Raw genomic sequence first — 144,179 nt, forward strand, 5'->3', positions numbered from 1 at the left:
TACTATTAATAATACACCTCTCTATAAATTGAAAATAAATATTTTAAATTGAGAAATAAACATTTAATGCTGTGATCTGATCCTGTCTATAATAGACTTTTGTGAATATTCAGTGGCCTCCTAGCACGGTGCTCAATAAGCACATAGTAATATAAATAATGGAGTAAAAGATTACTGTTTCTCTTACAGAGCAAAGAGATTTCCTCTCTAGCTTACATTTCTTCATAATTGTGCCATTTTATAAGTATTAACAGAATTTAAATAGTTTCTCCAAGATGTCAGATTAGGGAACAATTATTTCTAAAGTTAATAAAATTATATAGTAATAATGAAGATTATTTCTATATTGACTTAAATAGAGAGGGTTCATTTTATTTGTAAAAAAGATGATGCTTAGAATTGGGAACAAAACACCCAGGGAAGGAGTTACAGAGACAAAGTTCGTAGCTGTGATGAAAGGATGGACCATTTAGAGACTGCCGTATCCAGGGATCCATCCCATAATCAGCTTCTAAACGCTGACACCATTGCATACACTAGCAAGATTTTGCTGAAAGGACCCAAATATAGCTGTCTCTTGTGAGACGATGCCGGGGCCTAGCAAACACAGGAGTGGATGTTCACAGTCAGCTATTGGATGTATCACAGGGCTCCCAATGGAGAAGCTAGAGAAAGTACCCAAGGAGCTAAAGGGATCTGCAACCCTATTGTTGGAACAACATGATGTACTAACCAGAACCCCGGAGCTCTTGTCTCTAGCTGCATATGTATCGAAAGATGGCCTAGTCGGCCATCAATGGAAAGAGAGGCCCATTGGACTTGCAAACTTTATATGCCCCAATATAGGGGAATGCCAGGGCCAAAAGAATGGGAATGGGTGGGTAGGGAAGTGGGGGGCGCTATGGGGGACTTTTGGGATAGCATTGGAAATGTAATTGAGGAAAATATGTAATAAAAATATTAAAAATCAAAAAAAAAAAGATGATGTTCTACCATCTCTTCTAATTGACACACATTTTATATGATTTTTCTTATCTGATTGCTCTAGGTTATATTTCTAGCCCTATGCTTAATAGAAGTTGTAAGGGACACTTTTGTTTTGCTCCAAATCTTAGCTGAAATGTTTTTGAATTTTAACTTTAAAATGCTAGGCTACCTACCCTCCTTATTTACTATGTTGAGGCTAATTCCTTCTACAATTTTTTTTTCCTCAAAAACAGATTACCATCTATTTTTGCATCTCTTCAGATGAACTTCCAGTTTCCATCCCTTGTTTTGTTAGTGTGGTTCACCCTGCTAATTGTTTTGTATTTGAACATTACTTGTGTTATGATAAATTCCATTTGTTTTTAATATAAAGTCTTTTTGATGTGTTTTTTTTGTGTGTGTGTATGTATGTGTGTGTGTGTGTGTATTATCATTAATAACACATTTGTAAACAATGCTGCATAAAATTTTTGTTAAAGGTAGATCAGTTTAATAAAACTGAGGGATAGAAATTTTATACACACACACACACACACACACATTGTATTTCTACATACAAGCAACTAACAGATAAAGAAATAAAGACACACTGGCACTAATAATAGCAATAGGAAGAATGAATTTAGCATCTTTTCTTCATTTAACATCTCTTCTTTTGATCTGATGACAGATATTTTTATTTCTCAGTATAGAATTCTAGCACTGATGCAATAAAGAATGGACTCTACTTCTATATAGAGACATATTCTTGTCTTAGCCCCTCTGGTAAGCCAGTCAGGCTGATCCAGGACCTCTTTAAGGTATGATTCTACAAGAGTCAAGTTTATCTTTGAGATAATGTACTTTTAGTTCCTAGAATTTCTGCCCCTCCCTGCTCAGTGCTCCTGAGAGTCACCCTGAAGTTTCTTGAATCTTGACTCACTAAGGTACATTCATTCATTATTTTCACTTCTGTCTTCTTCTTTCAGATGGTAGCCTGAGATTGGCTATGTTTTCCCTGGTCTTTGAGCTTCCTTGCTGTTTCTCAAAATCTCCATGCACTATCAAATGGCTTTAGTCACTGCCATGTGACTAATTCCATGCTGACTTAAATAACATATTGTTTTTCCTTTCTCTTCTCTACTCTCTTCCAGGTAATTGCTAATAACTAAGGTTTATATGCCCTAAGATTTTTCTTTTGAACATGAATGAAATTGACTTTAGGTTTCTGAGTCCAATTTTAAACTCTTTAACAGTTATTTTTTTTTAAATTTTTATTAGATATTTTCGCTATTCACATTTCAATTGTTATCACCTTTCCTGGTTTCCCCTCAGAAAACCACCTATCCCATCTCCCATCTCCCCTCCCCCTGCTTTTATGAAAGTGTTCCCCGACCCACGCACCCACTCCCGCATCTCCGGCCTGTCGTTCCCCTACATTGGGGCATGTATCCTTCAAAGAACCAAAGGCCTCTCCTCTCATTGATGTCCCACAAGACCATCCTCTGTTACATATGTGACTGGAGCTATGGGACCCTCCATGGGTAGATACTCTTTGGTCCATGGTTTAGTGCCAGGGAGCTCAGGGGGGTCCGGTTAGTTGATATTGTAGTTCCTCTTATGGAGCTGCAACCCCTTCAGCTCCTACAGACCTTTCTCTAATTCTTTCAATGGAGACCCTGAACTCAGTCCAATAGTTTGCTGTGAGCATCTTCCTCTGTATTTGTCAGGCTCTGGCAGAGTCTCTCAAGCAAGGAAGCACTTCTTGGCATCCACAATGATGTCTGGGTTTGGTAAATGTATATAGGATGGATCCCAGGTGGGGTACTCCCTGGATGACATTTCCTTCAGTATATACTCCACCCTTTGTCACTGTATCTCCTCCCATGGGTATTTTGCTCCCTCTTCTAAGAAGGACTTAAGTATCCACACTTTGGTCTTCCTTTCTCTTGAGCTTCCTGTGCTCTATGAATGGTATCTTGAATATTCCAGGCTTTTGGACTAATATCCACTTATCAGTGTGTGTATACCATGAGTGTTCTTTTGTGACTGGATTACCTCACTCAGGATGACATTTTCTAGTTCCATCCATTTGCCTAAGAATTTCATGAAGTCATTGTTTTTAATAGATGAGTAGTACTCCATTGTGTAAATAAAACACATTTTCTGTATGCATTCCTCTGTTGAAGGACCTTCTGACTATTATAAATAACACTGCAATGAACATAGAGGAACATGTGTTCTTATTATATGTTGGAGAATCTTTTGGGTACATGTCCAGGAGTGGTATAGCTGGGTTCTCAGGTAGTACTATGTCCAATTTTCTGAGGAACCACTAGACTGATTTCCAAAAGTAGTTGTCCCAGATTGCAATCCCACCAGTAATGAAGGAGTGTTACTCTTTCTTCACATCCTTGCCAGCACCTACTGTCACCTGAGTTTTTTATCTTAGCCATTCTGATTGGTGTCAGGTGGAATCTTAGGGTTATTTTGATTTGAGTTTCTCTGACGACTAAGGATGTTGAACATTTCTTTAAGTGCTTCTTAGCCATTCAGAATACCTCAGTTGAAAAATCCTTGTTTAGCTCTGGACTCCATTTTTAGATTCAGTTTCTGAGCATTTTTGAATATTTTTTGCATTGGTATTCATAAGGGAAGTTGGTCTGAAGTTAACTTTCTTTGTTGTGTCTTTGTGTTTTAGGTGAAAGTGTGATTGTGGCTTCATAGAACAAATTGGGTAGTGTTGTTCTGTTTCTATTTTGTGAAATAGTTTAAAGAGCATTGATATTAGATCTTCTTTGAAGGTCTTATAGAATTCTGCACTAAATCTATCTGTTCCTAGACTTTTTTTTGGTTGGGAGACTTTTAATGATTGCTTCTCTTTCTTTATGGGTTATGGGGCTGTTTAGATAGTTTATCTGATCCTGATTTAACTTTGGTATTTGGTATCTGTCTAGGAAATTGTCCCTTTCATCCAGATTTTCCAGTTCTGTTGAGTATAGGTTGTCATAGTAGGATCTGATGATTCTTTGAGATTTCCTCAGTTTCTATTGTTATGTCTCCCTTTCTGATTTTGTTAATTTGGATACTGTCTCTGTGTCCTCTTGCTAGTCTGGCTAAGAGTTTATCTTTCTTGTTGATGTTCTCAAAGTTTTGTTAATTCTTTGTATAGCTCTTCTTTGTTTCTATTTGGTTGATTTCAGCCTTGAGTTTGATTATTTCTGGCCATCTATTCCTCTTGAGTGTAATTGCTTCTTTTTGTTCTAGAACTTTCAGATGTGTAGTCAAGCTGCTAGTGTATTCTCTCTCCAGTTTCTTTTTGGATGCACTCAGAGCTACAGTTTTTCCCTCTTAGCATTGCTTTCACTGTGTCCCATAAGTTTGGTTATGTTGTATCTTCATTTTCATTGAATTCTAAAAAGTCTTTAATTTCTTTCTTTCTTTATTTCTTGACTAAGTTATCATTGAGTAGAGCATTGTTCAACTGCCTTGTGTATGTGGGCTTCCTAGTGTTTTTGTTGTTATTGAAGAACAGCCTTATTCCATGGTGGCCTGATAGGATACATGTAATTATTGCAATCTTTTGTGTCTGTTGTAGCCTGTTTTGTGACTGATTATATGGTCAGCACCATGAGGTGCTGAGAAGAAGGTATGTTCTTTTGATTTAGGATGAAAATTTCTGTAGATATCTGTTAAATCCATTTGGTTCAAAACTTCTGCTAGTTTCACTGGGTATCTGTTTAGTTTCTGTTTCCATGACCTGACCTTTGATGAGAGTGGGCTGTTGAAGTCTCCCACTATTATTGTCTGAGGAGCAATGAGTATTTTTAGCTTTACTAAAGTTTTTTAATGAATGTGGGTGCCCTTGCATTTGGACCATAAATGGTCAGAATTGAGAGTTCTTCTTGGTAGATATTTCCTTTGATGAGCACAAAGTGTCCTTTATCTTTTTTGATAACTTTTGGTTGAAGTTGATTTTATTCAATATTAAAATGGGTACTCCAGCTTGTTTCTTGTGACTACTTCTTGGAATTTTTTCCCCAGCCTCTTACTCTGAGGTAGTGTCTGTCTTTGTCACTGAGGTCCTTTTGCTGCATGCAGCAAAATGTTGGGTCCTGTTTACATATCCAGTCTCTTAATCTATGTCTTTTTATTGGGGAATTAAGTCCACTGATATTAAGGAAAAGCGTGTGTTGGTTCCTGTTATTTTTGTTGTTAGAGAGGTAATTATATTTATGTGATTATCTTCTCTCTTTTTCGTTTGTTAAAAGAAGATTTTTTTTTTTTGCTCTTTCTAGGGTATAGTTTCCCATTTATTATCCATTTATTATCTTATGTAGGGCTGGGTTTGTGGAAAGATATTGTGTAAATTTGTTTTTGTCATAGAATATCTTGGTTTGTCCATCTATTGTAATTGAGAGTTTTGCTGGGTATAGTAGTCTGGGCTACCATTTTGTTCCCTTAGGGTCTGTATGACATCTTCCCAGGATCTTCTGGCTTTTATAGCTTCTGGTGACAAGTCTGATGTAATTCTGATAGGTCTGCCTCTATATATTACTTGGCATTTTTCCCTTACTGCTTTCAATATTCTTTCTTTGTTTAGTGCATTTGGTGTTGTGATTATTATGTGACAGAAGGTATTTCTTTTCTGGTCCAATCTATTTGGAGTTCTATAAGCTTCTTGTATGTTCATGTTTCTCTTTTTCTTTAGGTTAGGGAAGTTTTCTTCCATAATTTTGTTGAAAATATTTATTGGCCCTTTAAATTTGGAATATTTGTTTTCTTCTGTACCTATAATCCTTATATTTGGTCTTCTCATTGTGTCCTTGATTTTCTGGATATTTGGGGTTTGGATTTTTTTGCAATTTGCACTTTCTTTGTTTGGTGTGTCAATGTTTTCTATGGTATCATCTGCACCCAAGTTTCTCTCTTCTATCTCTTGTATTCTCTAGGTGATGCTCGCATCTATGACTCCTGGTCTCTTTCCTAGGTTTTCTCTCTGCTGAGATGTCTCCCTTTCAATTTCTTTATTGATTCTATATCCATTTTTAGATCCTGTATGGTTTTGTTCAGTTCCTTTACCAGTTTGGTTGTATTTTTCTATAATTCCTTAAGGGATTCTGTGTTTCCTCTTTAAGGGCTTCTACTTGTTTACCTGTGTTCTCCTGTATTTCATTAAGGAAGGTATTCAAGACATTCTTAAAATCCTCTATCATCATGAGCTGTGATTTTAAATCTGAATCTTGCTTTTCTACTGTGTTTGGGTATCCAGTACTTGCTGTGGTGGAAGAAGTGGGAAATGACAATTAGCCATGGTTTCTGTTGATAAGGTTCTTAGGCTTGCCTCTAGCCATCTGGTTATCACTGATATTAGTTTGTCTTGCTCACTCTGACTGGAGCTTTTCTCTCCTGTGGGCCTGTGAGCCATGATGTTTGTCAGCACTCCTGGGGTGACCAGCTCTCTGCTGCGTATGGTTTGGGTGCAGAGTGCTGTGAGACAGTCTCAGCACCAGGATGCAGATGGAGACCAAAAGGACCCTGTCTCCAGGTGCTCCACTGTTCCTGTGCCCTGTGCACTCCTGGACAGTTAGAGGGAAAGTGGCACTCTCTTCACTAAGCTTAAGAGTGAGAGCACTTCTTATAGAGCAGCTCTCTCCTTGTGGGATTTGTGTGTGGAGGACTATGGAACAGCCTTAGCTCCCAGGTGCAGATGAATACTGCTCTTTTATAGTTTTTTAGGTGTATTTTGTTTTAAATTTTATGTATGATGGTATTTTTGATGGGATTGCATAATTTCACACAGAAGTTTACTACCTAACCAGCAGGAGTATTTCTACAACCAAACATCTCAATCTGAAGTTTAAGGTGCTGGCACAACTGGCAGTTATCATGTAGAAAATTGATAATTGATCCATTTCTATCTCCTTGTACTAAGGTCAAATCTAAGTGGGTTAAGGAACTACACATAAAACCAGAGACACTGAAACTTATAGAGGAGAAAGTAGGGAAAAGCCTCGAAGATATAGGTACAGGGGAAAAATTCCTGAATAGAACAGCAATGGCTTGTGCTGTAAGATCGAGAATCGATAAATGGGACCTCATAAAATTGCAAAGCTTCTGCAAGGCAAAAGACACCGTCAATAAGACAAAAAGGCCACCAACAGATTGGGAAAGGATCTTTACCTATCCCAAATCAGATAGGGGACTAATATCCAATATATATAAAGAACTCAAGAAGGTGGACTCCAGAAAATCAAATAACCCCATTAAAAAATGGGGCTCAGAGCTGAACAAAGAATTCTCACCTGAGGAATGCCGAATGGCTGAGAAGCACCTGAAAAAATGTTCAACATCCTTAATCATCAGGGAAATGCAAATCAAAACAACCCTGAGATTCCACTTCACTCCAGTCAGAATGGCTAAGATCAAAAATTCAGGTGACAGCAGATGCTGGCTAGGATGTGGAGAAAGAGGAACACTCCTCCATTGTTGGTGGGACTGCAAGCTTGTACAACCACTCTGGAAATCAGTCTGGCGGTTCCTCAGAAAATTGGACATAGTACTACCGGAGGATCCAGCAATACCTCTCCTGGGCATATATCCAGAAGCTGTCCCAACCGGTAAGAAGGACATATGCTCCACTATGTTCATAGCAGCCTTATTTATAATAACCAGAAGCTGGAAAGAATCCAGATGCCCCTCAACAGAGGAATGGATACAGAAAATGTGGTACATTTACACAATGGAGTACTACTCAGCTATTAAAAAGAATGAATTTATGAAATTCCTAGGCAAATGGATGGGCCTGGAGGGCATCATCCTGAGTGAGGTAACCCAATCACAAAGGAACTCGCACAATATGTACTCACTGATAAGTGGATATTAGCCCAGAAACTTAGGATACCCAAGATATAAGATACAATTTGCTAAACGCATGAAATTCAAGAAGAATGAAGACCAAAGTGTGGACACTTTGCCCCTTCTTAGAAATGGGAACAAAACACCCATGGAAGGAGTTACAGAGACAAAATTTGGAGCTGTGACGAAAGGATGGATCATCTAGTGATTGCCATATGCAGGGATCCATCCCATAATCAGCTTCCAAACGCTGACACCATTGCATACACTAGCAAGATTTTGCTGAAAAGATCCAGATATAGCTGTCTCTTGTGAGACTATGCTGGGGCCTAGCAAACACAGAAGTGGATGATCACAGTCAACTATTGGATGGATCACACCGCCCCCAATAGAGGAGCTAGAGAAATTACCCAAGGAGCTAAAGGGAACTGCAACCCTATAGGTGGAACAACAATATGAACAAACCAGTACCCCGGAGCTTTTGTCTCTAGCTGCATATGTATCATAAGATGGCCTAATCGGCCATCACTGCAAAGAGAGGCCCATTGGACTTGCAAACTTTATATGCCCCAGTACAGGGGAACCCCAGGGCCAAAAAGGGGGAGTGGGTGGGTAGGGGATTGGGGGGTGGGTATGGGGGACTTTTGGGATAGCATTGAAAATGTAAACAAGTAAAATACCTAATAAAAAATAAATTAAAAAAAAAGAAAATTCTTTTTCCAGCCAATCATTCTATCACTGTCTTTAACATTTATCTCCAAAGCACCAAGCAGTAACAGATGAATGTATGCTAAAGAATTGCAATCTCACATATACTAGAAGAGGAAACTTCTTTGATGATGGACTAAGAAAGGCACTGATCTTATACTGTAAGTATACCAGAATGTCATTAGGAGTCATTTTATTGCTATGATCCTTTAGCAGAAGAGTGGTATTTGGTTCTATCCTAGGCTTATGACCTATGCAATCTAAGGTTCATGGCAATCTGAGCAATGTCTGACATACACAGGTTACTGTTTGTGTGTGTGTGTGTGTGTGTGTGTGTGTGTGTGTGTGTGTGTGTCTGGTCTCTGTGTGTGTTTGTACGTATTTCTTGTGTTTTTCCTTTAGTCTGGTTTGTGAATTTTTTGAATGTCTAGTTGCCTATTGATTGATATATATATATATATATATATATATTCTATTTGGGATGGAGGATCTGTAAAGAGTTGGGTGTGGGGAAACCATGGTCAGAATATAACATTTCATTTTTCTTATTCTTAAGTAAAAAAAGATTTAAAAATTCATTTTCAGAGAATCTCACTTAAGATGTACCTATTTCTATAAATCCCAGGTAAGTGAACTTAGCTATCGTTCTTTGCATTGCAACTGATAAAATACTACTCATTATCAGAACACCAAAGTTTTACGTTTGGCTGGTACATAAGATTAAACAGGGCTCATGGAAGAGTTGTAAAATAGGGGCGGGAAAGATGGCTATGCAGTTAAGAGGCTTAGTGATCATACAGAAAACCTGCATTTTCTTTCCAGCACCCAAATGAGGTGGCTCAAAACATTCTGTAACTCCAGTTTCAGGGGATGTAATACTTTCTTCTGTCCTTTGAAGGCACTTGAACACACATTGTGCACATACAGACAAGTAGACACCCCCATACACATAAATAAAAGCAAGTTAATTAGAAAGTGTCATTGTTTATAAGATATGAAATTATCATACATGCTCATCCTTGTCTTTCAAAACTAAACACAAATATCTTGGTAACTTAACGAAGAATTTAGTCTTCTAGTGTGTATCTTATGTTCTGAATTAATCTGTATAATGGCAATCAATCCTAAATACATTAAAACTAGTGATAGAGATAACACCACAATCTGAGCATAATTTAGATCAGTGTATTTTCAACTGGTGATAAATAAGTCACAGTGGATTCTTAACTGTTCACAAACATATCTTTATGGCATATAAACCTTAGCCCAAGTGCAGTGGTAGAAAAGAGGTGCATCAGAGCATGTGACAAGTTATACAAAAGTACCAGGTCTTTTATTTTTAAAAAGCTGTGTTTTCAAAGACCTTTTCAAATAAAGCAACTGACATGGAGATACAGTAACCTTTCTTCTGGTTAAAGTCAAAATGTCTCCCGTTGAAAAAAATTTCTTTTCATCCCCTTGTCTGGTTGTTCAGTCGATACTGCATTTCTGTCACTGATGAAAGGAAGAAATACTGAATTAAAATTTTAGTAAAAAATTGAATATCAAGTTAAGTATCTTGACATCTTGACAAATTCTTGACACCTCCTGTCTGGCTGTTAAATAGATATTGCCAATAACATCTGCTCACTCCATTTTTCTAGGTTCTATAGAGCAGTCTCATTGAGAGATTAACAAGGAGAATTGCAAGATGCACTTTTCTGAAAATATTCTGTTATGTTCTAAGAGACCAGAACTTTTTCTGGGGTTCACAATCATATGGTAGGTACCTACAAATGCAAACAAAGTGGTAATATAAATAATTTCAAGTAATCTAACTCTAAGTAAGCCTCTCATTGCCAGGCATGGTGGCACACTCCTTTAATACCAGCACTTGGGAGGCAGAGGCAAATTTCTGAGTTCAAGGACAGACTGGTCTATAAGAGTGAGTTCTAGGGCAGCCAGGGCTATACAGAGAAACCCTGTCTGTCTTGAAAAAACAAAAACAAAAAAAAGCCACTCATTAAACCAAAATAACCCTATTGAATATGGTTTGTGGGAGACTTGAGGGTGGAAATTCAGGTTCTGGAACCAGACTACTTGTAAATCCTGTTTCCATATCTACCATCTATGCCTCCTGTACAAGTTTCTTGATTATTCACTGTGTCTGTCTTCAGAGTAAAATAGTACTTAGCTCCTAGAATAGCTGTGAACCTCATATGAGTGTATATCTTTATACTTTTTATAAAAATGACTGGAAACTCTAAGGATTTTTGTCATTCATGATAAGAGGGAAGGTCTCTCTTCCCATCCTCTCTAATGATGAATTTGGGATACCATATAGGATATGCAATTCTAGAATTAAAGACATTTACATAGCTATCAAATGAGGAATGAATACTATATGATGTTGGTTTTTAGGGGGCTTAGTTGTCACTTTAATTATTCTTAGGAATTCATTATCAGTATTTCCTTTTATTCTATTTCTTGAAATAAGAGCTGAATGATACATAGTTTTCATAGTAAACTCAGTTGCCTAATATTATTTAGCTTCATCTCATTTAATTGTCAAGATAAAGATCATAAGCATTTACAAAATCATGAGAAAATGGAAGACTCTGGTGAATAAATATGTGTGAGTTGTTTTCTAACTTTGGGGGGCAGGGAACATGTGTGGAGTTGACCCTAACTTGCTGAGAAAGCTCAGTAATGGTTATAAAACAAACAAAAACAAGAAAACAAAAACAACAACAAAACACAATGTAAACTTTGTTATCAGGTTTTCACATGTAAACACATGCATATAGGCAGAAACACACATAAAGGCAATCACTGTTTTTTAGTTGGACAATAGCTCTCCACATGGAATGTATGGTGAAGAAGGCATTGCTATAACACTTGATCCAAGTTGCACAAAGTGATGAAGAAAAGCTTAGGATGGGAAATATTGATGAATAAATAAAGGTAATGGCATAGAACTTGAATTTTACATAACAAAATAATTTAAAGTAAAAGTAGTTTGCAAAATTGGCAAAAGTATATTAAGTTTTAATCAGTAAGAAAATTAAATAAATTAACACTCTATTTCAAGTATGAAGTATATAAAGTCATTCCAGGAATACAAAATAATTGAAAAGCATGAAACAAATTATTTGATGTTAATAATAACCATTTTTTCATTCTTGGGGGGTCTATCATCCAGTATTTGTAGAATAGTGGTTTCCAAGGCTGAACCCATATGACAGTTCAGAGGCCATGGAAATTTGTTACAATTTTTTCTGCAATTTTAAAGTCCATATCTTATCTTATATTTTGATGTGTTAAGTTAAAATAGCATAGTAGTTCATACATAAACATTAATGTATAGTGCAAAGGTGCATTAAATTTGTTTCTGGAAATGTATACATTTCAAGATAGAATGAAAAATGTGTAGAATATAACAAGAGAGCAAATAAAATGCCATCCTGAGTCTTATTCAGCCCTTCCGAAAAGTTCATTCATGCAACAGGCTGCGTGGCTTGGTTTTGGAAACTTTACTAGGGTAACATAGGAATGAAGAAATGACAGACACGCAGGCATAAGTACTAAAAACCTGGGATCAGGTGGGCTTGTGAGCCTGATGGAGCAACACCAATGTAATACTCTGATACTCCAGCACATGTCTTAAGTGTGACATGGACAGGGAGGGTTATCTAATCTTCATAGGAGCAGTGTCACATCTCAGTCACTAGGAAAGAAGGCGCTTCTAGACTCTGTACACACTGGTCAATTTTTGGTAAACCCTTGTATTTTGACCAGAGAAAGGCTTTGCCAAGTCCTGGAACTTGATCTCATAAAGGCTTCGCAAAGTCCCTGTGGTGTGACTCACAGGATTTTTATCAATAATACACATTCACTCAGGGCTTCATCTGTTTCTAATCCATGTCCTCAGAGCTTCTTTCACTCACCAAATATTTACATCATTAAGGTGATATATTTGCATGTAATATACTAAGTTGTAAGAGAATACCTTACCTCTGGAGACCGAATGAGATTAGTAATGCACACTGAAGTCATATGAGGCAGAGACTGGTTGTTTCTGTATTACATTCTTAGTCAACCAAAACCTTTGTTTGGATACAGGTTTTTGCAACTACTAACAATTAATGTCAACTACAGATATAGGAGAAAGAACAGACTAGGAGTGTATGGAAGCTAAGCAATGATATTAGGACTCCAAAATATTCCTAACTCCTCTTTGACTGTCTATACTTTCCACATATGAATCAAATAATACATATTTTTCACCTCACTTACCATTTCAGTAAAATGTCTCCATATATAATCATTACACACACAAGACAGAGAGATGCAGACAGACGAAGATAATGTCCACATATACAGCTTTATACTATCTTTGGACAAAGATAAGGTCCTCTATGTTGTGCTACTATTCTCTTTCCTCAATGTGGGAACTAAAAGAGGGCCCTGGGGAAGAGAGGGAGGAAAGACCCATGCCCTGCCAGAGTTCCACCTATGCTCTGGTCAGGCGGGCATGGGAGAGCTGCCACACGCTTTCCACTAAGCCCTGGGTGGGCATCCTCTGACCCACTCTTTGGGGGTGGACAAGGGGCAGCCCAACCTGGGAGCCCCGAGGCTACTCTCTAAAGCCCCGGGGTTATGGGAGAGAAGGATGAGGGAACAGAGGTTCCCACACCAGCAAGAGTGAGTGCAGCGGATCTTGACTGGAGCACAGGATCTGGGAGATTAGAAACAGCTCATTAGGAGAAAGCCTATCCAGTCCTCCAATTATGGCAGGCCTTGATGAATAGAGACTGTCTGTGGTGTTAGAACTTTATTATAGAGAGGTGGGGGGAGGGAGAGAAGATAGAAAAGAGAGAGAGAGAGGAAAGGGTAGAAAGAAAGTAAGAGTAAGAGGGAGAGAGGAGAGGACAGAAAGGAGTGAGAGAAGAGAAGAAGAGAGTAAGAGAACAAAGGAATGAAAGAAGTGAGAGTTCCAGGAGAGGCCAAACAACCCCTTTTAAAGTATGCTGTCTTATCTTACTGTTGCTAGGTAACTGGGGAGGAGTTTAGCCTGAAGGTCAGAAGCTTGGGACATTGCCTATTTGACTTCTAGCCATGTTTCTCTTGTGGGGAGCGGTAATAACTTAGGCAGGAGCCAGAGTTCCAGGAGCATGAGGGAATGCCTACCATGTCATGTAGGGGAATTATGAACATTCCGGGGTTCAGACTCAGTTTGACTGGAGACCAGCCTATCTGTGCATAGCACAATACTCCACACCTCTACTCTATGTTTTAAAAATCTCTGGAAAAAATAGATTGTACCTGATTGCACACATAATTTTATTATTAATCCTTAAACCTTGTTATCCACATTCATAAAGATTACCAGCAGTACTCAAATAGAAAATCCCCTTTAATCAAGCATAATTTGAATACATAGTATTTACATAGCACAAGGCATAAGAATTTAGTTGATATTTCATATTGTCTTCACATACTGGTTGGTTACTCAAGAAAGAGTTAAGTAGGTCAGTGTACTGGCTAGTTTTGTGTCAACTTGACACAGCTGGAGTTATCACAGAGAAAGGAGCTTCAGTTGAGGAAATGCCTCCATGAGATCCAACTGTAAGGCATTTTCTCAATTAGTGATTAAGGGGGAAAGGCCCCTTGTGGGTGGGACCATCTCTGGGCTGGTAGTCTTGGGTTCTATAAGAGAGCAGGCTGAGCAAGCCAGGGGAAGCAAGCCAGTAAAGAACATCCCTCCACGGCTTCTGCATCAGCTCCTGCTTCCTGACCTGCTTGAGTTCCAGTCCTGATTTTCCTTGGTGATGAACAGCAGTATGGACGTGTAAGCCAAATAAACCCTTTCCTCCCCAGCTTGCTTCTTGGTCATGATGTTTGTGCAGGAATAGAAACCCTGACCAAGACAGTCAGAAATGGCTTAAAACTTGTGAACTACATAAGCACCTTAAATATAAAAGTTTCTTTTACAAAAGAAAAAAGGCATGGCATATTGTGACAGAATTTAAAAATGCAAATGACACTATCATATCAGAAGTAATGGAGTATATTTGGGGCTCTGTATATTGACAGACATTGAAGACATGCTGTGTGGCCTCCCTTCCCCCAGCCTGGAACTTGCTTGCTCAAGGGTGGAGCTTCCTGCTCATTCGTCCTGCCACGCCTACTGCTGGAACCTGCCTTTGCTGCCTGGAGGCACACACGTGTTCGTCCTGCTACTGGACCCGGAGTTACTTGGCGGGAAGTTGGGTTCCCTCCCCCTTCCTTTATAACTGAGTGTCTGAAAATAGTAAAATTGAGCCTTGATCAGAACGTTTGTTGTCTTGGCTCCATTCATTCTTCTGCCCCGTCTAGATTCCTCTCTTTTCAGTTCGAACTGCCATTCTCAGTTGAACTGTTCGTGTTGTGGACTGCAGGCAGGCCGCAACAATGCTGATCTTTGTCAGCTAATGATTTGAAAAATTGGCAATATGACCTTTGCACAGACTTTTGTTTCCAGTAGGTTCCTACAATATTACCAATAAATAGTTCATGATTTATACAATGGATACATAATTTGAATTGCTAAGAAATACAGGAAACAAAGAATAAGGCAATAGAGGGGGCAGTTTTCTTGCATGAAAAAACGATTAATTAAGACTGTTCAGGTAACAGTGGGGGTTAATGGGAGATAATACAAGTACCTGAAGCTACTTAAACAAAGAATTATGTCTGAACTTTTGCAATATACATTTTTGAAAAGTACCTACAAAGGTTATAAATCACTGTGATCGCAAAAAGAGACAATAGCTATATCAAGAGTATAATAATTTATATTATACATGATCTTTAAGCATAAATGAACATTCTTAGTTTCCATAATTAATATTTTTAACATAGTGAAATCTTGATAGTATAATATAAATCACACAATAATGCTTGTTTTCAGTGTTTTGTGACCTTTCCATGTTTGAGAGTCAGGGGTATTGATTGATACAATATGCTTCTTACCAGGATCTACTGCATGTCCATCATAAACTACTGATGGCTGGAAAAAGCATTTATAATTATTATATTATTCCAAGTTTTTATCACTATATGCAGATTATAAATTATTAATTACCTCATAAATAGTAATGAAAATAATGTTTTACAGTTATTTCCTATTGTTCTAGAGTCTTTTATACACAAGAAATCTGAGAACAGAATAATTGTCTTGCTTGATGCTATTACCCATAAAGCAGCGTTTAGTGTTATCTCCCTACTGGATTTATGGGAACAGGTTTAGAGAAATCACAATTAGGACAATTCTCTCCCAAATTTTATGGGTAAAGGGTATATAAATAAAATATTGACCATATCAGGACCTTTTTCAAGTTGAATATATATATATATATCCCCATATATGTATGTATACATATACATACATATATGGGGGTTAGCTGTTACTCAGACTTCTCACTAAGAAGAGTTGGGATGGGTTCCTATAAGGCTAAATGGTGTCACTAGAAGTACTTTAAATTAGAATTGTAGGAATTTTAGAAAAGCAAAATAATAGTGACTTGCTCATACAAATTAGCAGAAACAGAGCAGAAAATATTTTTTATGAAATTATCAGAGAAGGGTAGTTAATATGTAACAAGAGTTGAACACTGAGATAGGAATGAAGACACCATGGTACCTAGAAGATAGACTAAGTTTCTGCTATGGCCTTTTAAGTGCCCAAGAGAGCTTTTAAAAGGTTTGTTCATTTATTTAAAATTGTGTGTGTGTGTGTGTGTATGCATGTATATGTAGGCATCCATAAATACCAAAGATTCCCTAGAGGTACAGTTTACAGACAGTCGTAAGCCAAAAGTTGTAGGTATTAGAAACCAAATTTGGTTCCACTGTAAGGGCAGCATCTGCTTTGAACTACTGTGGTACATCTGAGTTTTAAATCTAATCTTGTCTTTTTGTTTGAGAAATGTTCAGAGATATCACAGTTCAAAGTGAGAAGACTGAGATATGTTAGAAATATAGGGGAAAATGGAAGAGCTGTCAGGGATCTTCATTCAAAGTGGGAAAGCTAATTGACTACGAATCTCTAGTTAGCCTGGGTTGTTGATCTGCCCTTTGAAAGCATTGTCATAAACTGTAGTGAGTTAAAAAGACAGAACTATGGCATTTTCCTAGGAAACATACTGTAGATTCATGTTGTCATACACTAGATATGTGGATTCCATTGGGATTGGAGAGTTCTTCTAAATGAGTTTAAAGGGATTACTGGGAGAAAGATGTGAAATGCTTGTGAGTGGAATGATGATCTGAGACAGACACAAGGTGCAACATTATGTGATAATGGAGAAAGAGAATGCACATAGTTCTGGAGATGGTTCCATGTGTAAGGGCCTGTTTTGCAGGCATGAGGACCCAAGCTTGTTTATCCAGCACCCAATATAAGACTGAACATGGTCAAGTATGTCTATAACACTAACAATGGAGAAGTGAACATATATATCAATAGAATCCAAGAGCTTAGTAGCCAACAATCCAAGCTAATGAATGAGTGTTGGTCTACAAAAATAATGTGAAAATTGATTTAGAAAGATATCTAATAGTGACATCTGTCTTTCATATGCCTATATGTATATATTCACATATATACACATATGTATACATACACAAGTACACACAGAAACACACACATATGCAGGGAGAGAGAGAAAGAGAGAGAGAGAGAGAGAGAGAGAGAGAGAGAGAGAGAGAGAGGTATTGAACACAACAAAGAAAAAAAAAGAAAAAGAATCATGACAATCAATATAAAAGAGTTGGGTAAGTTGATAATATCTTAATATTTTTAATCAAATTGAGAAATAACCAGAAAGGGATATATTTATAATATAGAGCTTTAAAAGTGTTAAAACATTCATGTCAAAGTCTTAAGATCTATTATGGGAAAGCATGTCTAGAATGAGTAGATCAGGGACAAAGGAATTAAAGGAGTGACTGGTCATGATATATGTTGACTATGTTTGAGAAAATTCAGTACTTTATGAAAGATGTCAGAAAACACACTGGGAAAGACTCCTTGGAGCCAGGGAGTAAGTTGTTCATTAGTTCAGTGGAAAGCTTAACATGATAGTATTTGTAAAACATGATAGTCCCTGTGTCAACATGAAGTAATTTGAAGGAGGAAAGAAATGTAGACAGGAAGAAAAAAGGGGTTTAAAAAGTAAGTTACAAATTGCTTCCACAGTCTTTGAGATATCTATCAGGATTTGTGTACAAACATAACTTTAGAGATAATATGCTTCATGTGAAACACATTAAAAATGCTTCAATGAGGAAGATAAAAGAAGTCATGTTCTGGATGATACACACATGCCCATTCATACTACATGACAGAGCAAGGATGTAATGTGTGCAGGCTTCTGTGGATGCACTTATCCTAGAATAGTAGGGAGAGTTAGAGAAGATGGTACCATGGATCTGTGAATTAGCATGCAGAGTCCTAGAGTATGAGAAAGAAAACAGAGAGAGAAATGCTGGTCCAACTGCAAGGAAAAGATGTGAAAGGTTGAGAAGTTTTAAAGTCATGTTTAGTGCCAAAGTGAACACTCCATTTCCCATCTATAAGGCAATGCAATTTCTTCATGTGACCTCCCAGACTCATTCTTCTGCAGTTCACGTGCGTGTTCTTCTGCACAAGGACTGTGTAGGTCTCTAAAATCCTATAGTGCTTACTATATGTACTACATATTTTGAGAATTTATCAATTATCAGCATTAATCCTTCTATTATTAGACTTATATTTCTCTATGATGAAATATGGGCTTATGGATAGTGAAATATATATAATACTCTACAAAGTGACCTTTATAGTTAGATATTGAAAAAGTAACCATTGATATAATGCCATTTATTAATGTTACATAGCTGAGTTGAAATATTTTACTTGTTGAAGACAGTGAGTCTCATCAAGTTTTATTGCTGTAGTTCAAAAGCATCCAGTTTTTAAGTCATTGTTTTAATGATAATTCATATCAGAGCTCCTTCTCCCAAGGCTTAGAGATCACTGCAGAAAAAGGGTGAAAAGTTTGTAAGAAACAGTGGGTGACTGGAACAAGACAGTGTGGGATAAGAGCTTCCTTCACATGTAAAATAACAGCCGCTGGGAAAGCATCTACAAGACCTGCACAAGATGAAGTTACAGCATGAAAAGAAAAGGGAGTCATATAGTCTCATCTTAGCCAAGGAGCTATTGGCAATCAATGCTTTCTTGCAGAAAAAGTCTGTTCCTTTAGAAACATTCATGTTATCACTGACATGCATAGTATGTGCTGTGGATTAAGATAAATATTTCAAGTATGTTCTGCAATAGCTATGAAAGTTCACTGAGTTTTGGCACTAAAACAAACAAAAAATAAGGACAAAACCCCTCAGTTTTCTTGAAGGATACAGCCCTTGTGGCAGCTTATCAGGCTCCAGTAGAAGGTTCTACACCCATACACATGCTGGCGTTACTTAGCCAATTCAGTACGGGGACAAATCATCCTAGGTTGAGAGGAGATAGTCCTGTTCAGGAGGAAGCAACTAAAGGAGGCTTTGAGCAGACGGAATGGGAGGGGGGAACTTGATAAAACTACATTGTATGTGTGTACAAAACTCTTACTCAAACAATGACAAATGCATTTAAAATAACATATCCTCAGTATAAGGCACGGACAGAACTCTCTCATAAGACAGGTTGGCATATGCCAGGTATTCACTGGATAATTGTGTTGATAAAGATGAACAGACAATAAAGTTACCCTTAGCAGTGACCCCACTACATTATCTATGTAATTTAATTTCACCCAAAGAATGAACAAAGGAGACTTGAAAGCTATCTCAGCAATACCCACCACCAATTCGACCTCTACAAATATATCAGCACTGCCCTTGCCTCCTCACTGATATTATCAGCATTAAATCATTGAAAAGTAGGTGGGAACTCTAATTTCTTCAAGTTTTGCCTCCACTATGAACTGAATTGAATGAATTCTCTTATTTCTATTCATGAGTTACTATTAACCATCAATTATTCATAAGTGCTTTTCGTTGTCTAAATTCTGTAAAATGCAAAAAACAGACATTCTAGGCTCTGCAGCATGATTTTGCTCTTTGTCCTTACTTTGTCATTTCCAGGCAGCAGGTTTGGTCATGTGGTTTCTTTGGTGCCAACACTTAGTGAATTTTCATACATATTTGAGAACATATTTGAAACAATTTTTTCCTTGTTTAGCACAAAATATGCCTTTTGGTGCTAATATGTGTAAATAATAAATAATATAGCAGTTAACTTTTATTTTTATACTCACTTTATATAATGCTAGAGTTAGGCAGTGCTTAAAGTAGCTTGAACATCCTCTGGCATGTTATAATACATAACTGGTTATGTTTTAAAGTTTACATTAATAGGCCCTATTATTAGTATCTCATATTATATCTCCTAGAAATAAGTAATGAGTTTTGATGTTATGTGAAGTAAATTTTCTGCAAATTATTGTATTTGTTCTTGCTCCTTTTTTGTCCTGTTTGTCCGTCATCATTAAATAAACATACTTTAAAAGTATGATAATGTTATCAGTAGCACTAGACTACTGGACTAGACTACTAGACACTTCATGTCTGACTTTGCTCTCTGCTATGATCCCAGGCCTAGAAGTGTATTGCGTAGTCAATAAACATTGATGAATAAGGATAATTTAAAAATTGAGCTGGGCGTGGTAGCGCACGCCTTTAATCCCAGCACTTGGGAGGCAGAGGCAGGCGGATCTCTGAGTTCGAGGCCAGCCTGGTCTACAGAGTGAGTTCCAGGACAGCCAAGGCTACACAGAGAAACCCTGTCTCAAACAAAACAAAACAAAAAAAACAAAAAAATTGATATAGAACCTAAAGACTTAACCTTTCAAAGCACTGAATATATATGTATATATGTGTATGTGTTCATATATGTATATATTTCAAATCACTTAGGACTGAACTTGTAGAGCCTCACACTTCTTTCTTTAAAGCATCAGGTCTGCTTTACCTTGGTACCTGTACAGCATCCTTTTCATCCTGTACAGTCAGACTTGGTTGACTCTTCTGTCTGTGACAGTGAGGAAATAGTCTTGAGCAGACTTGAACACTGGAAGAAATCAAATACAGGGTAAGTATGTGAGTGTGCAAAATGAAATTGTAGCTCATGCTCCTTCCCTATCCCCCACTGCTTTCCTTCCTAAATCCAAGTGCCTTTTTTCCTTAAACCCATTCAGTCCACTTAGTGTTACTTGTATGAATAAAAGTGAAGGAAAATCAACTGGAACGTTGGTAGGTTATCAAAGGCTCCATGTTGAATACATAGATTCCCTGCCCCACCCCCAGCAGCAGGCACTTGCCCACAGCTCCTCAGCTAGAAGAAATCATGAATCCCCTAACCCCCAGTCCCTGAAGGAATTCTGGCTGGCTTGATGTTGAACATGCTATGTGCATCCAGTCTCAGAGCTGTGAGCTCATGTGTGCAATGTCATGCCCAGCAAATGGCTCTTAAAATCCTTGGTGCAACTGTCTTCTTTTTTTAAACCTTGTTGCAAACTCTTCCGTTATCGTTGGGTCATGTCATTTTACCTTTTAGAATCTGCATTCCATCTTTGAGGATAAAAGTCAAGATTAGAAGTATAATAGATCCATATAAATCCACTCCAGTTTCTATTTCCTGTACCTTTCTGTTGATTTTATTTCCATTTACTCCCTGAAAGTCCACTGCAGTGGCAATTTCTCAGTAAAATTTTCTCATGCCAAGCTCTCTAGACAAGAGTTCTATATGCCATAGAAAGATGTTTACATTTCTGTCACCCCTTATCACTCTGCTCTGTGATCTAATTCCTTTTCTACTCACGGATGTGTTCCTGTCTGGTTCTGTCAGAGCACTCAGTCTGTTCCCACCCCTGTGTTCCTATAACCCGTCACAATAGCTGAACCATGAGGATTACAAGATAACTGCAGGATTATTTCAGCTCCCCATTCTCCCCCCGCCACACACAAACACCGAATTACCACTAAGGCTCTTTGGTTTCTTATTTTGTGACTTCTGTCTATCCTTTGATAAGTAATATGATAAGAGATCCCAATCTTGATTGTGCATGAACAGTTTAACATATCATTTATGGTTATTTTAAACAAATCCAATGGCTATAAGCTAGAATCATTCAATCCACCATTTTGGTAATGAGTCTTGACTTTCAGGATAGAAGGATTTCCTTAATAATCAAAATCCACATATAAAACAGTAATCATGACAAATAATAGAAAGCAACAGAGAAAATTTCCCTGTCTTTGTCTCCTTTCTACCTGTTTTTGATGGCATCCCTGATTGATTTCATTATGAGCAAATTCAAAAGAATACAACAGATGAAATCTTACTCTTTGAAGAGGCACCACACAACTGCATAAAGACCCATCATGAAGAGAACTCCTGCAAGTGTGAGCACTGCTGAAAACCAGCTGTCAGGCCTCCAGTAGTATGAGATCTTCCTTAAGACAGAAGTAGTAATCTGAGGAAATTGAACAAATACTTACTAAGCATTAAGAATTGTGCAATTGACAAAAGTTTGAGATACAGTATATACTGAGAGGATTTCTTCATATTTATTTTCTTTATGATTAGTCCTGCTGGGAAATAAATTATTATTGAACAAGTATTGTTTTGACACATCTTTGTGGATTCTGTGAAAGTCTTTCTCTGGAAAAGTTAATGAACAGTGACTAAATGGCAGAAAGGACGAGTCAGCCTGTTTTTACAGGACAAAGTATTATTTCAAAATGAGCCACACTATTATTATTGGATTTTCCTGTTTTCTACCAAGAATCACAGCATCCCCTCTTCCCCTCAACACACATAAATTTCCATTACTATCTCAACTGACCATTAAAAAATGACTAAGTAACACAAGGTTTTCAAATTGTGACTAATATCCTTGCCTAAGGACCAGTGGAGTCCAGCAGATGGCAGCGTAAGATAGGGTAAGTTTGTGAATACATTGAGACATTTAAGGTAGTGTAAGCTATAAGGCTAGTTTCACAGGAATGGCATAGGAGTAGGAAGCACTGAAAATGGAAGCGAAAGGAGACATAAAAGATCCATCAGCAGGGGAGGTGGATGAAATCCCATTGCTTGTGCAACTCAGTGAAAGGACTCCTAGCTGTGTTGAATTTGGGCAGTTGTTAAGATTAAGCATTGTATGACTAGCACAGTATAAAAACAAGTGTGAGCATGTCTGAACAAAGACAGATGGGGAAATCAGATTAAGCTTAAGCAATGCCCCTTTAAATACTGTGATTTGCTTTACATAAATAAATACTGTTGGGATGTATTTCTAAATAATAAACACATCAAACGGTAGACAATGTGTCACTTAGACTTATAGCTTTATCTCCAGATCATTAAGAAATAGCTGGGTGGGGTGGCATACTCTTGGAGTTCAAGCTACTTGGAGCCTGAGGATGGAGGATTATTAGAACTAAAGAGCTAGAGTGCAGACTGGGCATCATAGTAAGAGTCCCTCTCATAAACTAAACTAAACTACTACTACTACTAATAATAATAATAAAAATATATATCTCAGGTACAGTTGCCATATATAAGGAGACAGATTCTAACTTGCATTTGTTTAATTTTTCCCCTTACTTCCATCTTTCTTTTCTCTTCCTTCTAACAAGTATTCATTAAATATTCAGTGGGCTCTGGGAATCAACATACAAAGGTCATACAATATCTTGAATCCCAGGCACACCATTTATTTACTAACGAATATGGGCCATGACTGATCAAAGTTATTTAGTAGCAATGGCCCCTAATTTGAAACTCAGGAGAGAGGGGATCACCTTGGTGAGTCTACCAGGGAAGAGCAGAGAGGAGTAGAGTAACTGTCTCAAGTCCAAAATGACAGAAATGGAGTCCACAGTCATACTTGTGTTTCTCCAAAGAGCACATTCCTTTCAGAACCCTGTGCTACTAACTCTGAGAGCATTGTGACAATTTTAAGTTTAAAAAGTTCATTGTGTAGCAAGGCACGAAGGCACAATCTCGTAAACAGCCAGTGGAGCTCTGCATACCGGTAGACAATGGTAGGAACCTGCCAGTGCTTGAGACTCACCTGCTGGTTTTGCCTCTCTTATCTGAAAATAAGCAAAGGTTTTTGAGGCTTTTTTTCCCTTTTGTTTTCTCCTGTGCTCACCTAAAATTTATGTAATGCTTTTATTTTTAAAAAGCCACACGTAATTGTGAAATATGTCAGTCTTCTACAATAAGTCAGGATGTGATGTGAAAAGAGCAAAATCTTTCTGCAGGTATTAATACAATATAAATGACTTCTATTTACATAGCATGTTTATTACAAGACCTTTTGTGTCTCTTGTTTCATTTGATCCTAATAAAACCTTTTGTACAGCACACTGAGCTATTCTAATACATCTAGTAATCCCTGTACAATGAGTAAATATTTAAATGTGTATTTTGTGTAGCCGGGACTCCCACACCACATGCTTTACATTGGTGATTCCAAAGACTTGAAAGAAAGGTGTTGGATGTGGGATTACACATTCTCACTGCTCACAAATCCTATTGAGCTGTTGCTTTACATTTTATTTGCAAGTCTGGTTGTGACCCTGGTGTACAACAGAGGTCAGTGCTCGCCTGACCTTTTGTTGTAGCACTTGCCTGACTAACTTCCTTGCCTGTGGTCTTTTCTTTTTTTCCTGCTCTCTAAGCTTTGTCAATCTACCTAATTTCTTAACTCCCTGCCTCAGGCCAACCTTACTTTCTGTCTCAGGACACATTTGATCATGTTCTCCTTTTATGAATAAACCATGTGCTCACGAATCTACATTTCCTCAACTGTGGCTCTTGCTTAATGTCTCTGCTTCTCGTTCTGTCCATCAAAACCTACCTAAAATTCCACTATCTCTTCTGGGACTTTCTCAGATCCTTCAAGCCAGAATTTGATACGACATCTGCCCTACATTTGTTTATCCTTCACAGCACTTGTCAAAATGATGTGTAACTTAATTTACTGGAAACCAACCTCTATACTTACTGGAACTTCTCAGACTGTGTGCTAAGGCCCCTTCGTTCTATTTTATACCTTATTTACAACACTAGTCACATGATCCCTCAAACTTCATGCCTTGGTGTTTTTTTCAAGTTCCTTTTGGTTATGTCATTTTGTAAATCTGTGACCTTGAGAAAATAATTTAACCTCTGGAAAAGAATTGGGACTTTCAGTGACAGTCAAATCTTTCAATTCAATTAAATTTAATCACATTTTAAATGTGAAAACTTAAATATAGATGCGTTTAGATACATAAATTCCACTACTCCATAAGAAATCTTATTCACACATTAGTCGTACAATGTTTTGAAGAAAATTGACTTCAAATATTAAATCCTGCACTTCATAGAATTCATTTTAAATTATACCTTCCTTGTTGTACAAAGTGTATGCGTTTTATATTTGCTTTGAAATGTACGGTGATACATTTTTCAAATGCTGTCATGTTTGTCTCAGTAGACAGTAGCCAGTCCAAAGGCACCCGTGGACTCAGATGCAGGCCTGGTATTCCCTACAGTGACAGATAGGGATATAAAGAGTGAGGAAACACACTGTTCCAGATGATGGACTCTGGATGTCATCAAAAATTTATCTCACCATGAGGTAAAGCACTGGTGAGAACAGGAGAATGTTACATCTGTCATTCAGTCAGGCACCAAACCTCTTTCTGCTGCAAGCAGTTAATTTACTTTGATTCATAACCTTAGTTACTTAACTCATTATACTTTGCAAGGAAGACAACAATAATAATTTCTCTGTCATGGAATCTTTCATCAGTGCTCAGAATCTGAACCACAACAGATGCCCAAGTCTATAACATAGTAGGGCTCATCTTAGATTATTTCTGCTGCCTTTCATGGTCTTCCATTTACCTCCTGCTCTAGGAGACTTTTTTTAAAAAGATTGTCTATAAGAAGTTTTACATTTAATGTTTATTCTCAAATACTTTATTAAATACAGAATAGATGTCTAATGAAAATGTCAAATAGCTTTTAATAGTAAAGCTGATTATTGTAGATAGTGTAAGTTACAAAATTAATATTAAAAAACTTTAATATTACAAAGAAAACATAGAAACATTTATCCTTAGTGGAAGTTGTAATAGAGAACTAAGTGATTTGTGCTCAATGCTTCGAAATAAGAAGCAATCTCTTTTTGTCTGTTTTCAGTCAACTAAAAAAAATTGATGAGGCATGCTATGTATTAATTACATCTCATGTTCTGGCCAGTGCACCAGGAAGTGTTGATACAACCTCTGTTAGTAATAGTTATTGACAGACTGAAACTGAAGTTCAATACAGTAAGTGACTCAGCAAAGGTTTACCTAGTGATGGAGAGGAAGAACGAAAAGTCAAGTCAGGACCTGCCACATTACTAAGGCTACACTCTGCCTCTGCATTTGGATGCAAGATTGTTTACTATCAGTATGAAAACTGTTTTAGCAGACTCTACCTGATTTGACAGCACCACAAATTCTTTCATTTCAAACTTTATTTTTGTTCAGTATGGGAGCCTGATAATATTACAAATGAATGGCTATGAAAAAAATTAAAGTTAAAGATGTTTGCCAAGAATTCTTGTAATTACTTGTTAAATGCATGAAACTCAAGAAGAATGAAGACCAAAGTGTGGACACTGTGCCCCTTCTTAGAATTGGGAACAAAACACCCATGGAAGGAGTTACAGAGATAAAGTTTGGAGCCATGACGAAAGGATGGACCATCTAAAGACTGCCATATCCAGGGATCCATCCCATAATCAGCTTCCAAACACTGACACCATTGCATACACTAGCAAGATTTTGCTGAAAGGACCCAGATATAGCTGTCTCTTGTGAGACAATGCCGGGGCCTAGCAAACACAGAAGTGGATGCTCACAGTCAGCTATTGGATGGATCACAGGGCCCCCAATGGAGGAGCTAGAGAAAGTACCCAAGGAGCTAAAGGGATCTGCAACCCTATAGGTGGAACAACATTATGAACTAACCAGTACCCCAGAGCTCTTGACTCTAGCTGCATATGTATCAAAAGATGGCCTAGTTGGCCATCACTGGAAAGAGAGGCCCATTGGACTTGCAAACTATATATGCCCCAGTACAGGGGAACGCCAGGGCCAAAAGGGCCAAAAAGTGGGAGTGGGTGGGTAGGGGAGTGGGGGGGAGTATATTGGGGACTTTTTGGATAGCATTGGAAATGTAAATGAGGAAAATACCTAATTAAAAACAAAAGAATTCTTGTAATTAAAAAAGAATGGACTGTTGGATTTAATTTTTAAAATAGTGATAATGGTCTTTAAGCTTCTTATATACTGTTATATTTTAGGTCCTAATTCAATTAATTTATTCCATTAAATAAAAATAATGGCACAAAAGAAACAGAGAATTTTAAAACATAAAGATAGGCATTTGTCCTGTATGTGCTGATGCACAGCAGCGATCCTAGTACTTATGGGGCAATAATGAACTTGGAACACCCCACCCCACATCAAGAGTTATAGTCATTTAGAACACTGTTCTCTTGCAAGATTTGGGTTTATTTCCTACCATTTACATATCTTACAACCATCCTCAGTCCAGTTCTGTGGTACCCAATGTCCTTTTCTGATTTCCATCGGTCCCAGACATGTATGTGCTGCACATACAAACATGCATTCAACACACCCATTCACAATGAAATAAATATGAAAGAAAGAAAAAAGAAAAAAGAAGTTTGAAGCCAGACTAAACTACATAGAAGACTGTCTAATAACCAGAGACTACCCCACCCGGGGATCCATTCCATAATCAGCCACCAAACACAAACACTATTGCATATTCCAGCAAGATTTTGCTGAAGGGACCCTGGTATAGCTGTCTTGTATGAGGCTATGCCAGTGCCTGGCAAATACAGAAGTGGATGCTCACAGTGATCTATAAGATGGAACACAGGGCCTCCAATGGAGAAGCTAGAGAAAGCACCCAAGGAGCTGAAGGGGTCTGCAACCCTATAGGTGGAACAATAATATGAACTAACCAGTACCCCCAGAGCTCATGTTTCTAGCTGCATATGTAGCAGAAGATGTCCTAGTCGGGAAGAGAGGCCCCTTGGTATTGCAAACTTTATATGTCCCAGTACAGGGGAATGCCAGGGCCAAGGAGTGGGAGTGGGTGGGTAGGGGAGCAGGGCAGGGGGAGGGTATAGGAAACTTTCAGGATAGCATTTGAAATGTAAATAAAGAAATTATCTAATAAAAAAATGTATGAAATATACATTGATTTCGCAGTTAAAAAAAAAAAAGACTGTCTAAAATAAAACAGAAAATAAGAGTTTAAAACAATTAATCACCTGTCTCCTTTTTCTAAAATAAAAAACACAAGGCCATATCTAGAAGATACTACTTTAAAGGGAAAATCAAAATTAAAATGATATAAAATGAATTACCTTCTTAGGATTTCCTGATCACTGATTTGTCTTACTTTGGTTATTGTATTAGCCTGTGAAGAGACATGGCCAAGGCAAATCTTACAAAAGAAAATATTTAAATGAGACTTGATTACAATTTCAGAGGCTTAGTCCATTATCTTCATGGTGAGGTGCAAAGTGGAGGGCATGGCAGGCATCCTGCTAGAGAAGTAGTTGAGAGCTACATTCTGATCCACAGGCAGAGAGAGAGAGAGAGAGAGAGAGAGAGAGAGAGAGAGAGAGAGAGAGAGGAGAGAGAGGGAGAGAGGGAGAGAGAGAGAGAGAGAGAGAGAGAGAGAGAGAGAGAGAGAGAGAGAGAGAGAGAGAGAGAGAAGGGCTGGTCCTGGCATGGGCTGTTGAAACCTCAAAGTCCACCTCTAGATGCATACTTGCCCCAAGGACATCATTCATCCAAATCTTCCTCAAATAGAAGATTTTTGCCACTTTTAGATGAGTAATCATTCAAATACATGGGCCATTCTTATTCAAACCACCATAACTGCTCACATCATCAGCATGGAAAGCCACTGGACTTTGCCCTATGTATTTTGTAAAATATTAGTCATTATGACTTCAGCGGAAGGAGCAAGATAGAATCTTACTGGATGAGGAAACTCTTGTTTCCTTTATTTTCTTCAATAAACATTTTTATTTTTAGTATTCTTTCTTCTTTCTCTCTCTCTCTCTCTCTCTTTCTTTCTTTCTTTCTTTCTTTCTTTTGAGACAGGGTTTCTCTGTATAGCCCTGGCTGTCCTGGAATTCACTTTGTAGGCCAGGCTGGTCTTGAACTCAGAAATCTGCCTGCCTCTGCCTCTCGAGTGCTGGGATTAAAGGCGTGCGCCACCACGCCCGGCTTCTTTTTATTTTTGAGATTGTAATAATTACACGATTGTCTCCTTTCCCTTTCTCCCCTACAACCCTTCCCATGTACCCCAACTCCACTCTCCTTGAGACTTCCATTGATGCTTAATATGTACTTTTAGACACAGGAGTAATCAAGCACAATGATAAAAAAGATAAACTTTACTTTGTCTAGGATGTAGTTCACATATGAAACAACTGGCACACACACACACACACACACACACACACACCCGTGGTTGTTTTTCTTCAGTGTTGACAATGCCTTTCCAAGTAGTATTTTTATGCACCTTTTCAGTTATTCTGTATTTATTTCCTGTTAAAGTTGGATCAGTACTAAAACCCAGAAGAGGTTCAGTGAGAATGCACTAGATATGCATGCAGGTTAGTTTTAAAGGAGTTGTTATTATGGCATAATACACATAAAAAAATAAATGCTCAAATCATGTAACTTCCTAACACAGCAATAGTCTTTATTTACCAGGCACACTTGAGAAAGGTGACGTAATCACAGTCCCCATGTCTGCAACTTAAGAACACTACCTAGTCTCACAAATAAACCTTGAACACTGGAAGGTTCCAGCTATATAGTATTGCCATCCCCCATATACTCAAGGGAACAGTTAGTATTAGTTCTTGCAGAGAAGATACTACCATCATGCCCTTTATGCACAGTTGGTAAAATAGACATAATTTTCTTCCCCTTAATTTTTACCTTACAATGAAGGCTCCGTGTTTATAGTTTTCAATTCACTGTTTCAACATTTAATTGTTTCTTTCACAAGTAATTTGTTATCATAGACAGATTGATTCCATTTGTTTGTTTGTTTGTTTGTTTGTTTTACTTTACTAAGAAGTTACACGTCCACACGTGTCTTTGTGCAGGATTATATTCCCAGCTACTCAGAAGGCTAAGCAAGAAGTCCACAAGTTTAAGGTCAGATTTAACACATCAGAAAGACTGCTGAAAAACACATTGTAAAAAGAAATGTAAGGGGTTTGCTTATTGGCAGGGTGTTTTCCTGACACGTGTGAGGCCCAAGGTTTAAATTCCCATGCCACAAAAATATATTAGAATTTAATATATTTTCCTTTATCCTTTAATAATGATACATACGTAGTAGGAGTTTGACGAAGAATAGGAGTACTTTACACGAGTTTGTAAGCATTCTCTGAGCAATTAATCAATGTACGATCAATTACTACTTTAGTTCTTATGTTCACAGTTCAGCCTTTATATTAGGGAAATAGAAATAACAAGGGAAGTTTATTTGAAGATGTAGAGATAAACAGTTGTCAAATGAATGTCACAGAGAGAACTCTACTTTCTAACTCAGAGTGCATTTAAGGCACAGCTCACAGCAATCCATACCTTTCTCTGATGTCTACTCCTGCTTTATAAAAGTAAAGAGTAGATTTCTCATTGATCATACACTCCTGATCCTCATACTTCAGTTTCTGAAGCACGGGCATCATCAACTTGCATCTATCCTGTGCAATCTAGTGAGACCGCATTTCAAAATGAAGACAAAAGGCCACATACAGTGCCACGTGTCTCTAATGAATTTACCAAGTAGAGACAGGAAGATGCTGAGTGTAACACAAGCTTTAGTTACATATGAAGGTCATGGTCATGTGAGTTATAGGGGAGCCTGTATTAGAAAATCAAATTAGACCAAACCAAAACCCTAAAAGGAAAATTATTAAACTCATCTGTTGCTTCTATATGTACACTGTCCTTCAAAAATGGCTTTAGTGATGCATTACTATTTAAACGAAGTAAGATTGTAAGAAAATACATGTCCCTCATTCATTTTGGTGGCTTAATAGTATTTTATTAATTCTATATTAGCATGAATCTCACTTGCTTTGAAATATTTTCTATGCTTTAAGTTCCCTAAAGAATAAGATGACAGGTCTGAGTACAAGTTAATTGACAACTCTAAAAGGACAAAACAAAACAAAATCCTGGGATGCTCCATTGGACCACTTCTGTGGTATAAGTATCGACACTGTGATCAACTTCAATCTACCCAAGACTATCAGAAGAAAGACACGTCTAAAAATGCATATGAGGCTTTAATTACCTAAAATGAATCAATTGCAAATTATTTCATGAGGTACAGAGTAGTAAGCACTGTTTTTTGGGTGTGAGAAAACTAGCTTTGGAAAGGTAGTGTGCCAGTGTGCAGCCAAGACCAAAGGCAGAGAGCTCAGGATAGCATCTAATTCTTGTGATTAAAGTTCAGATCCAGTAAAACAGATGAAGAGGTACGGATTTTGCCACTCCGTACACTAATGTCTTGTTTCAGTCCTTCACGGATAGGATAAAAGTCGTTTCATTGTGCTGATAAGCATCATGAGATGTGGGTGAGCTACCCAGAAGGACTGATGCAAAGGTTGGACAGAGTTATTTAAGACTTTCTCCCTTTTTTGCTTTATGTTGAGATAAGGATAAAATCCATAGTTACAAGTTAGAATGATTTAAAGTTTCTACCATCTTCCCTTCTGTCAAAATAGATATTAGTCCTGGAATTTTTATTATGAGCTCAATTTGCTACACACAGTCTCTGGAATTTTGATTCATGATTCCTCTGGGGAATTGCATTTGCAGGAAACAGTGTCTAGCCAGTTACCTCATTGTCTCTTTAGACAACATATATTTAAGTTGAAGAATTTAATTCAGTTTATGAAAGATGTCTTAGTGTCTCTCTTCTTCTCTACCTGAGGAAGATGCTCTGGATGAGGAGACATGAGGTGATGAGTGAGACTTTACACTGCTTCTGCTTATTCTCATCACTCCATGGTTGGGCTCACTTGTTATTAGCTTTTTAACTAAATTGTTCTGTTTTGAAAATGAGTCCATCTTGCTTCCGTTCCTTCAGGAATTGTGTTACTTATTGTAACGTCTACCTTGCCAAGTATCACCACATTTAAGGAGTGTTTTATAGTGTTCTCAGTGGCTCTGTAGCCTGTCTTCTTTGTTTACATTATACCAAGGGGAACATATTTGTTCATGGAAACATTTTTGTACAGATTCAGAGGCAGTTATATACTGCTGTTTTTAGTCAGGGTTTTGTAATCTGTGTTTCATAGTGGGTTTTTTTTTTTACAAGTCTCTGAGATGGAATATAAAATTTTACATGTGCATGTTTTTTTCTGCATAGAAGGAACATAGACTTCATCAGATTCTGCAACAATTCCTGAGGCCCCAACATTCCCAACTAGAAAGTGTCACATGTCCTTCTTATAACATATGATATTTGTCCTTTGAATGTACTTGTGCCACGCTTGGCACTGTAAAATATGCAGAAGTCTCCAGATTGTCTTCTAGAGATTATACATTCTGAGATGCCCTGTGTATACTATGAAAAACTAAAAGAAACTTTTGTTGATCTCTCTCTGAATTTAAAATGAATTTTAGAATGAAGATGTTTATTGTTTAATGTGTTAAATACCAAATGTGTTGCTTGTGTTTCTTCAAAATACATACGTTTCAATTCTAAACAACAATTTAAGAGTGGTGGGAGCCAGGGGTCTTCTCTGTGGTATGGTTAGGTCTTAAATGTAGAGCCTCCATGAATGGAATTAGTACCCTCACTAAAGAGCTGGGAATGCTCTCTTGACCTCTTTCTACTATGTGAAGAGATGGTGTTAAGAAGAAAATCTATTATTATTATTATTATTATTATTATTATTATTATTATTATTATTATTATATTCTGCTTTATAACAGAGCTTCACTGTGAAGTCCTGGCTCACCTCAAACTTCCTATGTAGCTCAATTTGGCCTACAACTACAAGAGGCATATGCCACCAAGGCTGGCCTAAATGGAAATCTTGGACTTGGAAATAAGAGTGTGTCCCTTTGACTCACCTTTACCATCAACCTTGTACACCTCAACTCCAACCTATCAAGGTTATGTGTCTGTGATTCAGTCACTCCTTTTGTGGAATTGTTGCCTGAACCAAGACAACATACATACCTTACTTTCCAATGAGTCTAAATGTTTCTAAAAAAGAGAAAGCTAGTATGTATCTTTTAAGCATAAAATGCTTTTACCATAATAAATTATTCTTGGATATTAATTTTAACAGAAAAAAGGCACACTGTGATGGGAATCAACAGAACTACTGGAAGTTCTAAAAAACAAAGCCCACAAAATTAAAGTTTAATGTATTTCTCTCACTTCAACTCTTGACAGCTAACAGCGCCAATAGTTTCTCCTTATTGTGAAGATGAGAATTTGACTCTATTAAAAGCAATTGTTTCTTTTGATGTTTTCTCACCCCAAAACAATAGGGGAACTCCTATGAGAGTTCTCAAGAACTTGCTATGAGACTAATTCAAACTACTTCACAATGTCAGGTCACCACTTTTACTTACAGTAGTTGTAGCTGTTTTTGTGGAAGAAGTTGGCTGTGTTGTAGTCCAGGGAAGCACATGAATTATGACCGTAGTAGTGGCTGTCAGCTGTCTAGCTGTATTCCTGCCCAATTCGTCAGTGACTTCAATAAGTAACTGGAAAGTCACTACATCTTGGACTCCTTTTAATAGATCATACTGGAAATCTTGCCTGGTGGCCAGAAATGGAGACTCAGCACCTTCTCTCCAAAGTATGAACTGATTGTTTGTGTTTCCTAAGGATAATGAGGTAATAAAATAATGGAAACCATATTGTGAATGGTTATTTCCATTTCCTTTCTTAAGTTTCTAAGGAAGATATATTTTATGATATGTTCTCACCAGTTATAAAATATCTGACATGAGAATCTGATAGAACAGTATGGAAGTGACCAAGTTAAACTCACATGCTTCACCTACCTTCTGTGATTGAATAACTGAGGTGATCCTGTGGAGAATCCTTGTCTGAACACCTGAGGGGAATGATAGGCCCCCTAAAGGTGGCATAAATCTGAGTCTCTACATGTGGTGGTGTGCAGACTGGAGGCTCATCATTCACATTCTACAACAAAAGGGTATTTTCTTAGGTTGTGTCATGTTTCAAAAAAAAAAAATCTCACCATGGACAGTCACTTTTCAACTTTTTATTGTATATGTTTATGCCCTTGATAATTTCAAGTAAATGATAGACATATATCATACACATGCACATGAGCACATGCACACACACACACACACACATACGCATGAGTGCACATGAGAGAGAGATTCCTCACCTCTTCAATTTCCCCCAATGTTCCTCTTCACAGACAATTTATTTCTCCACATATTCTTCATCTTATTCACTCACCTTTATCTTGTCCTTGAGTTTCTAACTTGTGAAATCAAACAGGTGTAATAGACAGCTGATTGTACTAATTTGAACCTATAATAGCTCCTCCGTGAAGAACACATAAGAAACATTACTATTTACTTTTTAAACACCCCATACTAAGAAGCCCTAAAATCATGCTGAAGAGCACTACTGTCTTTTTAAGGCAGCTTTATAATTTCAAGTTATGAATTGATAATCACAACTGTCCAAGTTGTACAGGAAAAAGGTGAAGTGGTAGAGACGGGAATCGATTAATTTGTTTGAATGTCTCACAAATTTGGAAGGATTCATTTAATCTATGTTCTTATTGAATATTAATACATATACAAAAGTAAACATATTTTTAAAAGTAAAGGAAGAGCCCAAGCTAATATTTTTCAGAAAGAAATTATCTAAGCACTTTTATAATTGCTCTTATTATTGTATGTGGCTCATTTTCTTAGTGGACTCCAAGCAAACCTCTCTAAATAAACTCCCAGGACTGTAAGTCTCCATAATCATTTTGATATTCCTATTCCATGTTGAAGCTCTGGGAACATTTTGGAAGAAGAAATTCTTAGTTCACCAACATTATTGTAGCCAGCTTCTAAGCTTGTTCTTAAATTAAGCAAAGGGGCCACTGCCAACCTTGAACCATCAGATTCTTATTTTGAGGTGCTGTTCCTATGGTTTGGAATTTAATATATCGTTCCAATCTTGCTTGCCAGAATTAATTTTGGCAAACGACCATCATTTTCTTAAATAACTAGATCTCCAATTACATTAGACATAGCATATTTGTGTTACTAAATTATTATTCTTTATGGAAATTTAGCCAATACAAGGTATACAAGAAATAAAAAACTATGGGTTTAGTTGTTCATACACCTTAAAAATTAGAACCACTATAATTCTGGAACAAACATACTCTGAAATGTTTTTCATGTATTTATTAACTAAATTTCAATAAATAAAAACAAACCTAGCCAGTGTATTTGGTAATTTCTTTAAAACCTGTTCCCAATTAAGGAGAAATAAGTTGAGTTGCAATTATCTTTAAGCAATCTGGAAAGGCATTTTCAATCCCTGTGTTGTTATGCAATTACCTAAGGTGGTTATTAAATAAAACATACTATTTAAATTTTCTTAATTCCTAATAAATAAAATGTACTCTCGATACATAAAATATAAGTTAGCAATATTTATCTTTTTTATTTCATGTGGAATAGTATGTAAATTATCATTACATACAGAAGTCCATCATGCTTTTAAATGCAGGAGTTGGAGACACAAGTCAGCAGTTAAAAACATTCATTGTTTCTAAAGGAGGACCCAGGCTCAGTTCCCAGCACCCATATGGCAAATTCGAACCATTCATTGGTTAAGTTTCAGGAAATCAAACACATTTGTCTGACATTCTGGGACATCAGGCATGTACATACTGAGTGTAAACACAGGCAAAAATGGATAAAGATAAACTAGAACACATAAATAAATAAACTTTATATGTTTTTAAACATAAATAAGGCAAATTTTGATAAATTGGGAAGCTGTGGATAATTTGCTTAATATGATTTAGACTCTAAACTTTAGAGTAAGCAAAAATCACATTTATAAAGTCGGGTGTCTTTGTGCTTGGTGCATATATGTTTAGAGTTGTAATTTCCTCATTGTGGATTTTTTCTTCTGAATGATAGTGCAATATTCTTCCCTACCTCTTCTGATTAGTGTTGGTTGGAAGTCTATTTTGTCAGCCTAGCACTGAAAGGGGGATTGGACACGGGGTCTCATCTCTATCCAAGAATCTATTTGCAACTGATAACTGCTAGGAAAAAGAAAACCAGTTTTCTCCAGTAGAGGAAATTGGGTATATTAATACACTCCAAGACATAGTCCAGCCCAGGATTATTGTCAACATAAAATGAATTTCCATGTGTTTACTGTGTATGTATGTGTGTGTGCTTATGTTTTTGTGTTTGTATATTTGTGCCTGTGTTTGAGTTTGTGCATGTGTGTGTGTGCGTGTGTGTGTGTGTGTGTGTATGTTTTGTTTTTGTCTTATTGTTCTTTTCTTTTGATATCAGTTTTAGTGGGTTTTTTGAGGTTGTTGAGGGGGGGGATGGGGGCAAAATGTGATCACAGTACTACATGAAAAGCTAAACACAAAACAGTTTTAAAATGAAGGAGAAGCTAAGGATACATGGGAAAATAGTCAAGTTGGTACAGATTTGATCTAAAATTATTTATATTTTTATTAGATATTTTCTTTATTTATATTTCAATGTTAGCCCCTGTACTGGCTAGTTTTGTGTCAACTTGACACAGCTGGAGTTATCACAGAAAAAGGAGCTTCAGTTGAGGAAATGCCTCCATGAGATCCAACTGTAAGGCATTTTCTCAATTAGTGATCAAGGGGGAAGGGCCCCTTGTGGGTGGGACCATCTCTGGGCTGGTAGTCTTGGGTTCTATAAGAGAGCAGGCTGAGCAAGGCAGGGGAGGCAAGCCAGTAAAGAACATCCCTCCATGGCCTCTGCACCAACTCCTGCTTCCTGACCTGCTTGAGTTCCAGTCCTGACTTCCTTGGTGATGAACAGCAGTATGGAAGTATAAGCCAAATAAACCCTTTCCTCCCCAACTTGCTTCTTGGTCATGATGTTTGTGTAGGAATAGAAACCCTGACTAAGACAGCCCCTTTCCTTGTTTCCCCTCTGAAAACCTCTGTCTCATCCATGCTTCTCCTGCTTCTATGAAGGTGTTCCTCCACCTACCCACCCACTCCCACCTCCCTGTCCTGGAATTCCCCTACAATGGAGCATCAAGCCTTCACAGGACTAAGGGCTTCTCTTCCCATTGATGCAGGACAAGGCCATCCTCTGCTACATGTGAAGCTGGAGCCATGGGTCCTTCCATGTGTACTCTTTGGTTGGTAGTTTAGTCCCTGGGAACTCTGGGCACTTTATTCTCATTTTATAAATATGACATTCAACAACTAAAACCTGAAAAGCTCTCTAACAAAGAAGGTTCACTATTGCTCCCCCTGAGTGAGATATATATATATATATATATATATATATACACATATATATATAATTTTATGTTTACTTTATTATTATATATCATATATAATATATGACAATGACAAGTAAAATAGATGTTTATATATATATATATATATATATATATATTTCAAGAGAGTAAAAACTAGTGCATGTAAACTTCTGAAATAAGAAATAGTGGAATGAGAGCAACCTGACACTGAAACCAGATTTTGTCTGCTCACCTTGGTGGTGATTGTTAACTATAAACTTGCTACAGTCTTATTGCTCTGCTTCTTGACATTGGGTACAGTGTGGCCAGCTCCTGACTGGTTACTCCCTGCCATCATAGACTATATGAGGATCTGGCACCTAAAGGAGCCCTTTTCTTTTCAGTACCTTTTGTCAGAGTATCACAGCATAAAATAAAAGTGACTAAGACACTTTCGTAAAACATTATTCTTATATAAAATCAACCAGAGCTATTAGTTTTCCTCTTAGAAATGCTTTCATTGTGTCCCATAAGTTTGGGTATGTTGTGGCTTCATTTTCATTAAACTCTAAAAAGTCCTTAATTTCTTTCTATGCCAGGGCCTAGCAAACACAGAAGTGGATGCTCACAGTCAGCTATTGGATGGATCACAGGGCCCCCAATGGAGGAGCTAGAGAAAGTACCCAAGGAGCTGAAGGGATCTGCAACCCTATAGGTGGAACAACAATATGAACTGCCCAGTACCCCTCCCCCCAGAGCTTGTGTCTCTAGCTGCATATGTATCAGAAGATGGCCTAGTCGGCCATCAGTGGAAAGATAGGCCCATTGGTCCTGCAAACTTTATCTGCCTCAGTACAGGGGAACGCCAGGGCCAAGAAGTGGGAGTGGGTGGGTGGGGGAGCGGGTGGGAAACTTTTGGGATAGCATTGGAAATGTAAATGAAATAAATACCTAATAAAAAACAAAATAAAATAATAAGAAAAAGAAAATTAATGCAGCAAGAAAGTAAAAAAAAAAAAAATCAACCGGAGCTGACAAGATGAGACCATGGGCAAAGGTTATGGAGTTCTACCAGAGTAACAACCTGAGTTCTATTCCTGGGACAGACACACAGAGGCAGAAAAACCCAACTCCCAACTCCTGCAAGGCTTCCTCACAACTCTTCGGGTACTCACACAAATAAGTCAAATAAATTTTAACTAAACCAAAAATAAAAAAAAGAAATCAAAGAAAGTATGTGAAACTGAGAACTCAATGTCCATTTTTATTTAAAGCTTTAATAGTAAAAAAAAAAAAAATTAACTACATTGTGTTAAAGTACGTACTGATAGCATGCATATCAAAGAGATAAATAAAAGGAACTCAATTTTCATAGACTTGCAAAATTCTTATCAGTGACACTAATGATAATATTTGTTAAGCTTTACTTTCATTACCCATGAATGCCTTTCACAGATTATGAAGCAAGAGCTGGAGTCTTCTTTCACTGATTTCTCTTAGTCTTAGCGTTACACTTCTCTGCAGCAATCCCAGAACAAAAACTCCTTTACTAAGTTTTAGTCCTGCATTTACTATTATATTATTATATAGTGTGTGTGTGTGTATGTGTGTTTGTGTGTGTGTGCATGGATATTTTAGTTTATTCTACCTTTTAACACTTTTATTTTGGGCATAGATTTCAGCAACCTCCCATAGGACCTTCTCCTCACTCCTGGGTAATACGCCTTAGCAAGTGGAGCCCAATGCATGACTTGTCCCAGGTGCAGTCTCGCCACACTAGGTATAGATAAGCCAGATGTCCCACCAAGTTCTGTCTCTGATTCTATAGACCACTTCAGGCTTGTGACTTCTGCTAAATTTCCCTTTATCCTTTATCTCTTTTCCTGTTTGAGCACATGTTCTGCCTACCTCTCTGCTTGCCTCACTGTCCTGAGTGCTAAGATAACAGGTGCACTCCAGGCTTTGTACTCACGTTTACTGTGGTAGCCTGTAGGCCAGATGGCAGGTATATATCCCTCCCTCTGAGATGTTCTCTCACCAAGAAGGACACCTGTCATCATCCCATAGTGCTGGTGTTCCTGTGCCTTGAGGTGGTGAGTTCTTTTAGCCCTGATACTTTGGAAACGCCTGACATTTCCTTTCAGCACCACTGAAGTTAACCATGATCTGCTCCTTTTTACTTCGTAACTCAATGCCAAATGCCTTACATCTAATAGTGTGATCTCTATTTTAGTTGACACTGTGATTAATAATGTAATATTTTTGGACCGACTTTTGTAAACTATAACTATATAGTCCTTTTTATTAAATATTGCTTATTTTTATGAATGGATTGTCCATTTGCTTCATTATTTCTCAATTGATTCCTACAAAATTTTTAGCCACTGACAAAAAAAAATAACTTGAAACTCAAACATGTAGAATAAAATAGTCAAAAGAAAGGAGAAAAATGGAGAAAAGCAAATATAAATGCATCCATTAACATAAAAAACAAAATAATAAATCAATATGAATACATTAACAAGCACAATGACTATAAAGGAATTTGCTTTGCCTTAAAATACAACTATAATACTGAATCATAAACCATAAAATTATATAGAAACATGTTTAAAGGCAAACATATAAGGACATGGCTTAAAATGTAAAACTACAAATGACAGGTCAATATTGAACATAAAAGAATTTTGGTGTATTTATGACTAGCAACTATTTGTCATTTAAGTAAATATCTCTACAAATTGTCACTCATCATTACAAAGCAGTGGGGAAGTGCCAGCTAAACCACAGTGGTTAGAATTAAACAGCAACAACACCAAATGATGAAGAGAGAGAGGAACTGAATACCTTGCACTTCACAGATAGGTATACAGTGATCAAGTCAACCTGGAAAAATTAAGTTTTCAGACACCAAAGAACACATTTTCTCTGAAAGGCTGTGGAGAGGTTAACACCTGACTCATAATCATGAATGTAGACATTGTTCAATTCTCTGAAGGATCAGATTAGAAAGACAAGGGTCACATCTACTTATTTGGGCATGGGAGCTCCAGGTTATTTTGCTTTGAGAATTCAGTGTCCCCATCTCCAAACTTCACTCTCAGGCCATTTGGACTAAATGGGACAGTAAGTTTAAGCAACAAATGAAATGTGAAGCACAGTTTCTTCAAGGTTTTGTTAACTTCTCCTCAAGGTAGCATAGTTATTTTCCTCTCTGAGTTCAAATTTGTCCTATCCACACACTGTGGGAACCTCAAGGAGAAGCATAATATAAATTTTGATCCACAATACATGATATTCACCACGTAAAGAGCCAAAAGAAAACCAGATATACAGACAACTTTATGATTCAAATAGTTGTTTTCCCATTATAATGGGGAAAACCTAAAAACCTGAAAATTGTAAACCACATACAGTCCTCTAAGAAATGATAGAATTATCAGAAAAGGACAAGAAAAATAAATATACTTGAATTGAATGTTATTATATTTTAAATATTAAGAAATAGATAATTCATGATTTCATTAAAATGTAATATAACTACTTCATAATTTGAAAATTAGTATAAGAAACATAAACTGCCATTTTTGCATGTGCTCATGCTGCTTGTAGTTTCTTTTATCAGATCACTGACATCTAATCTTCTTTAATAATTATAAACTATGGGACCAGAGAGATGGTTCACTGGAAACGAATGCTTGCCTCCAAGCCTGATACCTAAGTCCAATTCCAGAAACACATGGTAAGAGAGAACCAACTCCCATAAGTTCTCATCTGACCTTTACCCAGAAATGATGGTGTGCACTGTTTTCAGGAAAACAACCACATCTCCTAGCCTCTGTGAGCACCCCCGTAAATGCCTCACACACTCACACACACACACACACACACACACACACACACACACAAATTAATTTCACAAAGAGAAGCAATGTTTTTTTAGTGCTCCTACTGAGACTATCTACAACTTAAAATCACTACCATCCAACATTATTACTTGCAAACATAAAACACTTTCTAGAGGGTCCCGCCACCTCCCCACCCCCACCCTCAAGTCTGCATATTTCCATTCATTCTCCTGACCCCTGGACTTTTCTCCTGCACCATCATACCTGGTCCTGCTCCCCTTTTCCCCTCCCCTTTCCATCTCCCACCCAAATCTCACCCTTTCTCTGCCTGCCTCCTGCGTTTATTTCCTCCCCCTTCCTAAGTGGAATTGAAGCATCCTCACTTAGGCCTTCCTGCCTGTTAAACTTCTTACAGTCTGTGAGGTAACTTATGGATATTCTTTACTTTTTGGCTAATGTCCACATATCGGGCAGTACATACCATGCATGTCCTTTTTTATCTAGGTTACCTCAGTCAGGATGATATTATCTAGTTTTATTCATTTGTCTGCAAAATTCTTGATGTCCTCATTTTTAATAGTTGAATAGTATTCCATTATGTAAATGAACCACATTACCTGGGAGATGATAGACTATCAGGACTCAATGGAGGTGACCTTAGCCAAAATGTCCAACCTTGAGGGAGGGAACTTGAAGAAACCCCTTCCAGTAGAGGCAAGGCCTCAAGTAGAGGGACTTGGTTACCAACCCACAGTCAAAATTCTGACCCAGAATTGTTCCTGTGTAAAAGAATTGGAGGAACAAAAATGGAGAAGAGACTGAATGAAAGGTGGTCCAATGACCAGCCTAACTTGGGATCCATCTCATGGCCGGGGGTGGGGCACTAAGACCTGACACAGTTACTAATGTTATGATGTACTTACAGATGGGAGCCTGGAATGGGTGCCCTCTGAGAGGCCCTACTAACAGCTGAGACAGACACAGATGCTTACACTCGACCATTGGATTGAAGTCAGGGAACCCAGATGGTTGAATTAGGAAAAAGAGTGAAGAAGCTGAAGGGGAGAGCAACCCCATAGGAAGACCAGCAGTCTCAACTAACCCAGACCCCAGGGAGCTCCAGAACCCAACAGGTAACATACATGGTCTGATTTGAGGCCCAGGGCACACATATAGCAGAAGGCTGCCTGATCTGGCCTCAGTGGGAGAATATAAGCCTAATCCTTGAGACACTTAAGGCCCTAGGGAAGGGAGATGTCTGGTGGTGTTGGGGAATCATCCTCTTAGAGGCAAGGGGGAGGAGGAATAAGTGTGGAAGGGAAGTCCAGGAGGTAAGCAATGGTTGGAATGTAAATAAATAAAATAATTTTAAAAAGAAAAATTCAGAAACCTAAACTTTTATATAGTACAGAAAACCAATAATATCTGTATTATCTTTCTTTCTCTTTTTTCTTTTTTTCTGGGCTTCTTACCTCTTTCTTTCCCTCTCTTTCTCTCTTGCATCAAGTTGTTTTGTTTTTGTTGTTGCTGTTATTTATTTGGCTTGTTGGTTGACTGGTTTGGTATGGTTTTGAAAGTAAAGAATAATCTAGGTAGCTGTGTAAGATTTGCAGAGAAAATCAGAGGATGTTCTTGAAATATTTGTCAGATCCCCCACTTCAATTCAATTCAATTCAGTCATATTTTCTGGAAGTTAGGATAAAGGACTGGAATATATCCCTTAACTGGCATAGTGGGACTCAAAATTCATTATTTTATTACATATTTCTTCTTAGTTTATGAGATCAGTTTTCCGTATGTCATTTGTAGTACTTACAGGAAGGTTTATATGTTGGCTTTCTCCCTTGTAAAACATATGTTCTTGAGTTCTTGGCCTCCGAGTGAACATCCTCAGTCTCAGAGGACTCCACGAGGCGGTTTTCATGTTATCTCTGGGGTTTATATGCACAGCCTCTAGCCTCAGGCTAGGCTTTAATTTCTAACTTAGGGAGGACTTTCACTTCTGGGTGGGCACAGACATCATTTCCCCCTGTCTTTTTTATACTCACACTAACCATATTCATTTATGTATGTATGTATGTATGTGTGTATGTATGTATGTATGTATGTATGTATGCATGTATATAAAATCTTCCTGTCCTTCCTTTCATTGTTGTTGTGGGTTTTGCTGTGTTGGAAAAAAAATGTATTAAACAACAGCAACATTGGAAATAAAATCAAACTCATACAATAAATAAGAAGAAATAACAAAAGTCAAAAGCAACCCTCTTATGGGTTTGTTTCTGCATTTTCCCATTTTGGCCACAGAAGAAAGAGAAGACTCAGAACGAAAAGTTCTCAAGTGGGCAGACTGTGCAACATTGTTGTCCCAGTGTTCAGAATCTCATGAGCAGTCTTGGCTTCCACGGCAAGTGCAGTTGTATGTCGGACACGCTGCTCTAATGCAAGATGGTATGGATGTTGACAGACAGCAAAATGGCACTGCAGCCAACACAAGAGGATCTGCTAATCATAATCTGGAACGTGCTTTGTTATGGTCTGGCAGACATCCAAAGATCAAACTAGACTAAAAATAGTAGCACTAGTGGGGATTCTTCAGCAGTCCTCTGTCCCAGTCTTTTCCAGGGCTCTTTAGCTTCCAATAGATTTTCCCCCTCATTTTTATGACATGGTCTCATCTATTTTAATGAAGTTATTTGGGGCTTTAAAGTATAAATTTCTTAGATTTTAAGCCCTTAAAATAAAATTTCAATTATATGTGTCTATTGCATCTTTTCTTATCTAAAACATGATTTCTCAAATAAGTCTTATCCATTCACCTCCTAGATAACATTTCACTTGCACCTAAGTTTGAGCAGTTACAAAGAAAGATGCTATAGACACCCAGATACGGGCTTTGGGATGGACATACATGTTTTAGGTAACTCAACTGAATGTTACAGAGCATAACTTTCAGATGGTGTGGCTGAATTTTTACTTTTGGTAGAAAATGTTGAACTTGTCTGAAATAGACATTATTTTTAATAATACTGGTAAGGAACATGATAGTGTCTTTTGTCCAACAGCCTTGCCAGCATTTGATGTATTTTTATTTTCACTATTAAATTGCATGTCTGTTATATTTAATATATTTAATTGCATTTCTATTAGTCCCTCATTATCATTTTTAACATTTACATCTGTAAGACAATGCTGTTGAGCAGATTTCCTTATGCTTCTTTTCATCTATACATTTTTAATGAATTATCTACTAGGATTTTTGTTGTTATTAGTCATGCCTTAATAAAGTTTCTTTTCTTATTGCTGATATATTATTTTTGCATTCTTAAAATGCTTTTAACAATAGTTTTAAAACAGGCATGTATCCTGCAAATACTTTTTTTCTCTCACTGCAGCTTGTGTTTAAATGTTTAATCATCATTTTTCAGAAAGAAGCTACAATGATTTTTACTAAGATGTAGTTTGTCAGAACTTTCATGTGTCTTCTGTCCTGTGCCTATGTAAGATTGGGTACTAAAAGCTTCTATGTTTTCTAAGACTTTTACAGTTTTCATTTTACATCTAGATCTAAAAATCTCACTGAGTGAAATCTGTTAAGAGTGTGAGTTCTTTCCCTGATGTCACTCCAGCATCATTCACTTATTTGTCTTTGCTGAATGCTTTGGTGTCTGCTCCTATGTCTGTTCTATCAGTTCAGTTCCCTGTTCTTTCAGTAATATGAAATAGCCTTAATTACTGTGGACTTCTACTTATTTGAGTCATCACTTCACACTGTAGCTACTAGACCAAACCAGCCCCAAATTCATGGAAATCCTCCTACCTAGGCCTCCCAAGTGATGGAAGTAGAGAAATGAGCCAAGACACCCTGCTGTATTATCTTCAAGACTTTATTCATAACCTTAAGTATTTCATTTTGAGCCTTGGGTTCTTCCAAGTTGCTTGTCAATATCCATAAAGAGAATATATGCAATTTTATTAGATTGCATTGAATTTATATAGCAAGTAGTAAACAACTTATACATTAACAATATTGAGTCTTCTGTCTGAGAATATGAAAAAGCTCTCCATGTTGTTCTCTTTAATCTTTTCATTTAAATTTTATAGTTTTATTCATCTAGGCATTAGAACTTGTATTTTAGCTTCGTACCTAATGTTTCATTTTCTAGATGTTTTATGTGAATAGTATTATATTTATGATTTCAAGTTCCACTTGCTTATTGTGGATTATTAGAAAAATAATAAACTTCAGAATATTTTACTATTATTTGGTAGGCTTGTTATAATAGGTCCTTAATTTGGGAACTCTCAATTTATTCTCTTGTATTTCTAAATATAAAAAATATATCACACAAAGAACAATAATTTCTATCTTTCTTTCAACTAAATAAATCTATCCTTGAATTAACTAGGTTTTCTGTTATAACATCAAAAGTAAGATGAAAAGGCACATACCCATGCCATTAAGTAGAATATTAGTTTGAGGATTTTTGCTTTTTAGATGTATCAAGTCAAAGAATTTCTCTATTCTTCCTTCGTTTAGAATATTTATGAGGAAGTAGAGTTTGATTTTATCAAATATTTTTCTTTATTGATTACTGTAATTGTGTCAATTTTCCTCTTTAACTTGGTAGAATGATGGAATATATTAATAAGTTATGAAAATATTCAACCATATTCTCACAAGAGAAATACTTATGTGATCATGACATATAACATCTCTGTATATTCTAGATATGGCTTGCCATATTCTACTGGAGATGTCTGTATCTCCAGTCATGAGAAACACTGGTCTATAATTCTTGTACAATTTTCATTTGGCTCTAATATGTAATTTTGTTACCTTGTTCATAAAAGCTCACATTTTCCTTTTTACAAATTATTCCTATGAAGTGCTTCTAACACTATTTCCCAAAAGCTAGGAGAGTATGGTAATAATATTTTCAGTTACAAACAGTGGCCTATACAAGCCATAGATCCAAAGAAAGCAGTGGTTTTATGGATGGACAGCATCCTTGTCTATCATCTTTGGCCCTTTAGGTTGCAAGAAGGGTCAGAAACCTCTTCTCTTTAGAGAAATTTCTAGAAATAGACATTTGGTTGAGGGTATAATACTCTGAACATATGCTATCAAGATTCGGAGATATTGAGTTTTTCACTTATAATAGAAATCTGAAATATTTATCCTATCACTAGGTAAATTCTAATTTGAAAATATCATTTGCTGATGAAACCAAAAAAAAAAAAAAAAAAAAAAAGAAAAGAAAAAAGGTCATGTGGTCAAACTGCTTCCCAATATTTATTTTTGTATATATAAACTAGTACTTTCCTTAGCCTTGATCAAAGATACTTTCCTTTGCATAAAGGTCATTAATACAAAGTCTTCTGGTTGCCAAGTACTAAGAACCAGTAACTGTTGTGCACTCTACAGGACTCCCAAATAGGCCCCTCGAAGGCTCAGGAAGCATCATGGAAAGGGCACAGAAAGAACAGAGAGCAAAATGATAGGGAGGGTTGCTGTCAATTGCTGTTCTATTAGTAAGATACAGCTGAGCACTCAAAATGTATAACAGTTGCAGTTGTCTACATACAGCTTTCACAAGACTAAGACAGCAGACATTCAGTCTTAGATAGCAGAGGTGATCATAGAGCCCTGCTGTGCCCAGACATATGGATAACAGTGGAGGGTTTCTAGAGGAAAGAATCATTTCCTTCAGTGATAGCTATTGTGTTACTCACACTGCAGTAGATACATTTGTAGTCATGACCACATGAGTGACCCTGGTCAAGCCCAAAGAATCAACAAGAAGAAAGAAAAAAAAACTGAAGGAGGAAGAGAAGCAAGCAGAAGAGGAAGAGGAAAAGGAGGAGGTGGAAGAGGAGGAAAGGGAAAAACACCTAAAGATAGAAATAGACTATCAGAGAGTGAATATGAAAGACAGTGAGTGAAGAGTATGATCAAAATGTATGTCACGGGTTAAATCGGCAAATAGTAAGTTAACAAAAGACCCTTCATTTCTTGTTATATTTTATGGTGAATCAGGTTTGTAATGAATTCTACCTACATTTGCTGATGGAATAACTTAGGGAGGGATTTGATGTTCATCTTTGTATCATAATTTTATTTTAAGTAACCATCAAATTCTGCCTTATGTTATTGACACATATAGATAAAAATGTGCATGCATATATCTCTTCATACATTATTATGTGTAATCCAAAAACCACATTGACTTATATATGCTAAACTTCAGATATTGTAACTTGAACAATAGTGTTACTATAAAAATAAAAGCTGCAAATTAAGAAGAATATTCATCTGAGGCAGTTGTGTTTATAAACCATAATACTGGTATAAAAATACCAACATGGGAATATTTTAGAACTATTCCAATATTTTAGCATCATTTTAATGGCTTTCTAAGGACATCATTATAGTTGTACTTATGTTTGTTAAAATCATATTACATTTTATTAGAAATAGTGTAGATTACTCTGTGTTGCAATTATTCAGTAATACTAGAAAATCATCAACTAGTTAGAAAAATCATACTCTCTCAACAAAAAAGGTAGATGATAAAAAGTGCTATCAATAGTCTTTGAGAACAAATTTCTTAAATGAATGTTTGTGCTTTTATATAAGCTGTATAAATAATGATACTTTACTCTCAAAGCATGGGAATAGAAAAATGTTGGGCCCTATTTTGCCTTGGTTTGGGCCTTGTAGACAAACCGGAGCCTGGCTCGATTTTCAAGATCTGTCATTTGCTTGAGAATAACTCAGCACAACCTACCAACATAAATGAGTCTGCCTCTGCCTAGCTACCACTGATGTATTAATTTCTTACAGGCACCGTGAAATCACCCCATACTCCTCTCATCTCACACCACCCTCATAAGTCATCTCAGCCCATACCCTTATCCACACCTCCTCGCCTTCTCTATATAAGCAAGTGTCTAGTTTAATAAAGTGAGTTCCTGCTTTGACAAGACTCCCTGTCCAGTGCATTGACACTCGCTATCCTGCCAGCAAAGAGCCAACAGAACGATAGGAATAAGTTTGTGAGAATGCATTTGGAGGGATACTATTAGAAACCAGAAAAAGTCTGCAGTATGTTAAATGCACTAGACCATGTAGTGTTACAAATAAGCATAAAATATGGCTCACTATACTAGTAACAAAGTTTATTTTGCCTGTGTCAAAATCAGATATGTTAGGTATTTTGAAGGCTGATTTTTTATGCATTGACTTAGAGATTGATGTTCTTTATATAATTTTTTTCTACTTTCAAGGCTTTGTTTCAGGGATTCAGAAGGTCGCTTAGTTGATAAAATGCTTGTCATGTAAACACAAAGAACAAGTTTTCTCTCAGGAAAGCCAGGGTTGGGGTTTTGTACTGGTTATCCCAGAACTGGGGAAGAGGAGACAGCCAGGACTCTGGGAGCAGGCTGGCCAGGAACTTTACAACTTTATACTTATAAAGACAACTAACTTCAGACTGTCTTTAAACAGAAGATAGACAGTACCTGAGGAATGATACCCAATGTTGACCTCTGGTCTTTACACACAGGTACACATATAAGTAGGTAGAGTAGCGCGCGCGCACGCGCGCGCGCACACACACACACACACACACACACACACACACACAAACACCACACATACACATACAAAACAAATGCACACATACAACATACACATACAAAACAAACACACACACACACACACACACACACACACACACACAAACCCAACTGGGCAAAGTTTTGTTGTTAGGTTTAGCTCTTCATTCCATAAATTTTGCAAATGACTGCAACTTGCTGAAAAATTGCCAGGAAATGTTAAAAGCTTGTTTATGAAAAAAATATAATGGTTTTTGAATATAAAAAAGCCATGGCTACTCCATTATAATAAACACTAAGAAAACCATCAAAAACTCCATTGCTTTTGAATAGTGATGAGATATGTCTATGTCTCCATTGTGTAAACGGGAGAATAAATATAATTTTGGTAAATTTTCTCTCACCCTAAAATTTTTGCTCTTTAGGATAGAATTTAGGGATCAGTACAAATTTTTCCACTCAAACTTTGTAGCCACACTTCCAATATATACTATGCTAAGTAAATATTTAAGGAAATCCTTTGATTATTAGATAAAGATACATGAGAAAGAATTCTGCCTTTAAGGGCTTAATGTAATAAACTAAAAGTATGATTTTATAAATTATTTCAGAAAAATTTAAATGATAAAATACAGACATGAAGAATGCTGGGGATAGTGAAAAGAATGGTTAATATCCAGTTCTCAGCATCTACCAAAAGAGTGTTTGGTATTTCTTTTGTCTCCTTCAGCTTGCATTTTTTCCCCCTCCAAATATGATCTTACACAACTTATAAATAAAGTTTGTAGTAGGTTAGCTCTTTATGCTATATTTTAAAATTCCCTAAACTCTGCCATATTTAGTGCATGAAAGAAATTGATTTACAGTTTTTTACCATTTCAGTTTTATATTAATGTAAACAATTCAAGGAACATTGTGCTTTCAAAAATATTCGAGATGGGGAATATTTATGATTTAGCTTAATCTACAAATGCAAGAACATTTTAAATGTGTTTATCAGTCATGGTTAAGTAAGTGCCTAGCTGTTGTTTTGTGGAAAACATGATGAAAAGCCCATCCTAATAAACTATGTGAAGCCATCAGAAGAACAATGTCAGTAAGATTCTTCTCCATCTGTGGAGTGCTCCTACTTCACTTATCTATGAAGAGTGAGTACAGTATTCATAATGAGCCTCTGAGTGCTTCTCAGAGTCACATTTAAGATTCAGTTATACTACAGGACTAAATACAGCCATCAGCAGTTTGTGAAGAGACTATTTAAAACGCCTCAATAACCTGTCCTACATCCATAATAGTAAGTGGAGATGCTGGAATTCTAACCCAGGTTAACTCTTTGAACCCTTCACTTCTTGCTGGGACAACAACTATATGTGAAATTAAGTGATGTATTGATACTGAACATGTGCACATAGTTCCCCATCATTCTAGTTGAGTTTCTGTGGATAGCAGATCCAGTTTCTGTGGATATCTGTGTATGTGTTTCACTTGCAGAAAAATACAACACATATGCAAACTCTCACACTTCACAGGGTCATTTTTGTTAAAAAAGAAAAATCACTAAAATTCATTTTCTAAACAGGTAGTTTCCTCTAATATCAGACTAATTTTGTGAGGACCCTGTATGTTTTTAGAGTAAATTCATTTTACAGGAATGAATTTTGAAACAATGACTACTCTGAAAGGCGCTTTCAAGAAAGGACTGACATTCCTTTTTTTAGCCATTATTCAATTATTATTTGCGATGTAAAGAGAAAATCTTTACATGTTCCAGAAATGGAGCATGCATCTGGCACAGGAGAGCCGCTGTGCTTCGGTCTGAAAACAAAGGGCACATGTTTGGTAACAATTCCTTCAAAAAAGACTCACAAAAGAGACAGTGATGATTTAGAAACTGTCCTCTGAGGAAATTGATCATTCTCTTTGCAGGAGACAAAACACTCTTCAGTTTTGTATGCAAATTCTTGTCAGCAAGTACATTATGCTGTAATACACACTACATGATCACGCTGTGAAATGATTTTTGCTTGGGGATTTTTTTTTTCACTTTGTTTTGTTTTTATTTGAGTAAAAGCATCTGACTTTGCTTTGCCTCAGACTCTGGCAGCCAGAATATTGGTATGAAGATTGACTCGCTTACCTTGAGTGTTATGGATACATAAGTTTGGTCTCTGGCTGGACAGGAACACAGCCCTATTTAACTATTTCATTGTTCACAGGACTGGTTCCTTCTACGCTTACTGTTTTCCAAATTGAGATGTTGAGTTACTCTACCCTTTTGTGTACTAATTTATCATTTAACCTTCACCTATTTATCTGTCAGCATGTTTGCTAAGGTTATAGATTTAATATCATATCTTTCAAATATTTTCTTGAAGCTTTTATGTGCTATCATTACCAAATACAAAAGGTTACTTGACTGAAAGACCAGCAATTTACTTTCTCCAGTTTTAGAAGCTGACAAGTCCCAGACAAGTTCCTGATCTGTTGGGGCTGTTCTGTGGTGGTTTTCTACAGCCAGGTCCTCTCAGAACGTCTAGAAGGGGGAGGGAGACTACTCCCTCCCTTGAGGCTTTGTTTGCTTCTTCATTGTTCTCTGAGTATCCTAACCTCATCAGACTGAAGCCACACCTGCCTTTCATCCTTTATCAAATTACCTTCTAATACAAATGCAAATAACTCCAACACATCACCCTGGGGATGAAGACTCAACAAGAATCTTGGGAGTGGACAACCATTCAGCTCAAAGGAACACTAACTTTCCAGTTTATAAAAAGCATAGTTTGTTAGTTCACTCTGACAGATGTAGCATAGACACATTTTTATGCTTCTGATTTCAATAATGGAACTCTACTATGTTTGTCTTCATTATGGATTTTAGTCTCTGTTAAAAACAAGGTACTATTTTAGAAACGTGCAGCTTTAGAAATCTGAGCCTTGACTTATCTTCCAAATAAAATAGTATTGGTAACTTTTACCCAAATTTATTTCTAGAATGTTTTCAGAATAAAGGGTATTGAGTTCTAAGAAATATACAGACTTTGCCTGATTGTAACATAACAGTACTAATATACATATATGTAGTACTAATATATATATATATGTTATATATACATACATATATATGTATGTGTATGTGTGTGTATACATTACATGCATATATGTTATATCTACTATAAAATAATTTACCAACTGTGTCTTTCTGATTCCAAAAATGAGAGAGATGAGTGCTTCTTCAATGAAGAATACAGGTAACTCTTGTCATCCTACCTAGTTGATATTAGTCATTCACACGCAGAATAGAACGGCAACAATAGGTTTAGAAATCTCAGGCCCTCTCCCAGTAGAGAAACTGTAAATATGAGTGTGTATAGGTGGATTGCTGGAAACTTGCATAGAAAAGAAGTTTCGTTAGCTCATGACATCCTTGAGTCAGAGTTGAAACCAGTCAAGTCACTTCATTAAATTTCTCTCTAAAAAGATTTTGACCTGTTTTATTACATTTTCCAGACATAACGAGGCTGTAGTGGGGATTACAACACTGAGCCATGGACACCGCTGAGAGGTTCAGCTCACCAGAGCACATGTGAAAATGTTCACCTCAAAGCATTATGCAAAGACTCTACTCAATGTCTGCAGCTTTAAATCATCATTTGTTTGGAAATTATTGCCTTTTCTCTGGGATCCAGAGTTGAAAATCTTGTAGGTCTCAAGGAGCAAAAATGAATGCAAACACTTGATAAAAGAAATTTGGCTCTATCTATAAAAGACAATTTTTCTTTTTTTATCAAAGTTCCGCCAATAAAAGAGATGCATTTGATTATATTGATGTAAAGTTCAAACAAGCCAGGTCACATATATCTCACATTGAATCTTTTACAGTCTTTTTTAGTATAATATTTTAATAAATTAAGTGCAACTTATGATACCAGGCTCTCTCTTCATGCAAATTCTTATTGGGTGATTCAGAAATCACAACATACTCTGCATGTAGAAACAATTCTGTCATTGCCCATTACAATTAAAAGTAGTTTTGGAGCAGACATCTCATTCTGAGACTCAATGATAAAAGACTGTGTTAACCACTCCCAACTATCTTTGATTTTGATTTTTTTTGAGAATATGTCCGTTAAGTAATAACAATATATCAAGCATAGATGAACTCTTACCAGGATGTTGATGGTCACCTGAGCAGTAGCACTTCTCTGCCTGAGAGGGTCTGGGAGCACATCATTTCCCATGTCTGTGACTTTCACAGCTATCTTATACTGAGAAGTCACTTCCCTGTCCAGTGAACTCAACAGCTTTATCATCCCTAGCACAAATACAATGGGAAAGTTATTTCACAACTACTTAATAGTTTTAATCACTGCTAGATTACAGTCTATAGAGATGAAGTCTTTGTGACAGTACCAACGTAGAAAATGAATGATATAATGACATTTGTCCCAAATTCATATCATTATTCCCACAGTTAAATAACGACAGATGTTAACTCATGCATTAGTCACCTACTGTACATTCTGAGGCATTTGGAAGAATGCATGTGTGCAAAGGCTTTCTGAATTTCAATATATCAAAGATCAAAGTGTCAGGGTTTTCTCTGTGGTTACTAAGAATTATGGATACAGTTAACAAACCATGGTGAACACTATGTAGCTCAAAGGGGAGGGATGCACTGATAAAAAGTGTTCTTTCCCATGAATACTAAATGAAATATATTCAAAATGAGGTACTGATTTTAAATTTAATTTTTGAGATTTTCATATATGCACACACTATTTTAACATAATTATACCCTTCACTGCTGTCCATCTAACTCCTGTCATAGCCCTCTTGAATTCATGACCTCATCTTTTATAACTTATTGTTGCACATATTCAAATATGTACAATGTACCAACTCTAGTACATGTGCTTTAAGTCGACCAATTAGGATTGGGAAAATTATCAGGGAATTTAGCTTATTCCTGGAGAAAATTGATTCTCTACTTTATTATTAACTAATATTAGCATTCTTACATTACCTGTATCTGATTCGATGTAAAATGTGGGACGTATCCCAAGGTTGCCTCCAACAATGCTATAGTGTATATTGTTGAATGGCCAGTCTTCATCTATAAACGTAATTTTTCCAACTAGTGTATCAGTTGGACTGTTTTCAAATATACTGAAGGTAAATTCCATCATAGACCCAACAGGATTGTGTTCATTTATACGGCTCACTCTTAATATGATTCTAATGATGGCTGTGGAGGAAAAATATTCATAACAGTGTAAACATAGCAATGATATGTCCTCTTTAACAATTCTTAGGTTTTTCTTTAAAATGACTATTTACATATTTGATTTTATATGATTTGATTTTCATGGATATGCTTATATTGAGGTTTTACTAGTAAATTAGTAACTTTCAGTTATACAGTACTTAAAAATAGTTAGCAATGCTTTATTGACTGATTTTTGAGTATTCACCAATGTAGAATACACTGATCACTTGTTCAATATTTAAAACAAGTAAATATTACAGAAAAATTATATTCAAAAGGTGCTATATTATACACATGAGAAGTATTATATCAAACTTAATTCTAGTTTTAATTTGTCTTTCAGCATTTAAATAGTAATATACATGGACTCAATAAATTAATTTGATCATAACTACTTATATGCATTATTATGACTTATGATTGGTATATTTTTAACTGTAAAAAATCTAAGAGGAGGGCTGGTGAGATGGCTCAATGGGTAAGAGCACCCGACTGCTTTTCCAAAGGTCCAAAGTTCAAATCCCAGCAACCACATGGTGGCTCACAACCACCTGTAATGAGATCTGATGCCCTCTTCTGGTGCGTCTGAAGACAGCTAAGTGTACTTACATTAAATAAATAAATAAATAAATAAATAAATAAATAAATAAATATATCTAAAAAAAATCTAAGAGGTAATTCTTAAGATACTATGTATTTTTACTTAATTCAAACTATTTTAATTTATTGAATTAATAACTTCTTACTTGAGAGTACAGGAATACCTTCATCAGATACTCTTACAAATAATGTGTGTTTAAAGTCCATTCCTGCAAAAATTGTACTATCATAATCTAGATGCATAGGTCCAATCTGTAAATGAAAATAATATACTATTATTTTGTTTTGATTACATGTCTACTTTGCCAATTATGAATCCAAAAGGAAGATAGTAAACCAATAAATAGAAGTGTTATTTTACAATACTACTGTATAGTTAAATATCCATGAGCTACAAACCCAAACCATATATGTAATTTTAGCTTAAGGAGTAACCAAACTTAACATTAAAAACATATGTAATTAATTCTAATCGTATGCTTTATTCAGGAAAAGATTTTAAGTGCTATTATTTCAAAAAGGAATAAACAGGGACAACATTGGATAAGCATACTTTTTTTAAAATAATAACCTGGTGGAGACTCTGAGTTACTTCAACTATAACTGAGAAATGTTGTAGGTCGTTCTGATGCTCTTTATAATCTAATGTTAAACACTGGTTCCTCAAGATGTGGTTGTATCCTGCTCTAACCCACAGATCCTCACACACTCAAAATGATGGTATGTGAGCCTTCTTCCAAATTTAACTGGTCAATAAAAGACTTAAAGTCTGTTATTGGGCAGTGAAGGAGAAAAAGTGGGACAGGAGGTTCAAGCAAGGGAGTTGTAGGTAGAGAGAGAACATATAGGAAGACAGAAGATGAAGAAACCACCATGGACCATAACCACATGGCCAGGGAAAACAATAAGTAACAAGAAACTTTATAGCTGAGGAGTAAGTTAATATAGCCCTAGATCTGCCCAATCTAAGCTTATGGCTTGTAAATAAAATACCTGCATTGTGTTTCATTTATATAGCTTTGCAAGGATTATAAATTCATAGCACAGAGAACAGCTGTATTTCAGGTGTTCAAGGGAGTGTTTAGCTACTGATTTCCAGAGGAGAGTTTAAACAGTTCCTAGCTATATGAAGAGCAGCATGTGCCCAGTCCTCCATCTACATCATGAGAGGAAACAGCTTCTTTTCTGTAGCATACGATGGTGCAACAGCATGACAACCCATAAGTTACAGAAAATGGACTTTCAACTTGTGAAATGTTCAATTTCAGAATGATTTAATTGGAACATATTGATGTTAAGTTGAGGGGCATCTAAAATTACTGCTTTGTGTTATGTATTTAAGATTTTTGCAATGATATTATATGCCTCCAAAATGAATTAAATCTGAATGGGAAATAATGAGAGTAATGCTAAATAACAAGTCTAAACTCCTACCTTCCAAATAATGTCAATAGCTTGAAGTCTACTCTGCTAAGGGGTCTAAACATCCCTTTGCTTTACTCTACTGAAATGGACATACAGGGCAGGCATGATGTTATCGGAGTGTTTAGTAACACTAAATATATAGGCAAAGCCATCTAAGATGCTTCTGTCCACATATCTTGCCTAATCATACAATCCTCACAGAGCTCACAGCCTAGTCTTCATCTGAGATCTTCCAACAGGATAAAGAAAGCACATGATTGCTGCTGGCTTCTCCAGCTTATTTGAAATCCTTTCCATGCCCTAGCCATGTGCACAATAGCTATTTTCCCAACACTCAACATTTATTATTCAGGGAAAATGTATTTAGCCATCAAGTGATTCTTTTGGCACAGAAATATGTTGCTTTTAAAAGATTCTATATTGTCACAAAACACACAGATGAGAAAAAGACTGGGTCATTAACCAACTGGGAGAAAAGTGGCTTCCTTAGGAATTAATGAAAATGTTAGGTGGTATCTAGGGTTTATGCCACTGCTAAAATTCTATATTCTAAGTAAAAAAGGAAAGATGAAATAAATAACATCAATGGCAGTAGCATCAACAATGCAGTTAACTCACAAATTGTTCCACTACAATTCCTGCTTATGCTAACACTGTCTGTGTTCAATCACATGAAAAATAGAAATAAGTTGAATACTGACAGGAACTATAACTACTACCAGAAAATAACCAAGGCTGGTACAGACATAGAATTTCTAAGCATTACATCAATAACTTTGAAGACAATTTTAGAAATATGGTTTTCTAAATCAAGGTTTGGTACTTTGACATTCTAAATGACTAAAAGAAATCAATAGAGTTTTTTCCCTGTAAACTAAAAAATCATGTAATTTCTTTACATGTTCAATAATCTAAAATTGAAACACCATTTGTTAAAATATTTATTTAAAATATAAAGACTTCTGTATAGAAAGTATACCTTCATCCAAGGAATATAGCAGCCTATAGAATGTAAAGAAATCTTTACAAATTGTACATCTGATTAACTATATGTAATATTAGGATATGTATAATATCTATATTTTAATAAAATATACAAATATATAAAATATATAAAAAGCAAAACTAAAAGTCAAGGAAATAATTTAATTAAGATGGGTTACAGAACTAAACAAAGAGTTCTCAAAAGATGAAGCACAAATGGCTGAGACACATTTTTTAAATGTTCAGAGTTATTATCCATCATAAAAATGCAAATTAAAACTGCTTTGAGATTTCATCTTTCCTCAGACTGAATGGCCAAAATCAATAAAACAAATGACAGTACACACTGAGAAAGATGCCATCAAAGGGAAACTTAATCATTGCTGGTGGGAATGCAAACTTGTACAGGCATTATGGAAATCCGTGTGGAGGGCCTTCAAAACACTGTAAATTGATCAATAACAAGATCCTGTTGGATGAAGCCTCTCAGGAGACATTTATGTAGGCTCTTCTCTGTCATGTCTTTCTGGGTCTGGCTTCCCTCACTTAGGATATTTTCTAGCTTCATCCATTAGCCTGAAATTTTCATGATGTTTTTGTTTTTAATAGTCAAGTAGTATTCTTTTGTATAGATGTACCATATTTTCTTTATCCATTTATTCAGTTGAGGGACACTAAGATTTTTTCCAGTTTCTGGCTATTACCAATAAAGCTTCTAAGAAGGTAGTTGAGCAAGTGTCCTTGTGGTAAGATAGGGGATCTTTAGGTATATGCCTTGGAGGGGTATAGGTTGGTCTTGGGATAGAACTAATCCAAAATCCACCAAATTGATTTCCAAAGTGGCTGTACAAGTTTACACTCCCACCAGCAATGGATGAGTGTTCTCCTTGCCCCACATCCTCATCACTACATGCTGTCACTTGACCTTAGCTATTCTGAAGGGTATAAGATGGAATCTCAGGGTCATTTTGATTTGCATTACTCTGATGACTAAGGATGTTGAACATGTCTTTAAGTGCTTCTCGACCATTAGAGATTCCTCTGTTGAGAATTCTCTGGAGCCATTTTTTTTAAAAAATTGGGTTATTTGGTTTGTCATTATCTAATTTTTTGAGTTATTTATATAATTTGGATAATAGTCCTCTGTTGGATGTATGGTTGGTGAAAATCTGTTCCCATTCTGTAGGCTGCTGTTTTGGTTTGGTTTTGGTTTCGTTTTGTTTTGTTTTGTTTTTGTCTTGTTTTGTTTTCAGAGATAGTCTTTCCACTCCCCACCCCCATTGGCTACTTTATCTTTTTTTTTTTTTTTAGTTTTTTTTCTTAGACATTTTATTTATTTACATGTCAAATGTTATCCTCTTTTCTAGTTTCCCCTCCAGAAATCCCCTATCTTCTCCCTCCTCCCCCTTCTCCCTAACCCACCCACTCCTGCTTCCTGGCCCAGGCATTTCCCTATACTGGGGTATAGAACCTTCACAGGATCAAGGGCCCCTCCTCCCATTGATGGCAGACTAGGTGATCCTCTGTTACCTATGCAGCTAGAACCATGAGTCCCACCATGTGTTTTCTTTGATTGGTGGTTTAGTCCCAGAGAGCTCTGAGGATACTGACTAGTTCAAATTGTTGTTCCTCCTATAGGGCTGCAAACCCCTTCAGATCCTTGGGTCCTTTCTCTAGCTCCTTCATTTGGGGACCGCGTGCTCAATCCAATGGATGGCTGTGTGTGAGCTTCTACTTCTGTATTTTTCAGGCCCTGGGAAAGCCTCTCAGGAGACAGCTTTATCAGGCTCCTGTCAGCAAGCTCTTGTTGGCATCTGCAATAGTGTTTGGTTTTGGTGGTTGTTTATGGGATGGATCCTCAGTTGGGCAGTCTCTGGATGGCCTTCATTCTCTGCTCTGAACTTTGTCTCTGTAACTCCTTCCATGGGTATTTTGTTCCCCCTTCTAAGAACGATCGAAGTATCCACATTTTGGTCTTCCTTCTTCTTGAGTTTCATGTGCTTTGCAAATTGTATCTTGGGTATTCTGAGCTCCTGAGCTAATATTCACTCATTAGTGAGTGAATATCATGGGTGTTCTTTTTGTGATTGGGTTACCTCACTTATGATGATAACCTCCATATCCATCCATTTGTCTAAGAATTTCATAAATTCCTTGTTTTTAATAGCTGAGTAGTACTCCATTGTGTAAACGTACCACATTTTCTGTATCCATTTCTCTGTTGAGGGACATCTGGGTTCTTTCAAGCTTCTGGCTATTATAAACAAGACTGCTATGAACATAGTGGAGCATGTGTTCTTATTACAAGTTGGAACATCTTCTAGGTATAAGCCCAGGAGTGGTATTGCTGGATTTTCCAGTAGTACTATGTCCAATTTTCTGAGGAACCGCCAAACTGATTTCCAGAGTGGTTGTACCAGCATGCAATCCCACCAGCAATGGAGGAGTGTTCCTCTTTTCCCACATCCTCACCATCATCTGCTGTCACCTGAGTTCCTTATCTTAGCCATTCTGATTGGTGTGAGGTGGAATCTCAGGGTTGTTTTGATTTGCATTTCCCTGATGATTAAGGATGTTGAACATTTTTTTTTAGGTGGTTCTCAGCCATTTGGTATTCCTCAGTTGAGAATTCTTTGTTTAGCTCTGTACCCCATTTTTAATAGGGTTATTTGATTTTCTGGAGTTTTGTAAAAGAATGGGGGATAGGACTGTGTGAGCCAGAGAGGTCAAGGACATCATAAGACTTACAGAGTCAAGTAACCTGGACACACAGGGACTCACAGAGACTGAACCATAATCCAAAGAGCATGCAGGGACCTAGGCTCCCCACACACCTGTAGCAGGTGTGCAGCTTGTTCTTCATGTGGGTCCTCTAACAATCAGAGTGGAAGATGTCTATGAGTCTATTGTCTGCCACTGGACCCCCTTCCTCAAGCTGGACTGTCTGGTTGAGCCTAGCAGGAGAGGATGTACTGAGTCTTGCTGAGAATTCATGTCACAGGGTGGGATGGTACTCAAGAGGGTGCATCCCCTTCTCTGAGGAGAAAGGGAATAGGTAATGCTTGAGGGATTTGTAAGGGTGGGACTGGGAGGTGGAGCTACAGGCGATGACTGCTATTAGAATCTAAAGCAAATCAATAGCTAAGTTAATGGAAAACAAACAATTGTGCTATGCAATTCCTCGACATATATTAAAAGATTGCACATGATCCTACAGAAATACTTGTTTATCCATCCATGCTCATTGCTGTTGTCTTCATAGTAGTCAGAAGTTGAAAATAGGTTCAATGTCCAAAGACTTATGAATAGATAATAAAAAACTTGGTACATTTATACTATGGAATGGTAGACACCTACTAAGAAAAATAAAATTATGAAATTTGAAGGTACATACATAAAGCTAAAAATAATCACTGTGAATGAGGCAAATATTAATGTTTCCCTTATATGTGGATGTGACTTTTAAGCTTGAGACCTATGTTTCAAACCATACAACCAAAGAGTAAGTATCTGTAGACAAAATCCCAGCATGAAAATGGATAATGACAATCAACATTCTGTGCTAACCGACAGCTATTGGATTGATATGTGTTGGGAACAGGAAAATTAGTTTTCTTCAGCGGAGTTCTCTGGTTTTATGAATTGCATTCTAGGACAGGCTATGGGTAAGTAGTTGGCCAACTAAAAAAATACTTCATTGGGTTTGTTTTGTTTTATTTTGTTTTGTTTTCTCGTTGGATCTTTGTTTAATATGACTTTTTAATGTTATTGCTTTTGCTTTGTTTTGTTTGAATCTTTGGTAAGAGAGACAAAGACCATTAAATTGAATGAATAAGGCAGAGAGGATTTAGAAAGAAATAGAAAGGGGCAAATTTGACCTGAAAATATTGTATGAGAATAGTTTTTCCTTTTTCTTTATTCTCCTGTCATTCAATACATTCTGACACAGCCTTCTCACCTCTAAGCATCCTCCTACCCGCCTTCCTCACCACATGCACGTCTTCATTTCCTTTCAGAACAGAGCAATGATATCAACTGAACAGTGCATAACAAGATGCAAGAAGACTAGGCACAACCTTCATATCAAGGCTCAAAGAGGCAACACAGTAGTAGTAAAAGGGTCCCAAGAGAGGTCAAAAGAGTCAGAGATACCCCTACTACCACTATTAGGAGTCCAACAAAACTCTAAGCTAAATAACCACAGGATTATGTGGAGGGCATAGTCAGACCGACATAGGCTCCATGATTGCTCTTCAGTCTCTGTGAGCCCCTTTGAGACTTGCTTAGTTGATTCTGTAGACCTGTTCTCCTGGAGTCCTTGAACCCTCTGGCTCCTATTAAAACATTATTTATTGTTTTAACATAATTTTTTAGTGCTAGCTCTCAATCTGAGTTTCAAATAACTAATAAAACTATTTCTCATCTTTCTGTAACATATATACCAATTTTTAGTTATCAAAGAGCTAATGAATTATGATTTTATTTTTAGTTAAATAGTGAAGGATTGCTGAGACCCTATGTAGATTCTCTTTTTATGTTTCTATAATCAAAATTTTATTCATCGTGTGTTAAAATTTTGTCATTTTCATTAAATGGCTTGACTTTCCTGACTTGTAGAAAGATAGGAACTAAGACATTTTTATAACTTTCAAGCTTAAATACCCTTTGTAGAAAATATCATGTTCTTATTCCACTCATATAGCAAATGGCATGAAAAGGGAATTGTGCAATCTATTAATGTATTTAGTCTGTTGTATTTTTTAAATGGTTTTCATCCTACAAACATTAAATTAGTGTTTACAGGGAATTAGTAAAAATAAGTTCAAAACAATAATTTTGTTGTTTGTTAATTGTTGTGGATAGCCATGGGGCTAATTATATTTGATGTTAATTCTGTTCTCCTCTGAGTGGTTGTGAACAAGGAATGAGTCAGCACTCATGTGATTTCCTATAAACCTGCTTCTCACCTTAATTTGTAAAATAAAGGAGAGCTGGTGATTGGATAGATAAAAGGGAGGGTGGAGCAGAAGGTGCAAAGAGAAGAAGGAGTAAATGGAAGAGGGAGAAGGTACAGAGGAAAAGGAGGAAGAAGAAAAGTGGAGCAGAAGCACATGGCCTGTAGAAACTGCAAGTTCTATGGGGTCTCATAGATGAGGAAGATGGCAGTGTAGCTGTAGGTCTGCCCAATCTAGGTGCACAGCAAGTATTTATATTAGTTGAGTTCTGCTTTCATTGCTGGGGCATATTTGGGTTGGATATTTACCACAACAGTTCATATATTTCATATATCCTTTTAGAATTGTGGAATATAAATGATTTAAAAATTATAAACACTTCTACCATTTTTACATGTCCTACTTCAAGAATAGTGGTGTTGTATTTTTCCTCATTATTGGGTTATAAATGCACTTATATTGTAAAAATCTATTTTAATATTCTGGTTCAATCAGTATTTCCATTTATGAACATATCATATTCAGACTTTGGGAAGTAATATGTTGCAACATGCTACAAAGACCTATGGTTGCACATGGTTATTCATCATAAATTCAATCAAAAATTAATAGAATTCTAATTAGGATTTTACATGTTCCAGACATTCATTTGATATTGAAAGCTTTTCTTTCATTTTCAAACTAGGGACACATGGAATGTTTAATTAGTGCTACAGAAGAACAGACACAAATTGTTGAGAGAACCCAAAGAGACATGAGTGACACAGAGCCAAGTCAGAAAAATTGCCAGGGACAAATTCATATGAGAAGTGTATGTAAAAACTATTAAGCTATATAAAAGTACCTAAGTAATGGAGACATAAAATTAAGGAGTTTTATAGCTGATAAACAGTACAATTTTCAAAACTGGAAGACATCTGTTTTTAAGATCATGAGTATAGTTCTTTGCATTTCATTCACAGGACATAAAGGAACAAAATATATTAGGGGTTTTATAAAATGTATCTTGGATAGAAGTTCAAATCTATGGAATCAATATCAAAACAGGTTATAAATATGCATGTTACTTCCATCCTACTCATGTAGTGCGCATTGTAATGTTCATGAGCAGTTGCTTAAATGAGCTGCATTTTATTACCATGTTTAACACAGTGCCTAATTTCACTTTTCTTAATCTGTTTTACCAGTGATGAATATAGCCTAATATATAATATATAACTACATTTAGCGTAATAGATTTCAAAATGTATTAGAAATAAAATGCATAGCTATATTTATCTGTTTGTTCTTCTGTATGTGTGTCTGCCTAGCTACCTATCTATCTTCTCACACATACACACACACACAAACACACACACATATGTACGAAATTGGTCAAAAATATTTGAGCTGCTGAATACTACAGGATACAGTAGTAAAGTATGCATGTCTGTTCTATTTAGTTCAAAAGTAATTTAACATATTTATCCAAGGTATTTCAGCACATTCCTATTGAATACACAATATTTTATCCAAACACTATTGTTCTAAGAAATTCATAACCTTCATAGTTCAGACCTTGAGTTCAAAACTGCATACCAGCATTCATTCTGAAGGAAGCTAGGCTTTCAGCAATTTAAGGTTCAGTTGAAAATCCAGGAACAAATTCTGCCATCAGCTATTTGAACTACTGTAGTTCATTAACAATTTTATAATGATAAAAATAAATGTACTTTTTTATACCTCAGGTTAATCATAGGGCCACAAGTCAGAGTGACTTTATAATACTTACTTTCAATTCGCCATTTGTAAGAGTAAAGGTTTTGTTTGCAAAAGTGTTTTTAATCAAATGATAAGTTATATTGTTATTGGGAATAGTCCCATCCTGATCTGTACAAGTTAGGGAGACTAAAGTGGTGTCAACTGGAATGTTCTCAGGAAGTTCAATTCTGTAATGAGAAAAATTGTTATATGTTGAACTTGATTTAGTCCGATTATTTAAATATAATTTAATAATTATTCCAAAAGTGCACATAATTTAAATAGCCCTCTTGACAATAAGTATTTCATAGTATCTATGAAATATTGTATAATACATTATATAGACTAATGATGAATCTAAGGGAAATGGCATTGTTATACTAGATTCCGGAACAGCAAACTTAAGTCATAAGTATTGCTGAACAAATTACAATTTGTTCCTCCTTATGTTGTTGACTTTAAATTTGTAGATCATAAAGTTCTATGTCGGCTTATAAAATAGCCATGTTTGTATCTTTAAATTGGTACTATATCATTCTCCCCTTACCTTAAGAATACAGAAACTAGGAATTACTCTTTAGATGTGCTTAAAGGAGAGCTGAGACTATGGCTTCTATGTTAAATACTTTCCTATTTACAAAGACAAAATACTTGTGAAGAAGCAACTTAAGGGAGAAGGGTTTATTTTGGCTTCAGCTCAGGTTCAAGTTGATATGCCCATGGTGTATAGAAGCTATGGGAGCTGGAGTGTAATTCATCAGGGAAATAGTTTATTTGTAGTGAGTCAGAGAGAGCCATGAGTGCTGGTGAACAGCACATTTCCTTTTGCCTTTTCAGTCCAGAACCCCTTTTATTATTTTTTATGGATGGAGAATGCAGGTATGTCTACGTTGATTAACCTACGGTAGAAACTCCTTTTCATATATACCCAGTAACTGTTTCCGAGGTGATTCTAGACTCACTTAAGTAAGCAGTCAGTATTAACTATTCCCCTTACATAAATTCCATTCACAAAAAGTTCACATTTTTCTCTATATTTCCCAGTTGCCTTACACCCTCTGCAAATGGCTTGAGAGAGGTGTACTACTGGCAAATGGAAACGGTATTGATGGGTTAAATTACAGTTCCTGATAAGATGATTAGAATGTGAACACCTGAATCTACTGGAATCCCTGATTCATTGATCAGAGTAGAGTCAACAGATTTTTACTGTACTTTCACCTATGCAAAGAAATGCTCATGGGGTTGAAGATATAGTGTTGACAGTAATTCAACAGTATCCTGTTTGGCTATTTGCAAACATCTACAATAGTGTTTCTCATCAGTTTTGAGAGGATGTTTTCAGTTTAACTTTGGATTACACTGTCGCATGAAGCCCCAACCTGAGCTGAATTAGGATGACACTAGTAGACATGCCAAAGTTGTTGAGGAAAAGACCATGAGGACTCAACCCTACATGAAAAACTTACTGACAACGATGGAACACTGAACATGAGAAAAATAGTCTTCCCTAGACAAAAGCACATCAATTAGTGCCCCATTAGCAAGTGCTCAGCACATTAGCACCTCAGAACCTCTGCTTCTCTTCTACCATTCTGCCAGGCCTCCAGCAACAATCAATTATTTACATCTGTCAGATCCTAAATGTTGGGTTTTGGCAACTCAACATAGCAGAGTTATTAGTTTTATCTAGAAGCTTGTACTGTGTCCTATTATCCTTTTATTATTGAGACATTTCTGCATTATTTATACACAAGGTATATATTTAAGGGAAAGACAAGTTATTCAATGGAAGACTTCCTTAAATCCATTGTAAGGTATTGAAACATTGTTTGTGCTATCAAAGTGAAAAGTTCCAGTAATAAGGAATGCTAACTCTTCAGTCTACAAGATTATATTCACCCCACTGTAAATAGATAGCATTATTCTTCTCTACTTGATATGTGATTGCTGTAAATATACATCTCTAACTTTCCCTAGGTATGTAACATAGAAAGGTAACTTTCTATGTACAGATGAAACATTCCTTATATGGTATTATTTTGACTTTCTAGACAGGCCAGATTTTGGAGCAATTCAGTATTGATTTTTACCTTTTGTGACAACAAATGGAGCAAGTCAATGTGTCCCAGGCAGGTGAAAGAAGAGGCCATGTCACATGTGAGAGTAAAGGAAGAGAAGAATGAAAGGATGCGAACTCTATGTTTTAGGATGAGTGAAGCCCATGCACTCATTTCTGTGATATTTTCTAAATACAAATATCTGAAGACCCAACAACTGCAGTCATAACTTACACATAAATTTCCTGAGAGCATCGTGGAGGGTTGTCATTTACATCCTGTAGAATCACTGTGAGTGTCCCAGTTGTTGAATGTGTTCGCTCATTGTCATAAACTCTAACATATAATACCCAAGATTTGGGGATTGTGTCATCTTCATAGTCTAATGGATAGGCAACAGTGACTTCTCCAATGTCTAAGAGGCGGGCAGATTAGAATATGTTCACTATTCACAAGATAAAGCATATGTGCATTAAATCATGACATGAGTAAAGTAGTCCTATTGATTAAAGGCCAATTGCTGACATAATGAAACCACAAACAAGTCACAATTGTGCACATGTGAGGAGTGGGGATTGAATGTGTAACAGAAGACAGAAATCTGTGTTATTCAGGTCCTTTCATAGGAGAGTCATATCAACTGCAGGGGAAACACACAATGAAGCTTAGCCTCACCGGAATAAGGAATAGTGAACACAGTATAGGCAGGGGGAAAAACTGAGGTTCTGAAGAAGGGTAGGCGTGGGATAGCATATATCCAAAACCAAAAAAAGGAAAAGGTATGCTTTAGGTAGGAAATACTTCCTAAATATGTATATTGCATCTGCACTTGCAGAGTATACAAACTCTAAGTATATGCACTGCTTTGCCAACTATGAGTATATAAGATAAATAACTGATGTATATCATGATCATGCTGATAAATAGCCAGGAGGATTCTCCTTTATCACCTGCCTTTCCTTCATGTCTGCTGTCCTTCTAGGTAGAGTCATTGGTTATTTTTTGGATATAAACTTTGTTAAAGATTTGGTTGCTTATAAATATCCAAAATTGTAGGGTGGGCCCGTTGAGATGAAGTGTATATAAATGCAAGATTCCTTATGCGGAAATCTCTGTATTGAGATAACAGGCAGTGGATGTTTTAATCTTATTCTATTCATATCAGAAAGGGTATGTTCCGTTCTAAAAGGGAAAGAAATGTTTCTTTCCTCCATATTCTAATTTTATGCTTAAAATTGTTAGAGGCCTAGATAGCCTCTTAATCTCTGAGTATGTGAGATGTACTTAAGTTGTTAATGCCATATTCAAATGGGTTGAATCCAAGTTTATCTATGTTATGGAAATTCATTATGGGAGTTTAGGCTGGGGATTTGAGTAAGTCAGGGATTTACCAAGAATTACAAGGCCCTGCTTCTGATCCCCTCCATGGTAGTGGAAAAAAGGAACAAAAAACTCTTCCTCAGGACTATATTTCAGATGGGGATTGGTCCAGTAAAAAAAATATAAAATGCCTTTTTGAACATAATGTCCTTACAAGAATGTATGGTATAAAATGGATATTCAGTTTATGGTAACTAATATTCTAGTTTCCATGGGAAAATTGGTTTCTCAGAGAAAGCTCATAAAATAAGTTCCCAGTGCAAACTTACACATTTGAATTGTCAAAGAGTCTGCCAGAGCAGGCCAACACTGAGAACACTTCCATGCTTCTAACAAGGAATGAAGGATTACCATTTCCTTCATAAAAACATGTTAAGTGCTCTCCTACATATTTTAAATATCATTTCATTCTAACATAATGACTTTAGAGCTTAGTTTTATAAATAAAAATACTTTATAGTATATTTTTTGAAATGACTAACAATAAAAATTATTATACCTTCATTTATAGCAAACTCTTTCTGTGTACCTATGAATTCATAATGTACTGTATCGTCTATATCTCTATCTGTTGCGATGAACTTGGCCAATTTTGCTCCAACAGGCAGATTTTCATTAATATTTATAGGTGCCTCTGGTCTGTATCTGTAGGACAAAGAAGAAGTTTTTATAGCTCAGTGTAAACAAATATCTTTTTCCATTCATGTCACATAGCAAATATTTAAAATTGTATGTGATACACCTTTTTGTGACATTTTATAATCTCTCAATTCAAGTAACTTTAATTGATATATACATATTACATATGTATATATGCCATTGTTGATATTTAAAAATAAACGTAAGTAATATTTTATCCATTCTCTTTCTTTAGTCATTCACTTTCAAATGATTGAGAAATTATTAATTATAAAAGGTAAGAAAATGCTGTAAACTATTCAGAAATAACTTTACAATTTATGTATATTTATGCACATATCCATGTCACAAAGTATTTTGACCTAATTTTCTTGAGTGGCTACATTGATCTCAAAATATGAACAAAATTACTGTTCATTTTTATAGTACTTTTCTCAGTAATAATAAATAGAGCAGAAAACTAGTAAAAAAAATTCCATTTCTTTAAAAAATGATCATTTTTTGTAGTTTCAAGAGGAAGTATAAATGGTGTTGACTTTGTTTAGTGTATATGAGGAGAGCAAAGAACTCCTAAGCTCAGAGAAGTTTGTTTTCTAGATTATTTTGAAAATTATAGGAAATTTTTGCAATGAAAATAATAGTAAAACAGTGGTATTTTTCCTACTATAAAAAAGTTTCAGAGGTTAAATTGAACCATTTAAATATTTAGATTAAGCATTGCTTACATCAGAACAGGACTCTCATCATTAACATTTTGGATGTTTATAGTGATGGTGCCAACGCATGACTCCAGAGACAGGCTGTCCCTATTTCTCACAGCGATTGCTAACTGGAAAAGCTAAGAGCAAAAGACAGAATGTTTTACTTTTTTCACTTTGAGTGCTTAGTACGTACAATTTTCTTTTACATGAAAAATAATATTTTAAAAGTGAAATGGAATAAAAAACTAGAAACAAGTTTTACCATTCCTAATTATCTTAGCATTTGTTAAAAGTATTATCTCCTATTTATATATATATATCACTGTAATAAATACTTCCTTTCAATTATCACAGATTTTAGGTTATATTTTAAAAATTACTTTATTATGTTGTAGGAACATATCCAAAATAAATGAATTGAAGTAAAAAAATAAAAGTATTCAAGTATCAAAATAAAATGATGAGTTAAGTCTCATTGTTTAGAGAAAAGTCTGAAGCATATTGTACTTTTAGAAAATATTATTAACTCAGATATTTTTTTCCAATTTTAAATGTGTAAACTTTCTTTAAAATATGATTTCTAGTATAACCAAACAATTGTGAAATATAGTATTACAATATAATAATATGTCTGGTAAAATTAATTAATTAGTTAATTAATTACTTTTAGATTTGATTTATTAAAGTTAATTCTATAATCGTTAAGATTAAATATGTATGCAAACATATTATTAAAATCTACTAAATTCCAATGAAAGCTTTCCTTATTGAACCTTAAACTCTAGGAATATTTCATATAGGTGAGTGGGTATTGAAGCACATCCCATTAAATTCTAGTTGGACTATTTCCCTTTTCTCCTGTATAACATTGTCTTCTCTCTCCCCTTCATTGAAGGGTTAAGTGGATTGAAGAATGGAGGGACAGAGTAGAGGAGGAAATAAGTAGAAGGGATAATAAAACTAAGGGCCTTCTGAAACAGCCATCTGGAATAGGGAGGACCTTTCTCCTGGGTGTGTTGGCACAAGCCTTTAATTTTAGTACTAGAGAGGCAGAGGCAGGCAGACTTCTGTGAGTTCCAGGCCAGCATAGAGCACATACTAAGCTCCAGAACATCTAAGACTCTATACAGAGACCCTTGTATCAAAAGAACAGCAGGAAAAGAAGCTTTCTAAAATAAATGTATATATACAAATAAATAAAAATAGTGTAAATATCTTAACTAGACAGCATATGCTAACAAATAAAAGCCCCAGCACCAGGAATGGGTTACCTCTGTTTTGTGTCAAGTAGGATTCCATAGACTTCCAAACATTGTGGGATATTACCACTCTAATTGATCACCTGGTAGAACTTGATGCTAAAATATTGGATACTATTGCTGAAGATTTTATAATTGAGTTATAAAACCTGAATAAATCAAAGAACTGACTGGAACTTTATCCTTAGTGGGTATTTTTCAAAGCATTACAAGGCATTTTGTGTGCTACCAGAGGGGAAAATTAAGCACTAGTCTCACCAAGTTGTGAATTCTGTGGGCTTTTCTAATGATGGTTGTGGCAAGAATTATCAACCTATGTTATAGTGGCAAAAATATTATGGGAGTAAGTACACACTGGTTATAGTGGTTGAATTTAAGGACAGCTCTCCCCCAAAATGAAACTCATTCCTGATACTATTATTAGTGCAAAGAATGGATAGATAGATAGGTAATCAACCCTAGAAGATGTTAATCTTCTTCTAAGCGAACACAGAATTGAAGTTGATCCCAATGATTTATTGCTACATCAATAGTTGAGTGCATCTCTCAACACCATAGAAGATGCTTCTTACAGTAGACAGAGAGACCCATAACCAGCCAACATACAGAGAAAACTAGGGTGTGTGGTGCTCAGCCCTACATGGGGCATCAACATCATACTCCTCCTCCCAGAGCTCAACCATCATGATGGAAACAGATGCAGAAATATTCCAAGAATGAGAGGTATATAGGTTGACTACAACAAAGTGTTTTCAGACAGAACAGGCTGAGACACACATCCCTATGCAGGACACACATTAATTCACAATTGCCATGATTACGTACACTAACCAGAACAAATGCAAGAGAGGAAAAAGAAAAAAAAGATCTCAGGATAGTTGTGTAGGTGAGCATTAAGGAACACCTAGAGCCTAGAAGCTTAGTAATTGATGCTTAAGGGAAGAAAGTTTTCTTTAAGGATATAACCCCTGTTAGGTGGACCACATTCTAGGCAGGATGTCTACACAAGAGTAACCAGGTAACGTGTAATGAAAATATATGGACTCAATTGTTTTAAAACAACAAGAAAATAAAACATAAATTTGGGTACATAGGTAGGAGAGGGACAATTTAGGAGGAGCTGGGGCAAGAATGAATGTGACCAAAATATACTTCATGAAATCCTAAAAAGATCCAAATTATGTTTTTAAAAAGAAATTAAGTCTTTTTTTTTTTTGGTTTTTCGAGACAGGGTTTCTCTGTATAGCCCTGGCTGTCCTGGAACTCGCTCTGTAGACCAGGCTGGCCTCGAACTCAGAAATCCACCTGCCTCTGCCTCCAGAAATTAAGTCTTAAACAACGCTACAATTAGTCAGAAACAACATATTTTCCTCTAAGTAAATTGTTAATATATACATGTGTACATATAAAATGTATTTAGAGATAAAATAGAAAATATGTAAAGCAAGGAGGAGGTACATGCTTTCTTTGGGAAAAGAAGAAAAACTCAGTGTGTGTTACCTTAAAAATAAGAGTGAGAGTGCAAACAATGCCTGGCGTAAAAAGAATATTCAGGGTTACTAGACGAGTTCTAAATGGTGGTAATTTTCTGCTTGTTTGTTTTGCTTTGCTTTGTTTGAGATATGGTTATTGTTTGTAGAGCTGACTGTCCTGGGACTTGCTTTGTAGACCCCCAAAAGTGTGTGGATGTTAATTATTCTCAATTTAATTAAAAATTAATGCAGCCATATCAGTGTGAAGGCAGGTTAGAGGAACTTTCATTCTCCACAAAATAGGACAGACATCCCTGGGCAGAACCAATAATGGAGCAGAGGAGAGAGTCCTGAAAGAGAAAGGCCCAGGAATCCGACAGAAATCTGACCCAGAGCCCCCTGCTTGACTCTCAACTCTATGCTCCTGGGTGCTGCTTGTCTGCTCTGATAATGCCCATGTTTTCCTTCTTGTTCTGTGCTGTTTCTGTCCCATACTAAAGGCCCTGGAGCTGCATCTGCTGTTTTCACTTCCCTGGCATCTGCAGCTTCTCCATTCTTCTGTCACTTTTACTTTCTCCAGTTGGTCTTCTTTCTCTCTGTATCCATCCTACAGAGTGCACTAGATGGTGCCTAGATCAACACCCTCATACCATGATGCCTGTAACAAGTGCATCACATCTGCTTCTCAGTGTGGTTCTAGATGAATTTCTATTGACCCTGATGAATTGGGTGACTGTTTATGCTTTGTTTCAATTTAAGTAAATTTCAAATATTTTGATTAAAGGGTAAAATAAAAACATTTGCTCTACTAAGCTGGTTGGTCTTACCTTAGGATCTGTTTCATAATCCAAAAGTGGTTCCACAGTTTTAGAAATGACACCACTATGTGAATCCAATGCAAAGTAAGCAGTGGCATCAGTTGTAGCATTTAATATTAAAAACTGGAACAAAATCCACAAATATGGCTGATCTATTGTCATAAAAGCATGAATTTTGAACTGACATGTTAGATGCGATTACTTGGCAAAGGCTACCCTCAGTTCCACGTTGTGAAGACAGTGCCTATAAATAAAATCTGAATCTGCTTTTATATCCAGACTTCAAAAACAATGCAAACATTCCTTCACGTTTTCAGCTGTTCTTTCCCCATATTTTGTTTTGAACTTAAGTACTAGTGTATTTTTGGTAAGTGGCTTTCATTGGTTTCACAATTTGCTTACTTTTTAGTGTTACTATGACAACTTTTTTAAAAATATAAAATCCCATTTCCTCTTGCACACTGATAAAGGATATCTAAAGAGGTACATCCAACAAACAATTTAGGACAAAGCTTTCAATCTCATCTCAGTATTGATTTTAGACATGAAAAATAAAGTAAAATTAGTGCTTTAGGCAGGTAGATTGTTTTATTATGAACAATGACATAGTATTCTCTAATGTTATTACCCACACTGATAACAGGGAAATAGGACTCAGACTTAAGAGAAATACTACTGGGTATAAAAATAATTATTAACAGGTTGAACTGTAAAAAGACAAAAAAAAAAATCATCCTGATTCTTGTTCAAAGAAACAACAAAACCTGGGAGGAATGATAATTAATGCCTAGAAAGAGACGTGACAGCTGTGCTGATGGACATACTGGCTTACTTTATTTGGCTGTTTCTGAAGAGCCAAAGATGCCTTACTTTAAACTAGAACCCACTAAACATTTTTGTGGAAAAAATCTTTTATTTCTTCTGATATTATGATGACCTTGGATTTGCTAAAAATTACTGCTTTTAAACTCATGTTTTTTCTCACTTTAATGCCTACACACACAGAAAAATATGTATCTCCATAATCTCAAGGGCACACTCTTACATTCTTATGTTCTGCCCTCTCCATAACAATGGCTTCTCATAAATGGACTTTTGTGCCCAGTAAGAAGATACTATATTTTACCTTGTGGTTTTTCTCCGTCTAAAAAGTTGATAAGGAAAAAATAAATAGATTTACTCTACTAACTATTGCTTCATAATTAAATCAGAATAAAAATTCTACAAAGACAGTATCCTGACAACTACATTCTCAAACTATAGTATTAACCATATTGCCAAGCTTGTTTCTAAGTCAATGATTATGAACATAAGCAAAAAAAGGAGACTATTGCCCATTGCATCAAGAAATTGACTAAACTATTATAATTAAGAAAGAATATTCCAATCTACTAATCTGATGTGTTATACTATCAAGAAACTAAATTTGTTGTTTATAAATACAAGATTATGGGATGTATTACACCATAAAAAGTTTGAGAAAACAATGATAATTTTTCCTTCCCCTATTAAACTGTATTTTATCATCTATTACATATTAATTCTTGATTTTTTATAAATTATTGCTGAAACCAAAATAAAAAGAAGGTCTAAAATATCCTTTATGTAAATTTTGGTTCTAATAAAATAAATAAATAAATAAATAAATAAAGACAATAGCCAGAAGAGAAAATTCCAGAGTGCATAAGCATCGTGAGGTAAGTGTGGTAATGGGATAGACTTCCCTTACAGTGCTTTCAGATCATTTTAGGTCTATGACTTCCATTTTCTTTCTTATTGTTTTCATTTTGCTGCTATACTCAAAAGCTTTAATCTCCTCTCCCACTTCATCTGGCACCATGAGATACAAAGACATGCTTAATTAAACCCTGAGGAATCAATTTTTGCTCATTGAAAACTAAGCAATGCATTCACTTTTTAAACAATGGGGAAATCATAAATGATAATGACAAACTTACTTCAACCTCTTGTCCCAGATCTGGATCTCTTGAAAGAATTGCATATATAAAAGCAGATGAGGGGATATTTTCAGGAACAGAGACTGAAATACCTACACAACACACAAGTCATTAACTGTAATTAAATGACACATACCTCCATCTCCTCTTGCTTCACATCGCTTCTGTAAGTCACCATGCTGTAAAAGTCTCTATTGAGTAATTTCCTAAAGGATACTTCCTCTAGAAAACACTGCAAATGTTTATTCACACGAACTTAAATATTGATCTCTTACTTTAACTTTGTTTATGTCTCAGGGATGGGGACGTATACATGTTTACTGTATTCACATGTGCCCACGCAGGCACACGTGAGGGTAAGAGATTGATGTTGGCTTCCTTGTCACTCATTGCTTTACCTCTTTTTTTTTCCTGAGAAAAGTTTCCTTATTTAACTTGAGCTCTCACTTTGAGATGCACTCCCTGGCCAGTGAGCCCTGATATTTCGTTCTTCTTCCAAGTAGTGGGTTTATTGATGGGTATTTTCACACTCAACTTTTGTGGATGTTCTGGGGAAATACCCCAGGTTTTCATGCTTGTATAACCAGCACATAAGCACTGAGCAACCTTCCCTACCACTATTTACATAAAAGCACATGAATGAGACCTAACTAAGCTTTCCAGGCTCATCAGGAGCTAAAATAATCCTGCCTCAACTGCCTAAATAGCTGGGACTCTAACTTGAGAATACCCAGCCCAAACAACTGCTTTTAAGTTTTGATATTTAACACAATCAACACAATTCAGATTTTTATTTTTTAAATTTAAATATCTGGTTGATATGAGGAATGAGCTATAACTGCTCAGTGTTTGAAACACCAATAGTTACAAGGATACTTACACTTAGATCCACATATGCAAGAATATTGAATTTTTAATTATTTCCCACAGTAATGCATAAAAATAGATGCAAACAGTAAAGTAAAAAAAAGTCTTTTAATTCATTCTGCATACCCATTCTTATTTGTACAATGGAAATAAAAGCATTCTCAACGTTAGGGTGATTGTGAGAAGTACAATATGTATCACACACAACTCAACGAATGCTACTCTCTGCAAACTGTGCTCTTCATCTTAGTTTTGATGTAATCATGTGTGATTCTATCTCATCCCCAAATTAAATAAGACAGACACGCACATGGGTGTGTAAACCACGGAGAGTTTCTTTATCTGATGAAAAAGTGATTCATCTTTAGAAACATGTGATTCATTCCTGCATGCATTCACACACATAGTCACCACACAAACATTAAAGAAGGAACAAAAGAGAAGTATATGGAAGGAAAGAATGCAGAAACAAGCTGAGAAGAAAAAATTGCTAACATCCAATTGACCCAACCAGAGTTAAATGAATCCATCTATGTTGCTTGCAGCTAATTATGTGCAACTTCTTAATATATTCAGATATTTTGTAGAATCTGCTACTTGAGGATTATTGCTTACTGTGCAGATGAATTTAACACCAAACCTGGTAGATTTAAAAATATCCTTGATTTTTGGTTTTATTTCATGCATATATATTTAAGTGGCTGAATAAAGATAGGTAATACCACTTGTATGGCTGGACACGGATGCAAAAGGAAGGCTGGATCCTCTAGAACTGATGTGAAAGATGATTGCAAGCCATTCTGTTGGTTCTAGGAACCAAATCTGGACTCTCTGCAAGAGCATCAAGTGTTCTTAACCACTGAGCAATCCTTCCAATTCTGTGGTTATTGTTTATTATCAATTTTGGTGGTTCTGTTAATCCTCATGCTTTTTAAAATATTTCTGAAGGTATTAAAAGAACAACTTTTTGGTATGTATTAAGATTAGTTTATTTTGAACCTTTGCTCTACTCTAGCTGTTTGTGAACAAATGATCAGACTTAGCCACTCTGGGTAGCTGTCGCCTCTGGGCAACTAAAAGTAAAAAGTGAGTTGTCTAGGTATATGACAAATCATCAATATACAAATTGTAGTAATGTTTTTTAGGGGTTAAAATTATAGTGAGTTGTTCATGCTTTGCCTTAGTTGCAAGGAAACTACCACTATGATGGGACAAAGGCTCCCTGATCTCCAGCATGCATTAGGGGTAAAGCCAAGTCCATGGTAGAAACCAGGTCAGCCTGACCTTGAGATTCATGTGACTCTTTTAAAAGTTTACTATAATGCGGAGACACTAAAATCAAATTACCAAGAACATCAAATCGTTTCATAGTCATCCAAAAAGATATTATCTTCATGAACACTAAGACAGAAAGCTTGTCCACACCAGGAGCCTTGTAAGATTTGCGATATTTTTTACTATATTTTTTCTTAAAATCGAGATTATAATATAATAAATTCATTTCTCTTCTTCATTTTTCTTCTTCTAAATACAACCATATATTCTTGTCCCCCTGGTCTCTCAAATATATGGCTTTTTAAATTTCATTGCTGGTGTGTGTGTGTGTGTGTCTGTATGTGTGTGTGTCTGTCTGTGTGTGTATGTGTGTGTGTGATTGCACACACACATGTATGTGTTCCTGAGTACATAAATACCATCTTCCCAGTCTGTATAGTGTTACTTATGTGTATACATTTTTGTTGATGGCCTTATGGCATGAGATAACCAATCCCTGTGTTTTTTACTTCAGGAAAGATTATATCTCCTGCTCTCAGTTGTCTTTATTTGCCAGTAGCTCTTTGTCTAAATTTGAGCTTACCAATAGGCTAGGCTGAATGGCCAAGGTTGTCCAGAGACCCATCAATCTCTGACTCACCAGCGTTAGGATTATAGGCATAGGACAGCAGCTGTAATTTGTTTGCTTGTTTGTTTTGTTTTGTTTTACATGGGTTCCAGGGGATTTAACCCAGGTCTTCACACTTGCAAAACTCACTTTACTGACTGAACTTTTTCCCCAGTCATGAAAATTGAATCTTATTGTTTAAATTTTATATATTTGATGACTTGTGAGAAACATATTAAATTGTATGTACAGATGCATTTAAGATACTATTTCTATTAGTCTCCTCCTCTATCACACAAACTAATAAAGACAATTGGAATTTGAATTATACAGATGCATTTTTTCTTATTTTGTAGCCCATTTCTCCTTTCATCTAGCTTTTTTATTTAAAAAAAATATTCTTTTTTTTACTCTTTGGATCCATCCATATTCAATTTCACAGCCTCCTTTTTCATTGATTGTTAATAAACATTTTCTAGCTTAGTGACGTATCCTGGGAGAATGATGTAGGAGGATCACAAGTTCAAGCCCAGCCTGAGTTAGGAAGTGAGCCTTTGTTTGAGAACTAGAACTAGAACCAGCTCACTGGTAGAGTATGCCTCTATACCCATAGGTCATGGGTTCAGTCCTTAGCACTCTTCTCCCTAAATCAAATCACCAAAGAAGCTCAGCTATGTTTCCATGCTACGTTTTGTAGGGCAGTGTTTCTTGAACCTTTGAAATGAAATTGATTTGTAGCATACCTGTGCCTGTTGAAAAATTCGGGTCACAGGAAATAGGATCATCAACATTTTCCACAAAAACTGTGAACATATATGAGCTGGTGTTGTTGCCATCATCTCTGGCTTCAATTTCCAAATGGTAGATTCTGGAGTTACTTGGATTGTCAAGATTCAATGGTTGAAGAACAGTGATTATACCTGTGTCTAAGGAAGGAAATAAAAATAATTAAACTCATATACTTATTCCTGTTAGTTTATCCTAGATTTATATAAAGATATAATGTCTAAATTTATAGAAAGATATGATTCATTTTTAAGAAAGTGATGTATATCAATATATATCCATTGTAAATATTTAAAGCTTTTTCTTTATTATATGTTTATTTTTAAAATAATTCTCTCAAAAAAAAACAAAAAAAATCCGTCTTAATGCTTAATTCATTACATTTCCTTTAAGTTTTTGAATTATCATATATTTGTTTACCAAAATATAGAAAGTAGCAATCCTACTCAAAAATACCAAATATAAGAGGTGATTGATATTTGATATTGATTATAAATATATCATAGTAGTGAGTGTAAAAACTCATCCCATTTATTCATTGTTTCTGATAATAAGCTTCAGTAATTTTGTTTCCCTCAAAAGTGGAAGAAAGAAGAAATTAAATGTCAAACTAAATAAGGAAATTTTGCTAAAATGAGGTGACTGTTCATCCCTGGAGCTACAACCTACTTTCCCTCTAAAAATCTGCTCTTTTTGCTTTGAAATGATTTACTGTGATATATCGCATATGTCTGCAGCATATATATTTTTTTTTTACAATATTTGGTACACCTCTAACATTTTCTTACATTCTTTTTTTCCACTGATAATTAAAATTGAAAATTTATAAAAAAATGGAAAACTATGGATTCAAATATTCTAGTTTTTTTTTTTTCAAATATTGGCTGATCAGTAGGATAACTTTGTAATGTGCCAACTAGACAAGTCTATTTTCATTTGTTTCTGATTTTGGTGGCCTGCAAGGATCTGGTCAAGTGAGTGGTTGGAAAGGTAGCAGCAACCTTATAGTTTTCTTTATTGTAGTTTAGGTTTTTTTAAATATATTTTGAAAAATTGAAACAGACACACAAACATATGCACAGAGATAAAGAGAAACACATAGAGAAAAATATCTCATAATGTTTTGATTAGGTGTATAATTTTGTATTTCTCTGTTCATAGGTATAGTGAGCATCAGATTGGTCACATGTGTTGGGTCTTTCAGCTTTTCTAACTGGTAGGATAATTGTGCATACTAGGCTCTGAGACAGAAGGACCCAGATTCTATAGGATACCAACACCATCAGAGTGAGAAACAAGGAGTCTCACCAGCAAAGTCATGTTAATGGAATTCCATCCATCCTAGGGTATTCTAATCTACCGTAAGATTTTTCCATTTCATGTCTCCCTTCCTTTTTTGACTTCAAGTTCTAGAATTAAATGGAGATAATAGCCTATTTAAAAACAACACAGTAGGAATGGGGATTTTGAGGCTGCAAATGGGGATGGAAAGGGGGATAACATTTGAAATGTAAGTAAAGAAAATAGCCAAAAAAAACCCAAAAAACAAAAAACAAACACAAAAAACCTACACAGTCAGCTTCCATGACATATTCCCCATTCTTCTGTTTTTCTGTATAATTCTCATATTCGATAATGCCAGATATAACCAAAATCACAAGTGCAATATTTCAGAGTAACTATTCGGTCCACATAGAAAAAATTCATCTATGATCAAGTATTTAAGCTTAAATTACCTGACAAAAGTCCCAATTTTTACAAATATGACCAAAGAGATAGCTATGTGTACCATAGATCTATCCATGTGAATTATCTTAAAAGATAATGCTCTGAAACAGAGGAAAAAGTTTTATATCACTTCCTATGTCATGAGACTGTGTTTTAACAAGTAGGGAAGTCTTAAGTATAGATGTCACATGTTTCTGCTATGTTTCCTATGCCCTGTTTAATTTTGAAAGAGTAATTCTACCAGCTCAAACTCTCAAGGGGGTATAGAGATTGGTTATGTTTAGCTAAAGTAGTCTAGAAGTATTTATCTAAAACTTACAAGGGTCTAAACCAAACATTTCCTGCTGGGTTTTAAAGGAATACATGACACTGCTGTCTTCATCGCGGTCTGTGGCTTTTACCCTTGCTACAAAATCTCCAATGGGTTTCTTTTCAGTCACATTAATCGAATCCATAGGAAATGGCCTGAGAATAAAATTGTGAAGAAAAATTTTGGAAACAAGTTTACAACATAATTGCTGATTTATAAACTAAAGGAACTTCTGGATTTAGGATAGCATACCCTCTTGACAAGAGTGTAAGTGCTCCAAACCTAGTTAAATGTTGAGAAAAGTTGTTTGTGGCACAAAGTTACATGCTGTTAAAAATTGGTTCCATATCATCTTTGCTTCTAAGCGAGATTACCAGGAGCAGGATTGGAATTTCATCATGAGTAAGAGAGATAGGAACAAAAGAGAATGCAATGACATGTGTCAATGGTTTCAAATGTATGGAATTGTCGGAAAATGAAGATAAGACACTGAATTTATTCATTTTTACCTTGGAATCAGGCAGGGTGAGTTTCTTTTCAAAGCTCTAACTTAGAGCAAGGTATGAAATCAATTTCTGTAACATCATTTATTGCCTGTCTGCACCTTACACAATGTTCCCGATCATCTCCAGAATATTTCTGAAATATAAGTCTCTTTATTTGGAATAATTTTCAGGTATCATACTAAATGATGTGTCATGTAAGTTTCAAGGACAAGAGAGTTGAGTGTGTGAGGCTCTGCCTACAAGCAACATATATGATCACATTACATGTCGATTTTTCTCACCTAAATATAATAAATATAATAAATATAAAGTCTCCATTATAATTACATACTGGAACACTTATGTCGCGTCCATTTCTGTTGCCCTATCTCTTAATGTTCTTTATTTCTTTGTAAATGAAAAACTATATTTAAAAGTATTTAGTAACTTAGCCATGGCTCATATATTCTTAGTATTAGATTCTGTTAAATGTGTAGTAAAGTTATATTTATTAAGTAACAAGAGCAACAAAATATCCTTAAATCATGATGGTACTTTCATAGCAAACATAGGTAGACCTACAAATTAACTACTTTTAAAAATAAAGGATTATGGAACCTCTAAATTTACTCCAGTTTCTCAGAAACTGTAACCAGGTGAATGCAGGAACTCAAAAAATTATTCCCTGTAGTTATCTGTGGAGACCCAACTTACTAACCGAGGAAAGCAACCGTAATTCTACTGCTGTTTTGTCTTTACTAATCCAAAGTATTGGACTCCTCTTCTATCACAGCAGGATACTTTCATTACTACATTTTGAAGTATGAAAGGTATCAATTCACAATCTCCAAATATTTCCTAATGACAATTGTACTTAGAAATATGAAAATAAAGTATTTAAATATTTTAAAGGGTTTAAGGACAATATAGTTATGAAAAATCAGTGTAAAGCTTTGAAATGTTTCGAGAATGGAAATGGAAGCAAAATGAAATCTTTCCATTTCATTATAGGTGGATCACTTTTAAATTTGCTTTGAGTATTTTCTAATACATTTTGTGTACTGCATACACACACACAAACACACACTTACACATCAGTTGTGGATTTATACTAATATGTTCTTTGACAGATCATGCTATCATTTTCTCCAGTATCTATTTATCATTTTAATATACATAAAAGCTTTGTTTTAACCATTTCCATATGCTTATTCTTTGAAAGAAATATACTTACTCAAATTGAGGTGTCTCATCATTTATGTTTATAATGTTGATAATTATTGTCCCTTGACAGAACAAGCCTGCAGTATCTGTCACTCTCACTGACAGCTGGAAAGACTGGAAGAGAAGTTTTGAAAAATTATAGTATTATAGTATGCTATTTGATAACTGGTAATGCATACATACAATATTTAGTCATAAACCCAAACTACAATGAACTAAAGTTCCTAACAAAGCAGACTGCTTGGGGATGATCCCAGACACAGGCCTTTGAGCTACTAAGAAATCGTGTAGTTTCTTTTGTGTGTGTGTGTGTGTGTGTGTGTGTGTGTGTGTGTGTGTGTGTGCTCACGCTAGTGACATGGACATGGTGTAAGCATGAAGGTCTGTAAACAGCTTTGGGTCTTGATCCCTGCTTTCTACCTTGTTTGATACAGGGTTTGTTGTTCACTGTTGTGCCTGACCCATGAGCATCCAAGGGATTTTCTCATCTTCCTCTTCTATCTTACATTAGAAGAATGGGCATTGCGGAAGTGCATCATCATGTCTGGCTTTTATTTATTTATTTATTTTTCTTTTTTTTTTGTTTTTTTGTTTTTTTTTTGTTTTTTTTATTTTTTATTACATATTTTCCTCAATTACATTTCCAATGCTATCCCAAAAGTCCCCCATACCGCCCCCCACTTCCCTACCCTCCCATTCCCATTCTTTTGGCCCTGGCATTCCCCTATATTGGGGCATATAAAGTTTGCAAGTCCAATGGGCCTCTCTTTCCAGTGATGGCCGAATAGGCCATCTTTCGATACATATGCAGCTAGAGACAAGAGCTCCGGGATACTGGTTAGTTCATCATGTTGTTCCAACTATAGGGTTGCAGATCCCTTTAGCTCCTTGGGTACTTTCTCCAGCTTCTCCATTGGGAGCCCTGTGATACATCCAATAGCTGACTGTGAGCATCCACTCCTGTGTTTGCTAGGCCCCTGCATAGTCTCACAAGAGACAGCTATCTTTGGGTCCTTTCAGCAAAATCTTGCTAGTGTATGCAATGGTGTCAGCGTTTAGAAGCTGATTATGGGATGGATCCCTGGATACGGCAGTCTCTAGATGGTCCATCCTTTCATCACAGCTCCAAACTTTGTCTCTTAAGGGCTGATAATGTCATCAGAAATGAGTTTGCTCCTTGTTAGCCTGTCCCTCTGCTCACCCCTCATATATCATATATTCCTATTAAATGTCTCTTTGGAAATGCAAAGAAAGCACTACAAACATAGGAAAATGTCTTTAACAAACTTTGAAAAAAAAAAAAGAAAACATGAAGAGATGCCTACAATGTACAAGCTTCCATGCTGAATAAAGGACAGTGAATGTGCAGGTGAAACTATGTGCAAGGTTATAAAATTAGCTGCTCAAGTGTATCGTGAGAATAAAGCAGAAAGAAGTTTGGGAAGACTGAAGATGATGTGGAGGATCTGGGAGTGAGAAGAGAATTGGGAGAGGCCAGGAAGAGTACTTCTGAACTGCTTACACACCCATGGAGGTGGGATATTTAACTTCCATCCATTTTCTAACTTAATCTCCTACAATAGATACCCTTAAAGCCTCCTGCTGCCTTCTCTACCATTTGGCAACATCCAATGCTTGCCAACTCTATGAAAAACTTTATAACTTCCAAACTGAAGGCAAAATAAGATTCATTTCCTTTCTTTAGCCTTTATTTTTCTTCAGATTAGAAAGTTGAAGTCATCTTCAACTACTAAATCTTCCTCAATATTACCAGCAACTTCTTTATTTTTATTCTAGAGCAGAGGTTGTCAGCTTTTGCATCTCAGCCCCTTTGAGGGTTGCATGTCAGATACCCTGCATATCATATATTTATATTTTGATTCATAACAGTAACAATAAAGTAGTTATGAAGTAGCAGTAAAATAATTTTATTGTTGAGGGTCTCCACAACATGAGGAACTGTACTAAAGGGTCATAGCATTAGGAAAGTTGAGAACCACAGTTTTAGAGTCTTCCATTTTCTGTTTACTCAATTTTTTTGTCAGCTGCATCCTGAGTTAACATATATGGAGACATTTCTAATACAGTAATGATTTCATAATGATAGTAATAACAGTCATAACTTGTATGCATCTACATATCATACTCAATTATTTCAATAGGTCATTTGGCAGGCATATCTGTGTTCATTTTATCCTAAATTTCTTTAGAAACTTTTTTTTATAATTATGGTATAATCTTTATACTTTGGTAACTAATGGATTGGATCTAGGCATTTGGTTAACTATACAAATCCTTGCAGTGAATCTTACACATTTTGTAATGCCACAATGTCTTTAATTTTTCATAAAGAGTTCAAAGTTACTTTCAACTTCTATTTATAATAGAGAAATAAAAAAATTAAATTACATGATATCCAGCATCAAAATCCAAGATATCTTCACCTCTTAAGCTAACAACACCATTTACAGGATCAACTCCAAAGGAGTTTGCTCCCCTCTTTGGTCCAGATAACTGTGTCTCAATGCTGTACTGAAAAATAAAATATGTTTCTTCAATCAAAAGTGAATCCAAAGGGACAGAAAAGTTATTAATGCATAATAATGGAGCAAAGATGTAGAGAGTTCTTTTGTTTTTTTATAATTACACCTATTATGGTTTGGCTGGAATAAAATCACAAGCATATTGTCATTTGGATAGAAGAAAATAAACTCACTTGGTCACCATATTTTATACTCCCTTTGTTAATTTTTAATGGAGTCCTATACTACATTTTTATGAAAGAATTTTAAAATGCCTATTTCTGGTTTTATAAATAATTTTATATATGAAATGGTATAGATACAGAATAAATTTATTGTCAGTTTAAATTTAAAAAAATTAAATATTTACACACATTTTAAATTTGCAAGTATTAATAAAACTGGATATGTGGGTTTTACAAATTTTACTGAAAGTTCTCCAGTGACTTAAGGAGAGGCTAAATTAGATAAATCTTTACGCAAAACTATCTGACAAGAATGTTAAAGGAGAAAATAATTTACTAGAGAAAGTTCCAGTTATTGTTGTGAATTCACGGATATAAATCCTATACCTCACCAATTTAATTAATTCTCAAAACATTGTATTTTGAAACTATCACCCGCTGATCCTTCTCATGTTCCTTCAAATAGGAGACCACCAATAACTATTTTCAGCTGAGCCATAGGTTATTTTTCTTTAGTCTACTGAAAAGACATTATCTAATTGGAAAGCTCTCAGATTTCTCAATAATTTCATATTGGCTTGTTTAAAACAATACAGTTTTGACTATTCCACAGAGAATTTTGATATGTTGACTAACAACAACACATATATTAATGAGGAGTGGACAAAGAAGAAATATCTTTTAAGTGAGGAACTCAAGGGCAGGAGAGATTATGTGACTTTCCCACAGGCCACTAGCCTAGGGTGAATCCAGAACACAGCAGGCCAGCAGAGACCCCAGCAGCAGTTGGTGCAACATTACTCTGAGAGTTATTAAACTGGTAGTACAAAATTTCAGTGTATGTTCAAAATAACCACATGTGGAGGCTATTTGCCTGGAAATCACAGAGTTTAAATGGCACCACCTTTTCCATATAGAACCTTATAAGTTGTTATTATCGTTATTGTTGTTTTTGCCAACTCTATGAAAAACTTTATAACCATAAATCAATCCTGAGAAAAGAAACCTCTGTAGTTTAGAGACATATGAATTAGTTTTGCAAAGTATCAAAATCACACCCCGAAACACACAGACACATAGGCACACATACACATATATTCATTTTTGAAATTTGTCTATTCTTATAAAATGTCTCAGACACTATGCCCTGCATGCCTGCTGTGAAAATATATGCATCTCCCACAAAAATGGCCACCTACTGTCAGCCTGTCACCATGTGCAATGTCTTCATCTGTTACATTCACTTTACAAATGGCTTGAAAGAGTGGATAGTCCTCAGCAATTTCAAATGTAGCTGGGAAGCAAATCAAAATTTAAAAAATTGCATTAAAACAAAATATTAATTAGGTTAATGTGAATTTTGGATCATAGTGGGACAAGAATGACAATTTAGGACAGGGATCTGATTTTTTTTTCTCTTTCCTTCCCCATAAAGCTTTGCTCTGTAGCATTACTAGCAGCAGCTATAGCTCAGCAAGAAAGACCATGACATGAGAATCCAGTAGGGAGGCACAAAATACTTCTACATCTTCTAGAGTCTGTTCCTTATAGAAACATGGAAGATAATAGTTAACCTCTAACTCTCATAAACCTTCAAATATCTCTTTACAACACTGAAATAAAAGGTCTTTAAAAATACATAAAACCTATACAAAATATGTCCTGGATTGATGGAATGGGCTCAGGAAAAGACAGGTTAAGTGAATTCTTTTTGGATATATGAAATGACTACACTTGCACAAGATGAGTACCTTTGAATTTGTGGTAGCCAACAAGTATTTGCTGACAGGAGCCTCATATAGCTGTCTCTGAGAGGCTTTGCTAGAGCCTGACAAATACAGAGGTAGATGCTCACTGGCACCTATTGGACTGAACACAGGATCCCCAGTGCAGAAGCTAGAGAAAGGACCCAAGGAGCTGAAGGGGTTTGTAGCCCCATAGGAGGACCAACAATGTGAACCAACCAGAACCACCAGAACTCCCAGGGACTAAACCACCAACCAAAGAGTACACATAGAGGGACCCTTGGCTCCATCCATATATGTAGCAGAGGATGGCCTTGTCAGACATCAATGAGAGGAGAGTCCTCTTGGTCCTGGGAAGTCTTGATGCCCCAGTGTAGTGGAATGCCAGGACAGGGAAGCAGGATTGGGTGGATTGGTAAGCAAGGGGAGGGGGTTTTTGGAGGGGAAATCAGGAAAGGGGATAACATTTGACATGTAAATAAAGAAAATATCTAATAGAAAACACATTTATTATTCTGTCATAGACAAGAGGGGAATCCAAATAAGAAACGAGTGGTCATCAGTCTGAAGAGTCATTAGAGTTTGAGATGCAGAAAGGGTACAAGAGCACATAGGACATCAGGAGAGAATCCGGCAACTTGCTTCCTCACCATGAGAGGAAAGAGAAACAAAACAAGGAAAGAACCCAGTTATCTAATTACATCTACAGCAAATACCACTTAGAGCGGGTATGCATGTTACTTTTTCATTTGAGAACAAACTGCACATTATTGTCAGGGAACATCTTTTTCATAGTAATAAAAGCAAGTAAAACACTACTTTTGTATTGACATTATGGAATACACATTCCATTCCTAAATCCAACAAGCATTCTTAAGGAAGTAAATGAAATAGTTGAGTGCAATCTAATAGAAGTACCTTCTTATACAAAAATACTAATTTATCTTAATAATCATTTAAAAAATATTTAATATAGCCCATTTAGTAAATTGAAACCTTGATTTTGCTTTGTAGATTTCAAAATTTAAAAATAATTTCAGATTTCCAAAGGCATTTTATAGTTCAAATTCATAATCTAATCTTCAAAAATTGAGGTATATCAAATTATATTTTCATGGAACTACACATTACTTGCAGTGATAAAGATGTCTTTCAAGTAGATACTCTCAGGTCACTAGAACGTTTTTAGAATATAGCATACAAGAATAATTTGAAGGGAGAAAATGTAAAATTTCAAGGCATTTTTTAATTTGATAAACACAGAAAATAAATTAAAATGATAGACAAAGACCTATAAATGTTTAGAAGAGAGATGAACACATTGATAGATCTTTCATTAATTCCAGCTGTGCTTTTATCTGACCCATTTGTACTTCACTTCATGTGAGCTCAACCTCCCAGCCAAATGAATCCTCTCTGTTTGTTTATGAATTACCACAATGTCTTCTTTCAAAAAGAAATAAGCCAGACAAGAGTCTTGCAATCCCATCTAACCCAGCCACTGCCTTCTGTTCAATTTCATATTGAGAGTTCTAAAGAACTGTGCTAATTTCTCAGACTCACTAATAAACCTGCAACACTCTGGCTTCTATACCTATGACATGATAAGACAGCTCCGAGACTCGTTAGCTGTACTTCCTTATATCGTTTGTGGGGAAAGAAATGGGCATTGTAGTTCTCCATTAGAGTTAACTGTAGAATGCTAATTCTACTAAGCAAGCACCTGGCATGCTCCTGGCATGTTCTTTTCCCTTGACATAGATGGTATAACTCCCTCCTTTCTCTACCATGACTGCGAGTGTTCTTTCTTTTCTTGGCAGGCTAACTTACATCCCGACGTCATTAAGTGTATTTCTTCAAGGTTTGGCCATATGCCTTCTCTACTCTAAGTTCCCACTGTAATTGAGTGATTTCATCCAAATACATGGTTTCAATTACAAAACCTTCATAGCTCTATACAAGACCTCTGAGCTCAACTGCTAACTTAAATCTGTCTTTTGATATATTTAACAAGGGCATATCAAATATGATATGTTGTACTGCAGATGTCATTCAATGGAAGATTGCTTGTCTGTCATGTTTAGGGACTTCATTTAAATGTATTGCCTAATCCTGTAACAAACAAATCAAATTCAAAGTGAGCTCACAGGTATCTTTAAATGTCTGTTCCTCAGTTTCCCTTTTATACTTGAGGATCTTTATTATTTATACTTGAGGATCTTTATTATTTATACTTGAGGATCTTTTTTATTTAGTTTGTCATCAGCTTATTTAATATTTAAGCATATCAGGGCAATTGTTTCCATTTATTCCAACCACATTCCTAGGTCTAAATGTACCATATCCTTCCTAGATTATTGAAACAAACTGCTGACCAATCTTCCTCTATCCATCCTATGTACCTTTAAACTTATTCGTATGAGTTACTTGCTAAATTCTGTTCCTGTTTCTATGGTCTATGAACTAAAGATAATTTCTATAGACTGACATTATTTAACGATACAAGGAAAACAGATATTTTTGACACAAAAAAGCTTTATGAAGCATAAATTTCAGTGTTCACAAGTAACTAGCATGCACCTGCTTGCTGTCAATTATTCATTGTTGCATTTCTGCTATATGAGCAGTGTTAATGGACCCTAGACTCATTGGTTCAAACTATGAGCCTCAGACTTCCAGTATTCAATAACTTAGTCTTGTTATTTGCCATGTATCCTCCTTAAAATCAAAAAGTAAGAGGCAGAGTGATCAAAACAACTTTAAGAAATGTGAACTAGTCTGTCACTGATTTTTTTTTAGTGAAAATGGTATTTATTATAAATTAGCTCTATAGTTAAACAAATCTGATGCATGACAGAGAACAAAGAGGAGGCACTGATCACAATAAATTTATTGGAAAATAATTGTCAACAAAATGTAATACTTTCGGTGAAACATGACAGCTTTTTGTCATAAAAACTAATGAAAATGAGAATATAACCATATTGGAATATGTTTGCATGTTTGTATTTACATATATTCTTTGTCTAATAAAATATTGCCAAATATTAGTATCTTCATATTAAATAGCATATATCATCTCTTTGATTATAGGTCTCTATTGAAACTAGATAATTGGGAAAAAATGAGAATCATACCTGAGCCTGAAGAAAAGAGGGGGTCAATAGTACAGTCTGGAGGTTCTGGAACATCAATTATATTAATAGTCAAAACATGTCTCATCATTCCTCCAGTATCAACGATAAGTAGAAACCTGGTTGGATCTGTTTCATAATTAAAGATTTTTGTAGATGTGATGACACCTGAATCTAATAAAGAGATAATTAAATATTTTAATACTGTCTATTAATCTAGCTAGTAATCTACTAACCTATCAATATATACCTGAATATTTACAAAAAGTGTTAAAATTATTCATTAGAACTATTATATAATGTTATATAAATAAATTAAATTGACACTGACAAGGTTTATTCAAAGCTGCACAATGAATTCTATGGATCTTTCTTAAATGACTGAAAAGAAAAGGATATCATCCTGAGAGAGGTAACCCAGTCACAGACACACAATATGCACTCACTGATAAATAGATATTAGCCCAGAAACATAGAATATCCAAGATACAATTTACAAAACACATGAAACTCAAGAAGAAGGAAGAATAAAGTGTGGCTATTTCATTCCTTCTTAGAATAGGGAACAAAATACCCATGGAAGAAGTTACAGAGACAAAGTCCAGAGCTGAGACAGAAGGAAGGACCATCCAGAGACTGCCCCACCTGGGGGGATCCATCCCATAAACAACCACCAAACCCAGACACTATTGCATATGCCAGCAAGATTTTGCTGACAGGACCCTGACATAGTTCTCTCTTGTGAGGCTATGCCAGTGCCTGGCAAATACAGAAGTGGATGCTCACAGTCATCTATTGGATTGAACATAGGGCCCCCAATGGAGAAGCTAGAGAAAGTACCCAAGGAGCTAAAGGGGTCTGCAACCCTATAGGAGGAAAAACAATATGAACTAACCAGTACCCCCCCCCCCCCCGCTGCTCAGAGCTTGTGTCTCTAGTGCATATGTAGCAGAGGATGGCCTTGTCGGCCATCAATGGAAGCAGAAGCCCTTGGTCTTGTGAAGATCATATGCCCTGGTACAGGGGAATGCCAGGGCCAGGAAGCAGGAGTGGGTGGGTTGGGGAGCAGGGTGGAGGGAGGGTATAGGGGACTTTCGGGATAGCATTTGAAATGTTAATGAAGAAAATATCTAATAAAAATTGTTTTTGAAAAAAAAAGGAAACTAGGTACAAAAATAGATTCCTTGCAGAGAAAGAAATATAAATGATATAGACATTGTCTATTCAACTCACTTTTTCTAAACTATTTTCATTGAAAATTATTTCTGAGATCACAGAGGCTGAGATAACAATGACTACAGTGCCTATATTTACTTGCCAGTAACAAAGAAAAGTAAACAATTTATATCCAGTTTCATTTATGATAAACTGACCACAAAATCATGATATATGGTCTTTATGTGTGTTAGAATGTGGGTGTAGGGCTGTGGAATATACATGTAAGTTGGGATGTGAGTAAGTTACAGGAAGCTAATGTTGATGTCTTCCTCATTCACTTATCATCTTGCATTGGAATGGGATATCTGCTTATTTCAGTGCATTGACTGGCTACTCTGTCTAGCCAGAAAGCACACTGGATTCTGCTTTTCTGTTCCCAGCAGCACTAGATTATAGACAACCATGCCTTGCCCAACTTTTTTAATGAGTGCTAAGGGTCTGGTCTCAAAATACTCATGTTTATGTGGCAAATACTTTATCAACAGTCATCTCTCAAGCCCCTGAGGTCTGGGTTTTGCAGAATTTTTGAACTGAAACTAAGATAAAAAATTACTAGCAAGAAGTCTACGTTCTAGAAGGAGATAAATTGCTTCTGATAGACTACTCTAATTCTCAGCATTAAAATAATCAGTTAAATTAAGGCAAGAAGAGATACTATAGATGAAATGAAGAAAAATAAAGACAGTTCAAATAATTTTTGTTATTAGGCATATTTTATAGATATGATATTTTTAAGAAATTATAAGCATGTTTGAACAAATAAGCTTCTTTATAGTAAATATAATCCTGTCTTTTAAAGAAACTTATTCACGGGAGACAGAGGGAGAGAGAGGTCTAGGTGAGAGAGAGAAGGGGGTGGAGAAAAGAGGAGCAGGATCAGGCACTGGGGGCATGAATAGGAGAGAAGGCCAGGAGAATGAATGAGAGCAAGCAACTTTGAGGGGGTAGGAAGTGATGGGGGGGTACCTCTAGAAAGTATCAAGGATGAGAGCAGTGAGAGACTCAGGACTCAATGGGGATGACCTTAGCCAAAATGCCCAACATTTGGGGGGGGAGGAAATTCAAAGAGTTCACCTCCAGTAGATAGTCAGGGTTACTAACCCACAGTCAAATTTTCTGAGCCAGAATTATTCCTATCTAAAAGAACTACAGGGACAAAAATGGAGAAGAGACTGAAGGAAAGTTGGTCCAATGACTGGGCCAAACTTAAGATTTTCTCATGGCAGAGGAGTGGAGGATCTGACACTATTACTGATGCTATTATGTGCTTACAGATGGGAGCCTGGCATGGCTGTCCTCTGAGAGGCCCTATAGATAAAATCTGGATTTTAAGGCCCAACTACCAAAAATAACTACCAAAAATAACCATAGGTCCCAATGTAGTCCATGATGTTTGTTGATGACAAGGTTTAATGAAAACAAACAAACAAACAAAAACCTTTGATGTTTGAATCTAAAATTTTTTTATTCTAAATTGTGTTTGAATCTAAAATGTTTTATTTATTAAAGTCTTCTTGGTGATTTACCAAGTTGGTAAAATCCAAGTTAGTGAATTCATCAAAAGTGAGGCTCTTTAGCATATTAGGGAATGTCCTAGAAGAGAATTTTGAGATCCCAGCCTTTCTTGTCTTCTCTTCTCTCTTCTCTCCTCTTCCTCTTTTTCTCTCTGACCATGAAGTGAGCTACTTTTCCTTGTCATTCATCTCTGTGATGCCTTAAAGCCATTCAGGACTAACAGCCATATAATTAACCAATAATAAACTATAACCACCCAACCCCCCAGCATTTTAGATAACAGAAAGAAAGTGTGGTGGTTTGAATAGGAATGGCCTCCGTAGGATCATAGATTTGAATTCTTTGACAAGAGAGAATAAAACTATTGGAGGTATTGCCTTATTGGAGTAGGTGTGGCCTTATTGCAGTAATAGTGTCAAGGCCTGACACTATTACTGATGCTATTATGTGCTTACAGAAGGGAGCCTGGCATGGCTGTCCTCTGAGAGGCCGTATAGATAAAATCTGGTTTTTAAGGCCCAACTACCAAAAATTACCAAAAATAACCATAGGTCCCAATATAGTCCATGATGTATGTCCAGTATGTCATTAGGGGGTGGGCTTTGAGGTTTTACATACTCAAGCCAGGTCGAGTGGCTTTCTCTCTTCCCACTGCCTGCCTACCCAGTTGTAGAACTCTTGGTTCATTCTCTAGCACCATATCTGCCTACATGTCACCATGTTTCCCACCATGATAACAATGGACTAAACCTCTGAACTTGTAAGCCAGCCTAAATTAAATGCTCCCTTTATAAGAGTTACTTGGGTCATGTTGTCTCTTCACAGCAATAGAAATTTGATTAAGAAAGAGTGTTTAGATGTTGATTGACTCATTTCAGGAATTTATCAAACTCTTTCTTTGAGAAAAAATTGAGTAAAATTTCAGAACTGATACTTATGAAGGAATACAGGAATATCGGAAATGTCACTTAGCCAACTTGCAGAATATAAGAAATAAAACACCATAGCTCAAGGGAACTAATTTAAATAATTTTTATGCAGCAGAACAATAGAAGAAGCATGTAGATACAAAGGGTTGGGTTAAGAATTAGAAATACAGACGTGAGTTTACTAGTAGTAGAACATACATTAAAGAATCAAAGGCATGATGCTTACCCTCAAGAAATAAACTTAGAAATAGAAGATAGTAAAGAAACACTTACAGTACATAAAGGGAGCAAGGCATGATGTCACAGCACCATAATATTAATATTCCCAAAAAGAAAGCAGGGAGCTTATTAATTTAAGAGCAACACAGGCTACTTAGAGAGAATCTCTCTTTTAAAAAATAAGTAAGGGAATAGAAGAGAAGGAAAGAAATAGGACGAGGGGAATTAGAAGATAAGAGAGCCAGGCATGGTGGCATATACCCTTAATCCCAGCACTTGGGAGGCAGAGGCAGGCAGATTTCTGAGTTCGAGGCCAGCCTGGTCTACAAAGTGAGTTCCAGGACAGCCAGGGCTATATAGAGAAACCCTGTCTCAAAAAAACAAACCAACCAAACAAAAACAAACAAACAAACAAACAAACAAAAAAAGAAGATAAGAGAGCATATGATATAAAGTTTAGGCCAGGCTAAATTCTTAAATGATGTCTTTGATCTATTTCTCAACTGAAAAATCAAAGTTGTGAAGGGATTGTTCAGGAGAAGAATAGAGACAGATGTCATGACATGTGCCAAGGTTCAGAGAAAGAAGGCTGTGTATAGGAGACTCTAACATATAAAATATGCAACAAATAGTGTTATGTTTGAATATGAAAATATTAAAGAGACTCATGGATTAGTTTAAGGAATTTTTCTTTTATCTTGGGAAAATAGAAACCTATCATATAATTATGTGACATAAAACATAAAATAGATATGCATCAAAGTGTTTTAGTGAGTGACCATATTTTCTCTTTAATAAAAGGCCTGTCAATAAAAAGAAAATAGTGAAAAAAAAAAACCTGGAAGCAAGAAAGCTGTTTCAGAGACTGGTATAAAACACATGAGATGTGATGGGAAATGTCTTGAAACAGTGATTTTTCAAAGATGAAGATTATGTACCAAAGAATTAGAATCCCAGCCATTTGAGATGGATTCAATCAGACAGAAGCTGTGCTGAAAGTCTGCAATCCACATTTGTCACACATTTTCTAAAGGGCACACAGTAGCAAGTCTAATATACATCATGTGTATGATGTTCTTCAAAGTACTAAGGGATGCAGGCCATGGGGTAGTTGAAGGTTGTATGTTCTTGTACAGGGCTGCTTTGTCTTTTAAGAGTGATATATTATATATGGGACTCCCACAAAGGTTAAAGGAGAAGTTTTAGGAAAAGCTAATCAAGCCTTGGAATAATTAAATCTAATTAATTATTCTCTTAGTAGTAGATATGTTGAACTAGGGTTCACTCTTTGCAGTAGATATGTTGAACTAGGGTTCACTCATAATGTCTGGGATTTTGGTATGTATTTTGTGATCATCCAAATATACATAGTAACTGTGGTAGTGTGATAGTTCGGTAAGTTTTTAGTAAAGTCATGCATGCTAGGTCTAATAAGTAGGTGGAAACCAATATAGCCCTAAATAATACAGTGTACATAATAAGGAAGAGAAATGCTGGGGTTGTGGGGAAGAAGAGGTGGAGGAAAGGTGTGGCTAGGAAAACAGTGTCATAAGAATCAAAAGATGAGTGGTCTAGATAGAGAGATAGCTCAGTGGTTAAGAGGATTGATTGTTCATCTAGTAGACCCTAGTTCTAGTTCTAGTATCCATGTGGTAGCTAATAACCATTTGTAACTCCAGTTGAAGAGGACCCAACACCTTCTTCTGGATTAAAGAAGCATTGTATACATATGGTGCACAGACATGCATGTATGCAAAGTACCCACAGACATAAAATATACATAAATACAGCTTTAAGAAAAAGATGAGTGTGCTTAAATAACTTTACTTAAAACAATAAAAATAAAATAAAATAAAATGAGTCAAGGACCAAACTATATAGCCTTGCCTAAAGCATTAAACTAAGAGTGCTATGGTTTTTTCAATTCATACTTCATACTGAACTTTACTCAAGAATAGGTCAGAGTTTAAAACAATGCTGAAGAGAATTCTTTACCAACTGAACTATTTAATAAGATGTGAGATATCATGTGGAGACATGTGAGTTTTATTAAGATAAGAACGGCTTAAATTATTACAGAAGTGATTAGTAATTCTTTTTAAAGAGTTTGAAAAATAACCTGAGTTTGAGATTCTGGAAAGAAAAGGGACTCGGAGTTTGCTCAATAGTTTAAAAACTTGTTGTTCAGACTCAGGGGTCAGAGTTCAGATTCCCAACACCCGCATAAAATCTAGGCCGACATAGCTCTCTTATATCCCTAGTCTTGGAAAGAAAATACAATAGGTTCCTCCAGGGACAGGTTAGCTTGATTAGTGAAATTTGTTAGCTCTGAGTTCAAGTGAAAGACCCTGCCTCCATACATAGGTCAAAAGCAATGAAGGAAGATATTCAACATTAATCCTTGACCCCTCAACATATGTGTGTGAGCATCTGTATAAATACATACAGCTATAAACATGTAAACACATATATATGTACATGACCCACACACATACAAAAAAATGAATTCAGGAACAAAATTCTTTTGAATGTAGATGCAATTCTGGCTACAACCATACAGATATGTGAAGAGCAATTTATATTAATGTTATCAAGATTTGAGTACAGGGTTTTATACTGGCTCACACAAGGGATTCAGCATTTGTGACACTGGATAAGTGATAGTGTGAAGGTCAAAGAAACAGAAGAAACCCTGTGGCAGAACATGGAGTGGAAAGAAATAGTATGAATGACATAATCCTGTCCCCAAGGAAATGACTACTAGTGTGTGGGAAGGAGCTGAAAATAAGCCGGGAAAATTCCAAAGGGGACCGAAGCCACACTCCGGAATCAGGTTTACAGACTGAGAAGTATGCTGACTCCCCACTTCCTGACTCAGAGATATGAGATGTGTGGGAGTGTGAGTAATATCAGCAGGAGACATGCTATGGTTCTCTCTGAAGATGAAATTTTTTGAGGAGAAGCTATGAGGTAGAAAAATGTCTCAAGATTGGTGGAGAAAGACAGGATTTTTATTTTATTTTATTTTATTTTTATGGCTTTCTGAGACAGGGTTTCTCTGTATAGCTCTAGCTGCCCTGGAACTCAGTCTGTTGACCAGGCTGGCCTCGAACTCAGAAATCCGCCTACCTCTGCCTCCCAAGCGCTGGGATTAAAGGCATGCACCACCACTGCCCAGCCTGAGAGTATTCTTTTTTAAGATAGATTTTTCAAAAGTGGCATAGACTGAGGGCAGAACTGAAGGCTTTAAGTAAACAAGATTGCATGTGTCTAGTTTACTGAATAAGCTGAAGGGAACGCTGAGGAGCAAGAGAAAAGCATAAACACTTGTTTGCAAGAGCTTCCATCTTAGGTAACACCAAGGACCACGGGAGATGAGAGGTTAAGTGTGCATATGTTTTTCATAATTAGATGCAAATATATTCATGTTATAAATAAGTGGTGAACAAGGTATATGAAAGGATTAATAGGTGGTTCACCAGGGATCCAAGAAAAAGTTACACTATCACTCTAACAGAGGTCGTATAGGAAAAATGTATGTCTTGCAACCAACTTGCAGGCAGTTGAAGAGTCTTAGGAGCAGATTTTGCTGCAATGTGGCTAGGAAAGATCAAAAGTCGTGTGTCTGGGAAAATAGTTCAATAGACAAAGAGCTTCCTGCACAAGCTTGCGGATCTGTATTCAGCTCGACATAAAATATGGGCAGAATCACATAGCCTATGATACCAGAACAAGAACAGCAGAGACAGGAGGATTCCGATATCTTTCTGTAGACAACCTAGTCAATCTGGTGGACTCCAGACTTAGTAAGAGCACCTATGTTAAAAAGTAAGGTGGAGAGCAATTGAAAAAGACCTGCCATGTCAAACTCTGACCTACACATGCCCTTTTACAAAAACCACACACAAATAATAAAGCCACAGAAAGATTTCTAGTATCAAACTGTAGTCAATAATACATGAATTCTAAATTTGAGGTTTAATGCAAAGTCTCAGAGATTGAAGAAAGAGAAGGCAGGCTGCTGATGAACAGAAGTTGGGAATGACTTCTGTGAAATGGGGCTGTTATAAAATGTGGACCTTGCTCCACTGTTGCTAGAACATTCTGAAGAAGACACATGCTCACAACTGAGAAATAAAGCTATTTCTATTTTTAAAACTTATTTTCTTGCATTTATAAACATCATACCAGACAATATTTTGATATTTCTTGAGTATAATACACAAATAAATGTGTATGTGCATTTTTAACAGCTGTCTGAAATATGGACAATAGCTACGATAGGGTGCAACTCAGTTTATAATTAACACTTAGCTCATTTCATATGTAATTGTAAAACTCATGTTTTGAACAAAACAAAAGCATCATGGATTAAAAACAAGCTGGTGTGCTTTCAACAACCTCCACAAGTATCACCTGTATTTTCAGGAGGTCCTGGACCATGGGCTAATTGTGAGACACGAATTCTTACTTCTTCAGTGTTTCAACTGAGAGCACCTTCTTATCCAGCCATCGGGTTCTTAGACTGCAAACCACCTGGCTGGGAGCTGGGTGCTGCCAGAGACGTGGGAAACGATGTATGTTCCTTGCCTTAACTGATGTGTTAGTGATTCTCATGTAGACAGTTTCAATTTATTTGTCACAATATTTTCAAATTGTTTTCCTTGAAATTTGTTCAAAATGCATATCCCAAATCACCCATTATTCAAGGGCCATTTTTCGCTTGCGAAGGAAGAAGCAACTCTCAGGTTCATTAATGGACAAAATTTAATTTTCTCAGGAAAGAACACTTGAGGCACTGTCAGGCTAGTTCTGCATGTGGAGCAAAACAGAGGGGAAACCTTGAAGAATTGGAATTATCTGAAGCAAATTTTGAGCAAACATTCAAATGCACAGTTGGAGCGTAACGAAATAATTATTTTAAGAGTCTTACTTTAAAACTTAGAAAATAAAAATATATAAATGATAAATTAATTTACTTGCATCGATGACAAAATCTTTTGATTTATTCAGGAAGCGGTAGGCATTTGGTCTCCCAGCCACATCTTTGTCATAAGCACGGCTTAGTTCTGTTCCAGGAAGCTCATTTTCAGGCAAATTCACAGGGTTGATTAGTATCTGAATTTCTGCTCCAATACAGGAAAACACTAAAGTGTCAACAGAAAGATTTAAGTAAAACCAAGGACAAAGTAAAAATAAAACGTTTGTCTCACAGTCACTCTGTGGGTTTGTGATTACAGTTGGAGAAAAGACTGCATGTGAAACAAAGCCACCATTGGATAGCCCTTTAAATGGCATTTTGATACATGCTTTCTGTTGGGCCCTACATAATAAATTTTGGCTGAAGAACAAGCTGAGATCCAATCCTTATTCTATCTTTAAATTATTTCTTTATTCATTCTGGCTACTTAACTATTACCAGGCACAATGACTATTCCTGTCCAGAGAAAATTGCACTAATTTTTTTCCTTCTTATTGATCATTCAGTCTAGGAATTTTGTCCATTTAGTCAAACTGTATATTAATACAAAGTTTATCACATTTTTATTTGAAACACCACTCTGAAACACCAGTTTAACGTCTTTTCTGGTTTTATCTACTTAATCATTTTCATTGTTTTTCATCATCCTGAAAAAAGACTTTATTTTGTTTTAAATGTGATTCATTATACATTTGTAACTCCACACCTCCACAGCAAAGCAACAGAAATAAAATATTGTTAAACTCACTTGGAGAAATACAACTCAAGTGATAATAAGTGAGCATATACAGTATCCATAGCACAGTGTGAAAATTAGTCATAAGCTTAAGAAATGCATCATAGGATTATATAGCTACATAGCAGAATATAGTAGAAATGATGTTAAAGGAAAATAACACTCTGAAAAATCTCTGGAAAATATCAAAATGAGTCCTGTGTGAAACAACACAAGGCCATATTAAATGTTTCTCCTTACTCATACACACATACAATATAAAACTATAAGTAGGACGCTGAGGGATATTAACTGAAATCAAAAGGATCCCAACACAGGTCCAATTCTTCAATACTCACACTCTTCTAAAGGCAAACACTCACCTGCACATATTAAGAAAATCTTGAAGATATTCATCTTTAGGCTGGCTTCTCCAGTGCACACACTGAGGCCTACTAACAAATGCACAACTTTGGCTATTTATACAAATTCTGTCTTCATACAAGTTAAGCCAGCAGGTCAATGAGCTATTACTCAACCATGATGCCAGTGGGTTTACTCTGTTTGACTGCGTGACTATGTGCACAGATCGTATTTCGGCTCCTGTGTTTGTTCCCACACAAATCTGGTGAGATTATCAGCAAACTCAGGTTCATTAGGTGGCACCTATTTAATTTACACCTTTCCAGTTGATGGGTGGTTTACTATGGAGAATTTTGGGCCAGAAGCCAGGTGTTCTCTTCTTTATCCCTCCTGATCTAGAGACACAGTGCATATTTGGAAACTCTGAGACATGCACTTAAGTGCCACTGGCTATACAATCACCTCTATGCCTACAGTTTCTGAGTAGTTACACGAAAGAACAAGACCCACCCCTAGGTATCTTATAACCTAGCAAACAAAAAGAGTGGATAAAAGTAACTCTAACACCCAGAGCAGAAGTATGGGTCAATAAAAATGCAGAAAAACTTAGGTAAAAAAATCCTCAGAGAGGGAACATTATGTAAAAACCTTTATAGGAAACAAGTTTTCTGACAATCATCTCATTATAAAAGGATTTGTTTACTCTTCTCAGTATTTATGTGTTTATATATTTATAAATTATTCATATGCAATTTGGCATCATTTTGAATTATACACAAGAACTTGAATAAGTTTAAAAGAATGATATAATTTTTTAAGTATTATATTACATTGTTAGACAATTATGTTCGGAAATACATTGAATGTTATGTAAATATGGCACACTAAAAGGTTTTCTGTCTCGCAACTATTTAAAATGATTTATTTTCTAATGTGAACTATTATTCTTTTTAGTATTAATGAGACTGAGTGAAGTAAATAAAAAGCAGATAATATTTCTTTAAAAACTCATTTCAATTTTGCCCATTATCTGTACATGAAGAATTTTACCTACTAAAAATTTATTAGATACATATATTATACTATATAGAATACAAAAGTGTATGATTCATTATATTCCTTAAAATACTTAGATTGAAAAATTAATAAACATTCCAATTAAAAGTAAGATGTTTATATTTAACATAATATTGTTTTTTTAACAGTTAGATACATGTGAAAATTGGCTTTGATTATATGCGCACTCGGCTTTCCATTCCCTACTCTGACTTGTCCCAAACACATCCTGTATATCTCTTTTCCTTCATGGCCTCTCTCTCTCTCTCTCTCTCTCTCTCTCTCTCTCTCTCTCTCTCTCTCTCTCTCTCTCTCTCTCTCTGCCTCTCTCTTTCATAACTCACTGAGGACAATGAATGCTGCCTGCTGGAATGTTACCTGTACTTGATCTTGTGCATGCAGCATTTCAGAGTACTCTTCATTATCATCCAGTTCTTAACATTATTTTCATTCATTCTTCCACGATTTCCCTGACCTTTGTATAGGGGTAAATAGATACATGATCCATTAGAGCTGAATACACAATAGTCACCTAATCCCTGCTTATAAGTGTTATTTTAACTAGTTAATATTTTTATATGTTCATATCTGAGGCCAAAATTTATAGAATGGAGCTAGAGAAATGGCTTAGTGGTTGAGAATTCTCCCGGTGAAAAAATAAGTGCCAAAGCTTGGATACCCATGAACATGGCAAGTGAGATGTCTGCACATTGATAACTTCAATTCCAACCAGAACACAGGCACTGTGATCTATGGGGGTTTCAGGTTTTAGCCCAGCCTAGAAAATGAGGACTCCAAATTCAGGCAGAGACTTTATTGCAAAAACAGGCATGGAGTTATAAAAGATGCCATGTAATGGTCTCTTCTGGACTCTACTGGCAAACACAGATATCCTCACGTGTGCTTGTGTATACACTCACATGGATAAAATTTAGATTATGTATATGCTTAGACGTTTTCCAGTTGGAAAGTATGCTAAACACATCTCAGAAATATAGGCACAATGGAAGAAGTGCAGTGTTTGACACACAACGACCAAATACTCAGAAGCAATAAATATCAACAGATGTAAAACAGTGATAAGGTTTGAAAATCACTGAGATATTTTATTCAAAAATTCCTCTTCTTGGAATGTTATGAGAGATTGGCTAGACTTCAGATTTGCCGTGTTGGGCAAGGGGAGATAAACTCAAGCCCTACTCAATAACTGAGAAACATCTGCAATTAATGCCAGATGGAAAAAGAAAAATCCATTTTCTTCAATGGAGTGTCACTGGGTATAGCAACTAAATGACCAGTTGTAGTTGTTAGCCAACACAAAACAGATTCAACTATCTTTTGTTATATTTTCTTTTTTTTTCTTTTGACCTGTTGTTTTTGTTTGTTGTGGCCATATTTTTATTATATGCATTTTGATTTCTGAGGGAAGAAAAGTGGAAGCATGAACTTCAGTGGGTAATGAGGTGGTGAACACCTGGGAAGGTTTGGAGGAGAGGACGAATATGAACAAAATAAATTGCAAGTAAAGCATTTATTTTAGAAGTCTAAATCCAGAATGATAACATACACTTTTCCCAATACACCTTTGTCACATGGCCTTCTCTATAAAAGCAGTTACTTTCCTACTCCTCCTTAAATAACACATTTATCTTTAAAGGACTGATACGGTACATTTTCTTATATTCTCATGTAGGGTACTTGCATATAATAGAAAATAATACATTATTATGTTTTAAATTCATATTTATGAATATTGTTTAATAATAAATAAAGAGTCAAAATCATATGGCCAATGAAGAATTAGCTATTTCTTGGAATCTGTTTTCCTTTTGCTGTTGGTGTTTTATTATGAATATATTTCTGCCATGCTTGGCACAAATTCTTTTTTTTTTTTTTGAAAACTTCCAATGTTTATTATGTATTGTGTGCATTCCCATAAACAGATCACTTGCATTCAAATTCTCACAATGTCTTAGAACAGTAAATAACTACAAGATGACCTTTTTTTTTTTTATTACATATTTTCCTCAATTACATTTCCAATACTATCCCAAAAGTCCCCCATACCGCCCCCCACTTCCCTACCCTCCCATTCCCATTCTTTTGGCCCTGGCATTCCCCTATATTGGGGCATATAAAGTTTGCAAGTCCAATGGGCCTCTCTTTCCAGTGATGGCCGACTAGGCCATCTTTCGATACATATGCAGCTAGAGACAAGAGCTCCGGGGTACTGGTTAGTTCATCATGTTGTTCCAACTATAGGGTTGCAGATCCCTTTAGCTCCTTGGGTACTTTCTCTAGCTTCTCCATTGGGAGCCCTGTGATACATCCAATAGCTGACTGTGAGCATCCACTCCTGTGTTTGCTAGGCTCCTGCATAGTCTCACAAGAGACAGCTATCTTTGGGTCATTTCAGCCAAATCTTGCTAGTGTATGCAATGGTGTCAGCGTTTAGAAGCTGATTATGGGATGGATCCCTGGATACGGCAGTCTCTAGATGGTCCATCCTTTCATCACAGCTCCAAACTTTGTCTCTGTAACTCCTTCCATGGGTGTTTTGTTCCCAATTCTAAGAAGGGGCACAGTGTCCACAATTTGGTCTTCATTCTTCTTGAGTTTCATGCATTTAGCAAATTGTATCTTATATCTTGGGTATCCTAAGTTTTGGGCTAATATCCACTTATCAATGAATACATATTGTGTGAGTTCCTTTGTGATTGTGTTACCTCACTCAAGATGATGCCCTCCAGGTCCATCCATTTGGCTAGGAATTTCATAAATTCATTCTTTTTAATAGCTGAGTAGTACTCCATTGTGTAAATGTACCATAATTTCTGTATCCATTCCTCTGTTGAGGGACATCTGGGTTCTTTCCAGCTTCTGGCTATTATAAATAGGGCTGCTATGAACATAGTGGAGTATGTGTCCTTCTTACCGGTTGGGACATCTTCTGGATATATGCCCAGAAGAGGTATTGCTGGATTCTCCGGTAGTACTATGTCCAATTTTCTGAGGAACCGCCAGACTGATTTCCAGAGTGGTTGTACAAGCTTGCAATCCCACCAACAATGGAGGAGTGTTCCTCTTTCTCCACATCCTTGCCAGCATCTGCTGTCACCTGAATTTTTGATCTTAGCCATTCTGACTGGTGTGAGGTGGAATCTCAGGGTTGTTTTGATTTGCATTTCCCTGATGATTAAGGATGTTGAACATTTTTTCAGGTGCTTCTCTGCCATTTGGTATTCTTCAGGTGAGAATTCTTTGTTCAATTCTGAGCCCCATTTTTTAATGGGGTTATTTGACTTTCTGGAGTCCACCTTCTTGAGTTCCTTATATATATTGGATATTAGACCCTTATCTGATTTAGGATAGGTAAAGATCCTTTCCCAATCTGTTGGTGGTTTTTTTGTCTTATTGATGGTGTCTTTTGCCTTGCAGAAGCTTTGCAGTTTCATGAGGTCCCACTTGTCAATTCTCGATCTTACAGCACAAGCCATTGCTGTTCTATTCAAGAATTTTTCCCCTGTGCCCATATTTTCAAGGCTTTTCCCCACTTTCTCCTCTATAAGTTTCAGTGTCTCTGGTTTTATGTGAAGTTCCTTGATCCACTTAGACTTGACCTTAGTACAAGGAGATAGGAATGGATCGATCACAAATTCTAAATAAGTCACTAATTTTTCTCTGAGCTTTTACTCACGTTCATTGCTTCAGTACTGCATGGCACTGGGCTCAGATTTGCTGCATGTTTCCTGTAGGTGTATTATCATTGTTTTACAACTAAAGGGCAATCCAAGGTCTTGTTTCTCTCGTCTGCACTATTGGTGCTTATTTCTAGAAGAATCATAAAAGTATGTAGAAGGATATTCTGTTCTCACAAGCCTCATCTTGGGGAGAGAGTAAGTAACCTAGAAACCTGAGGCATTTACTGGCCTGAGGTCAGAGTATAAGTTTCTTCCTGCCTTTGGTCAGACAATTGGTACTCTAGTCTCTGGCTTGAGTGTTGACTATGATCACTAGTTTCCCTCTGCTGGCTTATACTGGGCCAGCCATCTATAAACTGGACTCATTCTTAACCCTTCCTATTGAAGGGCTCTTGTGCCTACGACTACTGCTACCAGGCATAAATTATCTGACTGTCGTAGAAATCTCGTCAGCTGAGGCTATGTGTCTTCTACTGGTAGCTGAGCTCTGTGAGAGGCCTTGTGTTCTCAGGTTGCCTCAAAGGGGACACTGTCAGGATCTTCCCAGTGTGAGGCTTTAATGCATCAGCACTAAGTTATGGCTATAAATCTTGGGTTTAGAAACTAACCTTTCACTCCTCTGAATGGGCTCTAGTATGATACTGCTACCCTAGGATTGGGTAGTGTTGATTTAGTCTGTCTCTTGCTACACAGAATTTTGCTATCCCAAGTCTTACATGAAAACATTGCATTGAATAATTTCTTGATTCATTGAACAATTTAGTAAAGATAGCATTTCTATTTTTTTACCATTTCTATTTCTTTTTACCATAAAAACTTCAGGACAAGTAGGCAAGTCAACCACCAGCCAAAGGTTATTAATAGTGTAAGTACTTTAGTGATTTAGACTTACATTGACAACTAACAGGGATGCAGAACTCTGCTCATGACAGTGATTTAAATGCTTTGAAACATTACCATTCTTCAACAAGAACTTTAAATTTTCTATGATAAAGTAAAAATAAAATCAATAAATAAATGTAACCTAACAATGAAATATAATAAAATCAATAAACTTGCATATGGTACTGGCAGTGAGCTGAAGTTTGGCTTATATTAGCTTTCCAGGAGCAGTTCTTGGAAATGCTTGTGTATCAATTCTTTGGTAGACTTCAGGGTGCATAATGTTATGGCAGTTAAGTGGCCGGTATGTGTATTATTCTGAGCCAATGCACTTTGCTGGTAATCAGTTCTCCAGAGACTTCTATCATTTCTCCAAATCTTGTGAACTTAGAACCTGACCACACTGGTTGTTAGCTCTTGTCAAAGACTGTCTTGTAGCTCAGTCTTGAAAGATGTAGTGTTATTTCCTAAACAGGAGGTGGTTTGTCCTTTGAACAAAACAAAAGTCTCCTGCCCTGTGGAACCAACCAAAGTCAGTCAGACTTCAGTTGTTTGTAAAAGTTCAGGTTCCATATTCTCACTCCACATCATGTGCACGCATTACGTGGTCTTCTTTTACATTTCAGGGACATGGGACTCAGAAGCAACATAAATTCTGATGTTATCACTTCTGCAGTTTTCATAAGAAATAATGTCCTTTGTACATGACTCTCCTGTACTGACGAAAGCTAAGTTCTCGATGAGAATAGCGCAAAACCTCAGACCATTCCTGAGTTTTGCCATGAAAACCTCAATGTGTCTTTCTAGTCACAAGGACCTATCACCTCAGGACATGACACCAAGTCAGGTCAGACTTGTAGAAATATTCAGCATGTAGATTGGGATTATGATGGTTTATTAAAGGGCAGGTAGTAAATTCTCTTTCATGATCCATGACTTCAATAGTTACAGGCAGTTGGCTAAGTTTTCAGTGCCAGGCATAATTTCTTTCTTGTTTAACAGGGAATAATTCCAATTAGAGAGCTGGGGATGAACACCAACTGGTCATTTGATGCCTAGGGGTTATCCCTGAAAACATATACACAAGTAACATTATACAGAATGGCCAGGCTGTGCATCCGTGTATGTATATACATCCAGGGATTTGAAAGACAGCAAGGTGGGTGTATGGAAGACTTTGGAGGGAGGAAAGAGAGGAGAAATGAAGTAATTATATTATAACCTCAAAAAGCAAAAAGTTTTTAATTGCAGAAAGGAAAATATCAGATGTATGCCATGCCTTCATGGTGACATATTATGAACACCAATATGTGATTTTTTTTTAAGTAGCATAGCAGCACATATGCAATTAAAAGAGCCTAAGTCTAAAGCAGTGTTTCATCTATAAGCTTACTGCTTAATTCCCTGAAACATTAATCTCTTCATCTATAATGTATTATAAGTTAAAACATTGCACTTGGAGCTGATATGAATAAAATATGAGATAAAATAAGCTAGCACACTACAGTGTATCCAAGAGTCATTCCACAAACCTTTGCTATATGGCTTTGGAGTCACTTGGGGAACCTTATTAAATACTTCAAGTTCTACAGTGGGATTCTGTAGTCTTTAATATTGTATACCCCATGAAATTGTAATTTAAATATTTTCAGAAGCAAACTATTCTATTCTGATCTCTGTTCTATATCAATAATAGCAGTGAGGTTTCTATGTAATGCTATAAGCTTCCTTAAAGAATGAAAAGCTCTTTATATATGTGTCTGCAGGGACCTCTTCTGGACAACTGGTAACTGGTAAAAGTATATAGCTGCCTGGGTGATGCAATCAACCGTATAGAACCACCATCAAACAGTTCTAATTTGAAAACCTAAGCTACACTTTCATTAAAGATATTCTTCCTACAAAACTTTCCAAACAACTTAGAATGTAGAATTCTGTCCATTCATTTCTTCTTTTCCCTTCTTAGACACAGTGTGTCTAATAAAATAGGGCTCTCTCATTTTTTTTCAGTCAATTACAAATATGGTTCATTTTCTAGAAATGCTTCTCTTCATTTTCACTTCTAGACTATGAAATTTGCTCATTGTTTTAGGAAGAAAATTAAACATCACTTTATCCGTGAAGCTATAGGTGATTTCGCCAGCATCATGCACACTTTCAAGTGTCAACTCCAGCAAAACATCCGCTCATGTGTCTGCTTCAGCAAAGCATCCTTTCATAAAACAGCTTCCAGAAAAACATCACAAGACACAACTGAGTCTCCATGGAAACCAGAAATTTCCTCTTCACACAACTGTGCTTAATGTGATACTGCAAATTAAATTAAATTCTACCACAACAAATTTCACACTTTAGATTGTATGTAAGCATAGCCTCGTAGAATCTTGCATTAAGTTCTCCAACTGCTTGGAATTCACATCAAACATACTACTGCCTCAGTTCTTTGCAATTGAGCATTCTCTCCTCATTGAACATTTTGAACTTGAATATCCTCAAGTCTTAAATTCTGAACTCCTTTAAGGTTTGATTCATTTACCACTTTCTTAAGGTTACCTAGACCGTGTGATTCCTTCCCCTCATGTTTCTTTCACTGTCTGATTTTCTTTATAGTACTCATTTTCTTTTAACATACAATGTGATTGTTTAAAGTATGGTATCTGTGGTCTGTTACTAATTCCTGCTATGTAAACAATTTTTAACGGTTATTATTTTTCTTTTCTTCAAGAAGGTATCTTTAAGAACTGGAAGAACCCTAGGCTAAGCAGTAATTCAAAATAATTACAGGAAGTTGAGAGAAATACAGGAAAGATTTTCACACTGTATTATTTTGAATTTAGTTATAAAAATGGGTTTAGAAAAATGAGAAGGAAATTGATTTATGATACTGAAGTGTGTATTCAGTATGTTCTGCATCTTGCTAGATTGTTACATAGAGTAAATAAGTTGATTTTAGATTTATGTCATGGATATTTTGTTACTATATTATAGTAATTATACTTACTTTCTGTCACTGTGAACAAAACAGAATAACGTCAAAGGATCAGACTCATCACTCACAGGCTCAGATGGTTCAGGTCATGATAATGTGGTCCATGAACCTATGCAGAATATCCTGGCCACAAGACTATGTGGCACATCAGGTTTCTTATAGCAGACAAGAAGACACAGTCAAAAAGGACAAGACACGTGTTGTCCTTAAGGTTATGTTACCATGGTCCTATCTATCCTCTCTATAAATAAAAACCCATCTCCTAAAGCTTCCCAGAGTTCCTAAAATAGTGCTACCAGATGGGGATAAAGAATTACACACATAAGCTCAGGGGAGACATTTCATCCTCAAACCATAACACACATATTATGCTTATACATATGTGTAGAGGAATTTTAATCCAGCAGCATTCCTGCTTTGGCTAGAATACAGACATGCCCTTAGTACATACCTTTAATCCCAGAGACAGAGGCAAGAACATCCCTGAGTTCAAGGCCAGCCTGATACAGAATAAGTAGCAGATAAAGAATAGCTTAGGCCCAGGTGTGGTGGGACATGTCTTTTTTTTTTTTTTGCATTTTTATTAGATATTTTCTTCATTTACATTTCAAATGCTATCCCAAAAGTCCCCTATGCCCTGCCCACTCCCTGCTCCCCAACCCACCCACTCCCACTTCCTGGCCCTGGCATTTCCCTGTACTGGGGCATATGATCTTCCCAAGACCAAGGGCCTCTCCTCCCATTGATGGCCAACTAGGCCATCCTCTGCTACATATGCAATGAGAGACACAGTTCTGTGGGGTACTGGTTAGTTCATATTGTTGTTCCACCTATAGGGTTGCAGACCCCTTTAGCTCCTTGATACTTTCTCTAGTTCCTTCTTTAGGGGCCCTGTGTTCCATCCAATAGATGACTGTGAGAATCCACTTCTGTATTTGCTGGGCACTGACATAGCCTTACAAGAGACAGCTATATCAGGGTCCTGTCCGCAAAATCTTGCTGGCATATGCAATAGTGTCAGAAAATCAAATAACTCTATTAAAAATGGGGTACAGAGCTAACCAAAGAATTCTCAACTGAGGAATACTGAATGGCTGAGAAGCACCTGAAAAAAATGTTCAACATCCTTAATCATCAGGGAAATGCAAATCAAAACAACCCTGACATTCCACCTCACACCAGTCAGAATGACTAAGATCAAAAATTCAGGTACATGTCTTTAACCACAGCACTCAGGAGACAGGAATGCTAATCTCTTGAGTTCTAGTTAGTTCTGTTCAGTCAGTTGAGTTCAGTTCAGTCAGTCCGATCAGGAAGCAATGCAGTAGATCTGTTCTGTTCTGTTGATGCAATAGAGGCAGTTGAAACCAGATGATAAGAGGGAGACAGAAGATTGGAACAACTTTCCTGAATTAATTTAAGGCCACCAGAGCAACTCAGTGAGAAACGGAGAGAATCCAAATTGAATTTAGCTTGGTGAGAGGTGTTTGGGCCAGAGCAGGTGAGTTGAGCCAGCCAGCCCGAGTTCAGAACAAGATAGAAAGGCTGAGTTTATTCAGTAGTACACCTGTGAGATGACATTTATATCAGGTGAATAAATTTACATTTACACCTATGTCGGTGTCTGAAAAGCACTCGACAAACATTAGCTATGGCATAAAAGTTTCTTAGGATACTTCCTCAAGCAACTCAAAAGTGCAAACTAGAATTTTGTAGGGGAAACAATTACTGTAGTTCTGAGCATTTGCACCAAGTAGAAAAGTTTATGAACTCCCTGACGTTTTAAATATGAAATATTAGTAAGTAAATAAATTATATGAACAGCATAAATAAACATTTTTTCTCCTCTGAATATTATCTGTTAGTTCCTTTGGGATATAATATTTTAAAATCATCTTTAAAAGTCAAAAACTAAGATAAGCAACAGAAGGGCATGCTAAAAACAGCCAATTAGTCGGTGTTCTCATGAAGCCAAGAAAAGCAGGGGCAAGGGAGGAAGGAGAAGATGAGGGCTGGCTCTGCTATTGTCCTATTAGTCACTGGTTGCCTGACTGAAAGCAAATAGAGAGCTCAGTGAGGAACATGAGCCCTTCTGAAACAAGGGCTTTAATAACCTTTGGAGGAAATGGCAGTTTATAATTGGCTTTGAATTATTATTTAATATCACAACTGAGAAAAATTCCTATCCATATAATGACTCCTCTCTTATAAGATATCAGACCAAAAGATATGTTTAATAAGAAGCATCCCATTTCCTGCTGGATGTGGTTATTTAGGACCACACAATTTACTTGTGCAGGATTATGAGATCTTACAAATATTTAAATGATATTTAGTTGTTTGGTGTATTTTTAATTAATTACCCTTTGTTCTCAAATGTACAAAAATACCTCAAGAAACCCATAATGTAAAATCCCTGCTAATTTAGCTTTGATATAAGGAAAATATACTTTAAAAACACTCTGTGATCTTATTTTTCCCTAACAATGCTCATGTTGGCAAGTATGAATTAAGAGGTAAAACCAAGGCAAATAATATTTTTCTTCCCTGACTGTTTTCTCACATGCTGTTTTGAAAAATCTCATCATTCAGATCCTGAAATCTTCATTCTACCAATTACTGTAAGAATTATATTTAATTAAGATGTCCCAGAAGAGAGAAAGGAAGGTTTGGCTGGAATACAGAATGATACAGAAAATTATGAAAAAAATCAGCTTCCTGGGGAATCACAATTCTGTTGATTTGTGAGTTAAAAAAGAAGCATGCCGCTAAGAAGTGGGAGTGGGTGGGTAGGGGAGCAGGGTATAGGGAACTTTCGGGATAGCATTTGAAATGTAAATAAAGAAAATATCTAATTTTTTAGAAAAGCATGCCTCACACTGAGTTTTACACCAACTTTGCCTCTTACATGACTATTATGTTATACTATGTTATACTGCATGGCTCCTACATTACACATATCAAAAATCTGAATGCGTATTGATATTTTTCTGTCTCAAATTACAAATACCTTAAATATCAAAATAATTTTATTTTTATTGTTTTTGTTTTGAGCCTTGTATATGATTTGCAATTTGGTAGATAATAGAATAATGAATTAATTATAAATTACAGGAATGAATAAATAACTGAAGGGGAGGATGAGTAAACTATTAAATAACTTAAGGATTAATTAATCTAATGTAACTAGCTATGAACAAGGCAGTCCATTATTTTCTACCATAAAATCAAGTAGCCAGAGGCATCACACTCATTCAGATGGACAAGAAACCCATTTTCTTAAAGAAGGTGAATTAAATGATGATATTGTAATGGTTTGTACATGCTCAGCCCAGAAAGTGGCACAAATAGAAGGTGAGGCCCTGCTGGAGTAGGTGTGTCACAGTGGGCATGGGCTTTAAGACCCTCATCCTAGCTCACTGGAAGTCAGTATTCTGCTAACAGATTTCAGATGAAGATGTTGAACTCTCAGCTCCTCCTGCATCATGTCTGCCTGGATACTGCCATGTTCCTTAAAAGAGTTGCCTTGGTCATGGTGTCTCTTCACAGCATTAAAACCTTAACTAACACAATAACTAATTGTACATATCAATTTAAAACCACAGTAGCCCTCATAAAATCTTAAGATTTGGCAGTTCAGGTTGCATTCCTACAGAATGGTCATTAACTCAGGTTAGTGGCATCTTCTAGTCAAGACACCACAGCCTTGGCCCTATTCATTTACATGTGCAATGTACCTTTCATTTCCAGTCCATGAATCTGAACCTAGGATTTAAAAAGTATTATAAGAGTCCACATTAGTACTATGCTAAGTTAAAATTCCTGGTGAAATAAAAATTAGACATTTCAACAAGGATGAAGTTGGAAATTATGTAAAAATAAACATATTTAGAAAAATAAGAATAAACTTGTTTTTACCTGGGTGTTAAAGAAGGTATGCAGAACATTAAGTGTACATATGAACTCTGGGTTCAGAGATCTGAGGCAGAAACTCACTAGACATTAGAAACTGCAAAAAAACGAGGCTAACTTTTCTCACTATAGAAACAGGAGCAATATCAGTTATGATTCTATGGATCCACTCAGGTATTTATTGTAAAGATTATATACAATATTTATTTACAATTTATACTGAGGCTCAGAGGAGTAGAAAATATTTCGACATGTCCACACGTTCATAGGCAATTCTCATAGCCTGAGATAAGTTCCAGGGACTGAAAGCAAGACAGAGGTTTCAGGTAGAGGGGATGAAGTTTTAAGAAAGCCCTCGCGATACCAAAGAAAAACAAGAGTACCATTGCCTATATCAGCTTTTATGCATTTCTCTTTTCCAGTTTGGCAGCACTGCTTTGTATAAATTAGGTGTCTCAAAAGTTTGTCCTACCTTGCCTTGAAATGTTCACACTAGTACATTTTACATGATCCTCAAAGTGGTAAAGGCAGATACAGTAAGAAACTGTATATACTGAGAGGAGATAGTAGTACACTTTAAATGTTCAGTAGACAGACTGTAGTAACTATGTACGTAAGTGCCCATAATGCACTTTCAGAAGGAAATGTGGAGGTTGCCATAAAGGTAGCTTTGTGATAAGGAAATTGTGGTGGTTTGAATATGCTTGGCCCAAGGAATGGCACAATTAGGAGGAATGGCAATGTTGAAACACTGGTGGCCTTGTTTCAGGATGTGTGTCACTGTGGAGGTGGGCTTTGAGGTCCTATCCTCAAGCTCTGCCCAGTGTGGATGACAGTCTCCTCTTGGCTGCCTGTATATGACAATGTCCTTCTGCCTGCCTTTGGATCAAGAAGTAGATCATGTTTTCCACCACGGTGATAATGGAATGAACCTCTGAAACCATAAGCCAGACCCAATTAAATGTTATTTATAAGAGTTCCATTGGTCATGGTGTCTCTTCACAACAATGAAACCCAACTAAGACAAAGAAGAAAAGGCCAGGAACATGTTATATAATATGATTGTCATTCTGGTGCACACACACACACAAAGAGAGAGAGAGAGGGAGAGAGAGAGAGAGAGAGTTGTTTACGACCACACAATTTACTTGTGCAGGATTATAAGATCTTGTGTTACAGATACTTAAATGATATTGAGTTGTTTGGTGTGTTTTTAATTTATTATCCTTTATTCTAAAAAGTACAAAAATACTTCAAGAAACCCAAAATATAAAATCCCTGCTAATTAGAGAGAAAGGAAATCCATATATATGTATATACATGTATATTAATGTTTTCATCTCTGAAGATCTCTCTACCCACACTCCTGACTCTTCTGAATAAAGCAAGAGCAACTTTGTGTTCCCCAATTCTAACTTTTGGTTTTCCCTCATCCCCAAATAAATCTTTGAGCCTTTGTATTTTATTGTTTGGGGTCCCCCTCCCACCTTTTTTCACAAGCTGTTGCTAAAGATATGTGGAAGACATTGGTATACACAATCCCAAGCCTAGAACATAAAAATAAATTCCACATGAACCTCCAAACTTTGTGATAATTGAATGTAGAGGGAATTTTCAGAGATCTCTGAGCCCACTGGACTGAGACAACCACAGCATCTTAAAGCCTTGGTTCCTGAATAACAACCAGGAAAGCTGCTCACCAACCAGAAGTGTCTGCTCCAAACTTGAGTGAAATGAAACTGTGACCTCACAGGTATTTGGCAGTTATGTCGCATAACAAATGTACACAAACAAATATTCTGAACTGCTCACAGCTTTGCAGGGGTGATCTCTCTGGATCTATGAACATAAAAGATGAAGGGGTAGGGGGAGCAACAGCCAGAGCTAGTTGAAACCAGACACCACAGCAGACTTTGTTCACAAGTAAGTAGTTACTTGAGCTGTCTCACAACAGCCATGGCTTCAGTCTCTGCATTGTCTACCTGAGAACTGTCCAGGGCTCTGTCTTTGTTCTCCATCTGTGAGAAGGTTGACCTGCTATAACTCGCATGCACGCTGGCAGTACTGATAAAAAAAAATCCCTACACACTCACCAGTCTGTACTTTTCTTCCTAAAACAGGGTGCTGACCTCAAAGGAAAACAGGTTTAGGCCACATCTACACGGGTGACCATGTGTGGCATAAAATAGACTTTCCAGCATGCTTTTATTTGGCAATGACTTAAAAGTACAACCAGATGTTTTCATGGAGAACAGTTCTTTCTGCCACAAGTGTTTCCAATTTAAATACATTTGTTTTGACTCTATTTTGCTGCACATGGAAAACATCCATTTTCTTTCTTTCCAGTGGGGATAGACAGTGAACGTTGGCAAATCTCATAGAGAGTGATTACCAGCATAGGCAAAACTTCAGTGAAAGCTGTATTTCCATACGGAGAACTTCTTAAAGACAACTTTGCATGTTAAGTAGTTTGGCTCTTTAAAAACAATTTCTTCTCTTTAATTTGTACCATAAGTCTTAAACATCTGTATGTGTTTGATCCCAGGCAACTATCTTATTCTTCAGTGATAAGTCTGACGGATCTATTCAGAGTGATGGCCCAGCTTCTGGGTAGGCCATCAATGGCTACTGAAAGTAGATGCTTAAGATCTTATCAAGAGTATATTATATGGAAGCATTTTATCAAATATACTTGAAAATAGCACAATAAAAAGTAACAAGAATTTTAAATAACATTTTGAAAATAACAGGGGAAAAAAAAAAAGGTTTTCTCCTTTCTTTGGGAATAGACCCAACGTACGCATGACAAAGTCTAGCAAAATCTTGGCAAGAGTTTACATTTTTTTGTTTTAGGAACTCAGGAGTTATATTTTAGCTCATAAAACACATAGTTTTCTTAAACAAAATTTTCTTTGATTTTCTTTTTCTTTTTTAATTTAAATCTCAGATTTGTGGGACACTTCTAAAAAGATATTTAAAAACTTTATTCTTTGTCTAAAGATATTTAAGTGAATAAACGTTCTAGCACTATGCCGACAGCAAAATTGTTGTTTTATTTCCTTCCCCACATCCTTGAAGACTGCTCCCCCTATCAGCCAGTGTGTAGTGCTTCCATGGTCTGAGGTACACAGTAGTGAGTTTGAAACTCCATATCCCATTAAAGGAGCTATAAATATTACAGTTCTTATTAATTTTGTTACTGTGTTAAAGCAAGACATTCTAGTCTCCCCACCTCATTTTCTTACTGAAAGTGTTTCTTCTAACATGCCATTCTGTTTGGAAAGTTTTCATTCCAATGACTTTTCAGTTTTTCTTGCCACACAGCATTAATCTTTATCAGATACCTTCTGATTACTCTCTTCTGTCACAAATTTCTTCATTCTCAGTAATGAAAACAAAAGTCCTGTTTCTAAAACCTACTCCAACTATCCTCCCATCTCTGCAGCTACTAAGTGTTTGCAATCCAAATGCTTTAACTTTTTAAGACACTATTCAGGTGGTTAGACTTAGCCATAGATACCTGTTGGGTCAAATTTAGACTTCTCTTACATCTCATTAAAGAGAACAATGTGAGATCCTAGCCCCGTGGCAATCTTTCCAGTGGTTCTCCGAGCTTGATACCACTTGCAAAAGACTGATTTTTGCCAGACCACAGATTTAGAGAGCATTCTGCCAATGTAGTGTAGTCATAGATTGTTTAGATGACCCATTAGCTCCAGCTGTTCACTCAGAGAAATATGAATTAAGGGGCATTTTGTAACAACATTATGAAATGGGCTTTGTCATGTTCTCTGGTGTTATTTGGAAATGGCCAATGCATTATTTTTCATTTATATTTCCCCCAATTTGTGTTCCATTTAATTTGTGAATTATAGTGAAAAGTTGTAAATATTCTTAATTTACAACTACTTCAATTTAGTATAGTATGCATTCTAGGAATAAGAAAAATAAAACTCTTTCACTTTAGCTAAATAATGAGTTGTGCTACATCCAATTTAAAAGTTCTAACAGTCCCTAATTTTTTCAAGAAAGCTTACCATCTTAAAGATACTGTCAAGTGTTGTCATTTGTTATTAAAAAGTATAATGTCTCCTTTAAAAAAATCTGTCCATAATGAATGAAATATTTGTCTTGAATTAAATCACTGTCTTCGTGATTTTGCCTATTTGAAATACTACTTATTATACCTTCTGCAGAAAACTGAATGACTTCTCCCATGTGACAGCTTTCATCTTCACCTTTTCTATTTTTAATGTGAAAAGTATCAATAAGATCCTAAAACAGTTGCTATGAATTTTTATCATTATTTCAAAATAAACAAAGTTTCTGAAACTCTAAGAAATCATAATAATTTCCACTTATTTTTCAAGTAATTTAAAAATCTAAAGTAGACAGTATAGCTGTCTCATTTTCTGGCTTTGCTCAAGGGTGTATTTCCTGAACAGCCTGAGTTCACTCCAGTAACTCCTCTTTTATAGCTATTGTTACTTTATCCTGATAATTTACTTTGTACCCTTTAGTCTAACTGCATTAGATATGTGTCAAAAAGTCATATATTCATAAAGTCATTAGCCTATCAGTAATTTTTTTAAGGTTTACTTTTACCACAAGAACTCGAGTTGAGATATATATTAAACTTTGTGCACTTATTTTGTAACTTTTTCTAAGGTTTACTTTTACCATTTCACAAGTACTCGAGTTGAGATATATATTAAACTTTGTGCACTTATTTTGCACAGTGTTAACCTGCTTTCATAAATGCATGGGTACTCTTAAAACTTGAAATTCATTTAGGATTTTATTACTGAGAAGAGACACTATGACCAAGGAAACTCTTGTCAAGGCAAACATTTAATTTGTGATGGCTTACAGTTTTAGAGGTCTCGTTCATTATCATCATAGCAGGAAGCATGGCAATGTGTAGGCAGACATGTTACTAGAGGAACCAAGACTTCAACATATTGATCTTAGGACAGCCAGAAGGACATTAGCATCCACACTGGGTAAGACCTGAACATAGGAGACCCCAAAGTTTATCTACACAGTGACATACTTCCTCCAACAAGTCAACTCCTTCTCCTCCCATAAGGCCACATCTCTTAATAGCACCACTCCCTGTTGCCAAGCATTAAAACACACGAATAATGGAGACCAAACCAACTTTAGAAAATGGAACTTTATGGTTATCTGAAGCACAGTCACTGAAAACCAAGGTGCTATATTCTGTAATAGCAAGGGATGAGAGCCTTAGCTTGATGACTTTTAACTAATAGTTTGTTGGTGATATCATTTTTCATATTGAATTTAGAAAGATGTCCCTCAAATATATGGTATAAAAAACTGAGATGATGAATGAAACAAACAAGAGTTTTCTTTCATAAATGACATCATGAACCTACGGGGATTCTTGGGCTCGGCCTCTGTTACATGATGAATAATCATGCACCACCGAAGGGGAAGTTTATGATTAAAACTAAATAACTACAGAAACTTAAGACATCTTAGGATGTGCTGGGCTGGTTGTACATGCCAGCAATCCAAGAACGTGGAAGGCAGAGGTCGGCAGACCACTGAATTAGAGGCCACTCTGGTCTACAGAAAATGTTCCAGGACAGCCAAGGCTAAATAGTAAGATGTTTTCTCAAAAACTAAAAAAGCACACCAATAGCAACAGCAACAACAAAAATCCTACAACAATGTCAACCTAAATGAATGAAAGCCACAATTCTTAAATCCAGAATATTTGTTCTTCAATTTCAATAATAAATTCTTAGAACAATTCATTGAAACCTACAGAGACGTTTTTGCCATTCTCACCATGAAGAATTATCTAAAAATTCATCATGTAAGTTTGTGTGAGCCAAGAAATACAAAATGAGATCTGAATAAAGACTCAAGAAGATAGGTGAAGAACAGAAAATTGATTTATGACTAATAACTCGGTCACTTATAGCAATGTCTATGCAAATTTAATTTAAAAGAAAATAGTGAAAACTAATAATAGAGCGAGGCATCCAAAAGCAGCTAAGCCTTGAGATTTTCATTGCAGTTGTGTTCTTCTGCACCCTTCCCATTCAAATGGAACCCTCGGGGGTGGATATTGAAAGCTTACCAACATTTTTAGATGTTCTTTGTTTATTAGTCTTATTTCACTTCCACTGGTTGGTTCTAAACTTGATGAAAATAACTCAATCATGAATCTATGTCAATTAGTGAACTTTAAAACTGCTAGATTCAACACAAAGAGGATTATGATTAATAATTTCAATGATTTACACACATTTTGGGTTTAGAATAGAAAGTTAAATAAAATTTAATGCATGTTTTCCATAAGTGGAAATACTTGACACTTAAAAATATCAGTGCGAGCCAGGCAGTGGTGGTGCATGCCTGTAATCCCAGTACTTGGGAGGCAGAGGCAGGCAGATTTCTGAGTTCGAGGCCAGCCTGGTCTACAGAGTGAGTTCCAGGACAGCCAGGGCTACGTAGAGAAACCCTTTCTTGAAAAAAAAATCAGTGCAAATGGCCGGGAGAAATGTCAGATTGCTGAAGTGACTTAAAATCAGATTAAATTTTTCCAGATAATGTAACTTCTGTGTTTAGGATACATTATTAGAATTATTTAAGCCTTAATTTCTTCTTTTATAGAGTAGGGCTGGTAATATTATGTGTGAGAATTTATGCAAAGTTCTTACTGCAGAGCCAGCAACAGAAAATATTTAACAAAGACTATTATAAAAGGCAATTATGAAAGAGTACCTTTTCAATTTTGATCACATTCTGTGCACTGTACAACAATGCCACAAAAATATAGAGAACCAAAATGGCATATCTGCACTTGCTTTTGGATTCATGTCACACTTACTATGTTCATAGACCATTGCTTTTCATCTGAGCCCTTCAACCATGTTAATTCTTCTTCTGGATATTGAATGACTAGTTATAAGGATAATCAACACAAGTTTGTTGCCATGTTTACATATGCAATCATAATCTTTCTTGTCAGTGCTCAGTTAAAAATGGAATACAACATTCATTGTGGTAATAAACTTGAAAACAATTATCCCACACAAGTTATTAAACTCACAGGTGTTTTTCTAAATATAAAAAAAGAAAAACATTTTCTCCGTAAAGAGAATCATGTTTCAAAAGGCTATAATTTGGTATTCTGACAACTATAATACGGTGTAATGATTTAAAATGAGGCAAAAAGGAAAGCACAAGCCACAACCAGAGTAGATAAGTGAAATGTAATTAATGTGATCTCTTACCCTATAGTTGGCAAAGTCATTGAAAAATAGAATTGCTAGAAGTAATCAGAATGTATGCAAAATTCATGTTTTAATTATTGGTTGTTTTGAAGTAGTACATCAAATTCAAATAGATGTCATTATGAATTATTTTATTTGGGCTCATAAATAAAATTTAGATTTAGTTAGACTTAGTTAGACTTAGTTTAATATAGTTTGACTTAGTTCCACAATATGAAATTATTGTGGTTGTAAGACATTTCTAGTTAAGTAGTCTGATCCATGACAATCTAAATGCAGTGGTAAATATGGTTTACATTTCAATTTTACCCAGGCATCCAGAAGTACTGATGTTCAAACAGCTCTCATTGGATTCATTGGTCTCAGTGTAGTTGAAAAGACTCAAGTGGCTATAGTTGACCTTAATGGTCAACTTTAGACCTTTAGAGCGTGACTAATCTGGAAGTTCCTTCACTCACATTTGTAGGGATATGCACAATCTAAGAATGATCTGAAACTATTAATCTGTAGAGAAATTTTAATCAAGCAACATGGCTGCTCTGGCAAGGGATCACATCCAAAGACATTCTATATCTGTGTGTTTTGGCTGGAATACAGACATGCCATTAGTGCATACCTTTAATCCCATACAATCAATGTAAAGTCAGTTTAAAAGTTAATTAATTAAAAAGTTAAAGTTAGATAAAAGTCAGTTTAAAGTTATTTTATACTTAAAGTTAGTTTAAAAATTCAGCCATATTTGAAAATGAAATCTATTTGAGTGGCAGCCAAAGTGAAAAAAAAAAACAAACAAACAGAGAAAGACTTGATATTATGAATCAGAGATAGAATAGGCCTAACTCTCATGAGAACAAACAGGTGTGAGAGGCTATTTAAGAGCAGCACAGGAAGAGAGAAGAGCTTTGTACCAAGACCATTTGACAGAGACAGCTTGCAGATAGAATGAGCTAGACACAGATGAAGGACAGAATAAGCCAGATAATGAGAAGGAAGGAGCCAGAAGATTAAATCATATTACCAGAACTAGGTTGAGACCAGGCAGAACAATTTAGTTAACAGCCAAGAGACACTAGTTTGAATCAGTCAGCTTGGAGAGGAGTTTGAGCCAGAAAGATTGAGTGGAACCAGCCAGTGAGAACTCAGAAAGAACTAGAATAGGTGAGCTTTTTCCCAAGTAAGCTTCTGAGAATTTGCCTCCGGTGACTAAAAGTTACTTTTCCATCACACACAGTGTCTAATGGGTCCACTCATATGTCTTCAGTATTCTCAGATATGAATCCTCAGACTTTTACATTATGACCAACAAATCCAGAATCCAGCAGCATTTTATATAGAAAACAGAGTACTTGGTGTGTTATGGGGGTGTCTCAGGCATTATATAGACTTACTTTTATCACATTCTGCTAGTGAAAGCACAATACTATACCCAATTACAAAGAGGGACCAAAGAATAGCTTCTTAGAAACTATCAAAAACTTGACAACAAATTTTTAACTATGTGATTATGCTTTCTAGACATACATATTTTATATGTATTTGAATAGGAAAATAAGCTCATCTCTTCCTGGATGATGGAAAACCACATGAGACCATCATAAACACAGACACTGATCAATGGAAAAAAAAATGAGGAAAAGCATATTAGCCCACACTCCTACATCTAATTCTTTTTTTTTTTTTGACTTTTTCTAATTAGGTATTTTCTTCATTTACATTTCAAATGCTATCCCAAAAGTCCCCCATACCCTCCTCCCCCACTCCCCTACCCACCCACTCCCACTTTTTGGCCCTGGCATTCTCCTGTACTGAGGCATATAAAATTTGCAAGACCAAGGGGCCTCTCTTCCCAATGATGGCAGACTAGGCCATCTTCTGCTACATATGCAGCTAGAGACACGAGCTATGGGGGTACTTGTTAGTTCATATAGTTCATTGTGAAGAGTCACATTATTTAAACAGATACCAAAGAAGAACTGATGTAGCACATCTATGTCCTCCCACTACCTCCACATCTTGCATGGTGAGACTATGTCCATGGTCTTATTTTCAAAAATATCAAGTGAATAACCATGGTTTTCTAAAATAATCCTGTAACCACGTGGGTCACAGACAATTAATTGCTGTTCTTAGTTCCTATAATATAGGTGTATTGTTCAAAATGTATTTCCTATACTTATGAATTCAAGTGCATTCCTTATTTTCTCCTTTCCCAGGTTCAGAGTACCTGAATTAATATAGAAATCCTTCTTGTATTTGGAATTCAGTTTTTGCAAGGTGAGATCATGATGTACTTTTATTTTCTACATGTAACTATATAGCTTGACCAGCAACATTTGTTGACTATGTCATTTTCTCCACCATGTTGTTTTGAAATCCTTATAAGAGCTGAGACGAAAGAATGGACCATCTAGAGACTGCCACTCCCGGGGATCTATCCCATAATCAGCCTACAAATGCTGACACGATTGCATAAGCCAGCAAGATTTTGCTGAAAGGACCCTGATATAGCTGTCTCTTGTGAGGCTATGCCAGTGCCTGGCAGACACAGAAATGGATGTTCACAGTCAGTTATTGGATGGAACACAGGGTCCCCAATGGAGGAGCTAGAGAAAATACCCAAGGAGTTGAAGGGGTCTGCAACCCTATAGGTGGAACAATATGAACTAACAAGTACCCCCGTAGCTCGTGTCTCTAGCTGCATATGTAGCAGAAGATGGCCTAGTCTGCCATCATTGGGAAGAGAGGCCCCTTGGTCTTGCAAATTTTATATGCCTCAGTACAGGAGAATGCCAGGGCCAAAAAGTGGGAGTGGGTGGGTAGGGGAGTGGGGGAGGAGGGTATGGGGGACTTTTGGGATAGCATTTGAAATGTAAATGAAGAAAATACCTAATTAAAAAAAGTCAAAAAAAAAAAGAATTAGATAGATGTAGGAGTGTGGGCTAATATGCTTTTCCTTGTTTTTTTCCCATTGATCAGTGTCTGTGTTTATGATGGTCTCATGTGGTTTTCCTTACTATAGCTCCATAGCATATCTTGAAATCTGGGATGATGAAACCTCTCTATACATTTTGGTTTTTTAGTATTGTTGTGGCTATGCTGGGTCTTCCTGCTTCCTTATGAAATCAAAGATTGCTTTCCAGCTTTTGTGAAAAATTGTGTTGGAATTTTTATGGGCAATGTGTTGAATTTGTAGATAGATTTGGGGAAGTAGGAAAATAGTCATAGGATTAATCCTATCAGTCTATGAGTGTAAAAGACCTTTCCACTTTCTGGTTTCTTTTTCAAATTATTTTTGCAGTGTCTTAAACTTTCATTGTACAAGTAATTTTGCTTCCCTGGTTGAATTTATTACTAGATATTTGGAGCAGAAAGATGCTGCGAAAGGTATTTTTCTTCCTGATTTTCTTCTCATTATGTTTGCTTTTCATTTACCCAAAGGCTGCTGATTTTTGCATGTTAAATTCATTCCCTGCCACTTTGATGCAAGCAGTTCCTTGTGGGTTGATAGGGACTTTTACACATAAGATTGTATCATCTAAAAATATGGATAGGTTAACTTCTTCCTCTCTTAGGGGATCCCCTTGATCTCCCTCGCTTTTATTATTGCTCTAACAAATATTATATTGAGAAATGTTACTATTTGTGCATTGGTTCCAATAACTTAGTTACTGCTGATGTGACATCTGCACCATCAATACGAATGTTCATTATTTAAAACGTGAATAACACCTCAATATGCTTATAAAAAAACTTTTACTTCCACTCTGTAAAGGAAACCTTGTGGGTCAAATATTCTTTAAACAGGATTTTATAAATCACAATATTAAGTGTATAAACCATTTGTTAAAGAATGAATGAGCAATCAACACAGAGAAATGGATAAATGCTAAATAAACACTTTAATAAAAAATAACACTTGTTAGTGATGGCTAGCAGATTATGAAATTGCATTAATATCATTATGCTGTATAGAGTTACAAATTTAAAGTCAAACCAAAATTTTATTTTTGCCACATCTGGACATTTAAAAAATGAACCTAATATTAAAATTATTGAAAAATCTATAAAACAACTTTGAATAAAGTTGTTTAGAATTTTGTATAAAGTTAAAGTCCATTTAATGTATATCTACAATTCATTTCTAGGTATATATTGAGTAAAACATTTACAAAAATGTATTTGCAAAAATGTCTTAGTTTTCTTATTTACCATATTTATAAACTAATAATCCAAATAACTACTAAGAAAATTGATACACTGAATTCAATCCATTTAAAGGAATAATATTAATTAAGTAAAAGGAACAGTGTGCTCAAATCTGCAGCATGGTGAATACACTTTGTAGACATTGTTATGAGAAAGAGGAGCCAAATACCAGAGTAATTACTAGATAAGTTATGTGAAGTCCACAAACATATGCAAATAACTTTAAGAAGAAAAATTTACAAGTAGAGTTGGGGAGGAATGGCCAAGAATATGTATATATATATATATATATATATATATATATATACATATACAATCCAGGTATAATATAATGTAATGAATAAAATTATTTAAAAATAATATTAATCTTTAATCATTAAAGAAATCAGATAAATTATTCAACTAACCCTAATTCTGCAACCAAGAACAGTGTAGTTTATGTAAACAAAAGATAAAAGTAACACTCTTCAGCTTAAGCTGAGATCTTTTAGCTTTAATGCCAACCCCTGGAGTGGAAAGCACTATAGAAAGGCCAATTCCAAGTGAATCTCTGCCATATACTCAAAATGGAATGTTGGCAATTCAGTGACAGAGAAGTGTGTAAAATGGCAACCAATCTCTGTTCATCCAAAGAATGCAAGATTCTGTCAATATTTAATAATCTATCAATCATTTTCACTGTAGAAGAGAATGTAAAAGAAGATTAGACAATGTGTTGAAGATAATTTCATAAAATTCATAATCATGATATAAAAGCCTGTGTAACTCAGAGTACCATGAGTTTTCTAAAAATATCTTTAAAAAAAAAACAAAACATGAACTTTAAAAAGAAAATTGTTCCTTTAAATCAGAGAAGGCAATATATCCTGATAACAGCACTTCTTCTTTTTTTTTATTATTTTTAACCAAATTTCAAGCAAGCTTTAATTAAATGCTGGCCAAGTAGAGGAGTCTGTCCAGGTCTACTCCTGGGTTCCCAGGGAATGACCACAAGATAAGAGCACTTCTATTTAAAACTTTGCTTTTCCCAACTTTTCTAATTGTTTTTTAAGTAATCTAAAGATATAATGGAAAAGATGAATTATAGTAGTTATTATTCCAGATAGCCTAAACTTGGCAGAGAAAAATGAACCAAAATCTGTAGTAAACCATTAAAACAGGTTAAAAAAAAAAGATGGTCACCCAGTAGAATAATTAATTGTAGGCCTAGTGAATACAGCTAGAAGTGCTTGCTATATTGGCCTGATACCTAAGTTCCAGTTTTGGATCTGACAGTGGAAAAAAAGAGGTTATCCCCAAGCGCTGTCCTCTGACTTCCAAATCACAAATCACATACACACAGACATGCCATGCACACTCACTCTGGTGGTTTAAAGGAGAAATGCCCGCTATAGGCTTATGTTAGGAACCTGGTCTCCCTGTTAGTGGTGATATTTGAGGAGGTTTTAAAATCTCTATGTGATCAAACCTTGCTGAAGGAGGAAGTGCACCATTGTTGGAAGAGTTTTGGTAGCTACAAGTTGATTCTGTTTCCTGAGTTTGTTTGAGATGTACCATCTCAGCTTTCTGTACTGTCTGGGGTCAAGACTTCCTTCAGATGGATTCTCTCTCTCTGAAACTGGCATCCAAAATAATCTCTTCTCTCTCTAAGTTGCTTTTAGTAATACTTTTCATCACAACAACAAAAAATAAATCCAGCAATGTAAACATTCACTAATAAGTGAAACTAAATTTTAAAGTTAACTCTCATTCCAAAGCTTTTCTGTAGGAATTACCTAGCTACACATGTCCCTTTACAAGTACCTACCTACAGGCCAGTGGTCAAAACAGTTTTAATGCTTCCCTTTTGCTACAGATATTGAGATGTTTAGACTAGTGTTCTGCTGTTTTGAAAAACATTTTCACAAAATGTTCTACTTATGTTAACAACATGAGCTTATGCTACACCAAAATGGGCCAATGAGATAGCTTCATAGTTAAAAGTACTTGATACCAAGGCAAACCACATGAATGACATTCTTAAGACCTACACTGTGGAAGAAGAGAAAAACATTCCTGCAAGTTGTGATCTGTGCTTATATACATAAAAACAGGTAAATGTAAGAAAAACCTGAATAAAATTTAGTCCTTTAAGTGAAGGATAGACCATATCTGCTCATTTAGTAATAAATAATATGTTGCTTTATATACATATGCACATTTATATTTTAAATAAAACTTTGTTAAAATATGAAAAACTATTTGATGCCCATGATTTTATGTACTTAGAGAATATTTTCTAACTTTTTCCATGATTATATCAGCCATTTTTTTCTGCTTTAAATTGATTAATTTATTTATTTACATTTCAAATGTTATCCCTCTTCCCAGTTTCCCCTCCACAAGCCCCTATCCTATACTCCTCCCTTTGCTTCTGTGAGGGTGCCCCCCCAAACTCACTCCTGCCTCACCACCCTGGCATTTCCCTATGCTGGAACATGGAGCCTTCACAAAATCAAGGGCCTCCTCTCCTATTGATGCCAGATAAGCCAATCCTCTGCTTCATATGCATTTGGAGGCATGGGCCCACCTCATGTGAACTCTTTGGTTGGAGGTTTAGTCCATAGGAGCTATGGGGGGGGGGGTCTGGTTAGTTAATATTATTATTCTTTCTATGAGATTACAAACCCCTTCAGTTCCTTCAGTCCTTCCCCTAACTCCTCCATTGGTGTTCCTGTGGTCAGTCTGATGGTTGGCTGAGAGCATATGCATCTCTATTGGTCAGGCTCTGGCTGAACCTCTTAGGGGACAGCCATACCAGGCTCCTTTCCCCATTAATATATCAGCCATTTTTCAATTACAACTTTAATTGTTGATTACCATCTCCAGGAAAGCAATAGCATCTTAACCTCATAGATTAGAAACACCAGCTTCATTTCCTCCTCATTAATGTTAATTTCCACTCTTAATTAGATGTAGAAATGAAAAGGTATTACTAAAGCTTTCATCATTTTATGCAGTAATTATTTGGCTATCCTTTTACCATTCTGTTATTTGAATTAATGAAATGGAGCAATTGTGTTTTGTTTTGTTTTGTTTTGTTTTGTTTTGTTTTGTTTTGGACAAATCCAACTTTAGGATGTTTGGAGAAGCTGATGTCCTTCAAGAGCATTGCCAGTAGTGAAGATATTACAACACAGCCAGAGACTATGAACAAGCACAAAAACTTTCCAAACATGCCCAGATTCTGAGCAAGAAACCAATCAGAGTATTCTGATTTCTTAGATGAAAAATGATAAAGAAAGGAGAATAAGTTTATACTATGAGCTGCATGTTAATGTTATCAGTGTCATTGCAAAATACTTAATTGAGAGGGTCATGCTGCTAGACACTGCTAGACACTGAATGGGCTGTCATGTAACCATTAAAGATCTAGACAAGGTAAATACAAGAAGTCTGGTTGTCTCCAAAGTCAGTAGACTTGATTCTCCATATATGAACAAGTGATTTAAAGATGGCAAAGCTATAATGATTGCACATTATCTTTTAATGATGGGATAGGAGGCTTAAAAAGTAGCCACCAAGTTGATGATGCCTAGAAAATGATTCAATAAGGAGGTAATCAACACTGAGAATAATTGGTGATCCCAAAGAGATTCGTAAATAAAAATATATAAGACCTGGTATTCCATAAGAACATTTTGGCCAAAATCCTGTCTGGTTCCATAAAATCATATTTCAGCAAAGTTATCCTTTGGATGATCTAATTCTCTCTGGGTGTAAATGAATCTTACTGGGTCCCCTGCTTTGGATGTACTTACAGGGGTCATATAATATTTCATTTTGAGTTTATAGGAATTTGAAAAGTGAGATTAAAGAAATAGTGTTAGAATTTAAAAAAATAAAAAGGCTTTAAAAAACTTTTCCTGGACTTTTATTCTTTTAATATTTTCTTTCAGAATGCAGTATTAACTTTCACTTAACTACAATCTCAAAATCATGTCTCTTAGTCAGTTCCCTAGAGAAAATGGTAAACCCATAAAAACAGAGACAGTGCAATCATTTTTGGCACAAGACCATAACTTACTTGAAGGCATCAGGAAGCATCAATAAAGTACTGTGATGTATAAGATAAATGTAAATGTGAAATACAGTAGTGTTATAGATTAAATTGTTTCTCTTCTAATATACATGTCAGTCTAACAATGAGCTATTCTAAAGGTCCCCGGTGTCTCAAAGGTCTCTGGGTCATTCCAGAAAGATACAGTACAGCTTATATAGAGATCCACAAACTGAGTGCTAAAAATAAGCAGAGGAAATTATGTTTTCATGAATTTCAAAAGATAATATTTGACTTGGCAAATTACAGAGGTAAGTCTTGTGGGGGTGTTACAGTTTTCAGACTTAAAAATGTATCTCCATTGAAGCATCCATTTTCAGAAAAACCAAAGTATTGAATTTGGAAGAAAAAAAAGGGGGGGGGAAGAAAGGAAGAAAGGAAAGAGGGAAGGAAAGAAGAAAGAAAAGAGATGGAAGGAAGGAAGAAAAGAAGGAAAGGAGGAAGACAGACATCGATTTTCAAAACTGAAAGCAATAGGAAAATGAGCTAGAAAATCTTACATAATGCTGGCTTGGTAAGTCAAGAGCCATGCTAATTGAGTTCAGCAAAAGCATTGTTTTTATATGTTAAATGAATTCTCTATTTTAAAAAGGTAAATGTGAAAATATTTCTAAATAGTGACTGTAGCTCAATAAACTATTAATGCGACCTTATTTTGAAGATTATATTGTCACTGTACATGCAGAAGGAACCGACATACTAGCATTAAAATATATTTGTTCGGCCGCAGGATTTTGGGACTGCTGGTGAGTGGAACACAGCTTCTGTTCCAGTCCAATCACGCGGGACCTGAGACTGCTCTAGTTGGGGAGAGAGAAATCCGGCCTACATAGGGCCACAACCCTCTTCCGGTCAGAAAAGCACCAAGGCAGCTGGGGCGCAGGGTCTGCTGACACTCGCCAGCTACCCACAACACCCGCCACAGGATCTTAAGACTTCTGGTGAGTGGAGCACAGCTTCTGCTCCAATCCAATTGCGCGGGACCTGAGACTGCATTAGTTAGGGAAGCAGAAACCGGCCTGAGTAGGGCCACAGGCCACATCCGGCCGGATCAGCGCCGGGTAGCGGGAGCGCAGGGTTGCCTGACACCCTCCAGCTACCCACGACCCCCGCGGCAGGATTTTGGGACTGCTGGTGAGTGGAACACAGCTTCTGCTCCAATCCAATTGCGCGGGACCTGAGACTGCATTAGTTAGGGAAGCATAAACCGGCCTGAGTAGGGCCACAGGCCTCATCTGGCCAGATCAGCACCGGGGTAGCGGGAGCGCAGGGTTGCCTGACACCCGCCAGCTACCCACGACCCCCTCCGCAGGATTTTGGGACTGCTGGTGAGTGGAACACAGCTTCTGCTCCAATCCAATTGCGCGGGACCTGAGACTGCATTAGTTAGGGAAGCAGAAACCGGCCTGAGTAGGGCCACAGGCCTCATCCTGCCTGATCAGCGCCGGGGTAGCAGGAGCACAGGGTTGCCTGACACCCGCCAGCTACCCATGACCCCCGCCGCAGGATTTTGGGACTGCTGGTGAGTGGAACACAGCTTCTGTTCCAGTCCAATCACGCGGGACCTGAGACTGCTCTAGTTGGGGAGAGAGAAATCCGGCCTACATAGGGCCACAACCCTCTTCCGGTCAGAAAAGCACCGGGGCAGCTGGGGCGCAGGGTCGGCTGACACTCACCAGCTACCCACAACACCCACCACAGGATCTTAAGACTTCTGGAGAGTGGAACACAGCTTCTGCTCCAATCCAATTGCACACGGGACCAGAGACTGCATTAGTTAGGGAAGCAGAAAAACGGCCTGTGTAGGACCACAGGCCTCTTCCGGCTGGACCAGCACCGGGGTACTGTCAGCTACCCACGACCCCCGCCGCAGGATTTAGAGACTGCTGGTGAGTGGAACACAGCTTCTGCTCCAATCTTTAAACAGTGACAACGATAACAACTAACCCCAGAGATTACCAGATGGCGAAAGGTAAACGTAATAATCCTACTAACAGAAACCAAGACCACTCACCATCATCAGAACCCAGCACCCCCACTTCGCCCAGTCCAGGGCACCCCAACACACCGGAAAAGCTAGACACGGATTTAAAAGCATATCTCCTGATGATGATAGAGAACTTCAAGAAGGACTTTAATAACACACTTAAAGAAATGCAGGAGAACACTGATAAACAGGCAGAAGACAATAAAGAGAAAGCACAAAAATCCCTTAAAGAATTGCAGGAGAACACTGCTAAAGAGTTACAAATCCTTAAAGAAAAACACGATAACATAATCAAACAGGTAGAAGTCCTTACAGAAAAACAGGAAAACACATCCAAACAGATGATGGAAATGAACAAAACCATACTAGACCTAAAAAGGGAAGTAGACACAATAAAGAAAACCCAAAATGAGGCAACACTGGAGATAGAAACCCTAGGAAAGAAATCTGGAACCATAGATACGAGCATCAGCAACAGAATACAAGAGATGGAAGAGAGAATCTCAGGTGCAGAAGATTCCATAGAGAACATCGGCACAACAATCAAGGAAAATGTAAAATGCAAAAAGATCCTAACTCAAAACATCCAAGAAATACAGGACACAATGAGAAGACCAAACCTACGGATAATAGGAGTGGATGAGAATGAAGATTTTCAACTCAAAGGACCAGCAAACATCTTCAACAAAATTATAGAAGAAAACTTCCCAAATCTAAAGAAAGAGATGCCCATGAACATACAAGAAGCCTACAGAACTCCAAATAGACTAGACCAGAAAAGAAATACCTCCCGACACATAATAATCAGAGCAACAAATGCTCTAAATAAAGATAGAATACTAAAAGCAGTAAGAGAAAAAGGCCAAGTAACATATAAAGGCAAGCCTATCAGAATTACACCAGATTTTTCACCAGAGACTATGAAAGCCAGAAGATCCTGGACGGATGTTATACAGACACTAAAAGAACACAAATTCCAGCCCAGGCTACTATACCCAGCCAAACTCTCAATTAACATAGATGGAGAAACCAAAGTATTCCACGACAAAACCAAATTCACACATTATCTCTCCACGAATCCAGCCCTTCAAAGGATAATAACAGAAAAAAACCAATACAAGGACAGGAACCACGCCCTAGAAACAACAAGAAGGTAATCCCTCAACAAATCTAAAAGAAGACAGCCACAAAAACAAAATGCCAACTTTAACAACAAAAATAACAGGAAACAACAATTACTTTTCCTTAATATCTCTTAATATCAATGGACTCAACTCCCCGATAAAAAGACATAGACTAACAAACTGGCTACACAAACAAGACCCAACATTTTGCTGCTTACAGGAAACTCATCTCAGAGAAAAGGATAGACACTACCTCAGAATGAAAGGCTGGAAAACAATTTTCCAAGCAAATGGCATGAAGAAACAAGCTGGAGTAGCCATTCTAATATCTGATAAGATTGACTTCCAACCCAAAGTCATTAAAAAAGACAGGGAGGGACACTTCATACTCATCAAAGGTAAAATCCTCCAAGAGGAACTATCAATCCTGAATATCTATGCTCCAAATACAAAGGCAGCCACATTCATTAAAGAAACTTTAGTAAAGCTCAAAGCACACATTGCACCTCATACAATAATAGTGGGAGACTTCAACACACCACTTTCACCAATGGACAGATCATGGAAACAGAAACTAAACAGGGACACAGTGAAACTAAGAGAAATTATGAATCAAATGGATCTGGCAGATATCTACAGAACATTCTATCCTAAAACAAAAGGATATACCTTCTTCTCAGCACCTCATGGTACCTTCTCCAAAATTGACCACATAATTGGTCACAAAGCAGGCCTCAACAGATATAAAAATATTGAAATTGTCCCATGCATCCTATCAGATCACCATGGCCTAAGGCTGATCTTCAATAACAAAATAAATAATAGAAAGCCAACCTTCACGTGGAAACTGAACAACACTCTTCTCAATGATACCTTGGTCAAGGAAGGAATAAAGAAAGAAATTAAGGACTTTTTAGAGTTCAATGAAAATGAAGCCACAACATACCCAAACTTATGGGACGCAATGAAAGCATTTCTAAGAGGAAAACTCATAGCTCTGAGTGCCTCCAAAAGGAAACTAGAGAGAGCACACATTAGCAGCTTGACAACACACCTAAAAGCACTAGAACAAAAGGAAGCAAATTCACCCAAGAGGAGTAGACGGCAGGAAATAATCAAACTCAGGGGTGAAATCAACCAAGTGGAAACAAGAAAAACTATTCAAAGAATCAACCAATCAAGGAGCTGGTTCTTTGAGAAAATCAACAAGATAGATAAACCCTTAGCCAGACTCACTAGAGGGCACAGGGAAAGCATCCTAATTAACAAAATCAGAAATGAAAAAGGAGACATAACAACAGATCCTGAAGACATCCAAAACACCATCAGATCCTTCTACCAAAGGCTATACTCAACAAAACTGGAGAACCTGGATGAAATGGAGAAGTTCCTAGACAGATACCAGGTACCAAAGTTGAATCAAGATCAGGTTAATGATCTAAACAGCCCTATATCCCCCAAAGAAATAGAAGCAGTCATTAATAGTCTCCCAACTAAAAAAAGCCCAGGACCAGATGGGTTTAGTGCAGAGTTCTATCAGACCTTCAAAGAAGATCTAATCCCAGTTCTTCACAAACTATTCCACAAAATAGAAACAGAAGGTACTCTACCCAACTCATTCTATGAAGCCACAATTACTCTGATACCTAAACCACAAAAAGATCCAACAAAGATAGAAAACTTCAGACCAATATCCCTTATGAATATTGATGCAAAAATCCTCAATAAAGTTCTTGCTAACCGAATCCAAGAACACATCAAAACAATCATCCATCCTGACCAAGTAGGTTTCATCCCAGGGATGCAGGGATGGTTCAATATACGGAAATCCATCAACGTAATCCAGTATATAAACAAACTCAAAGACAAAAACCACATGGTCATCTCGTTAGATTCGGAAAAAGCATTTGACAAGATCCAACACCCATTCATGATAAAAGTCTTGGAAAGATCAGGAATTCAAGGCCCATACCTAAACATGATAAAAGCAATCTACAGCAAACCAGTAGCCAACATCAAAGTAAATGGTGAGAAGCTTGAAGCAATCCCTCTAAAATCAGGGACTAGACAAGGCTGTCCACTTTCTCCATACCTATTCAACATTGTACTTGAAGTCCTAGCCAGAGCAATTCGACAACAAAAGGAGATCAAAGGGATACAAATTGGAAAAGATGAAGTCAAAATATCACTTTTTGCAGATGATATGATAGTATATATAAGTGACCCTAAAAATTCCACCAGAGAACTCCTAAGCCTGATAAACAGCTTCGGTGAAGTAGCTGGATATAAAATTAACTCAAACAAATCAATGGCCTTTCTCTACACAAAGAATAAACAGGCTGAGAAAGAAATTAGGGAAACAACACCCTTCTCAATAGTCACAAATAATATAAAATATCTTGGCGTGACTCTAACTAAGGAAGTGAAAGATCTGTATAATAAAAACTTCAAGTCTCTGAAGAAAGAAATTATAGAAGATCTCAGAAGATGGAAAGATCTCCCATGCTCATGGATTGGCAGGATCAACATTGTAAAAATGGCTATCTTGCCAAAAGCAATCTACAGATTCAATGCAATCCCCATCAAAATTCCAACTCAATTCTTCAACGAATTAGAAAGTGCAATCTGCAAATTCATCTGGAATAACAAAAAACCTAGGATAGCAAAAACTCTCCTCAAGGATAAAAGAACCTCTGGTGGAATCACCATGCCAGACCTAAAGCTCTACTACAGAGCAATTGTGATAAAAACTGCATGGTACTGGTATAGTGACAGACAAATAGACCAATGGAATAGAATTGAAGACCCAGAAATGAACCCACACACCTATGGTCACTTGATCTTCGACAAGGGAGATAAAAACATCCAGTGGAAGAAAGACAGCATTTTCAACAAATGGTGCTGGCACAACTGGTTGTTAACATGTAGAAGAATGCGAATCGATCCATTCCTATCTCCTTGTACTAAGGTCAAGTCTAAGTGGATCAAGGAACTTCACATAAAACCAGAGACACTGAAACTTATAGAGGAGAAAGTGGGGAAAAGCCTTGAAGATATGGGCACAGGGGAAAAATTCCTGAATAGAACAGTAATGGCTTGTGCTGTAAGATCGAGAATTGACAAGTGGGACCTCATGAAACTACAAAGCTTCTGCAAGGCTAAAGACACCATCAATAAGACAAAAAAACCACCAACAGATTGGGAAAGGATCTTCACCTATCCTAAATCAGATAAGGGACTAATATCCAATATATATAAAGAACTCAAGAAGGTGGACTCCAGAAAGTCAAATAACCCCATTAAAAAATGCGGCTCAGAACTGAACAAAGAATTCTCACCTGAGGAATACCGAATGGCAGAGAAGCACCTGAAAAAATGTTCAACATCCTTAATCATCAGGGAAATGCAAATCAAAACAACCCTGAGATTCCACCTCACACCAGTCAGAATGGCTAAGATCAAAAATTCAGGTGACAGCAGATGCTGGCGAGGATGTGGAGAAAGAGGAACACTCCTCCATTGTTGGTGGGATTGCAAGCTTGTACAACCACTCTGGAAATCAGTCTGGCGGTTCCTCAGAAAATTGGACATAGTACTACCGGAGGATCCAGCAATACCTCTCCTGGGCATATATCCAGAAGATGTCCCAACCGGTAAAAAGGACACATGCTCCACTATGTTCATAGCAGCCCTAGTTATAATAGCGAGAAGCTGGAAAGAACCCAGATGTCCCTCAACAGAGGAATGGATACAGAAATTATGGTACATTTACACAATGGAGTACTACTCAGCTATTAAAAAGAATGAATTTATGAAATTCCTAGCCAAATGGATGGACCTGGAGGGCATCATCTTGAGTGAAATAACACAATCACAAAAGAACTCACACAATATGTATTCATTGATAAGTGGATATTAGCCCAAAACTTAGGATACCCAAGATATAAGATACAATTTGATAAACGCATGAAACTCAAGAAGAATGAAGACCAAAGTGTGGACACTGTGCACCTTCTTAGAATTGGGAACAAAACACCCAGGGAAGGAGTTATAGAGACAAAGTTCGTAGCTGTGATGAAAGGATGGACCATTTAGAGACTGCTGTATCCAGGGATCCGTCCCATAATCAGCTTCTAAACGCTGACACCATTGCATACACTAGCAAGATTTTGCTGAAAGGACCCAAATATAGCTGTCTCTTGTGAGACGATGCCGGGGCCTAGCAAACACAGGAGTGGATGTTCACAGTCAGCTATTGGATGTATCACAGGGCTCCCAATGGAGAAGCTAGAGAAAGTAACCAAGGAGCTAAAGGGATCTGCAACCCTATTGTTGGAACAACATGATGTACTAACCAGAACCCTGGAGCTCTTGTCTCTAGCTGCATATGTATCGAAAGATGGCCTAGTCGGCCATCAATGGAAAGAGAGGCCCATTGGACTTGCAAACTTTATATGCCCCAATATAGGGGAATGCCAGGGCCAAAAGAATGGGAATGGGTGGGTAGGGAAGTGGGGGGCGCTATGGGGGACTTTTGGGATAGTATTGGAAATGTAATTGAGGAAAATATGTAATAAAAATATAAAAAAATATATATATTTGTTCTCATAAAGAAGGCCATTTGGTAAATATTTTTCTATTTATCAGAGAGTTTTTAATTAAATTTAATAATTCAGCGAGTTATCTTTCCTGAGGCAACATATATCTTACAGGTCTTTTCAATGTAAGATAAACTCTTGACACCCGCTCCTACAAAACAAAGAGGAAGCTTGACTCCCAGCTGCTCTGACATGCCCAGGACGACAGGTGAGACCACAACATCTGCCCCAACACCTGGAGTAACTGGAACTTTCAGGATCCATGGACTCAGAAACCCCTGCCCAGACAGTAGCAAAGGTTCTTTCAGTTTTAAACTGCACCTGAAGCAGAGCTGGGGTGCAGACTTTGCACCCACTCACACATCACCCAAAGGGAGCCCAACTCCTTGATGCTCTGCAACACCCAGGATCACAGGTGAGGCCACATCATCTGCCCCAACACCTGGAGTAACTGGGAACCCTGGGATTCAAGGACACAGGAACCCTCACCCAGCATGGGTTCCTTCTGGTTTGAACCTTCAGCCAGAGCATGTGGGGCACTGGCTCTGCATCCACTCCTAAAACACCCAGAGGGAGCCCTCCTCCTAAGTGCTCTGAAACTCCCAGGATCACAGGATCACAGGATAACAGGTGCTCTAACAAACCCAGGATCATAGGATCATAGCATAACAGAGGAAGCAAGCGAGACTCTCAGATCAGACACCCAGGAGCACTGGAGCTCTGACACACTCAAGATCACAGTTGAGGCCACAACACCTTTTCAAACACCCTATGTAACTGGGATCCCCACAGAAACCAGGGAAAATGAACTCCTGTTCAGCCAGAGACATGGGTTCCCTCCAGGTTGCACCTATGCCCAGAGCAGACGCAGGAATCTGACTCCCCAAACCCTCCTGAAACATGCAGAGAAAGCTTGACTTCCAGGAGTTCTGACAAAGCAGGTTCTCAGAAGCTTGGTCACACTAGGATTTCAGGATCCCAGAGGAAGCTTGAATCCCAGGAACTATGCCACACCCAGGATCTCAGGAGCAACAGGCTCCACTCAGAGACAGCAAGGGTAGGTAGTACTAAAGATAATCAGATGGTGAAAGGCAAGTGCAAGAACATAATGAACAGAAACCAAGACTACTTGACAACATTAGAATATTAAAAGCAAAGAATATTAAAAGCAGTAAGGGGAAAAGGTCAAGTAACATATAAAGGCAGACCTATCAGAATTAAACCAGACTTCTCACCAGAGCCTCTAACAGTCAGAAGATCCTGGGCAGATGTCATATAGACCCTAAGAGAACACAAATGCCAGCCCAGACTACGATACCCAGAGAAACTCTCAATTACCATAGATGGAGAAACCAAGAAATTCCATGATAAAAAAAAAATTACAATCCACAAATCCAGCCCTACAAAGGATAATAAATGGAAATCTCCACTACAAGGAGGGAAACTACACCTGACAAAAAGAAAGAAAGTAATCTTTCAACAAACTCAAAAGACAATAGCCACACAAACATAAATAAACCTGTAACAACAAAAATAAGAGGAAGCAACAATCACTTTTCCTCAATATCTCTTAACACCAATATACTCAAGTCCTCAATAAAAGAAATAGACTAGTAGACTGGATATGTAAACCGGACCCAGCACTTTTCTGCATACAGGAAAAGCACGTCAATGACAAAGACAGACACTACCTCAGAGTAAAGAGTAGGGAAAAAAAATTCCAAGCAAGTGGTCCCAAGAGAAAAGCTGGAATAACCATTCTAATATTGAATAAAATCGACTTTCAATTAAAAGTTATCAAAAAATATAAGGAAGGACACTTCATACTTGTCAAAAAAATCTACCAAGATGAATTCTCAATTCAGAAGATCTATGCTCCAAATGCAAGGGCACCCACATTCATAAAAGAAATTTTACTAAAGCTCAAAGCACACATTGCAGCTCATATAATATTAGAGGGAAACTTCAGCCTCCCACTTTCATCACTGGACAGATCATGGAAACATAAACTAAACCGAGACACATGGAAAGTAGCAGAAATTATGAAACAAATGAATTTAACAGATATCTATAGAACATTTTATTCTGAAACAAAAGGATCTACCTTCTTCTCAGCACCTCATGGTACCTTTTCCAAAATTGGCCATATTGTCGGTCACAAAACAGGCCTCAACAGATACAAGAAGATTGAAATAATTCCATGCATCCTATCAGATCACCATACACTAAGGCTGATCTTCAATAACAACATAAATATTAGAAATCCCACATATACATGGAAGCTGAACAACACTCTAATCAATGATAACTTGGTCAAGGAAGAAATAAAGAAAGAAATTAAAGACTTTTTAAAGTTTAATGAAAATGAAGCCACAACATATCAAAACTTAGGTACACAATGAAAACAGTCCTCAGAGGAAAACTCATAGCTCTGAGTGACTCCAAAAAAAAGTTAGAGTGAGCATACACTAGCAGCTTGACAGCTCTAGAACCTGAAAGCTCTAGAACAAAAAGAAGCAAATTCACCAAAGTGGGACTAGATGGCAGGAAATAATCAAACTCAGGGCTGAAATCAACCAAGTGGAAACAGAAAGAACTATTCAAAGAATCGACCGAACCAGGAGCTGGTTCTTTGAGAAAAATCAACAAGATAGACAAGATAGATAAATCCTCAACCAGAATAAGTAGAGGGCACAAGGACAGTATCCTAATTAACAAAATCAGAAATGAAAAGGGAGACATAACTACAGAACCTGAGGAAAACCAAAACATTATCAGATCCTACTACAAAAGGCTATACTCAACAGAACTGGAAAACCTGGATAGCATGGACAATTTTCTAGATAGATACCAGGTATCAAAGTTAAATTAGGATCAGATTAATTATCTAAACAGTCCCATATCACCTAAAGAAATAGAAACATTCATTAGTAGTCTCCTAACCAAAAAGAGCCCAGGACCAGATGGGTTCACTGCAGAGTTCTATCAAACCTTCATAAAAGACCTAAAACCAATACTCCTCAAACTATTCCACAAAATAGAAACAGAAGGTACTCTACCTGGTTTGTTCTATGAAGCCACAATTACTCTGATACCTAAATCACCCAAAGATCCAACAAAGAAAGAGAACTTCCGATCAATTTCCCTTATGAATTTTGATGTAAAAATACTCAATAAAATTCTCACAAAGTGAATCCAATAAAGCATCAACATGATCATCCATCATGATCAACTAGGCTTCATCCCAGGGCTGCAGGGATGGTTCAATATATGGAAATCCATCAATGTAATCCACTAAATAAAAAAAACTCAAAGAAAAAAACCACATGATTATTTAATTAGATGCTGGAAAAGCACTTGACAAAATTCAGCACCCCTTCATGATAAAAATCATGGGAAAATCAGGAATTCAAGGCCCATACCTAACCACAGTAAAATCAATATACAGTAAACCAGTAGCCAACATCACACTAAATGTAGAGAAACTTGAAGCACCCACTAAAAACAAGGACTCATTCCCTACCTCTTCAATATAATAATTGAAGTCCTAACCAGAGTAGTTAGAAAACAAAAGGATACAATTTGGAAAGAAAGATGTCAAAATATTATAATTTGCAGATGATATGATAGTATACTTAAATGACCCCAAAAATTCCACTAGAGAACTCCTAAACCTGTCGAACAACTTCAGCAAAGTGGCTGAATATTAAATTAACTCAAACAAATCAGTAGTCTTCCTCTACTCAAAGGAAAATAGGCTGAGAAAGAAATTAGATAAATGGCACCCTTCAGAAGAGTCACAAATTATACAAAATACCTTGGTGTGACTCTAACCAAGCAAGTGAAAGATCTATATGACAAGAACTTCAAGTCTTTAAAGAATGAAATCAAAGATCTTAGAAGATGGAAAGATATCACATGCTTGTGGATTGGCAGGATTAACATAGTAAAAATGGACATCTTGCTGAAAGCAATCTACAGATTCAATGCAATCCCCATCAAAATTCCAACTAAGTTCTTCATAGAGTTAGAAAGAGCAATTCTCAATTTCATCTGGAATAATAAAAAAAAACCTAGAATAATGAAAACTATTCTTAACAATAAAAGAACTTCTGGGAGAATCACCATACCTGACCTCAAGATGTATTACAGAAAAAAAGTGATTAAAATCTGTATGGTATTGTTACAGAGACAAGCAGGTACATCAATGGTATGGAATGGAAGACCCAGAAATGAACCCACATGCCTATAGTCACTTGATCTTTGACAAAAGAGCTAAAACCATCTTGTGGAAAAAAGACACATTTTCAACAAATGGTACTTGTTCAACTGGCATTCAGCATGTAAAAGAAGGCAAATCCATCCTTTCTTATCTCCTTGTATCTTATTTCAAGTCCAAGTGGATCATGGACCTCCACATAAAATGATATACACTGACACTACTAGAAGAGAAAGTGGGGAAGAGCCTCTAACACATGAGCACAGGTGAAAATTTCCTGAGCAGAGCACTAATGGTTTATGCTCTAAGATCAACAATAGACACATGGGACATCACAAAATTGCAAAGCTTCTGTAAGGCAAAGGACAGTGTCGATAGAACAAAATGGCAACAAACAGATTGGGAAAAGATCCTTTACCAATCCTACATCCAACAAAGGGCTAGTGTCCAATATATACAAAGACTCAACAAGTTAGACTCCAGAGAACCAAATAGCCCTATTAAAAATTGGGTACTGATTGCTCTCTTCTCTCTCCCAAGTGGGACTGAGGCGTCATTACTTGGGCACTTCAGCTTGTTGACCTTTTTGAGTTCTTTGGACTGTAACTTGGGTATTCTGTATTTCTGTACTTTTTTTTTTTTTTTTTTGCGAATATCCACTTATTAGTGAGTACACACATTGCACATCCTTTTGGGTCTGAATTACCACAATCAAGATGATATTTTCTAGTTCCATTCATTTGTCTGCAAAACTCAGGATGTCTTCATTCTTAATAGCTGAGTAGTATTTCATTGTGTAAATGAACCATATTTTCTGTATCCATTCTTCTGTTATGGGACATCTAGGTTGTTTTCAGCTTCTGGCTATCATAAATAAGGCCACTATGAACATAGTGGAATACATGCCCCTGTGGCATGGTGGGGCATTTTTTGGGTACATTCCCAAGAGTGGTATTGCTGGGTCTTCAGGTGACCTATTTCCAATTTTCTGAGGGACCTCCAGATTGATATCCACATTGATTGCACCAGTTTGCAATCCCAGCACCAATGGAGGAGTGTTCCTCTTTCACAAGTGGGGAGAAAGGGAGGGACCTGAGAGGGAAAATGGATAGGGAGGTAGTAGTCAGGGCAGGGGAGATGAACCTTATCTGGTATTGGGTGAGGGAAAAGGACTGAAGCCCTGAGGACCAGCAGAAAAAATGGAAATAGGCAACCTCAGGAAATATGAGGTTAGGAGGACACTCCAGGATGCATCAGAGACCTGGGGGGTAAGAGACACTCAGAAATCAAAGGTAGGGACCTTAGATGAAATGCTGTACAGTAAAGAGAGAGAACTTATAGAGTCTACCTCCAGCAGGAAGACAGGACATCAAGTGAGGAATGGGGTTGCTATCCCACAGTCACATCTCTGACCCATATTTGTTCCTGTCTCAAAGAATTAAAGTGATGGAAATGGAGAGGAACCTGAGGAAAAGAAGGTGCAGCGACAGTCCCAAAGTGGGATCCAGCTCAAGGAGATGTCCCAAGGCCTGACACTATTACTCAGGCTATGGAGTGCTCACAAAAGGGGACCTATCATAACTGACCAATGAAAGACCTAATAAGTAGCTGAAAGAGTCAAATGCAGATATCTGCACCCAACCAATGGACAGAAGCAGCTGACCCCTTTTGTTGAATTAGGGAAGGCTGAGAGAAGCTGAGGAGAAGGGCCATCCTGTAGGGGCACCAGAAGTCTCAATCTGGAGCCCGGAGATCTATCAGACACTGAATCACCAAACAGCTGATATGAGACCCCCAACACATCTACAGTAGACGATTTCCAGGTCTGTGTTCATTCAGAGATGATGCACATAACCCTCAAGAGACTGGAGGCCCCAGGATGTATTCAGGTCAAGTGAGGTGGGAGGTGGGGGCATCCACCTGGAGATAAGTGGGTTGGGGAGGAGGTGTGGGATGTGTAGCAGTCGTAAGGTGGATGAGGGTGGGGCAGGGAATGGAATATGGAGTGTAAAAAAAAATAATTTATAAAATAAAAATAGAGTATAAGGGTGAGGGGTTAAAGAAGAGAAAGTAAGAAACTGAGCTACAAAAAAATAAAAACATATTTTCCTGTGTCCTCTGCAATAAGAACACACAATATTAAAAGAAATGGGGTACTGAACTAAACAACAAATTCTCAACTAAGAAATATCGAATGGCTGAGAAGCACCTAAAAAATGTTCAGTATCCTTAGTCATCAGGGAAATGCAAACCAAAACAACTCTGAGATTCCACTTCACACCAGTCAGAATGGATAAGATGAAAAACTCGGGTAACTGCAGATGCTGGTGAAGATGTGTTGAAAGGAGAATATTCTTCCATTGTTGGTGGGACTGCAAGCTGGTACAACCACTGTGGAAATAAGTCTGGCAGTTCCTCAGACAATTAGACATAGTACTACCTGAGGACCCAGCTATACCGCTACTGGGCATATACCCAATAGATGCTCCAACATATAACAAGGACACATGTTCCATTATGTTCATAGCAGCCTTATTTATAATAGCCAGAAGCTGGAAAGAACCCAGATGTCTTTCAACAGAGGAATGGATACAGAAAATGAACATTTACACAAGGGGGTACTACTCAGCTGTTAATAACTTCATGAAAATCTTAGTCAAATGGATGGAACTAAAAATATCATCCTGAGTGAGGTAACCCAATCACAAAAGACCACACATGGTATGTACTCATTGATAAGTGGATATTAGCCCAAAAGTCTGAAATATCCATGGTACAATTGACAGACCACATGAAGCTCAAGAAGGACGACCAAAGTGTAGATGCTTCAATCTTTCTTAGAAGGGAGAACAAAATACTCAAGGGAGTAAATACAGAGTGAAAGTGTGGAGCAGAAACTGAAGGAAAGGCCATCCAGTGTCTGTACCCCTCTGGTTCCATCCCATATACAGACTCCAAACCCAAACACTATTGTGGAACCCAACAAGTGCATGCTGACCGGAGCCTGATATAGCTGTCTTCTGAGAGTCTTTGACAGAGCCTGACAAATACAGAGGCAGATGCTCACAGTCAACCATTGGACTGAGCACAGGGTTTCCAATGGAGGAGTTATAGAAAGCACTAAAGGAGCTGAAAGAGTTTGCAATACCATAGGAAGAACAACAATATCAACCAACCAGACCCCCCAGAGTTCCCAGGGACTAAACCACCAACCAAAGAGTACTCATGGAGTGACCCATGTCTCCAGATGCATTTGTAGCAGAGGACGGCCTTGACAGGCATCAATGGGAGGAAAGGCCCTTGGTACTGTGAAGGCTCAATGCTGCAGTGTAGGTTGGAGAAGCAGGAGTGGGTGGGTAGTTGGGTGTGGGAGCACCGTCATAGTAGCATGGGGAGGGTGGATGGAATAGGGGGTTTCTGGAAAGGAAACCAAGAATGGGGATAACATTTGAAATCTAAACACATAAAATATCTAATTAAAATTTAAAAACGATCTAAACTTCTTTTAGCAAACTACAGCTAACTAATACACTGAAATAGGCACCAAAGAAAGAAAAGTTTATAGGATGTCATTTCTGTACAAAGAAAATTTGAGTTTCACAAAGTAATAGGGTAATACTAATAATTTAGTTTTATTACAGTAATTTATGTAGGAGAAGCATACAATTAGAAAATACATTTGAAAACATCTAAAGAAATTCACTTCATGCTTCCCCATATAACAAGTAGCCATATCTGAATATATTCAATATATCAACCAGCGAACAAGAAAATAAGTTCTTCCCAGTGACGAGAAGCAGTGTCAACAAGGGCAGAGAGGATGAAAGTCTAAAGGAGTGCTCCTAGGTTCTGCTAGTGTATGTGGACTAGAAAATAAAAATAATCCAAAGAACAGAAGAAATACATTTGGATTTTTTATTTTTATATTTACAGATATAATCTATATACTATTCAATGTTAATTGAAACTTACTCTGTTAAATGACTTTTAAGTATTAATGTATGCAATATTTATTAAAATAAAGTTAGACTTGTAAACTAAAATTCCCAGAAAGAAGTCTCAGCTGAGACTTGTGAAGTTTTATTACCTGGTTAGGACTTCAGTGCAGGAGTAAGGTTAGAGTACTGCCTGTTCAGAGCTGAATTATAACCCATCCTGGGCCATTTTCATAGATATTCCTTGGCCAAGTCAGTGTCAGGCTTAACATCCTGTGACTAACAGATAAAAACACTTTGGCATCTATTAACTTAGCATAGTAATAGTTTCTACCGGACAAAAGGCCTAGAATCATGAGATAGTATTTGAAGGTTATAGAATAACTCCTTTGTTTTGCTGTAATAATCTACTTCATGTTTCTGCCTATATATTATACAAATGAATATACACACATATGAATATATGAATACATATATGTGTATGAACACATTCATATATGTATGTTCATGCATTATAACCCATATACACATACATACACATAGACATGTATATATACACATATATTCATGCAATTGCAACCTCTATTAGAGCCTAGGACAATTTTTACTTTACTGGTTAAGAAAAGTCACATGAGTAAAGTTAGTATGAGTTCAAACTCTATACAATCAAAAACCAAGCTACACATGGCAAATCTTGGTTTTTCATAGAGGCATATACAGGATATATGAATGATAAGAATGAACAATAATGAGTAATCTGAAGTAAATTTAGTTCTATCGGCTACCCTGGGAGAAGCACACATCCTGTTCTCTTGGAGTGCTCCCACAAACACTCAGGGTCCTGGCAAGAATCTGTCCTGGACTTCCTTCCAACCCTTGCCCTCAACTCCTGAGTTGTCAAATGAAGACATTGAACCATATTACTGTAAAAGTCAATGTCTTGCTAATATTAATCATAATTATGTCATACAAAGACTAATGAACATAATTAACATGAAACATATGCAAGAATTTTGAAAGAAATCTGGCTTCCATGTTGTAGGTTAGAAGCCTGAAAAGCTACTTAAAAACTACTAAATCTTCCCAAACATCATTAAAGAGCAATATTTTTAACATTTACATCAAATGTAAATTATATAACAATATATGCATAACCAAAATCGATTAAAAATCAAATTAAAGTGAAAGAAAAACTCAGAACTCAATAAGACTGATATGGCAAATATATACTAATATGTCAATGCAATACTAAGAACAGTGTGAGTACAGTTTACATATCTGTATATTTAAACAAATAAATAGTGAAAATAACGATAATATAAATGTTTGCCTATACTTTTAAAACTACAAATAAGAACAATGAAGGTGACCAACAGTCATATTTGGTGTATGGTTATGTGGCATAGTGAAAATCTTTATATGGTCAATTTGAAAAAGTATACTCACATCTA

The 144,179-nt window shown here is 36.5% G+C and overlaps 1 protein-coding gene across 3 annotated transcripts; it reads right to left on the reverse strand.

Moving 5' to 3' along the window:
* Nucleotides 1-9,530: 9,530 nt before the first annotated feature.
* LOC147004925 (cadherin-related family member 4-like) lies at nt 9,531-98,923 on the reverse strand. Of its 3 annotated transcripts, XM_085836099.1 has the most exons (22): nt 98,770-98,923; nt 97,670-97,837; nt 88,813-88,983; nt 85,130-85,224; nt 83,633-83,755; nt 81,234-81,337; nt 79,524-79,669; nt 77,434-77,616; nt 73,942-74,033; nt 71,993-72,106; nt 68,459-68,571; nt 67,594-67,739; nt 65,949-66,129; nt 63,686-63,842; nt 54,697-54,802; nt 53,708-53,929; nt 52,851-52,996; nt 33,757-33,898; nt 33,319-33,572; nt 21,943-22,073; nt 20,570-20,668; nt 9,532-10,026 (listed from the first exon to the last, which is right to left on the reverse strand). In XM_085836099.1, exons 1-22 carry the CDS (start codon nt 98,801-98,803, stop codon nt 9,951-9,953), a joined length of 3,003 nt encoding a protein of 1,000 aa, XP_085692225.1. In that variant the 5' UTR covers nt 98,804-98,923; the 3' UTR covers nt 9,532-9,950. The 3 variants fall into 3 exon arrangements, with proteins under 3 accessions (XP_085692227.1, XP_085692225.1, XP_085692226.1); XM_085836100.1 differs by lacking the exon at nt 83,633-83,755; XM_085836101.1 differs by lacking the exons at nt 54,697-54,802; nt 63,686-63,842; nt 65,949-66,129 and having other exon boundaries at nt 9,531-10,026.
* Between the last annotated feature and the right edge of the window lie 45,256 nt (nt 98,924-144,179).

The sequence above is a fragment of the Mus caroli genome, unplaced genomic scaffold (genome assembly GCF_978045245.1).
Source record: "Mus caroli unplaced genomic scaffold, Mus_caroli_1 scaffold_4, whole genome shotgun sequence".
NCBI classification, from domain to species: Eukaryota; Metazoa; Chordata; class Mammalia; order Rodentia; family Muridae; genus Mus; species Mus caroli.

Excerpts from the sequence above, each read along its gene's own strand:
- LOC147004925 (XM_085836099.1), bottom strand. The coding sequence starts at position 98,803 with ATGAATATCTTCAAGATTTTCTTAATATGTGCAG. Across the intron at positions 81,338-83,632 it reads ATTTTGATGCTGGATATCAT|TCTTTCCAGCTGTCAGTGAG; the intron begins GTAATTTAATTT and ends CTTCTCTTCCAG. Across the intron at positions 63,843-65,948 it reads TGCTCTCAGGAAATTTATGT|AATTGAACTTCCTGAGAACA; the intron begins GTAAGTTATGAC and ends TTCTCATTACAG.